Source organism: Salmo trutta, chromosome 19 (genome assembly GCF_901001165.1).
Source record: "Salmo trutta chromosome 19, fSalTru1.1, whole genome shotgun sequence".
Taxonomy (NCBI): domain Eukaryota; kingdom Metazoa; phylum Chordata; class Actinopteri; order Salmoniformes; family Salmonidae; genus Salmo; species Salmo trutta.
In genome coordinates this window covers 47,108,078-47,252,256 of record NC_042975.1, presented here as the reverse complement: position 1 = coordinate 47,252,256, position 144,179 = coordinate 47,108,078, and the positions used below count along the sequence as shown (strand labels likewise).

Below are 144,179 nucleotides of genomic sequence, written 5' to 3'. Positions count from 1 at the left end.
CCAACTGTTGTCACCTTCTCACCAAGCTGCTTGGCGATGGTCTTGTAGCCCATTCCAGCCTTGTGTAGGTCTACAATCTTGTCCCTGACATCCTTGGAGAGCTCTTTGGTCTTGGCCATGGTGGAGAGTTTGGAATCTGATTGATTGCTTCTGTGGACAGGTGTCTTTTAAACAGGTAACAAACTGAGATTAGGAGCTCTCCCTTTAAGAGTGTGCTCCTAATCTCAGCTCGTTACCTGTATAAAAAGACACCTGGGAGCCAGAAATCCATCTGATTGAGAGGGGGTCAAATACTTATTTCCCTCATTAAAATGCAAATCAATTTATAACATTTTTGACATGCATTTTTCTGGATTTTTTTGTTGTTATTCTGTCTCTCACTGTTCAAATAAACCTACCATTGAAATTATAGACTGATAATTTCTTTGTCAGTGGGCAAACGTACAAAATCAGCAGGGGATCAAATACTTTTTTCCCTCACTGTATATAACTGACAGGCATTGATTCTGGTGGTCTTGGTAGGCATGGATAAGTATCTCAAAATGTTGGCTAGGATCGTGGTAAGTATCTCAAATACAACCCATCATGGTAATTGGTGAATTGAGTATAGCTAGCTATAATTCCAATGGTTTGGCTGAAAGTAGGAAAAGAGCAATTTTTACATGGCTAATTTATTGTTAAAAAGGAAACTCATTGAATATATTCTGACGAAGTGGTCAGGGAAAAAGAGAAGTGGTGTAAAGTACTTAAGTAAAAATACTTTAAAGTACTACTTAAGTAGTGTTTTGGGGTATCTGTACTTTTACTTCACTACATTCCTAAAGAAAACAATGTACTTTTTACTCAATATATTTCCCTGACACGCAAAAGCACTCTTTACATTTTGAATGCTTAGTATGACAGGAAAATTGTCCAATTCACATCCCTTGTCACCCTACTGCCTCTGATCTGATTCACTAAACACAAATTATTTGTTTGTAAATTATGTGTTGAGTGCCCTTGGCTATCCCTAAATTAAAAAAATAAAGAAGAAGAAAATCATACCGTCTGGTTTGCTTAATAAGGAATTTGAAATAATGTAAACTTGAGCAATTACATTTACTTTTGATACTTAAGTATATTTAAAAACATTACACAGGTTACTTTCACTTTTACTTGAGTCATTTTCTATTAAGGCATCTTTACTTTGACTCAAGTATGACGAGAGATTACGAATATTATGGACAAGTTGGAATTGACTGATAAATTGGTCTACATGGAAAACTAAAGGCATAGAAACTGTAAATGACTTGCTAATAAGTAATACATGAATGTCCATGACAGAATTCAAAAGGAATTTGAGATATTTTCAAATACATGCAACTTAAAATGTTCATATCAAGACATTTCTATTTGAAATCTTTTGGACAGCAGACCAATCTCCAGGGAACACTATTTGAGTCTGAAAAGGATGCTCATATGATAGGCAAGATGCACTACATGGCCAAAAGTATGTGGATACACATTCAAATTAGTGGATTCGGCTATTTCAGCCACACCCGTTGCTGACAGGTGTATAAAATCAAGCACCCAGCCATGCAATCTCCATAGACAAACATTGGCAGTACTGAAGAGCTCAGTGACATTCAACGTGGCACCGTCATAGGATGCCACCTTTCAAACAAGTCAGTTCAAACTTCTGCCAAATTTCCCCAGTCAACTGTAAGTGCTGTTATTGTGAAGTGGAAAAGTCTAGGAGCAACAACGGCTCAACATTTACATTACATTCAATCATCTAACAGACTCCCATCCAGAGCAACCCACAGGAGCAACCAAGGGCACGGCGACAGATCTCCCACCAAGTCAAAACGGGGACCCGAACTAACGACCTATCGGCCACTGGCCCAAGCTTCCAATCTCCAAGTCACCAAACCTCCAAGACCCCCCCCCCCCCCCCCCCCCCACACACACACAGTTCCCCAGTTAGCTGCCCCTCAACCCCCCAAAAAACCTCTCCATCCATAATTTTTTTATCAATTCCGCATTACATGTCACCAGTAGTACATTTACTGTTAATTCCTGTCATTTAGTTACATTCATTTCTGTTCATGAGTGGATCAATTAGGCCAACAGTCATTTACCATTCTCGGAGTGGAAACATTGTTTGCAGAGTTCTCAACCTGCTACACAAACAAGTTCTGATTTATTTCCTACCATCATTTAAATGTTTTCATTGTATTTTGCTTGGAGCGCTCCAAGCAATGAGCATGTGTCTGCTTTCTGTGTCCTCGATGGAGTGCGTGCCTGAGCACGCATAGAAGTAGACTAACTGGCCTGCTGCGCACAAATGTTGGAAAGTGCCCATTTGGGGATGTCTGATTTCTGATCTTCTTAACTAACTTGTTTTTCTGCCATTTTTTCATTCACCTCACACAGAAAGTCAACGAAGTCAGTATTATAATTTTTTTTAAATCCATTGTGAATGACAATAGTTCCTCACAGTATTTGGAAAAATAGCTCCAAAACTCTCTCCCTCGATAATCATTAGGCCTCGGTGTGAAAGAGCAAAATGTCATGCTCTGAGGATCCCATATATCCAGTGGAAACGTCATAAAATACCTGAACACATTTCCCTTCGCGCAAAAACAGCTGTGTCTGTCCTGAGCTCACTGGCGTGGGAAAGTCTGAGGGCCCGGAATAGGCTAGTTGATACAAATGTTGCAAGTTCGCCAGCGACAGCTTCGGGCCTGACCTTCCTATATACAGTCATTGGGCCGGGCCCAGTTGATTTGATACAAATGTTGCGCTTCACTAGCGATAGCTCAAGTCAAGACAGATAGAAGGAGAGGCAGACAGGCACAGTAGAGAGATAAATGCGATTGAAATAACCTGCAATGGAAGTTATAGGCCTACTGTTACATTGGCCTAAGCGATCTTAGTTCCATGTGCTCATTTCTTTAGCCGCCAATGGCCCACTGTGAATCAGTGTGTCCATATAGCAGAGGCTGGTGCTCTCCCTTTAGAGGAATGTAAAGTTTTATATTTTAACATTTTTCATTCCAATTGGTATTATTAAAAACATGTGACAATGATTGAGAAAAAAACCGGGAAAAAAACGTTATTGAAATTAAACTGTCCCACGAAAACGTGCATATGAATATCATAACTGGCAAGCAGATCAGTAGAAATGGTACTGGAGGATACATTGTAAGTTTCCCCAAACGCTCCCTAGGAATAGAATGTTGTGAACAGAGCGCACATTTCTTTGTACTGCATAATTACAATGGGTGTGTGTGTGTGTGTGGTGTGTGTGTGTGTGAAAGAGAGAGATAACGAGAGGGGTGTTGTAACTAAGATTGTGCCTATTAAAACTGAGCACAAAGAGACAGCTATGCATTACAGCACCAGTGATTGTAAAGCAACACTCACTGGGCTGCGCCCAGCACTGTGTTGCTTGCTAGACTAGTGGGCTAGCACACCTACGTTTAGAATTGTAAACTAATAAAAAAATAGAACTAGTAAACTATTGCGAGCATTTCTCCAAATCACTTGATATACACCACATGAGGGAGAGAGAGAGGGACAGAGAGGGAGAGACCCGACTCAACTCAAAACTAAACTGTCTGTCATACAGCAGAGAGCATGTCCAACACCAAACCCACACAACTGAATAGATAAGAGCATATCATGAACACACATCATCTGGCACCTGTATCATCCCGCGGCTACGTACTGGTGAACCAGCATTTGAGTTGTGCGGTTGCAATATCAACAGGCCCTTATCTCTGGTATATCTTGGCATGCATAATTTAAGACTAAATTGTGTGCAACGCAGTGGACATATAACGCACAATGTCTCAGGAAATACTTTTTGGGAAGTCCATACTCAGTATAGAAGACAGCCGCAACCTAGGCCTACAGGCCATAGTGAAAACATTTGCACACAAAATTGCAAGGCGATGCAGTCGCATACTGTAACTGCTATAGCCCTCTAGGTAGAAAAAAATGAGACAAGCACAGACACAGATCAACTTTTTCTGAGAGAAAGAAAGAGAAAAAAAGACCGACAGAGAGAAATGCAGCAAGGAATACTTCAGGAGAATTGATAGGCTATTTTACGTGTAATTTTTATGAAACATTTATAAACTCGGCAAAAAAAATATAAGTCCCCACTGTCAACTGCGTTTATTTTCAGGAAACTTTACATGTGTAAATATTGTGTGAACATAACAAGATTGAACAACTGAGACAAACTGAACAAGATCCACAGACATGTGACTAACAGAAATGGAATAATGTGTCCCTGAACAAAGGGGGGGTCAAAATCAAAAGTAACAGTCAATATCTGCATTAAGTACTGCAGTGCATCTCCTCATGGACTGCACCAGATTTGCCAGTTCTTGCTGTGAGACATTACCCCACTCTTCCACCAAGGCACCTGCAAGTTCCCGGACATTTATAGGGGGAATGGCCCGATCCAACAGGTCCCAGACGTGCTCAATGGGACTGAGATCCGGGCTCTTCGCTGGCCATGGGAGAACACTGACATTCCTGTCTTGCAGTCTGAGCACTGATGGAGGGATTGTGCTTTCCTGGTGTAACTCGGGCAGTTGTTGTTGCCATCCTGTACCTGTCCCTCGGGTGTGATGTTCGGATGTTCTGATCCTGTGCAGGTGTTGTTACACGTGGTCTGCCACAGCTGTCCGTCCTGTCTCCCTGTAGCACTGTCTTAGGCGTCTCACAGTACGGACATTGCAATTTATTGCCCTGGCCACATCTGCAGTCCTCATGCCTCCTTGCAGCAATGCCTGAGGAACATTCACGCAGATGAGCAGGGATCCTGGGCATCTTTCATTTTGTGTTTTTCAGACTCAGTAGAAAGGCTTCTTTAGTGTCCTAGGTTTTCATGACTGACCTTAATTGCCTACCGTCTGTAAGCGGTTAGTGTCTTAACGACTGTTCCACAGCTGCATGTTCATTAATTGTTTATGGTTCATTGAACAATCATGGGAAACAGTGTTTAAACCCTTTACAATGAAGACCTGTGAAGTTATTTGGATTTGGACGAATTATCTTTGAAAGATAGGGAAGTTTTTTTTGCTGAGTTTAGCAGCTTAATACTGTATACAGCTGTAGATAGTATACACTGCATACTGAAACGATACCTAGTAAGCTAGTGTTTTGATGGTGGACTGACTATTATTTGGCATTATAAACTGGGAGGTTCGAGCCCTGAATGCTGATTGGTTGACAGCTGTGGTATATCAGACCGTATACCACGGGAATGTCAAAACACTTATTTTTACTGCTCTAATTACGTTGGTAAACAGTTTACAGTAGCAATAAGGCACCTCTGAGGTTTGTGATATATGGCCAATATACCACGGCTAAGGGTTGTGTCCAGGCACTCCGCGTTGCGTCATGTTTAAGAACAACCCTTAGCCGTGGTATATTGGCCATATACCACACCACCTCGGGACTTATTGCTTAATTAAACCCCCCTAGCGTCTAAGCTTGGGGGGGGGGGGGGGGTTCTTCTAAGCTAACATACGGAAATGTTTTAAGATGACCATACCAAGGATCATTTATCTATTCGATTTTTATTATAGGACCCCACTAGGTATAAAAAAAGATACATTTTTTTATGAAACATTGAATTTGGCTTTACTGCTATTAGCCCATTGAAACACATTTAATAAAAGATTCATACATGGGGAAAAAAGATAATTATTTGGGACCATCTAAAGGAAGTTTGTTCTGAAGTGTCTGTCCTATATCTGAGAGATAACAAAGATCAGGAAATTATTTAAATATTTTTTGACATATATTTAAACCCTTTTCTTTTGGCACTAAACTACTTCCATCTAGACTTCCATTAATGTTTTTTACCTGAAACCTTCAAAACGAGTCTTGGGACGTGGATGTCCTAGAGCAAAACAACTGGCATGTAAAGTACCAGTCAAACGTTTGGACACACCTACTCATTCACGGGATTTTCTTTATTTGTACATTGTAGAATAATAGTGAAGACATCAAAACTATGAAATAACACATGGAATCATGCAGTAACCAAAAAAAGGGTTAAACAAATAAAATGAAAATATATTTTACATTTTAGATTCTTTTCTTTGCCTTGATGACAGCTTTGCACAGTCTTGGCATTCTCTTAACCAGCTTCATGAGGAATGCTTTTCCAACAGTCTTGAAGGAGATGCCACATATGCTGAGCACTTGTTGGCTGCTTTTCCTTCACTCTGGGGTCCAACTCATCCCAAACCATCTCAATTGGGTTGAGGTCGGGTGATCGTGGAGGCCAGGTCATAACTCTGGGTCTTCCTTTCCTGTGGCGGTCCTCATGACAGCCAATTTCATCATAGTGCTTGATGGTTTTTGCGAATGCACTTGAAGAAACATTCCAAGTTCTTGAAATTTTCCGGATTGACTGACCTTCATGTCTAAAAGTAATGATGATCATTTCTCTTTGTCACGTCCTGGCCAGTATATAAGGTTAATTGTTTGTAGTTTGGTCAGGGCGTGACAGAGGGTATTTGTTTTATGTGGTTCAGGGTGGTGTGGTTGGTTTAAGGGTGTTTGTTTTAGTAATTCCGGGTGTTGGTTTATGTTTAGGTATTTCTATGTGGAGTCTAGTATGTCTGTTTCTATGTCTGGTGAATTGGTGTTGGGACTCTCAGTTGAAGGCAGGTGTTTTCTATCTGCCTTTGATTGAGAGTCTCATATATGAGGGTGTGTTTGTGTTTTGTGGGTGATTGTTCTGTGTTCAGCCCTAGGCTTTGCCAGACTGTTTTGTTGTTCGTTTGTTAGTTCTAGTGGTTTTGTTATTTTGTATTCAGTTGTTTTTGTAAGTTAATAAATCTAAATATGAGCATACACGTACCTGCTGCATTTTGGTCCTCATTCACCAACGACAACCATGACACTCTTTGCTTATTTGAGCTGCTCTTGCCATAATACGGACTTGGTCTTTTACCAAATAGGGCTATCTTCTGTATACCACCCCTACCTTGTCACAACACCCATTAAGAAGGAAAAAATATACACAAATTTACTTTTAACAGGGCACACCTGTTAATTGAAATGCATTCCAGGTGACCATCTCATGAAGCTGGTTGAGAGAATGCCAAGCATGTGCAAAATTGTCATCAAGGCAATGGGATGCTACTTTGAGGAATCTCAAATATAAAATAGATTTTGATTTGTTTAACAGTTTTTTGGTTACTACATGATTCCATATGTGTTATTTCATAGTTTTGACATCTTCACTAGTATTCTACAATGTAGAAAATTGTACAAATAAAGATAAATCCTGGAATGAGTAGGTCTGTCCAAACTTTTGACTGGTACTGTATATGTGTGTGTTTATAATTATTTTACTACATGTACTCTATTTTACATGCGAGTGAAAATAGTTGTAAGTAGCAGTACTGTTGTCCATTAGTTTATTTCATATCATATCAGGGGAGGGTGGTAGGGTTGGGAAAACAAACATTTAAAAAATATACAATTTCGGTGTCCAATACAATAAAAAAAATACAAAATAAATAATAGGTAATGACTTCAATTAAAACTGAACATGTAGGTGCACCAAAATAATCACCGGACGTCCTCATTTTGGAGGGATTGCCCCACTTCCCCGACCTAGTAAAGAAGACAGGCTGTCTGTCCTAAAAACCTATATGGAAGAGAATGACTAATATTTCTTCAATATCCCTCTGTGGAAAATCGCTAAGTGATATTGAGCTCTTCAGAATGTAGTGAGGTTTGATGGAATGTTTATTGCAGTAAGGCGAGTTCCCTTTACAGGATTGCAGATAAAGATGGTCCACTACAACACAACAGAGTACTAGTGTTCAGTCTGCAGTGTGCTCAGACAGTCCACTTGTAATGTGCAGTAAAGAACTATTTGGTCTGCGTTCAGACAGTGTATACTAGATGTTCAACACCCCTCAGTGTTCACTGAGTCAGCCTTTGAATTTGGAACTAGCCTTGATAATTCTACAAAGATATTGATAGTACTTTATACTCGTGGTACGGACTATGCTCTCTAACCCCATACCTTTGTCAGAATGACTATGTACATAGAAACAGCAGAGGCCTTTCTGAAGGATTAAAGACACAGTGCAGTATAGAGTAAACAGCAGAATGGCTTGGCCCTGCATCCTACAGGGAAGAGACGGGAACTGCTCTGTCCTATGTAGGCGACATGTCCTATGACAGTCAGACCCTACACCCTGCCTGGCTCTGAGATCCCTATGCGGAGGCAGCGGTCATCCTGCACAGCACAGACATGACGCACAAGGAGTCGCTAGAGCGCGATGAGCCAAGTAAAGCCCCCCCCCCCAGTCAAACCCTCCCCTAACCCGGACAACGCTGAGCCAATTGTGCGCCACCATATGGGACTACCAGGATAGAACCCCAGGCTTTAGTGAAACCGCAACATTGGGATGCAGTGCCTTAGACCGCTGCGATGCAGTGCCTTAGACCGTTGCGATACTGTGCCTTAGACCGCTGCGCCACTCGGGAGGCCCTGATCAGCAGTATTTTAAACTCCAAATGATACTGATAGTTTTGGCATCATCTTTGCATTATTGCTGTCAAAATGTCACCCTTCTTTTTTTTTTTACAGGTTTACTTATAATGCTTGGATCAAGTGGTTGTTTCAAATTCCTTACTGAATGCAGTTCTTGTAAGTTGTTCGGAATATGGCAGATGATATTAGTGAATGAAAAAGCAAGGTTACCTAAGGAATAGCGTGTAGAAATACAACATGATGGAACATTATTGTTCTGATCCCAGGGTAGAACTTGTTCTTGTGGGTTAGCCTATGTGGTCCCCCCCTCGTTAGTCCAGTCTAATGTGGCAGAGCTGCTCTCATAAGGATTCCTGTCTGACCTGGACTGTATTGGAGCAGGCCCAGATCTAGGCCACTTCCCTAAACAACCCCAAAAGTGTTATACTTTAAACAAAGATGCACTTTCTGGGGTTCCATCTATAATTGTAAAATAAATTGGTTTCAGTGTTTAAAGGGATACTGCAAGATTCCAGCAATTGAGACATTTTTTTCTACTTACCCAGAGTCAGATGAACTCATGGATACCATTTTTATGTATCTGATGGCGGTATGAAGGAAGTTACAAATAGTTTTGCGAGCCAATTCTAACTAGCGTTAGTGCAATGACTGAAAGTCTACAGGTAAGCAAACGTAATCGAAACTACCTTAACACTAGTTACAGTGCATTCAGAAAGTATTCAGACCCCTTGACCTTTTACACATTTTGTTACATTACTGCCTCATTCTAAAATCTACACACAATACCCCCATAATAAAAGGAGCGAAAACAGGTTTTTAGAAATGTTTGCAAATGTATTTGTTTGATTTTTAATACCTTATTTACATAAGTATTCAGACCCTTTGCTATGAGACTCGAAATTGAGCTCAGGTGCATCCTGTTTACATTGATCATCCTTGAGATGTTTCTACAACTTGGAGTCCACCCGTGGTAAATTCAATTGATTGGACATGATTTGGAAAGGCACACACCTGTCTATTTATGGCCCCACAGTTGGCAGTGTTTGTCAGAGCAAAAACCAAGCCATGAGGTCGGAATTGTCCATAGAGCGCCGAGACTAGGATTGCGTCGAGGCACAGATCTGGGGAAGGGTACCAAAAAAAATGTATTTAGCATTGAAGGTCCCCAAGAACACAGTGGCCTCCATCATTCTTAAAATGGAAGAAGTTTAGAACTTCCTCGAACTGGCCGCCCGGCCAAAATGAGCAATCGGGGGAGAAGGGCCTTAGGTTCTTGGTCAACTCCCTGACTGATGGTCACTCTGACAGAGCTCCAGAGTTCCTCAATGGAGGAACTCTGGAGGAAACCTGGCACCATCCCTACGGTGAAGCATGGTGGTGGCAGCATCATGCTGTGGGGATGTTTTTCAGCAGCAGGCACTGGGAGACTAGTCAGGATCAAGGGAAAGATCAACGGAGCAAAGTACAGAGAGATCCTTGATGAAAACCTGCTCCAGAGCACTCAGGACCTCCTACTGGGGCGAAGGTTCACCTTCCAACAGGACAACGAACCGAAGCACACAGCCAAGTGGTTGTTTCAAAGGAGTGGCTTTGGGACAAGTCTCTGAATGTCCTTGAGTGGCCCAGCCAGAGCCCAGACTTGAACCCGATCGAACATCTCTGGAGAGACCTGAAAATAGCTGTGCAGCAACGCTCCCCATCCAACCTGACAGAGCTTGAGAGGATCTGGGAGAAACTCCCCAAATACAGGTGCGCCAAGCTTGTAGTCATACCCAAGAAGACTCGAGGCTGTAATCACTGCCAAAGGCGTTTCAACAAAGTACTGAGTAAAGGGCCTGAATACTTATTTAAATGTGATATTACATTTATTTTATTTGTATAAATTTGCAAACATTTCTAAAAAACAGTTTTTTTTGTCATTAAGATTGATGAGAAAAAAAACAAATGTAATCAATTTTAGAATAAGGCTGTAATGTAACATTTGGAAAAAGTCAAGTCGTCTGAATACTTTCCGTATGCACTTTATATACAAATCTATACAAGGGGCCATCAATACAATTTTCCCAATTTTGTAAGATCCATTCTACCCTGACATTCTCAGAAGTTCTCCTAATCCATTGCTGATTGGAGCACCTGTGTACATACCAAGTTTTGCAGGGAGTGGCTAGGGGTTTAGTACGTCGAACAGAAATTATTTTTTATCTCTAAATTATCTGAGCCATTTCAAGATGAGCTGTCAGTGCCATCTGCACTTGTTGGAATCAAACAAGGTAATGTCTAAATCAGAATAAAGACCATGCATCATAGATCAATAGGACACATGTTATTTTTAGTCCAACTCCAGCTGCACACATCTCTCACAAGCCTTGTTAGAAAACACTTAGAGAAGACAGAGCCTCAGAACTGTCAACAACTTCCTGTTAGGTTAAAAAAGGAGGGCTAATGATCATTCTCACTACAGGGGGTAAACTCGCACGCACACGCACACACACACACACACACAGCTATCGCAGCCAGCCAGATGAGGCAGAGGGAGATAGGAGCTCATCCTCAGGTTTAACCTCAAGGTATGTTTGCTGCAATGGCGACAGAGTTGGCGGAAAGTTATGGGGATCTCCATCCAACTTTGTTAGTTATGTAATGTCCTCAGACTAATCCTTGGCTGAAAGCATAACAGCCGCTTACTGCTGTAGGCTCCATGTATCCTTGTGATTTCCGATAACAAGATAAACTAACTACAATACAAAATAAACAACCCCAGCAAACAAACAGTAAGGAATCTTCACCTATGACAAGATTACCAACAGCGTACTCCTGTACCCTGCTCTTCTCATTATGTCTGGTTCAGCACATAGTTTTGTAAAGGATGAGCATTGAGGAAATTAATGTTAAAACATTTTTTGAGACTTGTATAGAAAACAGTCTACAGGAAAATACTGTGCTTGATTTACATCCGCTTCTACTACCCAATTCAGAGCAGCACATAGCCTGAGGAAAGCCTAGTAAGCCATATTCCCAGGCTCTGGGAGTCAGTACGACAGACTGTTCCGGTACCAATAGAGGTCTGCCCTTGCTACCAGCTAACAACAAACATTCCCATAACTTTAGAGTCTCATTAGGTCATTACCTAACGTTTTCATAGGAATGTTCCGGTGAAGCGCAAGGACTGTTTCCAAGAGACCCTTTCATTAACGTCAAATGAAACATGGTTGCCATGTTCTCAAAATATAAAGATATTAAATGTTCTAGAAACGTTCCATGGGAACGTTGCAAGAACATTCCTGTGCATCTGTCGTCATGACGTCGCCAGATGGTCCCAAAGAAATGTCCCCCCCCCCCCAAAAAAAAAATATACTGTTCCATTACACATCACTCCTTGTTACTGTGGCAGAGCCCATCAAGGCTGTGATTGGTGAACCACTGAGCTATTCACAACTCATTGTTGGCAAGGTTAGGGACACACGGAATGCTTTTAACAGTGTTTTCAATTTACATATCTGACACACATGACTGCAATGGACAGGTTCATTTATATGCAGTAATTATTAGTCAACATGTCCTCCCCTGGGATTTGAACTCACAACCTCTTGGTTTACGGCATTCCTATTCTTCTGCTACGCCACCACGTCTGCGTCAGTTTCTGACTATTCTCTCATCATTATTTACTCAATTTTAGGGCTTTTTGTATAGTTGTCCAATGTTGGTGGGGGCGTATAACTTTGATTTAATGTTACTGTAACAGTGTAGGTTCCGTCCCTCTCTTCGCCCCAACCTGGGCTCGAACCAGGGACCCTTGCACACATCAACAACTGACACCCGCGAAGCATCGTTACCCATCGCGCCACAAAAGCCACGGCCCTTGCAACGCAAGGGGAAACCCTACTTCAAGTCTCAGAGCGAGTGACATCACTGATTGAAACGCTATCAGCGCGCGCCACCGCTAACTAGCTAGCCATTTCACATCGGTTACATTACTCCTGAATTAAAATAGTTTTTCTTGAGTACTTTTACCAGAGCTGAGATGTACTTCAAAGTGCATTCACCCTATTGCTTACACCTATCCAGTTATTTCAGATCTACACAAGTGCCTGGGAAGAAGGGCTTAGGGTTTGTGTCTGGACAGGGCCTATACTGGCCTAATAAGCACACGTCTTAGAGATAACCCTTATTGGGACAGTGGTTAGGGCATTAGTCATCGGTGCTGGTGGCCTGGGTTTGAGACCTCCTCGGGGAGTCATACTGTATATTGCTAAGAATGCGAGAGTAGTATGTTAGTCATTATTTGGCAATATTTACAACACCCCTAACGTACCTAATTAAAATAAGTCCCTTGTCGAAAGATGAATCAGTAGGATTACCCTTTCAGCAGAAATGACCACCACATTTCCCCTACCGCTCATAAATGATCCGTTTTTATTCATTCTACATAGCTGAGCATCTGTCCATCGTCTTCTTGAAATGCACTTTGAAGTAAATCTCAGCTGTGTTAAAAGTACACACTCATGATCATTGATCATAGGGCTTCAGGAGTAACATTAAAAACGGGGTAAAATGATCCACCAAGATTAGACCACTACACAGAAAGACTTCAAATGGCTGAAAAAGTACATGCATTCCATGTGTGGCATTCTCTTCTCTTTCATGTCAACATAAAGCAGATAAAACTGCCTGAACATTTTCAGAAAAAAAAAAAAAAGAAAATCAGTCAAACACCCCAAAGCCATACAGCATGAGTCAGGAGGACTTGGATAAAACTACAAACTACAGCCGTGAGTAGAAGAAATGTAGAGTCACAAGCAGTACAGTACAACAGATATGAAAAGTGAGGTGGCACAAACTGAAGAAACAGTGTGCTACTTGGAAGCTTAACATAGTCGTTTTCCCTCCCCTAAGAGTCTTCAAATGGAGTCGCGGGCTCTCTTTGAGGTACTGTTAAAGCGTTTTTTTCCCCCCCCCTCCAGACAAAGCACTGCAGATTATCATCAGGTTCACTATAACACAACGTTCCTCTCTGAGTCAATAGCCACATTGTCTGACTGGTGACCAGAGAGAAAGACAGGAACACCACATGCACACAGATAAATGGGCTGTAATAATAATAATAATAATAATAATAATAATAATAATAATAATAATAATAGTTATTATGCAGTAACAGGCTGACTGATCCACCAAACGGAGAACCCCCCCCCCCCCCAGCTGTTTCATAATGGACCTGGGAAATGCAGAACTGTGTTTACCTAAGGGCCATTTTAAATTAGCAGAAGAAATCAAATGTTACTTGTCACATGCTTCGTAAACAACAGGTGTAGCCTAACAGTGAAATGCTTAGGGGGAGAGCCGTACGAAAGTAACACGGGGTGAAAGTAACATGGCCATTTTCTCAGATAACACAGAAGCTAGAATGACTTAGTAAAGTCAGCACCTTCCTAAGGCGGAGGATGAGCTCCCTGCAAAGAAACAGCCCAGTCTGACCATGTTTTGCAGAGTTCTCAACAAAATGTGGTTTTGAGCGATGGAAGTAAAAAAAACTGACCCGGAAGTGTTTCTCCGGTTGTAAAGTTGTGTTTAGTTGTTTAAGGTTCCAAACATATGCATTTTCTTACCCTATCTAGTGACTAAATGACAGCATAGGTTTCATGTAGCACGCTAGCTAGTCTTGGGTGCTAGCCTGGGAGAAGTTACAGGAGAGACAAAAGTAACACAATGTAAATTGATGACCTGGAATAAAATAAACTAAATGTCTAAGCACAGGCCACTGTATCTAGTTCATATTGCTTTTATGTTAGCAAATATCAAATAAAATATGACATTAAAATGACGTCTTAATCAATGGACTTGGTGGATCAGTTTCTCACAAGCTTTTATCGACAGGTTAGTGGTTAAAAATAGATATTTTTGATTCTGGGGGTCAATTACGTTATGTCAAGCCATGGAAATGTGATAAGCATGATGAGCTTGCCGTTGGGAAGAGAATAAAGACGTTTATTCTATCAAGACACGAGGAGTGCGCTTGACAAGGACCGTTGGAGCGCACCTGATTGGTAGGGCTAAGCATGAATAGTAATTAAAAATGGTGAAAACATCCAACTACATTCCCATTTAAAGTGAGATGAGAAAATTGTTTAATATAGCTATAATGTGATCCATTTTAGTTTGATTCATATTGTAAGGCAAAATATTGTGGTTGAGCAACATTGCGATGTTGACGCATGGTTCATTTTCATACATTTCAAACCTATAGCACTAATTATTCAAATATACACAAACATTAAATTATGGATAATAGTACATGACTTGCCTAGTTAAATAAAGGTTGAAAAAATAAATACAATTAATTTGTTGAAAGCAAAAGAGCATTACAAACTAGAAACATGAAGTTAAGTCCGCCCTAACGCAGGTACAAAAGTAACGTTGCGGTAGTTCTGTTCTCGGGCCATTACCATAGAATTGAAATTACATTTACTAATGATAGAGTTGTTTGACATAAAATATGGTGCGTCTCAAGCTCTATCGATCTCGGAGTAATTAGGGAAAAAACTCAAACTGTTACTTTTGTCCTGGTTCTCCCCTACTTATGGGCCCTTCCCAACAATGCAGAGAGAAAAGCCAGAGACATAATAACACGAGGAATGAATAGAGAATCAGTATTGACAACTTGGCGTTATACAGTACACGGGTCAATCAGCCATAGTTAGTTAAATCTACTGTCTTTGGAGAAAAAAAAAGGATAGTGTCATGGAGTCCACATATCACCAGGTGAGATGACAGATTAAAGGAAAGCTGCCTGCAGGTAAGGGAGAGGATATACGGACACACCTGATGCCCAAATTGATGACGTATGTCGCGCAATGAGAGTCCAGTGTGGAGACGAATGGTCAAGTCATCCTGATGAGCCCTTCCCAGCTAGCCGGTTTATATGCTGGGCTGGCTAAAACTTGTAAAATAAAGTTGTTCATTTTGAAGGGCGAGGGAGAAATAACTTGTAGTATTGGTCACCATCTGGCTGCCACCGTGACATGCCAATTAGCGGAAGTAACAAGCCGGTGTTAATGACCAGTGCAACGGTGTTGGGAGGTGCTTTGCTGACGTGAGTCGCATCCCACCGGGCTTATTACGTGTCGCAGGCGGTATCTAACGTGGTCAATTTGTTCATTTTATTTAGAGTGGGATAGCAGCCTGCAGGAGAAATATCGTGTAATGTTGGTAGTAACCATGTGGATGTCACCGTGATACAGTCTACACTGCTCAATGGGGAGAGTTTGCGCTGCAAGCTGGGAACACAACACAGGGCACGGTGTCCTTCACTCCCGCTTGGCGCAGTAAGGAGCGGAAAGTAGCTGGGACAGTGTCGCCAATATCAGGCCAGAGAGACGGCTAAAGCACATTTATTGTAGGCTAGTGATTTGTACAACTAAGTCATTAACGTCTACATTTCTGTAAAATATAATAACAATTACTCTGATAGAAACGGAATGATTCTGAACACTCTTCAAAGAAAAAATAAAATAATAATAATCTTAACAGAAGTTTCTAGACACAAGGACAAACTAGCTAGCTGGGAAGGGCTCATCGGGACGACTGACTGAACCGAATCCGTTCGTCTCCACTCAACTATCGCTGCGCGACATAAATCATCAATTTGATATGTCATCAATTTGGGCACCAGGCATGACAACTAAACTCTGGGTCCCCCCTCTTACTCATAACTAACTAAAACAAAAGCATGTCCCTTCTCTTAATTGTGTTAACAGCTTTCAGGCAAATTTCATGTCAAGAAGACTTAGTATTCTATGACACTTTGGTTAATAACCTAGATCTGAGAAACGGATTAGAAAACAATGGAATAATCAGCACATTAAAAGAGAAGTGGGATGGAAGCTCCAGCGCCCAGTTTTACAGCGGACAAGGCTGTGAGCCCTCAGCCGTGGTGGTGTGACTGCTGCGAGGGAAATCCAGAGGGAGAAACCTAAGTACGGGCCTGGGTGAGTGGGGGGAGTAGAGAGCGAAAAACAATACAATACAGTGCCTTTTGTCTGTGTGACCTGCTGATATTTCTGCGGTATCTTAGATCATAGGGCAATTTCAAAGGTCTCTGATTGAGTGTCTCTCCGGGGGCCTGGCATTTAAAACACGGCTTTAACACCCTAGTGAAGGCAGACTGAGGGGCGCAGGCCCTCTTTTATAGCCCCTGAAGAGGGTTCACAGGCTGGGTTACACACCCAGCTACATACGCTTCAGCTTTGGCTGAAAACCTCCCACTATGACACAGGTAAAAAAAGAAATCCTCCCAGTCCAGTATTGAATTCATGGTTAAACCTGCCACGTAAGACTGTGTGTGGACCCAAATATCCAAGACCTGACAGGTCCGGGTCCAAATTGTCTCTCGGGTCCAGGTCAGGTCCTGTTTGATGGAAAATCGGGTCTCGGGTCTATGTAACTACAGTCGATAGACCCGAGTGGCTCTGAATGCACCTGACCACAGCTCTGCATAGCTTAGCATATGTATTTTAGGCTAATAAGGTGAATTTATTGAATTATAGAAGGCCTAGACAACATATACCTATTTGTAAACCAGAAGAGCAACTTGGCTGATTAACATTATTTCACTCCTGTTCAATCGGGTCTGGTCTAAACCTGGACCTGTTAGGGTCGGTTCTAGGTCTGGTTGTCATCGGGTCCATTCGGGTTCAGGTCTGATTGTTCTCGGTCCGTTCGGGTCAGGTCCCACTTTTTTAAAGTTCTGGTCTGTTCGGGTCTGATTGTCCTCGGGTCTGGATCTAATTGTCCTCGGGTCTGGATCTAATTGTCCTCGGGTCTGTTTAGGTCCGGATCCAACTTCTTGGACCGGAGAAGACCTCTAATATGGTATCTAAAGAGAATGTTGAATCATTCCTTTAGTGTGGTACATAGTTTAAGTGGAGTATGACTGAGATTGGGGCAGGCATTACCTGCGACCGCGTGTCAAACTGCAGTGGCATGTTGCGGCTTGCAGCAGCAACCAGTGAGAGAGCACATTGCTGCGTTTGTGACTCAGAAGACAGCAGCTGCAGTGCAATTCAAATGGCAGAGGGTTTTCCTGCGAGAAATGAGAGAAGCACTTGACAAGGGAAACACTGCCATAAGGAACTAAAGCTGAGAGACAGTGGGCGGCCCTGGCTGGGTGTGTTCTGTTGGTCCATGTTTACTGTACACTGTGAGGAACATGGTTACTGTGTCATACTGTACCTCACTACACACCGTATGAGCGAAATGTTTTGCTTCGTAAGCCTTGTTTCCCACTCCCTTGAGGACATGGGAAAACGAAACTAAACAATCGTTTCAGGCTGCCGTATGAGACGTTTGCGAAAGGGAAATGTTTAGAAAACAATTGTTACGCGCAGCGGCCGCTGTCAAGATGTTCCCAAACCAGCGGTGTGTTGCAGTGGTGTTACCGTGGTGTGCGCAGTGAGGTCTCCAGCTCATTAAGGGCATTGATTTGGGCTCGCACGCAAAAGGCACATTCGACCACACCAACAGATGTGCTGCTGCATGTATGCTGCCCACATTAGGATTCACTTCCATGTGGCAAGCTATGACAAGGTGATACATTCTTTCACAGGCCCTGCAGTCTCCCACCATTCCACCACACACACACCTCCAAATGTCCTCTCCATCGAGTCATTTTTACCTGTTGTTGGATCCAATTCGCTCTCCTCTTTCTCTTTGCGCTCTCTCTCCTCTTTCCGTGCCCTTTTCCCCCCACTCTTTTTCCCTTTCTTCTCCTTCTTCCTGCCCTCCGACATGCTGTCAGTTGAAAGTGTAAATCCTCTCAGGAAAAAAAAAGACTTTAAAAAATGGTAGTCCTGTGTGGAGCGTGTGACGCTAGACTAAACTTGTCAGAGCGTCTCCCCTCCTATATAGACTTGCGCCAATCACCCACAGTTGGGAAACACCTACTTACAGCAAGGCAAAGAGAGAGGGAGAATGAAAGAGACGACCGAAGAGGGGGAGAGAAAAGTAAGGAGACAGCGCTAAGGGGAGGGTAGTGAGAGAGACCTAAGAGGTGAGCAGGGAGGCATTTCTCTTTGCTGTATAGGCATTTAACTGTTCCCTGCCTAGAAATATCCGACAATCACAGCCTTTTCTAGGCCCTCAAGCTGGAGCGGAGACGTGAGAGGGTGATTCCCAAATCAACCCGTTCCTCTCTCGCCCCTCTGCCCTACACGTGCGTGTTAATTAGATCACACGTTAGCCACTTCGACCATGCCAGCAACGCTGTCGGCTTCAGAGCGAAGTGGAATCACATAAGGCACCACATTATTGAGTTTGCGCAATAAAACAATAAATATGCAGAGGCGTGCCTAATGATGTACCACGTGCATTTGTTTATGTCTGATTTCGTCATTTGACACGTGTATAAGATTAAATACCTCCCTAATTAAATGTTTAACTATTATCGAGGTTTACATCTTGTAAAACGACAGGTGGAATTTGTTTATTCGAATTTCATGCTTGTTTTATTATTTAAAAGTGGAACATGAATTGCATCATTCAAATCACCAGTGTGTCTCGAAGTTCATGGGTTTATTGATCCCCTCGCCACTGTCAGGAAGTCACTTTCGAGTTTCGTCGACAACAGAGGGCCCTAGGAGCGAGTTGATAGGGGCAAGGGGGTGGATTGGGATTCACAGAGATCACAGAACAGAGGAGATGGCCCATATAGCAGGCCACCTGCAGCCTCCCCCAGTCCCAGATACCTCTAGCCTGGAGCATATCTGGTCTTTATGACTGACCCATGCACCCCTGGAGAGGGGTCAGTTAACCCCTTCCCCATGCTGACCACCTAGCTCCCATTGGGTCTGTGCATGTTGATGAGGGGGTCTCTACACGATAACGTGCTCCCGAAACTCACAATCTGGTTCTGATTTAGGTAATAAACACAAACCTAACAAGAGGATATGCATTGAAAACTAGAAACGTCACAATGCATGCCATATGCATGCTCCTTACACGCAAACATACATTTCCTCTCCACACCTCTCATTCTCCCCTTTTCCCCTCCTCTCTCTCGCACTGTCTGACCCCTTTCTGCCTCTCCCTTTCTCCTCCCTGTGGCCTCCCACCCTGCCGTGTTGTTAGCAAGCCCCAACATGTCTGTGGCTGTGTCTCTCTCTGCTGGCGCATCGTCATCACCAACCTGAGGAGCGAGCTCTGTCTCTCCCCCACAATCACACACACACACACACATGCAGTCTGTCTTACACATCCAGCAACACTGCGCAGCAATCATACAGTATAAATTGCTGCTGATATAGCGATGCAATTAAATCCAATAGCCTGACAAATAAAAGTTTTCTGATCTCAGAAGCTTGACGAGCCACTCACACACGTCTGTCGGAGACAGACAGGTCGAGTGGCGAATGAGGTGAGCCCCTCCCCTCGTTAAAAAGAGCCACTCGCCCGCCCTCTGTTCATTCTCGAGCATGCCGAACTTCCGCACACTCTTGCGAGTAAAGGGTATGCAGTGAGATATCACACTCATGAGAACCGGGATTAAGTTCTCTTTCAATTATTAATTTCGATATCTCACATGAAGTATATAGCCAACTCCCGTATCGCAGCGTGCAGGCCCAAATGGTGAACTGACAGTGCATGTAGCTCATTCACTCGTTTTGTAGTAAAGCGGTTTAAAAAGGAGAGATATTTCATCTCCGTGATTTCCAGTGGCTCAAAAGGCTCCTGTGAAATAGCCTCAAGGCCACTAATCCCATGATGGGACTAAAGGCTTCGGAACTGGACGTACGCGACGTTCCCCCTTCATGAAATGACATAACGGGGTATTTTCCCACGGTGTTATTGTCGAAGAATATATGACAGGCCAAGATAGGCCTTAAAGAGATTCTCCGGTACTTCTGTATACTTTTTAGTCGGTAGATCTGTTATAGCACTCACGAGCCAAAAGTGGTCCTTGAAAATTGCATGGTACGTCACATGCAGATATGTGCACGATGCCATTGCTCTCTCTCTCTCTGCTGTGTCCATTGAGCCTTTGGGCCCTCCCTGCAACCTCATAGGATAATGCTGGGTAGGCCTCTCGCTAGCTGTCACTCAATTGCGAGCAGCTGAAGCTCATTGGCTAGAACTCAAATTGCTAGGGGACTGTAATTCTTCTCATAGATTTTGTATGTATGAACTACACATTGAAACATCCAGCCCAAAGCGGGAGGCTCAACAAAAATGCTTCCGTAGTCGCCAGGGAACCGAAGCATATCTTTAACAGTGGGAAAGCCTTCCCTCAGTCAATAAGGTCCTGTAGAAAACCTCTGACACAGAACATTGGTAAGGAATTATCCGTTTTTGGTCACACCACTTCTCAAAGACACACCACTTGTTTCCATATAGTGAATGTGTAGAAGGAGCCCTGGTGCTCAGTCTCAATGACTCTGAGAGGTAGGCCTGTCACATCCAGATTTAACCTCTCACGGGACAGGCCCAGAGGGCCATGGTTCCTGAGTGAGGGTGGAAAATCTCTCTGTTCGCTTGGGTCACAGGAGATGCCAGGAGCTAGTCATACAGCAGAAAAAGGATCTCTGCTATCCGGAGCTTGCCTGGTCATCGAATGGTTACCAAGATGAGGGATGAGCCTTCTTCCCTCACTCTGGCTAAAGTGGGGAGTAAAGCTAGCGTGAAGAACAATGGCTAGTGCGCATTTTCTTGTGATGAAGAGATCTACGGACGCTTGACTGTATTTCTTCCAGATCCGTTTCACCACTTGGGGATGGAGTCTCCATTCCTTTTAAAGGGGATTCTCCCTGGATAATAAGTCTGCTCCTACGTTTAGTACTCCCGGGACATGCGTTGCGAGTAGGGACAGTATGTGTGCCCTGCTCCACTGAATACTCCTGATGGATAGTCTGTAAGCACAGGGAGCAAGTGCCGCCTTGGTGGTTGATGTAAGCCACCACAGTCGCATTGTCTGTTCTGATCAAGTCGTGACAATTCCAAAGGGAGGGTAGAAAGTGTTTCGGTGAAAGAAACACTGGCAGAAATTTGAGGTCATTTTCTGTGAGCAATGCAGAGTTTATTGCATTCCCATCGTGAGTCTGTCATCACCACCTTCCTCTTGCCACTACCCCTAGGGGTGCCAGAAACAAAGATTGAGGGGCTCTTCCAGTGACGGAGAGCCGAGAGACATGCAGAGGATACCTTTATCTGACAATTGTGGCGATGCCGTGTAGACATACGTTGGGTAGACACCCGGTACTGGAATTTTCTCATCCTCAGTGGGGCAAGAGGTACTATTGAAATGGTGACCGAGCGCCCCCTGTGGAAAGGGAGAGGCACTGTCGAAACGACCCAATGAGTTAATCTTAAGAGTGTTGAATGATGAGAGAGAATCCAGCATTATGCCGATATATTCTATTCTCTGTGTTAAACAGCTCTTTTTTTTCCTGATTGATCTTGAACCCCAGCTTGGAGAGGGGGTTTACAAGGGAAGCAATGTCTCTTACTGCTTGCTCCCAGGATGGGGAGCAAAGCAGGTAACTGTCTACGTAGGTGGAGACTCTCAGCGCCTTGATTCTCAGTGGTGTGAGGGCACAGCGTTACCCGAAGAAAGCCATACGAGTAGCATGCTTTTTCAGTCTGGGAGTCTCTTTTGACAGTAGCAAGGTGAGGTGTAACCGGTCAGTTTAGCCAACGAAACGAGTGAACGTTAAATGTACTACACAAGAGAGTAAGCTGACAATTCCACCGTAGATGGGAGAGCCAGTAGCAGCCGGCATCCCAGCGTCGTTGGGTGCCAGCAACAAGAGTGAGGGGGTTTGAGCGCCTGCCTCAGTGGCCAAAGTACATTGAAATCAGGGAGTCAAGGTTGGGCCGTGGTCAAGCCACTATTACCCTTCCTACATACCTAATTAGTGGAATAAGTCCTGCTAACCTAGTAGCACCTGCTGCGAATTAGCCTTGACAGGCGTGAGCTAGCTTATTAGGTGCCTCATGGCCAGTGTTGGGGGTAACGCGTTTTGCAGAAACAAGTAATTTAACAGTTCGTATTACTCAAATTGGAACATTATTACAGTTACTGATCAAAGAAATAGGTTGTTACGTTTGCTATCATACCCTTCCTATTCCAGTTATTGATCCAAATGAATATTTGCGATGATTATTCCCTCTCTGTTGAAGCAATGTAAAAAAACAACAATCCCCACCCCAGATTCTAATTGTTTCCGTCCTCTCACCAAGTTCCTGTTTACACACGCACACACTACTACTTTAGTGAGGGAGATGAAACATGTGCTTTCTCAGTGTGGAAGTACTCCCATTACTTTGATTTGGTTGGACCAGTGTTGGGAAAAGCTACTCTGAAAATATAGTTTACCAACTTACCAATTCTTTTACAATGGAAGAAGTTCAGCTACACTAAAGCTTCCCTTTAAAAACTATAGTTTACTGAACTAAAGTTACTTTGAAAAAGTAGCTCACTGCATCCAAACTACTTTGTGAAAAATAACCGTATGGCAGTCTGAAATGTCATATACTTCAAATTGCAAAAACAGATCACTTTGGGGTCATATGTTAACAGAATGTGTATTTTAGCCTATTAAACTCAACAACTAGGTTTCAAGTGAGAATTATAGATGTGTTTGAAGCCAAAAAAGAAAGGAAATTATTGCACCCATATTTTATTAGATTTTTGCAAAACAAAGTAGTGTGTAGTTCCAGTAGTTAGATGGACTGCGACATGGCAAAAAAAGTCATGAACTACTGAAACCTTACCTAAATTTGAATTTAGTTCAACTACTACCAAGCTACTGCAGAATGTAGTTAAATTACTAGTTGAATTACATGTAGTTCATTACTCCACAACACTGGGTAATAGCCTAGCTAGTAAGCACAATGTTAGCCGGAGGAAGCTAGCACTTTGTTAGTTTTGCAGTAAGCAGTAAAGCTAGGACAGTTGGTCTAGTCAATGTGGTACGGCGGGGTGTGGGCCGAGTTAACGAGAGAGGGCGCTAATAATTCTACCCTTTCAGGTGGTGAGCTACCCAGGTTAACTAAGCCATGCAGCTAAGCTAGCCAAGTCTCAGTATCAAGCCGTGTGACGCTAGCTACCACAGAAAAAACTAATTCTTACCCGAAGCAAAAACTACCCTTTCGGTAGTCACCCATCACAGAAGATGAGAGCTGAAAAACCTGCGTACGGCAGCTGCGAATAATTGAACAGGAAAACGGATCAAGTCGTGCTTAGGTTATTTATAATAAGGGTTACATGGAGAGAAAAAAAATCGGACATATCTGAAATGAAAATGGATGGCCCTCCGTTCAGCAAAATATTTTGGACTTAAACCCTCCCTGAACACTTGAAAAAAAAAACTAGTGACCCTCCTCTATATCCAAAACAATAATTAAAACAAAGTGGATAGCAGAGAACATGTCTACCATTTACCCTCACTTCTTGGATAGACCAGAGCCTTAGATATGCAGTTTTAGAAACTGTTCTTCGTCCTGTAAGCATTCCATACCAAAGCGGGAGAGCTGCAGGCCAGAAGGTTGTGGGTTCACAGACCACAATGGACAAGAGTAGGGTTGGAAAGATCTCCTTCATAGTAAAAGCATGAGTCTAGCATGGTATTTGCAGTTTCGAGAAAAAATATCCTGTTACAAAAATGTCATGCAATTCTATGTATTTTTACATATCAGTGGAATCTTTTTTTAATACCACACAAATAACCGGAAAAACAGGCTAAGAATGGACAGAGAGATGGGCCTATGTATTCATCTTATCATAGTTCTCCAATGCCAAATCAGTGTGTCTTGTTCGCAATGAAACTGCCCCTGTTTGCAAGTAATAAAATCTGAGGCGTCATTAGGAATCTGAACATGGTACTTTCAAAAGTTAGGCCTACCTTTCCACCCCAGACAGAGTGAGCGTTTAAGCAACAACAACGACAAAAATCTTCTAATGTACAGAAAGTGAATAGCTTAAATCAATTGATAGTGACAGAATTAGATTACTTCCCAAGCAAAGTAAGCCTTTGAATGTCAAAGAAACAAAACAATGATATCCCATAAGCATCGGCGTCATGTCTTTCCCGGGTATTTTACAGCTTGTTTCTAGCATAAAGCATTGCGGACCAAAGCGCTGTTATAGATCTGTTTATATAATTGGATCCATTTTATTTTCTTCAACGTCTTAAGCTAACAAGGGGTAGGCCTGTGCTTTTTGACATTTTCTTTAAGAAGAGGTAGGTCTATGGCAGACTCTCTCATACCCCCTCAATTGGAGTCTTGGTTTTAACTTAACAGACCTTCATTGACACGGAGGAAGGCTATTTAAAGAGCGCATGGTGGGTTGAGGAATTTACAGACAAATCTATGGATATAGCAACCTATAGCCTAATTTCGTCTGTCAAACAGTCTAATTAAAATGAAGATGGTTTGAATGAATTATGCCTACTCGAATTTGCCTACTTTCAGCACCATGAGCTGTTAATTTCCGATTGATTGTGCTGCAGCTGCTGCTTCAAGTTTCAGCACCACAATGTAAGTTACTCGAATCTGGCTTATTGTGAGGTCAGTGACTCTGATAAATACATAATGGGCATGAAACATATTGTTTTTAATCAAATCTATTATAGTCATAGCAAGCTATCAAAGTTGACCTCCGGTCCTCCTTCTCATTTCGCTCTCTCCTTCTCAAACTGAACTAGGCTTTAGGCTAGTCCGAGCACAAGATTTTTTTTGGACTAGGTCTAATAAAAAAATATTTTTGGAAGAAAACTTTGGTTAAGCAGCACAAACAAGTGTTTGATCAGAAAGAGCAGAGTAGGCCAGGGCTCAGGGTTGGAATATCCATTACAGTGCGAAGCCAAGTTTTATTCACACCATCCCAGCAGCTATCTTAGAAGTATAACTTTGCTCTGTGCTTCTCCGACCATACACTTCATAGCCTATAGCATGTAGATCATTTGCTTGAGACCACACTAAATAGCCTATAGGCGCAATTGATATTGCACGCCCAGCAGAGAATCAGAGATGAGGGGCGGCATCGGGCACACATCGATATATATAGCCTAATAAGCAACTAATAAAAAAAATTCAAATAAAAAAAACGATTGAAATGTCATCAATTACAAATTACGTGACCCTCCCCTGGACTAGATTAAAAAAAAATACTTAACCCTCCCCTTGACTGAAATTGAAAAAGCATGACCCTCCCCCATTTTCCTCCAGGTAACCATTCTGTACATTTCAATCTGTCCCTAAGAGTAGTACTTTTCGTGAAGAAGAGAGGTGAGAATGATCAGATGGTGGGTGAGTGGCTCCTTGTAGTGAGGGGAGGGGCTCACCTCATTCGCCACCGGACCTGTCTGTCTCCGATAGACGTGTGATTGGTTCTTCAAGCTTCTAATGAATGTAAGATATCGAAACAAATAATTGAAAGAGAACCACCCATTACTAAGCGAGGTTTTACATTGATGAGATTGGAAGGAGATTCTCGAGAGATATCGAAAAAATTCAGAGAATAGAACGTTTACTATAATGTGAACTTGCGAACTTGTCATGTCTTGAACGCTACCTCTGGAGGTCGCTCAAGACACTCGCCCAGCAGTTGCCCCCTTCCAATTGCCGTAAAATCCGCTTACTTTGAAATTGATGCTGTAGCTTTATGGGAATCTCAGAAGACAAGCAATCAACTGGCCAGTGAATTCTAAACTTTTTCAGTCACATTTAGCTTTTTGTCAAGTAATGATTTGCTTGATATTGCACATGCTTGTGAATTGTTGCATTATTCAAGAGTGTAATATGGTTTTGTTGCATTAATCAAGAGTGTTATATGGTAGATGCAGAGTTCGCATGACATTTATGGTACATTTGAGCTGCGAAACCACCTTTACAATCAATAAATGACTCTGGTCTGTGGAAGTATTGTACATTGACAATGTTAGGGCTACCCTGTAACCAACAGACTAGAACATCCAATGAAACTGGCCTAAGTTAAACTCAGCATGACTCATCTTCTGGTTTGGTATCAGGCCCCTCACGGGGGGGAGGGGGGGGGAAGAGGGGGCCGTTCGTCATGTCCCAACAAGTCAGCCCGCTCACCGCAAATCTCAACTCAGGGAACTTCAAACGCCAAATAGAGCCCAGGTGCCCAATGCCAACTTGGTCCAGTCCCTCTCTCTCTCTCTCTCTCTTTACCCCACACTTAACATCGCTCCCTCTGTTTACATCTCCCTCTTCTCCTCCTCTCTTACAGTTTCTACATGGTGATCTAATCTGTCAGCGGTGACTACAGAGCAAGCAGGACTTAAAGGGCTTCGGGTTATTACGAATCAACCCCTTCCCTCTTCCTCCTCACCCCCTCTCCCCTCCTCCTCCTCCCCCCCCCCATATCCCTCCTCCCCCTTCCTCCCCCTCTGTTGAGCAAGATGAGACTCGTTACCGTGCCTCTGCTGTCCTCTCTGGCACTAGTGTCTGTGTGTATATGTGGATCTGTGTGCGTCACAGAGTGTCAGTGTATAATGTAACAGTACTAATGTAACAGTACTAATGTAACAGTACTAATGTAACAGTACTAATGTAACAGTACTAATGTAACAGTACTGTAGGTACATTACAAGGAAGTACCTGAGAATAAAATGACTCAGGCAAGAGGGGGGGGTTTAGTTAAACAGTCTCAGTGTTGTAAGTGCAGTGTGTTCTTTGATAAGGACATGTCTCAGCCATCTTGACAAAAATAGAAGGAAAACAAATATGCTACGGGACTAAATATGTCACTGTTTTCCTCCCCACTATGTTTCTGCCATGACATGAAAATCCTGTGTTGTGAAATAGAAGGAGAGGAAGAATAACGTGTGTGTAAATTGATGAGCTCTCTGCCCATGGCCCCCGACCTTGTCCTCCCTGCTCCCCATGAACTCTTGTTTTCAGGCAGGGCCACCACCAAGCAAATGGATGGAAGATTAAATAAGGGATAAGAGCAGTCCATCCTGCCTAAAATGGCTGCACTTATCCATGTGTGTGGGCGCGTGCCTGGGAGTGTGTACTAGCCTGGGGATGTTGTGGGTGTACCAAGCTCACTTTGAGGGCGCCTACTCTTCATCCTGTTTACAAACAAGAAAACGCGGCTATGTTTGACAGTGGGGGCCGGTGGGAGGAGCTATAGGAGGACGGGCTCATTGTAATGGCACAAAAAAGGAACGGAGTCAAAGATTAGGTTTCCATATGTTTGATACAGTTCCATTGATTCCATTCCAGCCGTTACCATGAACCATCCTCCTATAGCTCCTCCCACCAGCCTCCACTGATGTATGATCACATACATATGCACAAACACGCGCACACCCACACACACACACATCTACAGACTGCTATGGAGAGACTTGCAGTATTACGCTTTATCTGAGACAGACCCAGATGCAAACACAGGAGGCAGATGGTTAGAGTCCAATATGTTTAATAATAATCCAAAAAGGGGTAGGCAAGAGAATGGTCGTGGACAGGCAAAAGGTCAAAACTAGTTCAGAGTTCCAGAGGTACCGAATGGCAGGCAGGCTCGAGGTCAGGGCAGGCAGAATGGTCAGGGCTGGCGGAAATGGAGTCCAGAAAAACAGGCAAAGGTCAAAACCGGGAGGACTAGTAAAAGAGAATAGAAAAGCAAGCGCACGGGACACCATGCTGGTTGACTTGAACATACAAGACGAATTGGCACAGAGAGACAGGAAACACAGGGATAAATACACTGCGGAAAATAAGCGACATCTGGAGGGGGTGGAGACAATCACAAGGACAGGTGAAACAGATCAGGGCGTGACAAACAGTTCATGTCAGTCCAGCTCACAAAGACAGAGACCCAGTCACTAACTGACCCTGGCTCTACTAAGTAGAAAGGAAAGAAAGACAGATACTATACGCAGCTAAGTTTCTCTCTCGCACACACGCACTAGCCTTTTGTGAACCTAAGTGAGATTTTGGTCCATTAAGCCTGGCTTGCAGTTGGCCTTCCAATTCATCCCAAAGGTGTTTGATGGGGTTGAGGTCAGGGCTCAGTGCAGGCCAGTCAACTTCTTCCACACCGATCTCAACAAACCATTTCTGTATGGATCACGCTTCGTGCACGGGGGCATTGTCATGATGAAACAGGAAAGGGCCTTCCCAAAACTGTTGCCACAATGTTGGAAGCACAGAATCATCTAGAATGTCATTATATGCTGTAGCGTTAAGATTTCTCTTCACTGGGGCCTAGCCCGAAACGTGAAAAACAGCCCCAGACTATTGTTCCTCCTCCACCAAACTTTACAGTTGGCACTATGCATTCGGGCAGGTAGCATTCTCCTGGCATCCGCCAAACTCAGATTTGTCAGTCAGACTGCTAGATGGTGAAGCGTGATTCATCACTCCAGGGAACGAGTTTCCACTGCTCCAGAGTCCAATGGCGGCAAGCTTTACACCACTCCAGCCAACGCTTGGCATTGCGCTTGGTGATCTTAGGCTTGTGTGCCGCTGCTCGGTCATAGAAACCCATTTCATGACGCTCCCGACGAACAGTTCTTGTGCTGACGTTGCTTCCAGAGGCAGTTTGGAACTCGGGAGTGAGTGTTGCAACCAAAGACAGACAATTATTGCGCTACACGCTTCAGCACTCGGCGGTCACGTTCTGTGTGGCTTACCACTACTTGGTTCGGGTCCCAGTTTTGACTTGGTGGGAGATCTGTCGACGTGCTCCTGTGGGTTGCTCTGGATGGAGTCTGTTAGATGACTGAATATAATGTAAATGTTGAGCCGTTGTTGCTCCTAGACATTTCCACTTCACAATAACAGCACTTACAGTTGACCGAGGCAGCTCTAGCAGGGCAGAAATTTGACGAACAATGTTGGAAAGGTGGCATCCTATGACGGTGCCATGTTGAAAGTTACTTCAATAGTACTATTCTGTTGCCAATGTTTGTCTATGGAGATTGCATGGCGGTGTGCTCTATTTTATACACCTGTCAGCAACTGGTGTTGCTGAAATAGCCGAATCCATTAATTTGAAGGGGTGTCCACATACTTTTGTATATATAGTGTATGTGATGGGATGTATAGACATTATGGACAGTATGTATATGTAGTATATCTGAAGAATACGTAGGATAGAATAGTATATGTACAGCAATAGTTGAATAGGATGGCATTGACTAGAATACAGTATATACATATGAAATGGGTAAACCGTATGTAAACATTATTAAAGTGACCAGTGTTTCATGTCTATGTACATAGGACAGCAGCCTCTAAGGTGAAGGGTTGAGTAACCGGGTGGTAGCCAGCTAGTAACTGTGACTTCAGTTCAGGGCAGGGTACTGGGTGGAAGCCGGCTAGTAATGCCTATTTAACAGTGAGATAGAAGCTGTTTTTCAGTCTCTCGGTCCCAGCTTTGATGCACCTGTATTGACCTTGCTGTATTGACCTTGATGATCTTGGCCTTCCTGTGACACCAGGCACTGTAGATGTCCTGGAGGGCAGGCAGTGTGCCCCCGGTGGTGTGTTGGGCAGTTGCCGTACCAGCCCGACAGGATGCTCTCACAAACTTTTACAGATGCACAATTGAGAGTCTTGGGGGCCAAGCCAAATTTCTTCAGCCTCCTGAGGTTGAAGAGGCGCTGTTACGCCTTCTTCACCACACTGTCAGATTGTCAGTGATGCTGTGTATGCGGAGTAACTTTAAGCTATTCAATTTCTCCACTTCGGCCTTGTTGATGTGGATGGGGGCGTGCTCCCTCTGCTGTTTTCTGAAGTCCACGATTAGCTCCTTTATTTTGCTGACGTTGAAGGAGAGGTTATTTTCCTGGCACCACTCTGCCAGGGCCCTCACCTCTCTGTAGGCTGTCTCGTCATTGTTGGTAATCAGGCCTACCACTTTTATGTCTGACAATTTGATGATCGAGTTAGAGGCTGTACTCCCTGTCCATGCAGTCATAGGTGAACAGGGAGTACAGGAGGGGGCTTAGCACGTACCCTTGTTGGGCCCGTGTTTTGAGGAAAAGTGTAGTGGGGGTGTTGTTGCCTACCTTCACCACCTGGGGGCAGCCTGTCAGGAAGTCCAGGACCCAGTTGCACAGGGTGGGGTTCAGACCCAGGGCCCCGAGCTTCATGATGAGCTTGGAGGGTACTATGGTGTTGAAGGCTGAGCTGTAGTCAATGAACAGCATTCTTACATAGGTATTCCTCTTGTCCAGGTGGGATAGGGCAATGTGCAGTGCGATGACGATTGGATCATCCGTGGATATATTGGGGCTGTATGCAAATTGCAGTGGGTCTAGGGTGTTGGGTAAGGTGGAGGTGATATGATCCTTAACTAGCCTCTCAAATCACTTCATGATGACAGAAGTGATTGATACGGGGCGATAGTAATTTAGTTAATTTATCTTCGCTTTCTTGGGTACAGGAACAAGGGTGGACATGCAGACTGGGATAGGGAGAGATTGAATATGTCCGTAAACATTCCGATTGGTTAGACCAGCGTTGAATAGACCTTAGCACGAGTACTTCCTGTTTGAGTTTCTGCCTATAGGAAGGGAGGAGCAGAATGGAGTCGTGATCTGATTTGCCAACGTGAGGGTGGGGGAGGGCCTTGTAGCCATCCCAGAAGGGAGAGTAACAATGGTCAAGAGTTTTTGAAGCGCCAGTACTACAGGCAATGTGTTGACACAACTTTGGTAGCGTTTTTTTCCCCCTTTATTCACGTCCCCAGCTACAATAAATGCGGCCTCAGTTTCCAGTTTGCACAAAGTCCAGTGTAGTTCCTTGAGAGCCGTCATGGTATCAGCTTGAGGGGGAATATACACGACTGTGACGATGACCAAAGAGAATTCTCTCGGGAGGTAATGCGGTCGATATTTGATTGTGAGGTATTTCTAGGTCGGGTGAACAAAATAACTTGAGTTCCTGTACATTACCACAATGAGTAGTTCATCATGAAACATACACCTCCGCCTTTCGTCTTCCCGGAGAGTTCTTTATTCCTATCTTTGCGATGTACTGAGAACCCAGCTGGGTGTATGGACGGGGACAGTATATCTGGAGAGAGATATGATTCCGTGTAACAGAGTATGTTACAGTCCCTGATGTTTCTCTGGAAGGAGATCCTCGCCCGGAGCTTGTCTACTTTATTGTCCAGGGACTGAACATTAGTGAGTAATATACTCGGAAGCGGTGGATGGTGTGCACGCCTCCTGAGTTGGACTAAAAGTCAACTCCGAATACCTCTTCTCTCCCGGCGGCGTCTTAGATAAGTTCAATCACCTTGGGGGGTACGAACAAAAGATCCAATTCAGGAAAGTCGTATTTCTGGTCGAAATGCTGGTGAGTTACCGCCGCCCTCATATCCGAAAGTTATTTCTGGCTGAATGTAATAATGCAAGAAACATTCTGGCCTAAAAACGTGAGAAATAACACACACACAAAAAATACTGCAAAGTTGCCTAGGAGCCAGAAACAGAGTGGCCATGTCTATCGGTGTCATCTCACTAATCTAAAAATTGTTAGCTGACATGGCTAATTGAGTGACTGTCAGTGACTGACATAAGAGAAACATTGCTGATGCACAACCAAGTTTGGGGGGCCAGCTAGCAGCCTGGAGCTCTAAGTGACCGCTTATGCCTGGAGCCGGCCCAGCAGCAGGGACACACACAGGCGCTATAATAAGTATGATAAGTGTACCATATTACGCATTTGATCGCTAAAAAAAATACTACTTTTAAATTACTGTGTAGTTTACCAATAATGGTCTGATGGTGAAGTGGACATACTTGGTATTCATATCCAGAAAGAAGGAAAAGATATCACCAAAATACATTTTAATAGAAAGTTAGCAAAAATAGATAAGATCTTGCTACCATGGAAAGGTAAATCCATGTCTATTTCTGTAAAAATTACCCTGATTAATTGCCTACACCGAACTTGTTTTTTAAAATTATATAAGCAAAAGATATTCACTTTATTTGGAATGGAAAGCCAGACAAAATTAAACGGGCCTATTTATATAACAAATATGAATTCGGAGGGCTGAAATTAATAAATATTAAAAGCATTGAACCTCTCAGTAAAGGCTTCAGTCATACAGAATTTGTACTTAAATCCGAACTGGTTTTTACAGCAGTTTAGTAATGGCTCACCCCATGTTCAAAAATGGCCTTTTTCCCTTTATTCGGATTAAAACCTCTCACTTTCGGTTATTTGAAAATGAAATAATCTCCAGAATATCGCTATTTTTAAAACAAGCTATGGAAAGCTGGTTGCAATTTCAGTTTAATCCACCAGAAAACACAGAACACATACTACAACACATATTATGGTTAAAATCTAATTTAAAGCATTAAAAAAAATGTAATATTTGTTAATAATATCATAAATATGACTGGTGGAGTTAGGTCACACACGCTGTTTACAAACATACAGTGCATTCGGAAAGTTTTCAGACCCCTTGACTTTTTCCACATTTTGTTACGTTACAGCCTAATTCTAAAGTTGATTGAATATTTTTTTTCCCTTCGTCAATATACACACAATACCACATAATGACAAATCAAAAACAGGTTTTTAGAAATGTGTGCAAATTTATAAAAAATGAAATATCACTGACATCATTGACATAAGTATTCAGACCCTTTACTCAGTACTTTGTTGAAGCACCTTTGGCAGCGATTACAGCCTGGAGTCTTGGGTGTGACACTACAAGCTTGGCACACCTGGATTTGGGGAGTTTCTCCCATTCTTCTCTGCAGATCCTCTCAAGCTCTGTCAGGTTGGATGGGGAGCGTCGCTGCACAGCTATTTTCCTGTCTCTCCAGAGATGTTCGATCGGGTTCAAGTTCTGGCTCCGGCTGGGCCACTGAAGGACATTCAGAAACTTGTCCCGAAGCCACTCCTGCATTGTCTTGGCTGTGTGCTTAGGGTCGTTGTCCTGTTGGAAGGTGAATCTTCGCCCCAGTATGAGGTCCTGAGCGCTCTGGAGCAGGTTTTCATCAAGATCTCTCTGTACACTGTTCCGTTAATCTTTCCCTCAATCCTGACTAGTCTCCCAGTCCCTGCCGCTGAAAAACATCCCCACAGCATGATGCTGCCACCACCATGCTTCAGCGTAGGGATGGTGCCAGGTTTCCTCCAGACGTGACACTTGGCATTCAGGCCAAAGAGTTCAATCTTGGTTTCATCAGATCAGATAATCTTGTTTCTCATGGTCTGATAGTCTTTAGGTGCCTTTTGACAAACTCCAAGCGGGCTATCATGTGCATTTTACTGAGGAGTGGCTTCCGTCTGGCCACTCTACCATAAAGGCCTGATTGGTGGAGCTCTACGGACAATTCCTTCGACCTCATGGCCTGGTTTTTGTTCTGACATGCACTGTCAACTGTGGGACCTTATATAGACAGGTGTGTGCCTTTCCAAATCATGTCCAATCAATTGAATTTACCACAGGTGGACTCAAGTTGTAGAAACATCTCAAGGATGACCAATGGAAACAGGATGCACCTGAGCTCAATTTTCGAGTCTCCTAGCAAAGGGTCTGAATACTTATGTAAATAAGGTATTTATGTTTTTTATTTTTTATAAATTTGCAAAAATGTCTAACAACCTCTTTTCGCTTTGTCATTTTGGTGTATTGTGTGTAGATTGATGAGGGTGAAAAAATGTTTAATCAATTTTAGAATAAGGCTGTAACGCGTTAAGGGTCTGAATGCTTTCCGAATGCACTGTATATCGAAATGTCTGCTCCATTCAAAATTACAACCAACTGATTGCAGTATTACAGCAAATTTGGAAGAGGCAAGTGGAAGAAGGTAAGGAACTTGTCTGTCGGCCCTACATTGATGACCAAAATTGGTTCAAGAAAACTGTGGTAAATAAAAAAGTGTATCAGGACCCAAAAATTGACAGCTGTGCCATACAGGTTGCAAAATAGTTGGGAAGAGATTTTCGATGGGCTGATTCCATGGCACATGGTTTATGAACTGATACACAAAACAACGCTGGATTCAAAAGGTACAGTTTTTCAATTTAAATAATTATACGAAATTATTGCAACCAATAGACTGTTATGTATATGTGGGATACAACCATCCCAGCTATGCAGATTTTGCTGCAAAGCGACAGAACCATTAGGTCAGTTGTTTTGGTAATGCCCATTATGTAGCTTGTTTTTGCTCGCAGGTTCAGAAATGGCTGAAGAGTTGTAACATTTACCTGAAGCGAACTCTGCAAACAGCACTGCTGGGGGACTTGAAAAGCTATAGTCCATTGATCAATAATATAATAATACTTTTTGTAAAAATATTCATCTTTCATTTACAATCTGTAGAAACTATGAGAATAGAAAGGTTCAGAACCTGGTTTTCAAAGGAAGATGGGAGGGGTTGAGGGTAGCTGAAGGTTGGGCCTAAAAACAAAAAAAGATAACTCATGTAAAATATACAGTGTCCGTAAAATGTATATATGTATAAGCTAGAAGTAGAAGCCTAAGTATTGTTGTCAATTATTTTACTCCAATTAGGGGAGGGGTGGTAGGATTAGGGTAAAATAATAAATATATTTTTGAAAAATATATATGGGGGATTGGAAATAATGCAGACAATTACATTAATAGAACCCACAATCTATCTGCAATATTAAACCTGATCTACCCCCTAAACATAATTTTTTTTTTTAAACACAGACACACAGAATACTCTGACCCTCTTTTCTACTCCATTAGGAAGCATCTGTTGTTTCTCAACAGTCAGGCCTCGGGGCAGTCCTGGGATCAGGCTCTGGTGGCGGGGCCGAGAGAGAGGGCTGGGTGGGGTGGGGTGGGGTGCCTGATATTAAGAGTAAATAGAAATAATCTGGCTCGAACCCCAAAAAGTTCTGGCTTGGATTCCCTGGATGTCCCGCTCATAAACCCTGCACAGACCCCATCTCTGACAGCATCCTGGGCCAACATCCAGCCCCAACACCCATCCCCACAGCCCCTCCTGCAGCCTGCTCTGCTCTCAGATCAGACCGGATAGCTGTCTTGTATGATGAAGCTGCGGAGCGCCCCTCCATTCAGAGCCCCTCTTTCCTATACCTGCACATCGTCACACAGACAGCACGCCGCTCATCAGCACTTTTACCCTTTCACAAGCACACTGGTTTATCTTTCAAGACGTAATGGTTTAAAAACACCCATCATATTGTTTACATCTGTCTGCTTTTCTGCAAGCAAAGTGTGTGGGGGATTTGGGGGGGGGGGGGCAGAATGGGGACTAGTCCCTGCTTTTAACACTCGTCTGTTGACTTGACTTTGAGAGGGGAAGCAAAGGGCAGCAGTGGGGAGAGGACACCGCAAAGAGAGGTAGGGGGTGGGAAAAATATAAAAAGTAAAAAGATAGAGAGGGAGTATGTAAAGGTTCAAGTAAAGCAGTGTAAGACACAGGCTTGACAAGCAAACAGTGTCGTTATCAGATAAAACAGTCCTAGCTGCTGCTTAGCCACCTTGGAACAATATATTTATCTGCTTGCTTAGATGACCACACACTGAGACATGGTCTTGTTAAACCACCGAACTACACAGGCAGGTAACTATGTAATTACCATTCTACAACCTGGATGAGCCAGCCTTTTGAAATTCAGGCCTTAGACTGACACGGGACATATATCTCTACGTCGCTAACAGTCTGGGGGATGCGGATGGTGTCCCTGTATCTGTGCAGCTGTGAATGACACAGTGAGGTTGAATGAGGTGGGGAGAGGCAGCCTGGTCTCATAGGCTAGACATAACATAGTAAATGTAAATCCGGGACACTCAAATTAGTATTATATATGTTACGTTTGGTATGGTTACATAAGACACATGGTTACTTTAAACGTTTACTACAGGGGGCTAAATCAGGGTCACACAGAGTGATTCTTGGTGGTCTTAAACAAATCTAATTTGAAACAAAAGTATACACCTCACACACAAGGTTATGGGCTTCAAAAAAAAGAAGACTTAAAATGTATTCAATTTTGAGTTTGCATCCCAATATTACACTTTATGTACATCACAGAAGACTCAAATATAATCGTTTGACAGAAATTTCGGATGGGTCCTTTTTTAATTAATATTTATTAATGATGAAATTATGAAAAATATGAATAACATTCCACCCATGAGGGCGCTTTTGGTCATTGACTGCCAAAAAGGGCTATGGCAAAAACTAAAGTAGGGTAGTTGGTCTGGTTGGATGGGTTAGTGTATAACACAAATGTTCAGCAACCCAAAGGTTGCAAGTTTGAATCTCATCAAGGACAACTTTAGCTAATTAGCAACTTTTCAACTATTTACTCATTTTAGCTGCTTTTTAACTACTTAGCATGTTAGCTAAACCTTTCCATAACCCGAACCTTAACCCTTTTAGCTACACTATATATACAATACCAGTCAAAAGTTTGGATACAGCTACTCATTCCAGGGTTTTAACCGTATTTTTACATTGTAGAATAATAGTGAAGACATCAAAACTATGAAATAAAACATTTGGAATCATGTAACAACCAAAAAAGTGTTAAACAAATCACGATACATTTTATATTTGAGATTCTTCAAAGTAGCCACCCTTTGCCTTGATGACAGCTTTGCACACTCTGGGCATTCTCTCAACCAGTTTCATGAAGTAGTCACCTGGAATGCATTTCAATTAACAGGTGTGCCTTGTTAAAAGTACATTTGTGGAATTTCTTTCCTTCTTAATGCATTTTAGCCAATCAGTTGTGTTGTGACAAGGCAGGGGTGGTATACAGAAGATAGCCCTATTTGGTAAAAGACCAAGTCCATATTATGGCAAGAACAGCTCAAATAAGCAAAGAGAATTGACAGTCCATCATTACATTAAGACATGATGGTCAGTCAATTCGGATCATTTCAAGCAATATTAAAAGTTTCTTCAAGTGCAGTCGCAAAAACCATCAAGCGCTATGATGAAACTGGCTCTTATGAGGACCGCCACAGGAAAGGAAGACCCAGAGTTACCTCTGCTGCAGAGGATAAGTTCATTAGAGTTCCCAGCCTCAGAAATTGCAGCCCAAATAAATGCTTCACAGAGTTCAAGTAACAGACACATCTCAACATCAATTGTTCAAAGGAGACTGCGTGAATCAGGCCTTCATGGTCGAATTGCTGCAAAGAAACCACTACTAAAGGACACCAATAAGAAGAGACTTGCTTGAAAATGAAAATGTGTATTTGGTCTTACTGCTATTAGCCCATACAAACGCATTGAATACAATAGATGGAACTACAGTCCCCAAAATGTATCTCAAGGAAGTTTGTTCTGAAGTGTCTGTTCTATATCTTAGAGATATAAGAAAGTTCAGGATATATATTTTTACATGTATTTAACTCCTTACTTTTTGGCAGGGAACAGTCTCCATATATACCTCACATTTTTTCAACTGGTACCGGGGATCCTCAGATGAGTCTTGGCCTGTGGGAGTCCTAGTGCAAAAAAACTTGTACAGTTGAAGTCAGAAGTTTACTTACACTAAGTTGACTGTGCCTTTAAACAGCTTGGGAAATTCCAGAAAATTATGTCATGGCTTTAGAAGCTTCTGATAGGCTAAGGTGTACCAGTGGATGTATTTCAAGGCTTATCTTCAAACTCAGCGCCTCTTTGCTTGACATCATGGAAAAAAAGGGGAGGATTGCAAGCCGAAGAACATCATCCTGACCGTGAAGCATGGGGTGGCAGCATCATGTTGTGGCAGTGCTTTGTTGCAGGAGGGACTGGTGCACTTCACAAAATAGATGGCATCATGAGGGTGGAAAATTATGTGGATATATTGAAGCAACATCTCAAGACATCAGTCAGGAAGTTAAAGCTTGGTCGCAAATGGGTTTTCCAAATGAACAATGACCCCAAGCATACTTTCAAATTTGTGGCAAAGTGGCTTAAGGACAACAAAGTCAAGGTATTGGAGTGGCCATCACAAAGCCCTGACCTCAATCCTATAGAAAATCTGTGGGCAGAACTGAAAAATCTGCCTCCCGGGTGGCGCAGTGGTCTAAGGCACTGCATCACAGTGCTCGCTGTGCCACCAGAGATTCTGGGGCAGATGAGGAAGTGTGACATAGGCGGATGTGGTGGATTGAGATGCATCCAGTGCAAACCCCCCCCCCCAGATTTCTCTAGTTTAAACTGACAGATATTTATACAAAACGTAACACATCATGCTAAATGGATTGTCGTGGATTTACACACAGAATAATACGAAATGCTCTGAGACCAGGTTGGAAAAGAAGAGCTGCTGTCTGTCAGAATGCTGGCAAAGCAGCCCTGCAGGGGAGACACACACACAACACAAATCAATGCGACTGACATCTGGAGGCCTCAGGAAAGGAAAGGGCTATTTCTCCCAAGGTCAGTTTCACCAAGGTCAGCTCAGATTCTGAGCTGCTGAGCAACAGCTGACATGATAGAGACGGAAAGACGACCCAGACCAAATTGAATCCTCCATTTATTATGCTGCAAACTGGTGAATGGATTCCAATCTAGCATGGCCATTTAGTGAGGGGAGCAAAAAGTGTGCTTTAGGAGAGAGAGGTGAAGAGTGAGTGAGAGAGTGGAAGAGCAAGAGAGACAGAAAGAGAAAGAGAAAGAGAGAGCGAGAAAGAGAAGGAGAGAGTATTTAAGTGTTTAATTAGGAAACGTTCCTGGGTGGATTCGGCTCTTTGACGTTTCCGCAGCGCACAGCCGTCACCATGGAAACCACACTCAGAGAGGCTAGAGAGAAGGGGAGTGAGAGAAGGAAGGGAGCGAGTGTGTGAGAAACCAGCAGAATGGAGAGCGGAGAGAGAGAATGTGTATGAGAGAGATGCAGGGAAGGAGAGAGGAAGGGAAAGAGAGAGAACTATAGGGCGGTTGTAGTCTGACAACTGCACCACTTCATAACACAGCTGTCCATGAAGGAGAGGACGGAGGGGAGGAGAGAGGGAGCCTTGGCTGGGCTGTGCTGTGCTGAGCCTGCTGGGAAACACTGCAGCAGCACCATCTCTGAGTGGGGGAGAGGAGAGACGACAAGCACTGGGCATGCTCCACTTTCAAGGCCAGCAAGAAAATGAGATTTCAGCTCTTTAGTCTCTTGGCTCACTCGGCTCTCTGCCTCCATCCCATCTTCCATCTGTCAGTTCAGTCTTTATAACCACATCATACCACTAGCCCTCTCCATCTCCTGGAAATGGCTCTATAATAAATGAAAATGGACTGATTTATCTATTAATTGATTGATCTAATGGTGGATTGATTGATGAAGACATCAGTGGCGGTTCTAGACCATTTTAACTGGGGGGGCCAAGCTGGGGCAAGTTGTACTGTTAGAGGGGCCAGTTACGTTAGACGTTATTGTTGTCATATCGTTTTCTTCACTGCATTGCAGGTATTAGCAGGCAAAAGACCATGTTCATAATCATCATCGTTGCCACTGTCTAATAACAGATGTAAAAAAAGAATGATAGCAAAAATGTGTTATATAAAAATTATTTCATACTCCACATTTAGGGGGGCCACAAGGCGGTCCAAAATTGTTGTCACCGGGGCACTGCCACCCCCCCCGAACCGCTGGTGGAAGACATGTCTCCCTCTTATGGCCCAGCGGCTGACTCGTCTAGTGACAGAGACTGGGCTGTAAGAGAAGAGATGGGCATAGCAACACAGCAGCCAATAGGGCGTGCTACTGCAATAACAGGCCAACAGAGCATCCTCACACAAACACACACAGAGACACAGATTGTTGCGCAGCTAACCTTGTTCGGACATACAATTCATCCCATTCAAAATCCTATTTTCCTTAACAACTAACCCTTACCCTAACCTTAACCTAAAAGCCTAAACCTAACCCTAGCTCCTAACCCTTAAACTAACCCTACCTCTTAACCCTAAATCTAATTCTAACCCTTACAGTAACTCTAACCTTAACCCAAACCCCCCTAAGAAATAGCATTTGACCTTTGTGGTGACTAACAAAATGTTCCCAGTTGGTCAAATGTTTGTTTGTTTACTATCTTCTTGATGACAGGGTGCTACACTATACTGTAACTAGTGATAAGACACAGATGATATCACTGACTAGAGGTTTACACACCAGCCTCTCCTACCCATCTGCCTCTCTGGGGGTTTGATGGTCTGCAGGCCCAAGCCACACCTACCCTGTTAGGAAGGCACCCTCACCTCTTTTTGACAAATCACTGGACATTCACTGACCCCTCTATCAGTGCTCTGTCAGAACTACAGTGTGTGTGTGTGTGTGTGTGTGTGTGTGTGTGTGTGTGTGTGTGTGTGTGTGTGTGTCCGTCTGCTCGTTCGTGTGCATGTGTGCGTGCTTGAAAGTTCTGTGTGTGGGAATGGGCGATTACTCAGTAAACCTTTTTTTTGTTTGGATGTGTACGGTTATGCTTTGATCCCAGAATAAAGATATTCAAGAGGAGGATGTCAATTGCCAGTTAACATTTTTGTTTTTGAATGATCATTTTCTGCTTGTTGAGGATGTTGACGATAAACAGTTTGAACCAGCAGTGCACTACTGTATGTGTGGGAAACTGTGGGTCTGCTTGGCCAGACCGTAGTCTCAGGGGGTTAACCATTAATCCTTAGGAGTCTATTGATGCCCCCGTGTGTCAATCTAAGTAACATAATAAAACAAATCCCCATCACAATCCCCCCCCCCTCCCAAAAAAAAGCTTTCTAATATCTTATGGGACAGACACTTTGAAACCTTACTCCTTTCATGATGCATATTTACTGTCTTTTTGCCATTTATAAATATGTTATTCAAAGCATTTCCATGGGCTATAGTAGTAACGGCTTGGACTTTTAGAGGTTCATAAACAGTGACTCTCTGTAAACTGTGTGTCAAGGACGGACAACGTCCTTGAAGTCATCATTGCAATACATTTGCATTGTCAAGCAGCCCTGCCAACCGAACCGACATAGGACAATAATAGCCCGCTGCCACCGTGGCATTAAAATAAGTCTTAATCAAAGAGGCTCTATTATGAGAATGACTGTGATCTCCCTCTCAGCAAGAGTCACTTCTATCCTTAGCTTGACAGTTGATGCCCCCCCCCTCCCACCACACACACTCCTCTTTCTCTCCCCTACCGTCTCAGATCAACTCCAGTCTAAGAGAGATACAGAGGCTTGGCTACCTGTGTGTGTGGGGGGGGGGGGGCAGATTGTCGTTGTGATCGAAGCAGAAGGAGATCGACTCCTTTTTCTGCTCTCTCGCTCGCTCACCAAAATAAACAGACAAACACTCTCCCACATACTCTCACAGTTTAACAAACACACTCCCACATAGGCCAAGGCCCTCACACAAACACATATGTGGGCTCTCACCAGAGAGCAACACATACTCTATCCAAGTACCCTCAGACCCGCACGGCTGTACACATCCTCTTACGGCCAAACGCAAAGACAGTAACACTCACACACTCACACATACATAGATGCATAGGAGGTCGGTCCATGTAAACACAATTAAACCTGTGTGTACACACAGCCACAAATTCCTTGGACAAACTTGACATCTTTGATTTACAGTAAAAGTACAGCTGTAGTCCAGAATGTACTCTATTTTTCTGGCCGGAGAGTTCCCATTAGTCATGTTAATAACATGAAATCTGGACTGAATTGATTTACATGTCAGCGTATCACAGCCAAGGAGCTATAAAACTGGGAGTTATTTGAACTGACAATAGTGTCAAGTTGAGAAACATGGGAACAGGTCTAGTTCTTATCAACCCCCCCCACACACACACACACACACACACACACACAGCTCCAAAACCACACATAGACGTCCGCTCTCCGCTTCGCATTCTTCACATCAAATCAAATTCCTCACGCGCTCTCAGCTCATCCTTAATCTCCAGAATGTGCTCGGAGAACAGCACAAACATGTCACAGTGAAGAAGCTGCAGAAAGTCTCTCTCTCTCTCTCCACCGAGAGAGAGAGAGAACTCCTCACTCAAAATATTTGCATTTCTGCTTTTGCCTCTCTGAGCCCAGCTTTGCCTTATCGAGGGGTCTCTCGCTTATCTCTTTGTTTATTTTTCACCGATGCAGACCTTTCCTGTGTGGGCCAGGAGTACGGTCTGGAGACGTTGGCTTAGCGTGAAGGGGCCTTAGATACAGTGAACAGGGGGGTAAATAAGAGACCGGGGGTATGAGTGTGGACGCTGACGAGGGTGCCAGGACACCCCCGCTCTGCTCTGGGATCTGACAGACAAGGCTGACAGGAAGCCGTGGCTGCGGCTGGGCCGTCTCACAGCGACAGGCAGACAGCTCCGACACACAACACTCTCCCCTTTGCAGGCGCTCCAAAAACAGCACAGCACCATGCCCATATCAGCTACACTGAGGGACCAATCCACAGAGCCATGGACATGCCATCCAAACCAGCAGCACGGAGGCAAAGCAGCACGGAGACGGCACACTACTTTCCCCTCCGTTCATTCGCAGCTGTATTGCCCATGTAGGCAGAATCTCTGGCCTTGCCAACAAGCGAGTGAGTCAGCATTGGGTTAGTTATGGGGAGCCTTAGAATCATACTGTATCTAAAACAACGTGCCCAGCTGTTCCCTAGCCAGCTATATTTCAGCTCGGTTCAGTATAGTAGGGGAGAAAAGGTACATTTTCTCACAATATACCAGCAGGAAAATAACCAGAAACTGTGTTAAACGCGGCAACAGTCACCATGATGAGGTACACATCGGAAAGTAGTCAGACCCCTTCACTTTTTCCACATATTCTTACGTTACAGCCTTATTCTCAAATGGATTGAATACTTTTTCCCCCTCATCAATCTACACACAATACCGCATAATGACAAGGCAAAAGCAGGTTTTCAGAAATGTTTTGCGAAAATAAAAATACAAAATAAAAACAGACCCATTGCTATGAGACTCAGTATTGAGCTCAGGTGCATCCGGTTTCCATTGATCATCCTTGAGATGTTTCTACAACTTGATTGGAGTCCACCTGTGGTAAATTCAATTGATTGGACATGATTTGGAAAGGCACACACCTGTCTATGCAAGGTCCCACAGTTGACAGTGCATGTCAGAGCTAAAACCAAGCCATGAGGTCGAAGGAATTGTTTGTAGAGCTCCGAGACAGGATTGTGTCGAGGCGCAGAGCAGGCAGCCAGGCCAAACTGAGCAATCGGGGGAGAAAGGCCTTGGTCAGGGAGGTGGCCAAGAACCCGATGGTCACTCTGACAGAGCTCCAGACTTCCTCTGTGGAGATGGGAGAACCTTCCAGAAGGAAAACCATCTCTGCAGCACTCCCCAATCAGGCCTTTATGGTAGAGTGGCAAGACGGAAGCCACTCCTCAGTAAAATGCACATAACAGCCCACTTGGAGTTTGCTAAAAGGCACCTAAAGACTCTCGGACCATGAGAAACAAGATTCTCTGGTCTGATGGAACCAAGATTAAACTCTGACCTGAATGCCAAGCGTCACATCTGGAGGAAACCTGGCACCATACATATGGTGAAGCATGGTGATGGCAACATCATGCTGTGGTCATGTTTTTCAGCGGCAGAGACTGGGAGACTAGTCAGGATAGAGGGAAAGTACAGAGAGATCCTTGATGAAAACCTGCTCCAGAGCACTCAGGACCTCAGACTGGGGCGAAGGTTCACCTTCCACCAGGACAAGGACCTTAAGCACACAGCCAAGACAATGCAGGAGTGGCTTTGGGACAAGTCTCTGAATGTCCTTCAGTGGCCCAGCCAGAGCCCGGACTTGAACCTGATCGAACATCTCTGGAGAGATCTGAAAATAGCTGTGCAGTGACGCTCCCCATCCAACCTGACAGAGCTTGAGAGGATCTGCAGAGAAGATTTATAGAAACTCCCCAAATACTGGTGTGTCAAGCTTGTAGTGTCATACCTAAGAAGACTCAAGGCTGTAATCGCTACCAAAGGTGCTTCAACAAAGTACTGAGTAAAGCGTCTGAATACTTATGTAAATGTCATAATTTTTTTATTTCAATACATTTACAAAAATTACAAAAAAAAACAGTTTTTGCTTTGTATTGTATGTAGATCGATGACGAAAGAAAACAATTTCATCCATTTTAGAATAAGGCCGTAACATAACAAAATGTGGAAAAAGTCAACAGGTCTGAATTCTTCCCGAATGCACTGTACGTGATACGAGGCTCGTTTACTGTCAGTGGGGGCCGTTGAGGTGGTGAGAAGAAACATGCCTAGACAATGAGCAGCAAACGGACACATCCCATGTGTGGCAAATACAGATGCAATCAAGAGGAAAGGGAAACAGACAGGGTTCACTCTGTGGATCCCCTGTACAAACTAACTCTGACTAGGTTACCATAGGTCTCTATAAGGGATGCCATTAAAAGCAATACAACCACACAGCCACCTATAGAACGGAGTGTTATTGATCTGTAGGCTCTGCTACGCTGATAGGTGACGGGGTCCGTGTGTCAGTCTGGGGGTCAGCTAGAACACAGACACACACACACACACACACACACACAGCAGCTCTGCTCTCTATCTTTCAACAACAAGCCGAGCAGGGACCAGACGGAAAGAGGGCCTGTTTGTGAAGGAAGATAAACACGGTGCTGCAGTCAGTCCAGTCCACTCCAGATTACAGCAGCTAAATAATGAGGTAGAGCCACGGGCGGAGGGAGAGAATAAAGAGAGGTGAAATGATACCGTAACCTCCTGCTCCCTGAAAAAAAAAAAACACACTCACTCTTACTTGCTCATTTTGACCTTTCAAATAATATCTCTCATTGCATGTATACGAATTTCCCAGTCAATTCAAAAGGAATGTTCCGGGCACAGTAGCTACAGACAGTGAGTGTGTGTGTGAATAACTGAACCCCAGGACTGAGCGGGGAGGGAGGGAAAGAAAAATAAAGAAAAAGACAGGTTGAGGCTAGATAGAGAGGGCAAAGTATAGTAGGCATTGAGATGTCAGAGCGAAGAGAGAGAGAGAGAGAGAGAGAGAGCAGACCTTCCAATTATGTCATTGTGGATTGAAAATCGCTATCTCTTTCTAAACGACCTAAACATCCAGGAATGCTTGCCCTGAATAGGAATTGTTCTGGGGTCCTGATTACGAAAGCTCAAGGCTAGCTGTTGATATGCGCATACAAGTCTGTCTCTGTCTGCATGCCATTGTTTTGGCAGATATCGACGGAGATATGATGATGCTAAACAGGCAGAGTGCTGTCAAGTCACGGATGTTGACAATTACTGCCAATAAACGCGACAATAAAGATATGAGCAATTAGCACCTACTCCTTGAGCCATGACAGGTTAAGATACATTCAATAGCATCAATATGGTGGATATCACAAGACCAAGTTAGCAATTCCCCTATTCTGCATAGAATATACATTTCATTTGTTTTCCATTTGCCTCCATAAAGAACCAGAGCTGCGCCTCCAACTTGAAAGCGCCCCTTTCTGCTGCTAAACATAGTTTCATCTCGGTCCACCTCCTACCACTTCTAAACAGTCATTCATTCATACATTTTCAAGCCTTTTCATGTCAATGCACACCTACAACATACCTGAGGAAACAAGCCCTCTCTCAGGCTATGTGGCGTGTGTGGGGCGAACATGGCCGGACACGTTCCTTAAACACACCGGGAAGCGCCCAGCGGGTGTGCCGGCAGCCTCTCTCCTCCGCACGCTGCACACAAACACTGTTGCCCTTCCCATAGTCCTTTGTTCCTGTCGTTTTGCTGGAGTCAAGTTCCTGTCATTGACACTGTCTGCTTCCTCTGAACATCTATCATTACAAGTCAGGAGGACACACTCGGACACACAAACGCACACACACACAGACGCATACGCACACTTGCTTTCATGTCTGCACGGTTATGCTAATGCATAAATAACCATTCAAATGTGAACAAACAAGTTCAAGTAAGCACCTTGACACAGACGCATATTAACATATACGCATTCCCACAGGAAATGAAGCGGTATTATTCGAAGGATTAGCACATACTGTATACGTGTGTCCACGCACACGCATCATGTGGATGAATGACCCTAAGGTGTTTTCCTTCCTATTAGATTGATCAGATCATTACACAATATTGAGTGGGGGGGGATGTCCTGAAAAGGGATCTGTGTTACTTGTGTTATAACTGGTCTGTGTTATAACTGGTTTCAGTGAATTGCAACATCTGATTCCATGTCTGTCCGCAATTAAACCGTCACAAGGAAGTCAGTTTTTTGGTTGTTTTTTTTGTTGCATTGTCTGATTTTGTCAAGACTGATATTCCCATTTAGTAGGCTATATGATTAGCATGAGACGCCAAGACGTCTGACACAAATATTTAACTCACCTTACAGGACGTTCAGGCTATGCTTACAACTTCCTTGATGCATTTCTCCTCAAATTGAGAGAGAATATAGCTGTATTATTACTTCTGGGAAACAAAACCGACTCAAAATGAAAAAATGCATCATTAAAGGAGACATTTAATCTGTTTGGCAAAAACAATTTTCTGTGATTGCGGCTTGAGTGAAAGAGCTCAAATATGTTAAATATCGTGGTTCTGGTTTTGATAAGCCATTATGAGAGAGAGAGAGAAAGAGTGATGAACTGCCTTGAAGCCGTTTGACCGGGAGAATACTGTAGAACGCAGAAAGCCACACAGGCAGCAGAAATAACATCAGAGGCTGGAAGACAGAGGAGAGAGGAGAGGAGAGAGAGAGAGAGGGAAAGAGAGAGAAAGAGAGAGAGGAAAGAGGAGAGAGAGAGAAAGGAGAGAGGGGGAAGAGAGAGAGAGAGAGAGAGAGGGGAGAAAGGGGAGAGAGAGAGAGAGAGAGGGGAAAGCAGTGAGTGAGTCAGTTATGAAAGGTCACCTACTGTGCTGTCCTTTAGCTGCATGATGCTCCCTGTGAATCTGCCTGACACCTGACTGGCATCTATGGGGATGAGGTCTACTGCAGTGGGGAGGCGGGCGGGCAGGCGGGTGGCCGGGCACACAGAGTAACTGATGAATAGTTGATGAGCGGCTTCCGGGCAGAAAGCGCTGGCTGGGGTAAATCAATTCTCTCAGCTACCTTCCTACTCAAACCTCCGGCCCCCCAACAAACACACACATGTGGAACATGCATGCACGTGCATGCGCACGAACGTACACGCACACACACGCAACGGCAATTAATCACAGAAACATGCTCTCTCTCATCCACTTACCTTAATCAATAACACTAGCTTAAATAGACTATAGATAAATGAATCAATATTCTGAAATGGCTACACTAAGTCACTATCACATAAAGTGACTACCGCGTCAGCTGTTTTTAATAGGTACTATAGCTGTACGTACAGTAGGAGTAAATACAGAGTCACCTCAGACTCTAAAGGAACGTAATTGAGAGACCTTTCACGCTGTGCTCACGTAGGTTGATTTAGATATTTGATTCTATATTTCCCTGGCTAGTTTGTGAAGGGAGGGACTGCAGCACAAGGTAGCGGAGAATTACTGAATAATTAAAGAGGGAGGGTAAACTTCAGTTGCCTTTCGAAAAGCAGCACGAGGCTGGCCAATTAGTCCCAGCAGCTTGGCCAATAAGCATCACACAACCATAGGACACTGACCAACCAGCTTCAAGCTACTGCTGGACATTGGCCAATCAGTTCAGGCTGCTGGATGCAGCAAACACAAAATGAAGGGAAACTAACAGGTAAACATGGCCGGGCTACTGTAGTAGCACTTCAAGGCTGTTGAGGGATCAACATGATTGACAGCTATTCTAATGCACAGCTGGAGTTGGATGACTGAAGGTTTAGCCAAAAACACACACGTAAATAGGCCTAACAAATGGCACATTCTCACACAAGCACAACCCTTGGTAAAATCCACTCTCTCTGTGTTGCCTTCCATGAACAATATACAGTATATCTCCCGTAAAAAATGAGCAAATTGAATATTCTGCTTCTAAAATATATAAATGTGTGATTGTGTACGAGTACAAGCAGCCAACAGCCAGTGAGGTAAGTCCTGTGGCCACAGCTGGATTGGACTTAAACTTCAGGTTGGCTCTAGGGCGCAGTTTTCCTTTTGTGTAGACTAGCATTCAAATATGTGGGGCAGGGAAGAAAACAGCTTCACTGACATTCCAGCATGACTCAAATAACTTTTTGGTCTGTTTCCCCCTGGCTGCCAAGAATCCTGATCATATACTGCCTCTATGTGGTGAGTGCAATGCTTTCTTCATTGTCTGCTAAGAATGACTGAGTCGTGAAGAAGAAAAGCATAGGTAAAACATGTCAGCTGTCATCAACAACCGTGAGGTAATTTCCTGTTTGTTAAACTGCTAAACATTGTCCATATGGACCTGTTATTCTCAATTGCCATTAGCATGTTCTACATGGACATACAGTGCCTATAGAAACTCTACATCCCCTTGAACTTTGTTCACATTTCGCTGCCTTAAAATGACTTGCAGATGTAAATAATTTTCATTACCATTTTATTAACTATTAGGGCAACATAGAGTGCCTTCGGAAAGTACCTTTGCCAAATTTGGACCTTTTCCACATTTCGTTACGTGACAGACTTATTCTAAAATTTACTAAATTGTTTTTTCCGAATCATCAATCTACACACAATACCCCATTCTGACAAAGCAAAAACTGTTTTTTTAGACATTTTTGCGAATTTATAGAACATTTTAAACTGAAATATAACATTTACATACAGTTGAAGTCGGAAGTTAACATACACCTTAGCCAAATACATTTCAACTCAGTTTTTCACAATTCCTGACATTTAATCCTAGTAAAAATTCCCTGTCTTAGGTCAGTTAGGATCACCACTTTATTTTAAGAATGTGAAATGTAAGAATAACAGTTGAGAGAATTATTTATTTCAGCTTTTATTTATTTCATCACATTCCCAGTGGGTCAGAAGTTTACATACACCCAAATAGTATTTGGTAGCATTGCCTATAAATTGTTTAACTTGGGTCAAACGTTTCGGGTAGCCTTCCACAAGCTTCCCACAATAAGTTGCGTGAATTTGGTTCATTCCTCCTGATAGAACTGGTGTAACTGAGTCAGGTTTGTAGGCCTCCTTGCTCGCACACGCTTTTTCAGTTCTGCCCACAAATGTTTTATGGGATTGAGGTCAGGGCTTTGTGATGGCCACTCCAATACCTTGACTTTGTTGTCCTTAAGCCATTTTGCCACAAATTTGGAAGTATGCTTGGGTCATTGTTCATTTGGAAGACCCTTTTGCGACCAAGCTTTAACTTCCTGACTGATGTCTTGACATGTTGCTTCAATATATCCACATCATTTTGCTTCCTCATGGTGCCATCTATTTTGTGAAGTGCACCAGTCCCCCCTGCAGCAAAGCACCCCCACAACATGATGCTGCCACCCCCGTGCTTCATGGTTGGGATGGTGTTCTTCAGCTTGCAAGCCTCCCCCTTTATCCTCCAAACATTATGGCCAAACAGTTCTATTTTTGTTTCATCAGACCAGAAGACATTTCTCCAAAAAGTACAATCTTTGTCCCCATGTGCAGTTGCAAACTGTAGTCTGGCTTTTTTATGGCGGTTTTGGAGCAGTGGCTTCTTCCTTGCTGAGCGGCCTTTCAGGTTATGTTGATATAGGACTCATTTTACTGTGGATATAGATACTTTTGTACCTGTTTCCTCCAGCATCTTCACAAGGTCCTTTGCTGTTGTTCTGGGATTGATTTGCACTTTTTGCACCAAAGTACCTTCATCTCTAGGAGACAGAACGCGTCTCCTTCCTGAGCGGTATGACAGCTGCGTGGTCCCATGGTGTTTATACTTGCGCACTATTGTTTGTACAGATGAGCGTGGTACCTTCAGGCGTTTGGAAATTGCTCACAAGGATGAACCAGACATTTGTGAGGTCTACAATTTTTCTTCTGAGTTCTTGGCTGATTTCTTTTGATTTTCCCATGATGTCAAGCACTGAGTTTGAAGTAAGGGCTTGAAATATATCCACAGGTACACCTCCAATTGACTTAGATGATGTCAATTAGCCTATCAGAAGCGTCTAAAGCCATGACATCATTTTCTGGAATTTTCCAAGCTGCTTAAAGGCACAGTCAACTTAGTGTATGTGAACTTCTGACCCACTGGAATTGTGATACAGTGAATTATCTGTCTGTAAACAATTGTTGGAAAAACGACTTGTCATGCACAAAGTAGATGTCCTAACCGACTTGCCAAAACTATAGTTTGTTAACAAGAAATTTGTGGAGTGGGTGAAAAATGAGTTTTAATGACTCCAACCTAAGTGTATGTAAACTCTCGACTTCAACCCTATACTCAGTACTTTGTTGAAGCACCTTGGGCAGTGTTTACAGCCTTGAGTCTTCTTAGGTATGATGCTACAAGCTTGGCACACCTGTATTTGGGGTGTTTCTTCCATTCTTTTCTGCAGACCCTCTGTATTTTTAGGTATTTCCAGAGATGTTCGATCTGATTCAAGTCCGAGCTCTGGCTGGGCCACTCAAGGACATTCAGACTTGTCCAGAAGCCACTCCTGCATTGTCTTGGCTGTGTGTTTAGGGTTGTTGTGCTGTTGGAAGGTGAACCCTCAGCCCAGTCTGAGGTCCTGAGCGCTCTGGAACAGGTTTCAATCAAGGATCTCTCTGTACTTTGCTCTGTTCATCTTTCCCTCGATCCTGACTAGTCTCCCAGTCTCTGCCACTGAAAAAGATACCCACAGAATGATGCTGCCACCACCACCAAGCTTCCGTCTGGCCACTCTACCATAAAGGCCTGATTGGTGGAGTGCTGCAGAGATAGTTGTCCTTCTGGAAGCTTTCTCCCTTCTCCACAGAGGAACTCTAGAGCTCTGTCAGAGTGACCATATGGTTCTTGGTCACCTCCCTGACTAAGGCAATTCTCTCCTGATTGCTCAGTTTGGCTGGGCGGCCAGCTCTAGGAAGAGTCTTCCATTTAAGAATGATGGAGGCCACTGTGTTCTTGGGGACCTTCAGTGCTGCAGACATGTTTTGGTACCCTTCCCCATAATTGTGCTTCGACACAATTCTGTCTCGGAGCTCTACGGACAATTCCTCGACCTCATGGCTTGGTTTTTGCTCTGACATACACTGTCAACTGTGGGACCTTATATAGACAGGTGTGTACCTTCCCAAATCATGTCCAATCAATTGAATTTACCACAGGTGGATTCCAATCAAGTTGTAGAAACATCTCAAGGATGATCAATGGAAACAGGATGCACCTGAGCTCAATTTCGAGTCTCATAGCAAAGGGTCTCAATACTTATGTAAATAAGGTATTTATGTTTTTATGTTTAATACATTTGTTTTCGCTTTGTCATGATGGGGTATTGTGTGTAGATAGCTGAGGGATTTTTTTTTCATCAATTTTAGAATAAGGCTGTAATGTAACAAAATGTGGAAAAAGTCAAGGGGTCTGAATACTTTCCGAAGGCACTGTATCTATTTTTTGTCAACATTTCTCAGGCTCAGTAAATTTGGTTTGGGATCATTTATGAACAGCGGTATTTAAACCTTCACTCTGATTTTCTTTGCAGACTTAAGTCAGGACTGAGACTAGACAACACAAGAACACTCAACTCCTCTTGGAAAGCCATTCTGTTTTGTCTTTTGCATAAACATTTGTGTAATTGTCCCGCAAAATAATAAAGACTGTTTTCCTTTAACTTTTTACCTGGGCTTTCCTCCTTTCATATTTCATTTGATCCTAACAAACTCCCCAGTCCCTGCCGGTGACAAGTATACCCAAAACATCAAAACATGATGCTGCCACCTTAATACTTAAAAATACAAAGGGATCAACAACATTGCATTCACTCCATATTACTGGCCTGCATGACAAAGTGAAAATAAAGTAGCCAGTGTTAAAAATCCACTACAAATCATCCATTATGTTTGCAACAAGGCTGTTAAGTAATACTGCAAGACTCAGCAAATAAATACACTTTTTGGCCTAAATTAAAAACGACAGTGTTGGGTGAAATCCAATACAAAACAACAAAGAGTGAAGTATTGCGGTGGTAGCATCATGTTATGGGTATGATTGTCATAGGCAGAGACTGGGGAGTTTGTCCGGATCAAAAGAAATAGGAAAAGAGCAAAGGAGCATTCAACATAACAACTGTGATACATAAGAAGCTTACAATAATAAATCCAATACAGTCAAAGTGATAGTGAAGTGCTACGAGAGGCTGGTCATGGCCCACATCAAGGCCAGCAAGCCAGACACACTGGACTCACTCCAATTTGCCTACCACTCCAACAGATCCACGGAAGACGCCATTTCCATCGCTATTCACACAGCCATAACACATCTGGACAAGAGGAGCTCTTATGTGAGAATTTGGTTTGTTGACTACAGTTCAGCAATCAACACAATTGTTCCCTCCAAGCTCGACACCAAGCTCAGAGCCCTGAGTCTAGACACCACACTCTGCAGTTGGATCCTGTACTTCCTGATGGGCAGACCACAGGCTGTGAGGATTGGCAAAAACACCTCCTACACACTGACTCTTAAGGCAGCCTCCCCCATGGGTGTGTCCTCCGTCCTCTGCTGTACTCCCTGTTCACCCACGACTGGGTGGCTTTCCACGACACCGACTCCATCATCAGGTTTGCTGACGACACCACGGTTGTAGGCCTGATAAACAAACAACGACGAGTCAGCCTATAGGGAGGAGGTAAGTGAACTGGCATTGTAATGTCATGACAACAACGGCAGCAAAACAAAGGAGCTGATTGTTGACTTTAGGAAGCAGAAGGGGGGACATGCCCGATCCACATCAACTGGACTGCAGTGGAGAGAGTCAGCAGTTTTAAGTTCATCATTGTCCACGTCACAGAGGACTTGACATGGATCATCAACACCACCACACTTGTGGAAGAAATTCGACATGCTGCCATGGGTCCTCTCTGAATACTACCGCTGCACCATCGAGAGCGTCCTGACCGGTTGCATCACGGCCTGGTACAGGAATCGCTCCACCCATGACCACAAGGCCCTCCAGCGGGTGATGAAGACAGCCCTGTACATTACTGGGACTATGCGCCCGAGGAAGACCTGCAGCGTCATCAAGGATCCCACCCACCCCAGACACGAGCTGTTCCCTCCCTTACCGTCGGGCAGAGGGTATCGGAGCATGAGGTCTAATACCAACAGGTTCAGAGACAGTTTCTATCTACAAGCCATCAGACTGCTGAACACTTGAACTGGACTGAACACCTGCTCGGATTCTCCGCACCTTAGCGCACATACACTCACGCAAACACACACACCCACACAGAAATACACACATCCACACACACACACACACACACTACACACACTACACAACTGCTACTACCAGACACTTGTTATACTGCTCAGTTTATCCCTCTCTTCCCCGAAACAAGTATAAATATTGGACTATAAGTTGTGCCTTCCTGTATTATACTTATATTAAAATGTTTATTCTATTCTACCGAGCCATTTACTTTACGTTCGTATTCTTATCTTTTATAATTTCTTATTGTTGCTGCGTTGTCGAGAAGGAACCTGCAAGTCAGCACTTCGTTGAGCGGTGAAAACGTTCAACTTGATATTACTACAACGACTTGTTGCGGCCTGGCAGCGGAAGCAACAAGTTAGAAATGACATAGCTCTGCTAATGGAGTCATCTAAATATCTCACGGCAGAATTCACTCAGCCACAGCGTTGCCTTTTGTGGGCTGTCTGAAGCACCGTGGAAATGAACTCACAACTCGTCAACGACAAGGTATGATGGAAGCTTGACCTAGCATCATTCCTTATCCCTTATCCCTCATACCCCCAGAAGCTCTCTGATCCCACTGGGACTGGATCCACACACTCCGTCTCACCATGGACTCACAGGGCTGCTGTGGTGATGGGAAATCACTGTATATTCCACTACAAACCAGGGATCATTGCAGATATCATCTTTAGCCTCCACCAGTGGTAGAAAACACGTCAGTGGCATCATCTAAAAACAACCACTATCCACAAACAGCCCCCGTGTCTTCATATGAACCCTGTTCGTCTGAGCTCTTACTGTGCCTTTGAACCTTTAATTACTCTAGACCTTTAATCAAAGGTCAAAGCACTCCTTTGATGGTCTGGTTGGTACTCTCTGACTGTGGTTTCTTTTTGACTCATTCCATTACTAGTAATAGCTTCTGTGGCTCCACGTCTATCAGTCAATATGAGTAAGTGTAATTGCATGAGCGATCCAGGAAGAGGAGAGGGAGAGAGAGAGAGACCATTGAAAATAGCCCTGCCCTCTTTTCCCGTAGCTTGTGGTCTAGCAGTCGTACATCTGGCTGGTGACAGAGCCCTGGAGAGTAGAGGAAAGAGGCAGCGAGGCTCAGTGTATAAATACATCACCCAGGGAACGCACACAACACCCTACACAAACATTGATCATCATCTGTGACCTGAATCAATAGCAACTTCTTTGTGAGGATCCCGCCGCTAAGTCAGCCCCCAGTCCGTCACACAGTGGCCTTTCTGACATCCGCAAAGCCCCCTCTTGCCTTACAACTACAAACTTCAAAAAGTCTACACTCCATTGCTATGCACGTAAACAGCAAATGACGCAAATACTTAAACGCTATCTAATAATATGTCACAACAAGTTAATACATCGCTGTTACTAGTATACATTGTTACTGCACAAGTATAAGAGCGACACAATATCACTTTGTGACATCTGCTGATGTAAAAAAGGGCTTTAAATAAATACATTTGGTTTGATTGTGATTTGATTTGAATGTCCGCTACAGGTCCTCCTGTAGTGTGGTATTATACAAAAACAGCCCAGATGTGAGCACAGGCACTCTGTGTATGATCTGAAGAGAAGGAACAACATCCCATCTATCCAGCAGTAAGGAAGTTGGACAAAGATGAAGCTGCTGCTGCCTGCAGGCCTCCCAAACGGCTGCCAGGTACCAGTCTCTACCAACAGAGGGCCTCATCCCAACCTATCAAAATCTATTTCTATTCTATTAACCCTAGTGGTCTTCACACTACAGTACCAGTCAAAAGTTTAGACACACCTACTCATTCAAAGGTTTTAACCTTATTTTTTTACTATTTTCTACATTGTAGAAACTATGAAATATCTATGAAATAACACATACGTAATCATGTAGCAACCAAAAAAGTGTTAAACAAATCAAAAAGTATTTTATATTTGAGATTCTTCAAAGTAACCACCATTTGCCTTGATGACAGCTTTGCACACTCTTGGCATTCTCTCAACCAGCTTCGTGAGGTAGTCACCTGGAATGCATTTCAATTAACAGGTGTGCCTTGTTAAAAGTTAATATGTGGAATTTCTTTCCTTCTTAATGCATTTTAGCCAATCAGTTGTGTTGTGACAAGGTAGGGGTGGTATACAGAAGATAGCCCTATTTGGTAAAAGACAAAGTCCATATTATGGCAAGAACAACTCAAATAAGCAAAGAGAAATGACAGTCCATCATTACTTTAAGACATGAAAGTCAGTCAATCCGGAAAATGTCAAGAACTTTGAAAGTATCTTCAAGTGCAGTCGCAAAAACCATCAAGCACTATGATGAAACTGGCTCTCATGAGGACCGCTACAGGAAAGGAAGACCCAGAGTTACCTTTGCTGCAGAGGACAAGTTCATTAGACTCACCAGCCTCAGAAATTGCAGCCCAAATAAATGCTTCACAGAGTTCAAGTAACAGACACATCTCAAAATCAACTGTTCAGAGGAGACTGCGTGAATCAGGCCTTTATGGGTGAATTGCTGCAAAGAAACCACTACTAAAGGACATCAATAAGAAAAAGAGACTTGCTTGGGCCAAGAAAAACGAGCAATGGACATTAGACTGATGGAAATCTGTCCTTTGGTCTGATGAGTCCAAATGTTTGATTTTTGGTTCCAAAAATCAAGTAGGCGAACGGATGATCTCCGCATGTGTGGTTTCCAACGTGAAGCATGGAGGAGGAAGTGTGATGGTGTGGGGGTGCTTTGCTGGTGACACTGTCTGTGATTTATTTAAAATTCAAGGAACACTTAACCAGCATGGCTACCCCAGCATTCTGCGGCGATATGCCATCCCATGTGGTTTGCGCTTAGTGGGACTATCATTTGTTTTTCAACAGGACAATGACCCAACACACATCCAGGCTGTGTAAGGGCTATTTGACCAGGAAGGAGAATGATGGAGTGCAGCATCAGATGACTTGGCCTCCACAATCACCCGACCTCAACCCAATAGAGATGGTTTGGGATGAGTTAGACCGCAGGAAAAGCATCCAACAAGTGCTCAGCATATGTGGGAACTCCTTCAAGACTGTTGGAAAAGCATTCCAGGTGAAGCTGGTTGAGAGAATGCCAAGAGTGTGCAAAGCTGTCATCAAGGCAAAGGGTGGCTACTTTGAAGAATCTATAATCAAAAATATATTTAGATTTGTTTAACATTTTTTGGGTGACTACATGATTCCATATGTGTAATTTAATAGTTGTGATGTCTTCACCATTATTCTACAATGTAGAAAAGAGTAAAAATAAAGAAAAACCCTTGAATGAGTAGGTGTGTCCAAACTTTTGACTGGTACTGTATATCCTGGCAACACTAATAATCTACCTCTTAACCTCAGATTCCCAATGCAGTCATACCAATCCATAAAGCCTACCTGCTTGAATACCAGATCATATCTGTGCCTGATGTTATTTGTGTGTTGTGCCATATAGCTGTGCTCTGTGCCAGAGTGCTCTATCAGTTCACTGCTGTACAGAGCCATGGGCAAATCCATGCCTCCCACCTCACTGCAGCTGTGACCTGTCAACAGTGGGAGTAGATGCTTCCCTCCAGTGCCATACCAACACTCTTTTGCAGTTGTGTTCTTCTTCCTATCATATGTGCTGGTACTTATTTATGCTATGCTTGTCTGGATATGAAATGCATGCTATGCAGAAAGACAGCAAACATTCACACACAGAGTTTCAACCAAGGATAAGCACAGAGCAAAATCCCAAATAGAGACACACACACACACACACGACTCATGCACAGACAAATACATAGGCTAGAGGGTGCTAATATGTAGGTCTCCTCCATGGGGTCTATGAGTAGACAAAAAGCTAGGGCCCCCCGCCACACTACCTGCAACTACAGTCTTTCAATCTAGGCTGAGCCATAAGGGACTGGCAAAAAATACTATTCTTATCCCAAAATGTGAGCTAAAAAGGCAGACGTGACATATTTTAAATCCCAGTCAGTCAGTGTGCCCGTGCTATACTTCTGTCTGACTGCCTGTCAATCCAGAGAGGAACAAAGTCAAACACTGGCACAACAGCCACTCCAACTGGAGCCTCCTATCAGATCTCAGAACAGTTCTAAGACAAATCACATCAAATAAGAGTACAATAGTCTTATTAATACCTTCTGAACTACAGTTTGGTTACTGTATAAACTCCCCCGTCTTATTTAAAACCAAACTGCCAACTCAAGAGGAAATGTACGTGAGAAATGTTCCGAAATAGCAACCCTCAGTCACTTTGGTAGAAACTGCAGTCCCTCCTTGTTAGTAGCATGATCCACCCATCAACCAATCAAGTGAGGAACAAGGTGTGCCTCATTCGAGCTGGAACAGAGAGATGCTGCTAAATGCTGAACCTGGCGTGTCACAACTTTAACTCAAGACTGTCAACTTAAAATGTCCTCCTCAACAATCCAGTGCCCAACCCCCTGCTATAGTTTTAATGGCATGGAAATACACAATCTACATCGACATAAAGCTCTTCATTCAGAAATCTTCATACGGTTCCCATTTTCTCCAGTCTTAAGCTTAAACTGGAGCTTAAACTTGCATGTTGCTAATATCCAGGAGATGTAAGCTAGGGAATTGCATTTAGAACTGAAACCACCCTGCGAGTCACATGACTAAGGGTATAAAACGACGGGCCATTAAATTGTCAGGTGTAGCTCCATTCCCGGTGGTATTATGAAGCAGTGGAGGCTGCTGAGGGGAGGACAGCTCCTAACAATGGCTGGAACGGAGCAAATGGAATGGCATCAAACTCATGGAAACCATGTGTTTGATGTATTTTATACCATTCCACTTATTCCGCTCCAGCCATTACCATGAGCCTGTCCTCCCCATTTCAGGTGCCACCAACCTCCTGTGATATGAAGATCCTTCTTGATTTGAGTCATCACGTGAAAGGTTGTCAGGCTCATCCAATTTAGGCCTTCGGCAACTCTGCTGTGCGGCAACTCTGCTGGCGCCAAAGAATCAGCACCATGGACAGGGGTTTCAGTTGCTATTTTGCCAGTCAGTGTCACAATTCGTTCTTGTAGCTGATGCATGCGACGAGAGCATGACTCAGAAGAGCACCAGACAGACTGACCACACAGAGGAATGAGATAACTTCAACGAGGGGAAAATTCAGACATTTCCTCGAGGTCAAGGAAGTCGGGAGAGTCTGGTCTTAATTTGATTCTGGTTGCACGTTGCCGTCTTACACATAGAGCATATGCAACAATACGTATGCTGCTCAAAACGTGGTAAGAAAGATCGAGCATTGTACATCCAATTGACCTATTTCTCTCGATGGCTGAGCCTAGTATTCTACTACCGCTTCTTTACTTTCGGGATCTGAACATAGAAGGTGAGGGCCAGGGCCCATAAAAATGACAGCCCCTGCTTGTACGAAAATCAATTTCACCCCCTGACCATAGCAGTTTGCTTCCTTAATACGCAGAGAGCAGCATAGTATGACGTTGATGGGGAAGTAGGCTACAGGTTCGTTGCATCCTAACTTGTGTTGAAAGGGATCCACTGCCGGCACCGTTGCTCTGAAGGCCCAGAACACATGTGCAAAGCACCCAGGGCACCTCACCATAGATTTTCATGGAGATATGCAACACATTGAATTGACATGTAGGCTACTACTGCCACTTTTAGAAACGTGACCCTACGTATGCATTTGCAAATCATATTATAATTATTATTTTTTTTGGCATGAAGGACAGATTTCCACGAGAATCAATATACACGTGTGTGCGTGCATGTGTACATGCGTGTTTATGTGTGTGCGCGTAGGCCTACTGCATGGAAACTCCCATTGATGCAACGCCTGCTACACCGTGGGTACTTCATTGTTTTAATCAACCAAATGATCCACGCCTTGCGTTTCTGAAATCAAAGATGTAAAGTGTGTGTGTGTGTGTGTGTGTGTGTGTGTGTGTGTGTGTGTGTGTGTGTGTGTGTGTGTGTGTGTGTGTGTGTGTGTGTGTGTGTGTGTGTGTGTGTGTGTGTGTGTGTGTGTGTGTGTGTCAATGGCATCATGAAGCCTATTCATACCTCTAGCCTAAATGTTTCTATATTCGAATATTGCAGCAGATCCCCCATGGGCACCCTTTACCATCTGTTACTCACTCTCAAACATTAAATCACTATTCCACATGTAGCTAGACATATTGACAGGGGAAGAACGTATTGTAACTGAAGAGGAAGTACAGTCATAATCATTTGATGTGCTTTGCCAGGTTCGACTTCACTGGCAAGATTAAAGAATAAACTTACCGCAGTTTTCACACAATATCTTCCCAACATCTTTTTTTAGATTCTTCCCACTAGTGTCTAGGGGAGCATACGATGCCTTGAAAACCAAGGGATCCTCGGTTGGGTCCATGAAAAAAATGTACTTGTGATTCTTTATCACTGTGGTGCACGGAGCCTCCGATCCGAATTCCCCCACGGTGACGAGCTGCTCCCGTCCCAGACCCCCGCTGTTCCGCGGCCACACGTCCAGCACTTTGACACTCACACGGTACGGCTCCGCTGAGACGTTCAGAGGCGCAGACTGCACCTTGCCCTCGATCACCACAGCGGATTTGTAAGCCTGGTCCTGCAGGGAATTCAAACTCGGGGAGTAGCAGGCGAAGGAGACCCCGATGACCAGCATGGATAAATGTACTGAATCAAGCCTCATGCCGCCTGCTTTGGCTCGGTGGTGGCTGATCGCGTTGCGGCAGGGCTCTCTGGGCTGCGGGGCGATGGCGGTGGAGCTGGGTTGAAGGAAGAGAGAGCAAATAGGCTCCAGTAGCACGGCGGCGCGGCAGACCTTGCGTAAGTGTCCATGCCATCGGGATCCGCTGCTTTTTCCAATAATTTTGCAATGTGGAAACACCAGCTAGGAACCGGAAACCGCGTAATGAGGCTGGGTTTAAAATCCCATCACTGCATTCTGCTAAAAATACATTCTAAAATGCAAGGGATTCATGGATTCCCCCCCCATCAGAAGATGCTCCTATGCTGACATAGTAGCCTATCCGCAAGACGACGCCAGTCTATCTTTGCCCAGAAATTGCAGTGGTCGGGTGGGCGCCGTGTTCAGCACTGATGGTTGTCTATATCATTCGCCGCAGAGAAAATACGCCAAATGCTGCAGTGAACAATTCGTTTTATAGTCCACTTGCAAAAAATGCATACGATTCATGCCCCTAACGAAACCGTGTTTTGTTCCACGGGTAATAAACCGCCTTTTCCCACTGCCCTGTCTCTCTCCGCCTCCCCCACTTACCAGAGACGGAGAGAAATATGCCGATTGCGAAGGGCTCCACCACAAAAATGATATTTAAGACCGGTGCGCTATGATATAGCCTACCCCGATACCAAAGCTCGGTCACCACACTCCCCCAAACGCCGACAAATGACAATCACTTCATGCTCTTCCCCATCACCAAACGGTTTCACGTTCAAATTTAATAATGAAATAAAACTGAAAAAATGCATCACGCGTCCCGTTTTAAAATTGCGTATTACAGTAGGCATAGGCCTATCCCTCAGAAAAAAAAGATAAAAGATAGCTTGAAAAAGCAGCTGCAGTCAGTTCAGCAGATAGAAAGGGGTTTCGTCTGCGATGACTAACCCTGTGAAAGCGCGATTCAAAGCCTCAGATTCTTCAACAGACTGTTTTGAATGAGTTTTGCGTCTCATTCCATTATGAAGTCATGCCCTGCCTTCAGGCCACATTCGTCGTTCTGCCTCTGAAAAAAAAAACAGATGCTCAGGCGCTGCATCAAATCCATACAACTAAAACAGCTGCGAATGGGCTTTAAAGACAGGAGAACACACAGCTATCTTTCATGCATGGACAGGCACTTGGTGCATATTCAAATATTCTTGTGTGGGCTGTCAATGAGACATGCGTAATGGCATGGAGAGAAAATATGACATGGGAATTGATAATATAGCCTACACATTCACATGTGAAATAATATCCTCCCTATTTGAAGTGAATATGTCAACTAACTGAAAGGTCAATATTGTGCCGGGCTTAATTTGAATGCGGAGGAAACCACTGGACATGAAGCTGAATGCTTTCACGAAGGGCGACATCTGTTGACCAACAAACATTCCCCAGAGCAGGTGAGGAACGTGAGGTCATATTCTGAAATGCTCGCCTCGAATGTGACCATTGTTTTATCATCATACTCAATACAGACAGATATTAGCAACACAGCCTAAAACATGCAGGAGGTTGACTAAAAACATTGAAGGAAACTTCTCCCCAGCCTCCCCACTGGGCACACACTGGTTGAATCAACGTTGTTTCCATGTAATTTCAATGAAATTACGTTGAACCAACGTGGAATAGACATTGAATTGACGTCTGTGCCCAGTGGGTCGTTACTATTTTGACCCACTTTATCACATAAAAAAACCGTTTTATTGCATCTGCTCTGACAACATAAAAAAAAAAAAAATTTATTTGACCCGCCAATAAACAAAACACAAAGGCGTATTGAAATGTACCCACTGGGCACACACTGGTTGAATCAACGTTGTTTCCACGTCATTCCAACGGAATTACGTTGAACCGACGTGGAATAGACGTTGAAATGATGTCTGTGCCCAGTGGGCAGGTCTGTCTTTCATATCGCCCCATCCCTCCTTCAGAAACTCTCATGCACACCATTGACAAAGTTTGCCACAGGTTCTACAACAAATAGGCCAACGAACGAAATGGCCCATGAGCTTTTGGGCTTCACATGGAATGCACGAGCTAGGCGAGCAGCATGGCGCTGTCCATGGTGCTGAGACCGCATCACGTCCAACTGGAGAGGCAATTTACCTGCCCTTTTCATGAGGCTCTTTGAAGTGGTCTCTTCAGTTGTTGTCTTATATATTTAATATACCAATGAAAATACATTTTCCTTGCAATTTAAATGTAACCACCACCCAGATTAGTCTTACATTAAACCGCCCGTGTAGGCTAATTAACTTGTCATATGACAAATCTTCTAGGAAAATGTGATACTTGCCCCCCCACACAACATAATATAAGGAGTATAATGTCTCTGACTTTCAGGATAAACAGGTAGGTTTTTATCTTACGATCAACTAAAGAGAACCTACAACCTCAACCAAGTTACATTATTAGGCCTACATGATTGGGATATGCGCAGGGAAACGATACCATCCTTTATTTTACCCCAGAAGAGCAAATTACACATCTAGGCCTACAAGGTTTTCAATGAATAAAAATGTGTTCCATTCATTTAAAAGGTGTGTTCAATGAATTACGATGTATATTGTTTCCGATTAAATTGACCTAAGGACTAAATGCCTCTTGAAGTGGAGGGATCGATTTGGTATAAGGAGCAACACCAGCTTGTGGTTCTCTTCAGACATGTATCGAGAAGGTACTAGCGGGTTTGAGAAATCTTAACCTGCAATTTCTGGAGATAAACAGTGCGAGGCGCACGCCTCTTGCAGTTCACCCGGTAACTGAGCGTGCTGACATCATAGGACAAGCGTGCGGCGTTAAACTTGTAGGCTACGTGCGTCCCTCTCCATGCCACGACTCGCTGTTTCTTTCCATCTTGTGAAGCGGCGAATCAGTGAGGCAGCACCACTGTATAGTGTTGACAGTAGGACTACAACGAGTTATTCACCTTTTAATTTTTCGTGTCTGTCTGCTACAAGACTACGCCGAAGCTGTTCAGGCGCTCTGCCTGCAGACTAAGCGGGGTAAGATATGCCTGTCCTTGTTGCACGTTAATAGGTCTGTGACGATGGGAAGAGGACGACGGGTTTATGTACATGTCATTGGGTTCATTACTGCAATCCTCTCACTTAATCGGTGCCCCCGGTTTGCAAGCGATTTCCCTCAGCAGTGGACATTTGGCAGCCTTAACACGATGGACGAGGTTTCCGATAATATCGAAAGTGTTGCCAATCAAGCCATGTTGACAACCGGCACTGCAGTGAATCGACAGCAGCGTATAAGACATGTCTGCAGAAGCCTATGGAGACTGACAACTTATATAGCGCCCTCGGGTTTGAGTCATACATTCTTAGAAAAAAAGGTGATATCTAGCACCTAAAATGGTTCTTCGGCTCTACCCAAAGGAGAGCCCTTTGCGGTAAATTCTTTTGAATTCAATCACTTTTTGATAGCACCCCTTTTGATTTGAACAAACCTTTCCATACATTGTAGAAGGGCTCAGAAAGTTACCTGAATGGCAAAACATTCAAGAGATAAAGGTGCTCAAAGTTGACCTGTTTTGCATACCATCCCATCCCCACTGGGGACAGACGTCAATTCAACGTAATTTCATTGAAATGACGTGGAAACAACGTTGATCCCCAACTTGAGTGTGCCAATGTCTTCATCACTGGAAAAAATAAAGCGTTGAGATGTATATCATTTAAAAGCTTACAAACAGGGTTGTCAAACTTTTTTTGTATAATTTCGAGAGAAAAAAGATTAATTGAAAATGTGACATTTTATTTTACCTTTCACGTCAATTTGACCCATCTAAAAACTGGTAAATATTCGCCTATGTTGTAGCTTAGAACCTATTTTACATAATTCTGAGGTTTTGTGTTGTGCCCGCCATCGTTTAAGGGTGGGTGTCATGTTTTGGCTGATAAATGTATTAAAATGGGAATAACATTGAACTGTCAACTTTCAAATGGTACCACGAAGATGGTTGACGGTCCACACATCAGAGAATGTTAACCTGAATGGGAATATCTTTTTAAAATTATACCGTCAGTCCTCCATGGAAAACCTATTCAAATAATAGAAATACAGATAAGAAATGGTAATGTCTATTCTATGTTGACATTCAACGTGGGTGGACCAGCGCCAATATTTATGGTAGTAATTAGAAGTAAACATTTCAACACAATTTACATTTTTAATAGTGTAACCTACAAGCTAAATTGCAGAGAGAGAATTCATAAAATGGACCTATTTCTATGATTTGAAATGTATTCAAGAGCATGCTGAGTCTCCACAGATGGCGGGAACAGCAACACAAACCTCAGAGGATGTAAAGTAGGATCTAAGCTAAAACGTATGTGAATATGAAAAATATCAGCATTAACGCGTTTTTAGATCATTTACTTTTAAAAAGGTTAAAAATGTACGAATAAAAAATAAATCTAGAAATGATTACATATTTTGACAGCACTGTTGGTAAGCTTTTAAATGATATCAAAACTCAACTGTTTATCTTTTCCAGTGATGAAAACATGGATGTCTCATGGTATGGTAGGGTATGCAAAATGGGTCAACTTTGAGCACCTTTATCTCCTGAATGTCATGACATTAAGGTCTACAAAGTCACATTCAAACCACTTTTTTGATGGGCAAACATGTATGGAAAGCTGTTTTAAATCAAAAGGGATGGTGCCAAAAAGTGCTTCAATTCAAATGGATTTATCCTTTGAAGAACCCTTTTTGGTTCCAAGTAGAACCCTTTTGGTTCCAGGTAGGACCCTTTCCACAGAGGGCTCTACATGGAACCCAAAATGGTTCTACATGGAACCAAAAAGGGTTCTCCTATGGGGACAGCCGAATAACCGTTTTGGAAGCCTTTCTTCTAAGAGTGTAGCATAGGTTACCTCTACAACAAACAGGCTATTTTACCTGGAGAAATGACAGTGTTGTCACATGGATTCACAGCCCTGTAGCCTAGTCAGTGTTTTCTGCATCTTCCTTTGGCAATCCTTTTACTGACATGACACCTTTTTGAAGTGTTTTATGAGACTGCTGGACATGTTCTAGAGCTCTCAAACTCAACTCTGGACCTTGAAGCCAGTTCAACTGCTTTTTCCCCATTGTTTTCCCCTAATCAGGGACTGGTTTAGACCTGGTTCACCATGTGGGTGCAATTCACTATCAGGTAGAACAGAAAACCAGCAGGCTCCGGACCTCGTAGGGTAAGAGTTGAGCACCCCTTGTTCTAGAGTATTCTTTGCTTTTGATCGTGTGTGTTTTGGAATAAGCATCCTGGGCCAAATGAGCCAAAAGATCAAAGAATGTGTATGAACTGATCTACAATATCGACAAATGATCCAAAACGAACACACAAAATGAAATGTACATATACCGGCATATGAAAATGCAAATGTGACTCCAGGGAAGGTGGGACAAACTTTTCAAACTGCATTTTAGAGATACTTTACTTCATGAAACATGCATGTATATAGCCTTAAGACTTAATTAGTATAATATTTGCTACTGAGTGAGAAAATGCAGAACATTCCTCTATTTTCAGAGGTGGATCTGTTTTCTGTGTTCTTCTGCTTCTTTCACCCTTGTGCCCATGAAGACAAGTCATCCTGTTGTGGGGATGGTCAAAAGCACGAATCCAAATAAGAAAATATCAAGGGACCATTCAACCAATGTTCTTGTCCATCACAGTTCAAAATCTTTGGACTCATGAAGAAGACAAGTTAAGAAAAATCATTTCGCCCATGAAAACATTCTTAGGACAAGTGGAAGTAGGACACCAACCTAATATTTAAGGAAGTGTGTGTGTGTGTGTGTGTGTGTGTGTGTGTGTGTGTGTGTGTGTGTGTGTGTGTGTGAGAGAGAGAGGGAGAGAAAAAGCTGCCATGCCAAAGGAGGATGCACAAAATACAAACTTAGGGGAAAATAAATAAAACGTGAATGTTCTTAAACTCTTGTTGGCTCAATACAAAATCAGCTACACATTTTCATCTAACCTTAGCACAATATAGTCTGATGTGTGAATCCCGAACGAGGCAGTGGGATAACTTAGTCGAAGGACAGAATCACATACAATAAATGACGGACGAGGGAGAGAGAAGCTAAACACGGTCATATAGCCATGCAATTCTATTGTTGTTAAATAACTCGCCCATAGATTGGAGCGGTTCTCCACGAACGTTTTCTGGGTCCTAGTAAGTTGCAAATGAGACTGAAGCATTGCAGCAGTGTTTTTCAGCAACATGACCGTTTCCTTTTCGATATAAGTTTCCCATCGGTCCTCTTCTTAAAACATTGAACGTATAGAATATCACCTTTCACTTAAACCTTTGAGTCTTGTTGACACATTTGTAAACAATTTGTAGGCTACGATAACGTTTTTAAACGTGGTGTCTCAGATAGGCCTATCATTGTTTTCAACAAATGTCCCGTAATATACTCTTACTTTCCTCGAGCAACTGTGACACTTCTCATTTAATAGGGCTATTTTCCACTTTCACAAATAAATGAATAGTTGCACAAAATCTGTCCAGCAATATGGAAAAAATAACCAATGTATTTGGGCTGTATGAAGCCAAATGAAAAACACTTTAAAGCAACGTCTATTCAGGAATAATACTATTTAGGCTACATTAAGGTGCATCTACCGCTCGTGTCAACGTCACTTTTAAAATGAAAATATTTGTCTCGTTGACAATGGGCCTACAATGCTCAGACACCCAGGTTTCAGTTTTCAAATGAATTGTGTCAGAGTAGGTTATAGGCCTATAGTCAACACTGGCATTCAGGTATATATTGCCAAAATGAACATTTCCAGAACGATCAATGTATATCATTCGATGGCCTGCATGTGGGCTAGACTAGAAAATGGAAGTATTGAATCTGTTTATTTCTTAATAGATTGTCGGTAGTTCCATAGGCCTGAAAGAGCCAGCGCATTGAGACACCATATTTTCAATTTCTTCCTTCCTCGGGTGAACATCAACATCCTGCATTTCAAACGAAGATGTATGTGGTCATATATTGACGTATTCAATTTCATCTGAATAACAAGAAACTTAACAATCAAATTAGCATCTTATACTCGACATAGATCAATTTAATTCCTTCCAATTGTTTTTGTCCCATAATAGTTACACTTATTTGGATGCGTTTTCTTCTATTGTAATACACATTTATTTTATTGCAACGCTAATCGCTATGACGTTAGCATTTTTTGGGACAAATACACAGTTTAACACTTCCCTTACATGCTGACAATGGCAATAGCTATTTTTCACCAATGATGCATCCATTAAAAAGGAACGTACATTTGAAAGTTTAAATACAATAGAAAATAACATTATTCAGCAAACATAATTATGTAGGATTAAACATTTTTATTCGGTTACACACGACGTATTGTTACTTTTGTTTAAAAAAAACATGCTATTTTACATAGGCTAACGATGAACTAGATATAATTGCACATTTTTTAATTCCCAAAAGTTAGAAGACAATTAGCCTGTAAATAGATGCGTTATTTAGATAACATCCTAAAAACACAATTCTGAAGGCTGTTCATTTGGACGGGCGGATTTAATTTTACGACTAGGCTAATAATATGCTAATAATAAGCTAATTAATAGGCTATAGGCCTACATATCTAGTTTTTGGCTACCAGTTTAACCACTTCCATTAAAAAAATTAAAATAAAATAATGTTGTAATGTCAATTATCATATGTATGTAAATTTGACATGTTAAGTTGAATTAAAATATAAACGAAATGAACGAAGTGATTTGTGCAGTATGGAGCTCGTGAGATCACTAGGCCTACTATTTTCGTATTCAATCAAGAGAATTGGCTTTAATTTACAAAGAAAAACATTTGATCAATGTAGACCTAGGCCTATAGAGCTGAGAATCGAGTATGTATCACAAAAGTGCTCAATCATGACATGTAACCTATATTCTAGTAGGCCTAACAAATACTCTATTTGGTAGGATCTACTGTCTATTTGGTAGGCCTAACAAATACTCTATTTGGTAGGATCTACTGTCTATTTGGTAGGCCTAACAAATACTCTATTTGGTAGGCCTAACAAATACTCTATTTGGTAGGATCTACTGTCTATTTGGTAGGCCTAACAAATACTCTATTTGGTAGGATCTACTGTCTATTTGGTAGGCCTAACAAATACTCTATTTGGTAGGCCTAACAAATACTCTATTTGGTAGGCCTAACAAATACTCTATTTGGTAGGCCTAACAAAACGAATGGGAACGGTTCTCTAAGTAGACTACATAGGCAGGAGTATGAAAGAAAGACTCACCCTATTACCATGACTGCGTGTCTGTCTAGGCTTAAATTGAATCATATCATCCCAAGGTCGAAATAGGAAAGGTTGGTAAGGACAACTGTATACACAAACGAAAATATATAAGCCAAACCGAGACACTTAAATCAACAGACCGTTTTATTAAACCTAGCAGCCGTCTTTTTTTTAGGGCATTACCAACCTGTGCCTGTGCAGACAACGTTCTTGTATTTTGTTTCCAAATAGGGGTTTCTTTCACAATACTTGCAATAGGGAAGCGGCACAGGTTTCCGAATCGAGGCTTTCAGATGGTAACAGTGAAGGTCAATTACTAGGCCTACATTGGATAGACTAACAAGGCGTGAAATATAATTGGTGTGAAACCCAATAGCTAAGTATAATAGATGGTGCAGGTATTTGCACGCCGCACTGGCAACCTTAACGCATGTAGCCTAATGTAAAATGTTGCCTTGAATGTGAGCCTCTGGACTGGATTGAAGCCACCATAAGCTGTCAGCATTCTATGTATGGCTTGTGGGAAACAGAGTTCTTCGTTTTTATTTCACCCCTTTTCCCACTGCTTTGACACCATCTTTTCCCATTTCCCATTGCATCATAAAAACATAGCTAGGCATACACACAACACATTCGCAAACATAACAGACAATACCAAACAGTGTCGTAACCTAGTAATAACCCGTTATTGAGGAATAATTGGGCGAAATGTTTTTTCCATTAGCAAAGGTAAGCCATTTTTACGCATACGGTTTTACGCAGACGATTCAAGTAAAATACAAAGTTTTACTGCACTTCTGGATTGCACTTCATCCAATTTGATAGTCAAAATAATGACTTCGATTTCAGTTTTGAAGTGGTAAACTTGCATCACACAGAATAGCCTGAGCATTTAAACGGTGATGTAAATAGGCAATTCCTTTTATTAATGCGCCACGATTGTAATTTAGGCCTAAAGGATAATATAGAACTTCCACTTTGAGCCCGTCTCGATAGATATTCTTCTTGTATTTCCCTCTGTGTAGATCTCGCGAGAGTGGTGGCGTGGCTGGCTGACTGTGGGGTTGCAGTAGACAGAGGGAGAAGGCAGGCAGGCAGCATCATGGCGGACAGAGACAGTGGAAGTGAGCAGGGAGGAGCAGCCACGGGCCCGGGCGTCGGTTCCATGCACCCAGTGACAGGAGGGGCGGGCTCGGCTTCTGGGCTGCAGCACGAGACGCAAGAGCTGGCGTCGAAACGGGTTGACATTCAAAACAAACGGTTCTACCTGGACGTGAAGCAGAACGCAAAAGGCCGCTTCTTGAAGATAGCCGAAGTCGGGGCCGGGGGAAACAAGAGCCGCCTCACTCTCTCCATGTCAGTGGCAGTAGAGTTCCGTGACTACTTAGGGGACTTCATCGAACATTATGCCCAATTAGGTCCTAGCAATCCGGACATCGTACAGGATGAGCCGAGGCGAGCACTTAAAAGCGAATTCTTGGTCCGGGAGAATCGGAAGTACTACATGGATCTGAAAGAGAACCAGAGAGGCCGGTTTCTGAGGATTCGACAGACGGTGAACCGGGGGCCCGGTTTGGGATCCACGCAAGGCCAGACGATTGCTCTTCCTGCCCAGGGACTTATTGAGTTTCGTGACGCTTTGGCCAAACTCATTGATGACTACGGAGTAGATGATGAACCTGCGGAGTTGCCGGAGGGGACCTCCTTGACAGTGGACAACAAACGCTTTTTCTTCGACGTGGGCTCCAATAAGTACGGAGTGTTCATGAGGGTAAGCGAGGTGAAGCCAACATACCGCAACTCTATCACGGTACCCTACAAAGTGTGGTCCAAATTTGGGAATACGTTCTGTAAATACGCGGAGGAGATGAAGAAGATCCAGGAGAAACAGCGTGAGAAAAGGGCATGTGAGATGCAGCAGCAAGAGGAGATGCATGTTGATGATGCGGACGAGGATTGATATAGCGCGAAAACATGCAACAACAACAAAAAGTAATCAAAATAACAAAAAGAGAAATTATAATAAACTTTACTGTAAAAAGAAAGAGATCTAAAGATTTAACTGTAATTGTTTAACTCCAAGGGAGCACCACCCACAAAAAAAAAAAACCTACACAAACTGACAGTTAAGACATGTCACCCATCGCTGGATGTTACCCACTTACCCACCATTAATACAGTAAGCGGCTGCTAAACAAAGTAATAACATTATATATGAACCGTGTTTCCTACTTGATGACAGATGATAAAGAACTGAGTGTTTATTTCCCTTATTAACCAATAACTTTTGTACACGTTAAAAGCTATTATAAAAAGTGTTTGCAATTTTCAAATGGAATTATTGCCGAGTTATAGAAAGTCCTTTTCATGTGAGCTAATGACTTCAGCACAAATCAGATATTTTAGTTCTTTTTTTTAAATTTTTTTTTTTAACCAAAATGTAAAACCCTTTTAACCTTTTAAAGGGTTGTCATTGTGTACTTACCACCCTATTTACCTTTACCTGTGAGTAGAGATGTGTTTACACAAATCATACATGTATGAGGGCTAGGCCTGCATAGGAATTTTGTTTAGATGTCATGCAGTCTGAAAAAGGTACAGAGCCAATGTCACGGAAGGGAAAAGTGGTCACTCTTTTTGTGCTCAGAACACATTGAACTGGTCAATGGAACTCGACATGAATACCTCCAAAAGGATTATTAATGTTGTAACTTCTATTTGAAATTGAAATTGTCGTCATGCGGATTGGTATACTATAGACTACCTTTGTGTCTCGTTGTCATGCGATGTGTTTTTAAAAAAAAAAAATCAAAGAAAAAAAGTACTCGTCTTAGATTTAAGTGCGGTGACAACATGCAGCAAATGACATGACAAGTGCTCGAGAACGGCACATTTTGTAATATAGAGCACTCGACCCTGCGAGCACCACCGAATTGGCTTCGTGGTCTATTGAGTGCCGAGACGAAAAAGTAAAGCATGGTTTTGTGAAACTGAAATGTACGTCAATGTCAGCACTTATGGGACAGAGGTTTTCTGCTTGGGGAATTTGACTCACAAAAGGAACAGAAAATATCAGTCAACCAATAGATGCCAAGGTACCAGTGAGTGTTATTGCTGCATGTTTACCTGTACAAAGCCTAATGTTGGTTTTCCAACAACTGTGGCTCAAGGACCTCTCCAAGCTGGTTTTCATCCCTGCCAATGCTCAACTCTTTAGCTTGAATGCTGGTGTGACTCTGGGTATCTCATTGAGTTTTATAAACCGTGTCAGTTCTTTCCCGAAGAAGCTGACAATAATCAGACCATGACAAATTTTCCTTAGTATTCAGTGAAAAGATCACTTGGCAGATTGAATGGAGTGAAAAGCAACAGGCCTAACTGTCCTTGAGCCCACCTGGTTGGAGCTACTGGTATTAATGATACCCAAATGGGTGCGTCCTCTTCAACATATAAACAACCTGGTGCCTTACACACTCCGCATGCTTACATGCTGGCCTGGTGCTTTGGATCATGACTTGCCCCCCCCCCCCCCCCCCCCCCCCCCCACGCCACAGCATAACTCGTGGTGCTAAGTGCTAAAGGGTTCACTAAGAACCCTAAAGTAAAGGGGCAAATTACTAAGCGTTTTCTGCGACCTTCCTTCCCCAACCTCTCCCGTCCCCAAGCCGTCCTGGTATCGGCCTACATGTAAGCATGGAAGGGGGTGGTCACCTAGAAGACGATGCGGAGAAACCTGCTCTTCACAGGCCCAAGCCCGGTGAGGTGGAGCGGAGAGCAGTGGCTGATTGGGAACATCACTGTGGACTGGATTCAGAACGCTTGTTGGAGCCCCCCTTTGTGATATTTTCTGTGTGTAGTTCTACGACTTGGGCAGTAATGTGTAATTTGTAAGTTGCTAAAGACCTCAATTACAGGGGAGTAGTAAGCATGTCTTATTTTGTTTTAGTTTTTAGTTTGAACTTTTCAAATGTTATTCCACATTATTTGTAATTTTGAATGTTTTTTTTGCTCACAGAGGATATTTTATTTTTATTTTCAGTGCAACATTTCATTACTGTGTGCAATATCCTATGTGCCAATGGTGGCAATATATGTATATCAATTAAATATATGATTAATATTTGAAAGCATGTGGCTGAATTCCATGTTTATTTCTCTTCAAGGTTTTATATGCCTTTATCTGCACTTAAAGGTCTGGGAGGAGAAATCAATCTAGCAAAGCAAAGCTTAACTCTGCCTGATGAGGGGCACAACCAACGCCATAACATTCACACTAACTAACATGCTAAGGATGAGGAATAGTGTTGTCTGTCTCGTGGGCCTCGATCATCTCTCCCTCTGGCTTGGGAAGAGGGAAGTGATGGGGGTAGGCTGATTGTAGGGGCTGAGAATATATGTTGAGTTTGGGTGAAAGGGAAAAGTAGCATGTAGCAACGTTTCCTGATTTGCTTTAAAATGGTGCTTTGGTACCAGTACGATACTTTATGAAGGTGTGTGGTTAACTCCTGTCTTCAGTGGTTGTTTGTAGCACATTGCTTTCCTAACTGGATGGAATGTCTGACCAATATTTGTTAGAAATGATCTTTTTTTTTCTCTCTTATGTTGCTTCCCTTTTCAAAGAGGATGATGGGTTAACTCATTCGATGGCGGTGCATCGAATATCATTTATGTACATTTTACAAATTTGAATACAGTTTTAATAAATTTTAATTTACCCACATCTGACAAATGTATCTTCAATATGTATGTGCCTTTTCTCATGAGGTTCTCTCCTGTAAGAGATGGCAATGTAGGGTTGCCAAACAGGGCAGGGTTTTTCTACTCACTGTCTATTTGGGTTATGGATATTGGTAACCTCCAGAAACACTGCAGCTCTTCCATCAGATAATACTGTATCATGTGGTCTATTTCATGTTTGTGATTGATTGATTTACTTACTATGTAAAAATTGGTTATACGGTCGGCAGTGCTTTTTTGATATGCATTTTGTGTTTGATCCTAGAAGGATTCTGTCTTTTTTTGGGGCCAAACAAGGACTTAGACACTAACACTCACAGCTCAATGTTCAACCACCTTGTGTAGCAGCTTATTGGGTCTTATGTTTCCATGTCATGAGCTCACAGCTCCACACTGTAACCACCTGATTTGACTGCAAATACTGTATGTCAAAGTCCTAACAATCTGCATACAACTCAAATGTGTGTGTGGACCTCCCATTGACATCAATGTGCGATTTGAAGTCCGAAGGGTGCATAAATCTATAGATGTTTGAAGATATTTGTCACTGCTGGACTACTAGAGCAACCACCACCTGCACTGCCAGTGGAGAGACTAAAATATGCTACTGATTTCATATTTTTCGAGTGATGAGAAGCTTCAGGACTAGCAATGATTATGTATTATAAAACACTAATTCTAAAGAAAGGGCATCACAAGGTTATGATTACTCTTTTACAATCTCCAGTGTTAAAGACTGTTTGTTCAAGATCTTCACTACTTGTGTAGGTTCGCATTTGACGTAGGCTACCCATGGTCATCCGAGCTTGAAGGTCAAGCAAATTCCTTTCTGGCTGGTGTTTGAACAGAATACCTGTTATTTGAGATGCAAAGGCAATGTAAACATTGAAATATAATGCAAAGAAAGGTACGGGTCACAGGAGGTTGGTGGCACCTTAATTGGGGAGGACGGGCTTGTGGTAATGGATGGAGTGAAATTAATAGAATGGTAGCAAATGCACCAAACACGGTTTCCATGAGTTTGATGCCATTTCCTCCGTTCCAGCCATTATTATGAGTTGTCCTCCCCTCAGCAGCTTCCACTGGTACAGGTATGCATTTACATTGCCTGCCCAGTATGTTTAGCCAAATTCATTATTCATAGACCCAAAATGGCCACGTGGCCTACTTTTAGGAGGGCAAACTCAGCACTGCTACAGTGGCAATATATATGATTCTTACGATGACAAATTCATTCAAGTCTACTGCAGTATACTACAGAGTGATATACAGTGAGGGGAAAAAAGTATTTGATCCCCTGCTGATTTTGTACGTTTGCCCACTGACAAAGAAATGATCAGTCTATAATTTTAATGGTAGGTTTATTTGAACAGTGAGAGACAGAATAACAACAAAAAAATACAGAAAAACGCATATCAAAAATGTCATAAAATGATTTGCATTTTAATGAGGGAAATAAGTATTTGACCCCTCTGCAAAACATGACTTAGTACTTGTTGGCAAAACTCTTGTTGGCAATCACAGAGGTCAGACGTTTCTTGTAGTTGGCCACCAGGTTTGCACACATCTCAGGAGGGATTTTGTCCCACTCCTCTTTGCTGATCTTCTCCAAGTCATTAAGGTTTCAAGGCTGACGTTTGGCAACTCGAACCTTCAGCTCCCTCCACAGCTTTTCTATGGGATTCAGGTCTGGAGACTGGCTAGGCCACTCCAGGACCTTTAATAATGTGCTTCTTCTTGAGCCACTCCTTTGTTGCCTTGGCCGTGTGTTTTGGGTCATTGTCATGCTGGAATACCCATCCACGACCCATTTTCAATGCCCTGGCTGAGGGAAGGAGGTTCTCACCCAAGATTTGACGGTACATGGCCCCGTCCATCGTCCCTTTGATGCGGTGAAGTTGTCCTGTCCCCTTAGCAGAAAAACACCCCCAAAGCATAATGTTTCCACCTCCATGTTTGACGGTGGAGATGGTGTTCTTGGGGTCATAGGCAGCATTCCTCCTCCTCCAAACACGGCGAGTTGAGTTGATGCCAAAGAGCTCCATTTTGGTCTCATCTGACAACAACACTTTCATCCAGTTGTCCTCTGAATCATTCAGATGTTCATTGGCAAACTTCAGACGGGGATGTATATGTGCTTTCTTGAGCAGGGGGACCTTGCGGGCGCTGCAGGATTTCAGTCCTTCACGGCGTAGTGTGTTACCAATTGTTTTCTTGGTGACTATGGTCCCAGCTGCCTTGAGATTATTGACAAGATCCTCCCGTGTAGTTCTGGGCTGATTCCTCACCGTTCTCATGATCATTGCAACTCCATGAGGTGAGATCTTGCATGGGGCCCCAGGCCGAGGGAGATTGACAGTTCTTTTGTGTTTCTTCCATTTGCGAATAATCGCACCAACTGTTGTCACCTTCTCACCAAGCTGCTTGGCGATGGTCTTGTAGCCCATTCCAGCCTTGTGTAGGTCTACAATCTTGTGATTGATTTGTTGCTTCTGTGGACAGGTGACTTTTATACAGGTAACAAACTGAGATTAGGAGCAATCCCTTTAAGAGTGGGCTCCTAACCTCATCTCGTTACCTGTATAAGACACCTGGGAGCCAGAAATCTTTCTGATTGAGAAGGGGTCAAATACTTATTTCCCTCATTAAAATGCAAATCAATTTATAACATTTTTGACATGTGTTTTTCTGTATTTTTTTGTTGTTATTCTGTCTCTCACTGTTCAAATAAACCTACCATTAAAATTATAGACTGATCATTTCTTTGTCAGTGGGCAAACGTACAAAATCAGCAGGGGATCAAATACCTTTTTTCCTCACTGTATGTTGCGTGTTGTGCTGGCACTAGTCAGCTTGTGCTTTTGGCCAGCATGTGTCTCTATCTAACCAATCCACAATCTTCATAGTGACATGGGTGTCTCGTGTTTGGTGACTCACTCTTTTGAACCAATCAGAAGTGCAAGGAGGCCATTGAAGTGTCCCATCGGGACAGCACGATGGACTTGTGGAGACATGCTCAGTACAGCAGTGACCTCGACAAGTCTTGGTTTAATGTTTAAGCTGTCGGACTGACAGTCACAGGGCCCTGCCCGGGTGCCACTCCCAATCTGGCTACCTCCATATTTGCTGCAATATCATAAGGACAAATGTAAATGGTAGATGAATTGCAAAGCCTTGCCCTTATCATAACTCAAATTCAACTGCATCGAAATAGTCATTCCACGTCCCTTTTTGCTGGGTGAGAGAAATGAACCAATGCTGCCCAAACGCTCAGTCTTAACGCAAATATGCCTCGCTTGCGATAGGTTTTGGAAAGAATTGGAATTTAACTTTCATATGAGCGGGAAATAATGGTGAATGAAATGGTCCAATCGAAATGCAATCGCAAGGTGAGAGGATGTGTCGTAACAAATGATATGTATTAACCCTATATGCCTGACAGGGGGCGCTGTTTTTTAAGCTACCATGCAGCGCAGCCATTTTGGTAGCTATAGAATAGTGTTAATTTTGGCACTGTTTTTTAGATTTTGTCTTAGTCATTTTGGCATAAATATCATTCATTCTTAGTCACATTTGTCATTTGAATAATGGTTTGGTCTAGTTAAAATGACGAAAACAGTGGGTCATTTGCGTCAACTAAATGCCCTTTCATTTTATTCACATTACATTTGTATTCCCTCATTAACCTACAGTAAACATAAATCACTGTCTTCCATGTGCACAAACATACATAACCTTGTCTTACCAACATATTAACTATAATTCCTTTAATAACATATCCTATTCTCTTCCCAACAGCAGAAATATGACAAACACTAGCTATGTTTCCATCCAATTGGCAACAGATTTTCATGCAAAATATTCTAAAATGTGCATAAATAAAATATCAGCATTTTCCTACCAGAGATGTGTTTCCATCAAATTGACTTGTTGAGGATAAGTCTCTGCGTGATGACGTAGTGCACATAAAAATAACTTTTGCAGTTGAATTCCCATGTATTGAATACAAAATACAAGGGTTTGCATCGGATTCTCAACTCTACTGATGGTTTTGTCAACAACAAAAAAATGCGTTATATAGCAAATGGGTCCACTCTGCCAACAGCTCCAGATACAGTACGGTTATAGCCTACATGACGAGATGAATATGGACAAAACAGGTCGATTAATTGACTCAAAATTTACTTCGATATGATGGTTATTATATCGATATTTGTGCATAAGTGTTTCCACCTCCATTTGTCGCATAATTAGTTTTACCATCACAAAAATATCCCACCTTGTCTAGCTGTTTTGTTTTGTCGACATTTGGAAAGTTTACTGACAAATTTGCTGTTTTCCATCAGGCCTGAAGCGAATAAAAAAAAATATATGTACTTTACTCACATAAAAAGGTTGGATGGAAACCTGGTTATAAGAATATATCAGAAAATCAATTCCTAATTCAGCCACATATATATTACATACAAAACAAACAGACACATACAAGTGCAGAGAGAGAGAGAGAGAGAGAGAGAGAGACGGAGAGAGAGAGTGGGAGAGAGAGCGAGAGAGTAGCGCAATCACCAGATGGCAAAGTAGTAGACTATAGGTTGCACCTCCATCACTCCGTCACTCCCATCCACAGTAAAGTCATGACATATAAAAACATATTGCCAGCTGTGATGGAAACAGGAAGTCTCAGTACAATTGTATAAATGCCAACAGATCATTTGTACGTTCGACATGGCTGGATCGTTTTGTGTTGGTAAAATTAATTATGCGAGAAATGGCGGTGGAAACGCATTTATGCGCAAATATTGATATATTAACCATCATATAGAAGTAAACTTAGAGTCAAACGATGATATGGTGTGTGGTCCTCCCACTATTACTCGGAAACCATGCAGTTTATTAGGCTACAGATGACAAGTTATGATGGACTTCACAGGGTGGTGAAAGTGCAAAGAGATAAGCTCGATGTTCCTTTCCAAATAAATATCAAATGTATTATTCTGGTGACATGATGATTGATGCTTAACTGCTGTTTGACAAATGCAAATATTATCATGTAGACTATCCTACCCTCACAGCCTACCGGCACTGTATATGTTGTTGGCTAGAGCGCAGGTGCCAAAACCAGAGTGGGCACATTTGCTATTTAACACAACAGTTTTTGTGACAAAACTATCAATAGATTTGAAAATGGGATGGAAACACATTGAACTTTATATTTTTATTTGGTACATGAAAACTTAAACGAAAAATTACATTTTGTGTGTCACGTCATCACGCACTGCGTTTTATCTGTAACAAGTCCGTTTGGTGGAAACACCACTGGTGGCTAAATGCATATATTTTATTTATGCAGATTTTAGAATATTCACACGAAAACGGTAATGACTGTTTCGCCGAGTGATGTAGTCGAATCTCTGCCTCGAGTCCCAAGTCCCCTGTACTCGAGTTAGAGTCCAAGTCCAATGGTCGAGTAAAGAGTCTCTATGGCTGAAGTCCAAGTCCCAGTGCTCGAGTCCTGGTCCAAGTGCTCAAGTGTGAGTCACATTAACTCAAAATAAAGTTATTTACCCAGTCAGATATAGTGTTGTAGCACGAGGGATTTAATCAATAAATAGTTTGTTTTCCTTTTTCATGCCACCAAATGTTTGCATATAGGCTACTGTTAATGTTAGCGTGGCCACGTTCAGTTGCAAAACGTTCTCGAACGTTGCAGATAGAACGCCATGAATAGAGCCAACATTATTCCTTATTTAAAATGGCAGAGGTATGTTTGTTCTACACAGCACATTTCTATCTGAACGTTCCAAAACGTTGCTTCCTCCTGAACGCGCCCCAGATGATTAACTATAGCTAGCTAATGAGGTAACATGACTGAACAAGGTGTAGCCTTAACAAACGGACCGCAAGTTATCCTAGTCTTAGAATGGCCAGCGATATACTTTATGAATGTAAAATGTGGCCCACTAATGCACGATAGAAAGAAAAAACCATATAGCGCCGGTATTGTGGGTCATATCTTTTGAACAGTAATGGCTAACCACTGAGCACAGACATCAGGTCAACGTCTAGTTTTGATTTACATTTGGTTGAGTTGTCAACTAACGTGAATTCAACGAGAAATCAACAAAAATGTCACCATGTCATTGGATATAGGTTAAATGTTGGGTGGGGAAAAAAAGGCACAATTCCCTTAAACAATTCCCTTAAATTGATGACTTTTGCTAATCCAATCAGTACTCCACGTTGATTCAACGTAAACACATTCATTTTTGAGGTTGAAATGGTGTGGAAACAAAGCTGATTCAACCAGTTCTTGCCCAGTAGTTTTCTCTGAGGAAAAGAGGGAGAATACTACTTTGGCTACAGAACCTGGCTATGAAAAGTGTATCTAACCAACCTGGTCTCAACCTGTACATAACATAAATCCCATACACTCCATTTACTATGATATGTTTCATATGGTATGTATTCATTTGTGGATATTCATTACCCATTTCGTCTGATATGTTACGAATTACAATTTGTATAATATATTGAACAAAAACATGCAACAATTTAATTGATTTTACTGAGTAACAATTAATGAGGAAATCAGTCAATTGAAATAAATAAATTAGGCCCTAATCTATGGATTTCACATGACTGGGAATACAGATATGCAAAATGGGACTCACAATGGGCCTCAGGATCTCTTCATGGTGTATTTGTGCATTCAAATTGCCATAGATAAAATGCAATTGTGTTCGTTGTCCATAGCTTATGCCTGCCCATACCATAACCCGACCGCCACCATGGGGCATTCTGTTCACAACATTGACATAAGCAAACTGCTCGCCTACACAACGCCATACACATGGTCTGAGGTTGTGAGGCCAATTGGACATACTACCAAATTCTCTAAAATGACTTTGGAGGCGGCTTCTGGTGGAGAAATGAACATTCAATTCTCTGGCAATGGCTCTGGAGGACATTCCTGCAGCACGCTCCCTCTAAACTTGAGACATCTGTGGCATTGTGTGGTGTGACAAAACTGCACATTTTAGAGTGGCCTTTTATTGTCCCCAGCACAAGGTGCACCTGTGTAATGATCATGCTGTTTAATCAGCTTCTTGATATGCCACATCTGTCAGGTGGATTGAGTATCTTGGCAAAGGAGAAATGTAAAGGGATGTAAACAAATTTGTGCATAATAATTTAAAGAGCTTTTCGTGCATATGGAACATTTCTAGGATCTTTTATTTCAGCTCATGAAACATGGGACCAACACTATATGTTGCATTAATATTTTTTTCAGTATAATTGTGCTTATCATTGAAAAGTTCTCATTCTCTCCAAAAACTCTTGTCCAGAATGTAATCTCATTTTAGCCAACTGAAATGAAAAATATTTTTCAGTTAGTTAATAGTTTTTCCTGGGTCTCCTTCGTCAACTATAGTCTTGCCAATTGCCACTTTTTCAATAGGTGTTTGACAAATCGTTTTAATGTGTCTGTTTGTGTGTTCACACGTGGCAAGCATTTTGTACATTCACTCTGCCAAAAGAGTACAGAGTTACAGTCACTCACCCTTCTAGATAACTTAAAATCAGTCTAATCAGATCTTGTGTCTTTAAGTCTCCTAGGCTAGCTAGTGCTAACCAACCTCTTTTGCTAATTAGCTTCAGCCTGCTGGTGTGCGACTGTGGCAAAATTGGTTTGATGTTGGATAGCATATCCCTGGGGTTATATATCATGTAAATGGGACAATATTTTTCAGTTAGTTGTCTAATTAAACGATTATTAATATTTGTATATGGATTTCTTCAGTTTATAGTGGGTTTGAGATTAAGTCATAAAAATGTGGAGCTACTGACCTTTTAAAATACTGTCCCATGTACAGTGCATTCGGAAAGTATTCAGACCACTTCACTTTTCCCACATTTTGTTAGAGCCTTATTTTAAAAATTGATTGAATTGTTTTTTTCCCCTCATCAATCTACACACATTTCCCCATAATGACAAAGCAAAAACAGGTTTAGAAATATTTGCAAAATCATTAAATATAAAAACCGGAAAAATAACATTTACATAAGTCTTCAGACCCTTTACTCAGTGCTTTGTTGAAGCATATTTGGCAGTGATTACAGCCTTGACTCTTCTTTGGTAGGACGCTACAAGCTTGGCACACATGTATTTGGGGAGTTTTTCTCATTCTTCTCTGCAAATCCTCTCAAGCTCTGTCAGGTTGGATGGGGAGCGTCGCTGCACAGCTATTTTCAGATCTCTCCAGAGATGTCAGATCGGGTTCAAGTCCGGGCTCTGGCTGGGCTACTCAAGGACATTGAGACACGTCCCGAAGCCACTCCTGCGTTGTCTTGGCTGTGCGCTTAGGGTCGTTGTCCTGTTGGAAGGTGAACTTTCGCCCCAGTCTGAGGTCCTGAGAGCTCTGGAGCAGGTTTTCATCAAAGATCTCTCTGTACTTTCCTCCGTTCATCTGCCACTCGATCCTGACTAGTCTCTCAGTCCCTGCCGCTGAAAAACATTCCCACAGCATGATGCTGCCACCACCATGCATCACCATAGGGATGGTGCCAGACTTCCTCTAGACGTGACACTTAGAATTCAGGCCCAAGAGTTCAATCTTGGTTTCAACAGACCAGAGAATCTTGTTTCTCATGGTCTGAGAGTCATTTAGGTGTCTTTTGGCAAACTTCAAGTGGCCTGTCATGTGCCTTTTACTGAGGAGTGGCTTCCGTCTGGCCACTTTTATAAAGGCCTGATTGGTGGAGTGCTGCAGAGATGGTTGTCCTTCTGGAAGGTTCTCCCATCTCCACAGAGGAACTCTGGAGCTCTGTCAGGGTGACCATTGGGTTCTTGGTTTCCTCCCTGACCACAGCCCTTCTCCCCCGATTGCTCAGGTTGGCCGGGCAGCCAGCTCTAGAAAGAGTCTTGGTGGTTCCAAACTTCTTCCATTTAAGAATGATGGAGGCCACTGTGTTCTTGAGGACCTTCAATGCTGCAGAAATGTTTTGGTACCCTTCCCCAGATCTGTGCCGCAACATAATCCTGTCTCGGAGCTCTACGGACAATTCCTTCAACCTCATGGCTTGGTTTTTGCTCTGACATGCACTGTCAACTGTGCGACCTTATATAGACAGGTGTATGCCTTTCCAAATCATGTCCAATCAATTGAATTTACCACAGGTGGACTCCAATCAAGTTGCATCTTGTTTCCATTGATCTCAAGGATGATCAATGGAAACAAGATGCACCTGAGCTCAGTTTCGAGTCTCACAGCAATGGTTCTGAAAACGTACGTAAATAAGGTATTTCTGGGTTTTTTGGTCTGTAATTATGAGGTATTGTGTGTAGATTGATGAGGGACAAATGTGCTTAATCAATTTTAGAATAAGGCTGTAATGCAACAAAATGTGGAAAAGGTCAAGGGGTCTGAATACTTTCCGAATGCACTGTACATTGTGTAATTTACTGATGATCCCAACTAAACTCCATAGGGCTATCTTATAGAAGGCCACAGTATGAGTCATAATACCCATAGAACCTAGCGGTCAAACAGGGAAATGGTTCCAATCATTTTTCCACCACGCGTTTTTCCTATAGGGGATTTTAGAAACACTTAAAATAAGTGCTGTGTTTCATGTAGGCTTACACTGGTGTGACGTTTTGATGACCACGTACATCTCTGTAAATAGACAGAACTCTGGTGAAATCAACAGTTTCGTCATCATTATCCTTGGCACTGGCACCATAATGTAAAAATACTTATAGTAAAATTAATCAGAGAAGGTGATGGTTGATCGACGAAATGGCTTCAGGTCAGTCGGTGTTGAGCGACTGGGAAAAGGCTGCAGAGACAAGCGGGAAGCACAGGAACTTCTGTTATGAGTGTGGGGACGCACTGCCTCTACCTCAGCTGGAGGACGCAGCCTTCTGTTCCGAACGTGCGGAATGGAAGAGGAAAGATAAAAAGGCGTTGAAGAGAGTGAGGAAAGAAGAGTTTAAAATTGAGGACAATTGCGATATAAAGGGAGATGGGGTGTCGAAGAAGACTGTACAGAGTAAGAAGTACGCCACACCGACTTCTGGAAGGGAAATGGAAGTGAACGAGGACGATTTTAATGGAGGTAGAAGGTGTGGCGAAGAGCTCGGAGTCCGAGCCTTGTATTGATGGACATGATAAAGAGGAGTAGAAGGAGTGACGTTTTGGGAGAAAATGGACCCTTGGCTTTTGGCGGATCCATTTTATGGTTTCAGGGTGTGTGAGTAAGGAGTTGGGTGCAGTTGAGTCAGTGAGGGTAACTCGTAGAGGCCTTGTGATATTTGTTTGTGTTTCCTCTGACCAGAGGGATCGGGCGCTCTGTGTCACGCGACTTGGCTCAAGATCTGTTTCTTGCTTTGCTCTTAGAAACAGGGCGCCATTGAAAGGTGTGATCTCTTGGGTAGCATGAAGTGTGCAGATGGGTGTTACAGGTGCCATGTTTGTGGTTATGTTGCAGCAGTGTGTAACGGAGATTCCAAGATTTGGGAAGTGTGCATGAGGGCATGGGACAGAGCAGTGTGTGTGTGTGTGTCAACTGTAGGGGTGCCCATGTTGATAGGAATCGGAAGTGTCCGGTGTAAGAGAGGCAGGTTGAGTTGGCAAGAGTCAGAGTAGTACAGAAGGTGTCGTGTGCTGAGGCGGTGAGGAAAGTAGAGGAGGATGGGTCAAGGATGAGGGATCCTGAGCGTAATGCTCCTTTAGTCCATTATTGGGCTAGGGAATCAGCGGAGGATGGGGAATTTGTCACTTATTAATTTTTTTTATTCAGATTTCAATCTTCTAAAAAAAAATCTAAAATTCACATAAAAAAGGTGTTGATTGTTCGACATTCTCCTCTCGTACAGAATCTACAATTTTCATTGTCATGGCGTGCTTGGTTAAATAGCTATTGACAAGAGAAACCCAATATATCCAATATAAAACTAAACTTTACCTTGGTGCCTATAACCGAACCATATACAGTTGAAGTCTGGAGTTTACATACACTTAGGTTGGCGTCATTAAAACTCGTTTTCAACCACTCCACAAATTTCTTGTTAACAAACTATAGTTTTGGCAAGTTGGTTAGGACATCTCCTTTGTGCATGACACAAGTAATTTTTCCAACAATTGTTTACAGACAGATTTACTTATAATTTACTGTATCACAATTCCAGTGGGTCAGAAGTTTACATACACTAATTTGACTGTGCCTCTAAACAGCTTGAAAATTCCAGAAAATGATGTCATGGCTTTAGATAGGCTAATTGACATCATTTGAGTCAATTGGAGGTGTACCTGTGGAGGTTTTTCAAGGCCTACCTTCAAACTCAGTGCCTCTTTGCTTGACATCATGGGAAAATCTAAAGAAATCAGCCAAGACCTCAGAAAAAAAATTGTAGACCTGCACAAGTCTGGTTCATCCTTGGGAGTAATTTCCAAACACCTGAAGGTACCACGTTCATCTGTACAAACAATAGTGCGCAAGTATAAACACCATGGGACCACGCAGCCGTCATACCGCACAGGAAGGAGACGCGTTCTGTCTCCTAGAGATGAATGTACTTTGGTGCGAAGGGTCCAAATCAATCCCAGAACAACAGCAAACGACCTTGTGAAGATGCTGGAGGAAACAGGTACAAAAGTATCTATATCCACAGTAAAACAAGTACTATATCGACATAACCTTAAAGGCCGCTCAGCAAGGAAGAAGATACTGCTCCAAAACCGCCATAAAAAAGCCAGACTATGGTTTGCAACTGCACATGGGGACAAAGATCGTACTTTTTGGAGAAATGTCCTCTGGTCTGATGAAACAAAAATAGAACTGTTTGGCCATAATGACCATTTATGTTTGGAGGAAAAAGGGGGACGCTTACAAGCCGAAGAACACCATCCCAACCATGAAGCACGGGGGTGGCAGCATCATGTTGTGGGGGTGCTTTGCTGCAGGAGGGATTGGTGCACTTCACAAAGTAGATGGCATCATGAGGATAGAAAATTATGTAGATATATTGAGCAACATCTCAAGACATCAGTCAGGAAGTTAAAGCTTGGTTGCAAATGGGTCTTCCAAATGGACAATGACCCCAAGCATACTTCCAAAGTTGTGGCAAAATGGCTTAAGGACAACAAAGTCAAGGTATTGAAGTGGCCATCACAAAGCCCTGACTCCAATCCTATAGAAAATTTGTAGGCAGAACTGAAAAAGTGTGTGCGAGCAAGGAGGCCTACAAACCTGACTCAGTTACACCAGCTCTGTCAGGACGAATGGGACAAAATTCACCCAACTTATTGTGGGAAGCTTGTGGAAGGCTACCCAAAACGTTTGACCCAAGTTAAACAATTTATACAACTTCTGACCCACTGGGAATGTGATGAAAGAAATGAAAGCTGAAATAATTAGTTCTCTCTGCTATTATTCTGACATTTCACATTCTTAAAATAAAGTGGTGATCCTAACTGACCTAAAACAGGGATTTTTTACTAGGATTAAATGTCAGGAATTGTGAAAAACTGGGTTTAAATGTATTTGGCTAAGGTGTATGTAAACTTCCGACTTCAACTGTAGATTACCACAGTATAATAACCATAAAACCTAGCGGTCAAACAAGTAAATGATTCCAGGCCTACAAGAAATACAGCCCTTATTTTAAGTGTTTCTAAAATTCCCTATGGGAAAAATGAATGGTGAAAAAACTATTGGAACCATTTCTCTATTATGACACCTCCACTGTGGGACTCTATACCTATGTAAACAATACTTTCCTGTGGATATTTTGTCTCAAATTTCGAGGAGCTGAAGAACAAACCTCACAGACAACCAGTACAGTTAGTTTAAATGTAATTTTATTCAACATTCTGGCATATAAGGAACATTTACACGATTTTGCAGGTATTCATTCAGGCTGTATATCCAATTAATTGTGTATTAGAGCCTAACTAATCAGAGTTTTGAAATTTGGCGCGCCATAGTCAATTAGATAACCACAAACTTTTTAGTTGCCCGATATTAGAGGCTCCTTTTAGAGGCTTTCCTTTCGAAATATAAGGTCTCTAGAAGTTATACTATCTGTGAAGGTCCTAAGAAATGTGATTGATTGCTTGCTAATAATGTCATAGACCAGACACTTCTGCCAATGCGCAATCAGGGGCCAAATGGTAATTTCAAGACAACTGGGAACCAGAAAAACAATGAGGTCAAATCGTGACGTCAGGGATATTCAAGGTCGGAGAAGTCAGAGCTCTACTGCCGCATTCACGTCATGTCGGGAAATCCTAAATACGACCTTCCTATTGGGAAAAATGCACGTGAAGGCCCCTCCGAATTTTAATTCCAACTATGAAACTTGGTTATAATCTCTGGTCCCACTGATGTAGCGCGGTTTATCTGTGCTCCCGCAAAATCCCTCTAAAATCTAACTCGATAGCCACCCACAGGGTATAGGCGACCGATCCCTGTCCATGGTTCTGAATTTTACACGGCTGCCTATCGATGGGCTATCAGATTATGTGGTGCTAGTGCATGGAGTAGCCTACATCTTTGCTTCAATAGATACATGTTCATTTTCTCACAAGCCTAACATTTATGTTTCAAGAAGCTATAGGCCTACGGTGTCGCAATGCTGCTATTTAGAATGCTGTCTGGCGGTAATAATGTATTCACTTGTTCAGTAATTAAAGTGGGACAAATTGCACGTTGTAAAATGAATTTTCCATGCAACAGCATACTAATCAGTAACTAATATATATATATATATATTTTTTAAGCCTATAGCCTACCTTAGCGGTCCTCGCGCTCTATCGCAGGTTGGATAGAAAGTGTGTGTTGCCTAAAACCCGTCTTGATGCCAAATAATATAATCAGTCTACAATCAACACAATTGATTGTTTCATTATACAGACAATGCAGTCTAGCCTATCTATAGCTATATCCAGTATTTAGCTGGTAGCCTATTTATATGACACATTTGAACTTGGGACTCCACGCTGTCGGCTATCCCGTCTCATCACTCGTAGACTTACCAGCGTTCACAGAAGGGGAGTCGATCTCTGTCACTATTCTCGCGTGGAGGAAGAGGAGCAAAGCCACTGTCATTACGGGGCCCGGGACTGGGAGGCTGCTAGTACTAGTTTCTACATAAGTAGGCCTACTCGTTTCCACCTGCCATGGTGTTTCGTTCGTCGAAGGAGGTGTTAGCTTTGCTGATGTGATTTGGCACAAGATTGATCCGATTCTTTCGGCGTTTTTGTGCACCACTTGGTCTTGCCTTTTGTTTCTCCATCTTGAACAACGCACTCACTCTCCATCCCAGTCCGACCTGATTCACCTAACCTTTTTGAACTTAATAGCCAATTAGGTGAGGAAGCTGAAGAGGGTTGCCGCCGGCGCCTCTGAGAAATATTGTCTGACTCGTCTACTGCCATGTAGATTGGACAACAAACACTTCGCTTGCTACACGTGGAAATCAAAAAGGAAAGTATACTGTCAACATTACAAATGTTTTTGACGTAGGCTAGGTGTGAGATGACAGGCGTTCGCATTATGGCCGTGGTGAAAAAAGTACCCAAATGTCATACTTGAGTAAAACGAACGATACCTTAATAGAAAATGACTCAAGTAAAAGCGAAAGTCACCCAGTAAAATTCAACTTGAGTAAAAGTATTATAACGACCCTGGGTTTATATGCGCGGAAATCGACTCTACCGCACGAGCATGCTTTTGCAGAACAGTCGATAGCGCGCTGGACTTCGGGCTAGAAGGTCGAGGGTTCGAGGCCTGCTCCCTGCTGTTTCATTAGAGTATAGTATTTGGTTTTAAATATACTTACGTATCGAAAGTAAATGTAATTTCAAATTCCTTAAGCAAACTCATAGCCAGGGGCACGCTCCAACTCTCAGACATAATTTAGAAACGAAGCATGTGTTTAGTGAGTCAACCAGATCAGAGGCAGTAGGGATGACCAGGGATGTTCTCTCGATAAGTGTGTGAATTAGACAATTTTTCTGTCTTGCTAAACATTAAAAATGTAACAAGTACTTTTGGGTGTCAGGGAAAATGTATGGCGTAAAAAGTACATACTTTTCTTTAGGAATGTAGTGAAGTAAAAGTTGTTAAAAATAGAAATAGTAAATTAAAGTATAGATACCACCCCCCCCCCCCCCCCCTTCGAGTATTTTTACTTTACACCACTGCATTTAGGGGAATGCAGGGTTTCTGCTACACCAGTGTCTAGACTCCGATCTTTCCCACAGGCTGAACTCTGACGTCACACACCAATGAAAATGGCCGCGGTTTCGTCTGTCAATAGTGAGAATGGTTCTTGCGTTCCTTCCAAGCCGTCCCTCTTAAGTAAACAAGTATTTCCTCCGATCACAATGACACGATGTCAACGTGGTACAGGTTGATCCCCTAGTTTACGACTTGGAATTCCGAGTTGGATGACCGTTCAAAACGTTTTTCCCCACGCAGGGCTTCTTTTTACCAGAGTTCCCAGTTGTCTTGAACTCATTGAAATCAGATGTCGGAGATTTCCAAATTCTCAGTTGTCTTGAACAATGCAGAAGTTAGTTTGATGAGGAGGATGCTACACCTGAAAACCTTTGGGGGGTGGGAGAAGATTGCGGCGTTAAACCGACTCCTGAAAACATGTCATTTTAAACAAGTCCTAATCTGATTTTTGAAGTGCTATTTTGGGGCGGCAGGTAGCCCAGTGGTCAGAGCGTTGGGCCAGTAACCGCAAGATTGCTGGATCGAATCCCCGAGTTTAAAATGTACAAATCTGTCGTTCTGCCCCTGAACAAGGCAGTTTAACCCACTGTTCCCCGTCATTTTAAGTAAGAATTTGTCCTTAACTGACTTGCCTAGTTAAAAAAAGCTGAAAACCATCATCCTTGTAGTCTTTTCAAATAGGCTACAACCAGCAGATGGTGCAATTGGTTAAAGCAATATGTTGCGCTGTGATGGAGTGATGCTACCAGAAAGACACTGCTGATGTCTGCCAGATTTCATGACGCCTGATACGTAAAATACCTATCAGCTAACCACATATTATAGCAATCTGTCGGTCGATAGCCTCTGCCAAGTCTTCAGCAACCAGATGGTCCGGTTTTCGGGGCAAATATTAAGAGTGCCTGTAACATACTTTTACAAGGCGACATTCCATTTTAACTCCTCCACATTCACTCGATTTTTTCTTCTCGTCAAGACCAGTATGTCGGGGATCTAGTTTCAGTCGATGACGCAGCACGCAACCATTGGTTGATGCACGCAACGTCTGAGCAGGGTAACGCGAGCAATGACTTCAGTATATGGGAAACAACAGCTCTTAATATCAGTTTTACGTCAACGCAGGTACGGAAATGGTTTACAGTAGACTGTAAGCCTACTGGACAATTGTCCATTGTTTGTATTTAAATGGTATCATCATTGTTTTTTGAAATCGTTTTTTGGGGGATTAAACCTATCCATATAATTTTACTAATCTGATGAGACTAAATGAGACAAATTGCAGTTATGGATAAAGACATTTTGGGAGAAAACAAAAACCTTAATTTACAAGCCAAAGTGTTTGACCACCAGAGAGTGCTATTCACTTGAATTTGATACTTGGAAGTGGGGCATTGTGTAAACTAGATATTGGCATCTCTGAAGACAACTGTAGACTTATCTTTTTCTATATGTTAGTGTTTCGTTGGTTAGTTTGGTTTTGAGAAAGCGATAGAGGGGTTATATGGGATTAAGTGGACAAATATGGTCTGAAGAGGACTAGAATTGAACGGGGGGAGGAGCTATGTATTCAGGGGAAGGTGGAGTGCTAGAGCTTTTGAAAAATAAGAAAATAGGAGATAGTTTGCTGAGGAGAAATGTGATAAGTAAAAGCAAAATGTGCAATTGGATTATTATAAAAAAAAATTTTTTTAAATAGCAATAAAATTGCACAATGGAGGCAGTAGAAACAGGGTTTTCTAACAGCAGCTGGTTTTGATCTCTCTATTTCTGTTCAACAGGATGCTGTTACCTCTTTTACAGCTAGCTTGGCTGAGCTCTGTTTCCTGACTCTTCCCCCCCACCACCAAGATAATTATTGTGTGTGTGTCTTACAGAGGGGGAGATAGAGTGAGAGACAGTTCATGGAATGCTGTGATGTCATCAGCTCAGTCCCACACAAAGGCAAGGAGGAGGACACACAAGCACACTCACTCTCCCGAGTAGTTACTCTGCCGTGGAGCGTCTGCACCCCACTGTGAGTACATCCTCCTTAAACAACACATCCTTTCTCGCACACGTTCTGCTGAATTCTCTATTACTGGCTCACTCGCTTCTCTTCTTTTTGTATTTTTTTCCCCCCACCAAGTGTTGAGTTTAAACCAATCTGTTTTCCAGCAGTGACAGTCCTCCAAATGTTGATTGTGCTGTTTCCATTGTTAATATGACCACCGTGCCTAGTGAAGTCCTTTCAGCCCCTCTGCTAGAGCAGCGTTCTACTCATGCTGTCCTGGGATGTGACCTTGTAGTTTGGTTACAGCCAAACAACGACCATGTTAAAATGGAGCAGCCATCTCATGGGAGTTTGGAAGAAAGAGAGAAAAAAAGGAAGGGCGGTTGGAAAGGGATGTGGGGGTGGGTTACTGACGGCAGAAAAAATGCCCCATTCCTTTGGAATCTCCTCCCATCCAGGGCCAGACAGTCGCTCTCAGAGCCCTGACTATGGCTCGGGTGAGGAAACCAGGGTTTGAACTCTATCATTCGTCTGAAGAAGGGAAAGGAGATTGCTGTGATTTACTATGCATTGAAAAGGAAGGCGATGAGCGGTTACATCTTAAGAGGAGAAGAGACAAAGGGGGGAAAAGTAAGAAAATAAATCAAAAGACAAGGAAGGACAAGTGGCTAGGAGCACTTAACAGCAGCATGATTAGCATACAGCAGGGAGTGCCAATCATCTACAGTGCTGACAGAGGTTGTGATGTGTAATTTTTCCCTGATGCAGATTCACCCAGCCATGGCTGCCTGATGAGGACTGAGGACGACTGACGTGTGCGGAGGGAGGAGGGAGTGTCAGTGTAGAGGACGTCAGAGGAAACTGTCTACAGCTTGTGTATGTGACAGAGGAGCCTCGATCTTCTTCTTCTCCTCATGAAGCTTGTTTAGAAACCAACACGTCTTCAGGAAACTGTCGACCCAAGGAGTCAGGACAGTACCCATCCACGCCCTGCTAGACTGGGCAACCTGCTGGAACAGCCCTTACCACCTTACCCCTCCACCTCCAGCCCGCCGCCACCATGCTGCAGCAGATACTAAAGGACATGTACATCGATCCTGATGTGCTGGAGGCCCTGAACGAGGACCAGAAGAAGACCTTGTTCCTGAAGATGAGACAGGAGCAGGTGCGGCGTTGGAAGGAAAGTGAGGAGAAAGAAGACCATAGACCAAAGCCGAGTACAGGTACTAACTTCATTCCTCCCTACCTCTTCTGCTGCCTCTCCTGCTACATCTTCACACACAGGGTCTGTGTGACAGGAGGCTGTGTAACTTTTTTCGCCAAAAAAGTATCGTTATCTGCTTATGAAATAAGTCTACAAACACGTTTCATTGAAACCTGTCCATCTGGTCTTTCTAAAGGCAGATACATCGGGCACGTCTCCGATATGTTGGTGTGTTTTTGTAGTTGTTGCTGTGGATTAACTAATAGGGAGCTGCCTTCTGAAGTTGAGCTGCAAGCATGTGGCTTACCTCTGAGAAACATCCTGTGATGTGCTTAAGGCTACTGCCAATGTATTCAGTATCAGTCATTTCTGTTGTTGGCAGGCCCTCTGTATGTGGGTCTGTGTCTGCCTGCGAGTAGGTTATGCACTTTGTTTCAATGCGATGGCATTATCTGTTTATATTATGAGTGTCAGCAGGGCTAAGAGGGTAGGTAATGGCTGAAAAGACTACTTGTCTTTTGTTAAAGCACTACCCGCAGTTTCTCACCAGTGGTACCATTTACCATCACAATAGGAACACTGGAGGGTATGTGGAAGTAGCCCGGCCTCATGTAGCATCACTGGGGTGAGAGAAATAGGTCTTCAACTCAGGTTTCTAGTATTTGTATTTATAATGGATTGCCATTAGCTGCTGCCAACGCAGCAGCTACTCTTCCTGGGGTCCAGCAATGTTAAGGCAGTTATATATTTGAAAAACATTACAATACATCCATAACAGATTTCACAACATATTAAGTATGTGCCCCCAGGCCTCAACTCTAATACCACTTATCTATAACACAAAATCCATGTGTATAGGGCGCATGTTATCGTGTGTTTGTATGCATGTGCCTATGTTTGTGATGCTTCACAGTCCCCGCTGTTCCATACGGTGTATTTTTATCTGTTTTTTAAATCAGATTTTACTGCTGGCATGAGTTACTTGATCTGAGATAGAGTTCCATGTAGTCATGGCTCAATGTAGTACTGTGAGCCTCCCATAGTCTGTTCTGGACTTGGGGATTTTGAAAAGACCTCTGGTGGTATGTCTTCTGGGGCATGCATGGGTGTCCGAGCTGTGTGCCAGTAGTTCAATTAGACAGCTCGGTGCATTTAACATGTCAATACCTCTCACATATCCAAGTAGTGATGAAGTCAATCTCTCCTCCACTTTGAGCCAGGAGAGATTGACGTGCATATCATTAATGTTAGCTCTCTGTATATCCAAGGGCCAGCCGTGCTACCCTATTCTGAACCAATTGCAATTTTCCTAAGTCTTTTTTGTGGCACCTGACCGCACGACTGAACAGTAGTCAAGGTGAGACAAAACTAGACCCTGTAGGACCCGCCCTGTTGATAGTGCTGTTAATAATGCAGCGCTTAATTAATTACAGACAGACTTCTCCCCATCCTAGCTACTATTGTATCAATATGTTTTGACCATGACCATTTACAATCCAGGGTTACTCCAAGCAGTTTAGTTCCCTCAACTTGCTTAATTTCCACATTGTTCATTACAAGATTTAGTTAAGGTTCAGGGTTTAGTGAACGATTTGTCCCAAATACAATGCTTTTAGTTGTTCAAATATTTGGGATTAACTTATTCCTTGCCACCAATTCTGAAGCTAACTGCAGCTCTTTGTTAAGTGTTGCTGTCATTTCAGTTGCTGTGGTAGCTGACGTGTACAGTGTTGAGTCATCCGCATACATGAACACACTGGCTTTACTCAAAGCCAGAGGCATGTCGTTAGTAAAGATTGAAAAAAGTAAGGGGCCTAGACAGCTGCCTTGGGGAATTCCTGATTCTACCTGGATTTTGTTGGAGAGGCTTCCATTAAAGAACACCGTCTGTGTTCTGTTAGACAGGTAACTCTATCCACAATATTGCAGGGGGTGTAAAGCCATAACACATACATTTTTCCAGCAACAGACTATGATCTATAATGTCAAAAGCTGCAGTGAAGTCTAGCAAAACAGCCCCCACAATATTTTTATCATCAAATTCTCTCAGGTATTTATAAGTCATTTGTGTAAGTGCTGTTGTCACGTCCTGGCCAGTATAAGGGTTAATTAGTATTGTAGTTTGGTCAGGACGTGGCAGAGGGTATTTGTTTTATGTGGTTCAGGGTGGTGTGTTTGTTTAAAGGGTGTTTGATTTAGTATTTCCGGGTTTTTGGTTGATGGTCTATGTTTATGTATTTCTATGTGTAGTCTGGTGAGTGTGTTCTATGTTTGGTTAATTGGGGTTGGAACTCTCAGTTGAAGGCAGGTGTTGTCTATCTGCCTTTGATTGAGAGTCCCATATATTAGGGTGTGTTTGTTAGGTGTGGGTGATTGTTCTGTGTTGAGCCTATGCTTTGCAGACTGTCAGTTTATCGTTCGTTTTCTTGTTTGTTGTTTTTTGTAGTCGTGTTGATTTAATTAAATGTTCAAGATGAACTATATCGACTCTGCTGCGTATTGGTCATCCTTTTCCGACGATGATTTCGTTATATCGTCAGAAGACGAAGATACTTGTGACAGCTGTGCTTGTTGAATGTCCTTCCCTATAAGCTTGCTGAAAGTCTGTTGTCAATTTGTTTACTGAAAAATAGCATTGTATCTGGTCAAACACAATTTTTCCCAAAAGTTTACTAAGGGTTGATAACAGGCTGATTGGTCGGCTATTTGAGCCAGTTAAGGTTGTTTTACTATTCTTAGGTAGGGGAATAACTTTTGCTTCCCTCCAGGCCTGAGGGCACACACTTTTTAGTAGGCTTAAATTGAAGATATGGCAAATAGGAGTCGCAATATCATACGCTATTATCCTCAGTAATTTTCCATTCAGGTTGTCAGTCCCCGGTGTCTTGTCATTGTTGATAGACAATAGTTTTTTCATCTCTTCCATACTTACTTTATGGAAATCAAAATTACAATCTTGTCTTTCATAATTTGGTCAGATATACTTGGATGTGTAGTGTCAGCGTTTGTTGCTGGCATGTCATGCCTAAGTTTGCTAATCTTGCCAATTAAAAAATCATTCAAGTAGTTGGCATTATCAGTGGGTTTTGTGATGAATGAGCCATTCGATTCAATAAATGATGGAGCGGATAATTTGCCTTTTCCCAAAATGTAATTTAAGTTGCTCCAATTCTTTATGTAATTTATCTTTGTTTCATAGTGTAGTTTCTTCTTTTTTTAAATTCAGTTTAGTCTCATGATTTCTCAATTAGCCAGACCTATTTGACATCGCTTTTGCCTCATCCATCTCAACCATAAAATGTTACAATTCCTCATCAATCAACAGGGATTTTACTTTTTTTACAGTCATTTTCTTAATGGGTGCATTCTTATTAGTAACTGCGATAAGCAATTTCATAAATTTGTGAAGTGCAGTGTCTGGTTGCTCGTCATTACACACCACGGACCAACAAATATTTTTCACATCGCTACAACACTTTTAATCACTACAATCACTACAACACTTTTATACACAATATTCGGTTCAGCCTGTGGAACTTTGGTTTTCCTAGCTGTGGCTACTATATTGTGATCACTACATTCAATGGATTTGGATACTGCTTTCAAACTAATTTCTGCAGCATTAGTAAATATATGATCAATACATGTTGATGATTTCATTCCTGTACCGTTTGTAACTACATTGGCTGGTTGATTGATTATCTGAACCAGGTTGCAGGCATTAGTTACAGCTTGAAGCTTTCTCTTGAGTGGTTAGCCTGATGAAAGCCAGTCAATATTTAAATCACCCAGAAAGTATACCTCTCTATTGAAACCACATACATTATCAAGCATTTCACACATGTTATCCAGATACTGACTGTTAGCACTTGATGGTCTATAGCAGCTTCCCACCAGAATGGGCTTTAGATGAGGCAGATGAACCTGTATCCGTATTACTTCAACAGTATGTAACATGAGATCTATCTAAGCTTTACAGGAATGTGGTTCTGAATATTAACAGCCACACCTCCACCTTTGGCATTTCTGTCTTGATTGTAGATCTTATAACCATGTATTGCTACCACTGTATCATCAAAGGTATTACCTAAGTGAGTTTCAGAGATAGTCAGAATATGAATGTCATCTGTTACTAGTAAATTATGGATTTCATGAACCATGTATCCTAAGCTACATATGTTAACGTGGGCTATTTTTAAAAATTTTCTGGGATTCTTTATTGTTTTCATTGCTTTACTGGGAAGCTTAGCAGAGGTAGACATGCTCAGGTTATTTTTATAAGTGCAGGGTGAGCTGCACACAGTGGACTTCCTACTAGGGCACACCACCTCAGTGCTAACAGTATAACTCTGGTTCATAGGCATATGATTACTGCATACAATACCTGTGGGATGAGCAGAGGCATTCAGGGAAGTAAGAGGGACATAAATTAGGTTACTTACATTGTCTTCCAAGGATAATGTTCATTTTTCTGAAGCATGATGACATCTCAGCGACACAATGGTAGGGATTAAATGAGCTGGACTTAGGTAATTGATAAGTCATTGTCTCAATGCAGCCTTATAATGCTGTGTAAGGATCCAGGAACCCAAATGATTTGTGTGGATCCCATCCTCCTTATAATACAAGCTTTGTTTCCAGAAGGTATCAAAATTGTCAATAAATTATACACCCACGGAGCTGCAATAGTCTCGTAGCCAGTTATGGAGAGCTAAAAGTCTGCTAAAATGTTCAATGCCACGATTTAGAGATGGTAGGGTGTTTGTTGGTGTGAAGTAGAGACCCAATCAGTTCTTTACAATCCATCCTCAGCTGTTCTGAGCTGCCCTTCATAATGTCATTTGACCCCACATGAACCATGACAGTATCAGCCCCCGGTGACTTACTCACAGCCTCGGGAAGCAACCTGGTGATATCCTGAACTTTGACCCCACATGAACCATGACAGTATCAGCCCCCGGTGACTGATTCACAGCCTCGGGAAGCAACCTGTTGATATCCTGAACTTTGACCCCACATGAACCATGACAGTATCAGCCCCCGGTAACTTACTCACAGCCTCGGGAATCAACCTGGTGATATCCTGAACTTTGGCCCCAGGAAAACACAAAATCTTTGCCCCAGGTACAGATATATGCATCACCATTGAACTCCCTATCACAATAGCCAGAATGATCCGGTCTCTGCCGTGTCTCGAAGCAGATTGCGAGGCCAGAGCCACAGAACTCACCTGAGAAGAGGGCTGCTGAGACACCGGCCACAACAGCCAAAGGGAAATGGCTCTGATCCAGAGAGCACGGCCCAGCGGAGGGGGGCTGCAGTGGTCCAGGCTTTGCCCAGGCAGTTGATTGACTAGGACAGGGAGAGGTAGCTGGAGGGGCATCCACAGCCATGGAGGGAACCCCCCCAAGCCCCCGGCAGAAGACAGCTGTTACAGGGGCTCAAAGCGATTTGAGAGTCTTAAGTCCGGACGCGGGGGGAAAAAGGCGAACGATTCCTCTCCTTCTTTCTGCTTCCGACACCCATCCATTTACGTTCACCTGGAGTCGAACAATGAGCAGCCATTTTCTGGTTCAAGCTAGTAGAGGGGTGCAGTGGCAGAAATGTCTCATAGTCCGGGAAGGTCCAAATTAGGATCCTGTTGAATGTCTTGATAGGAAGCATTTAAAAATGCCAATAGTCTCACAGAATCCTTATTCAGTTCAAGACGCTTGGTCCAATGTTTAATTTCTTCATGAAGAGTAGTAATCCTTTTTTTAGCTGCATCAAGTTCAATAGATTTTTCATGAATGAAGGTATCCATCGGACCTTTCTAGTCACTTCCAATAACTATGTCTGAAAGAGTAGGCCTGCTGCCAAATCAGGATGTGACATTGCTATCTCATTTGAGGAAATTACATACTTACAGCTGACTTACCCTTAATTGATTGAATTGTTGGTTCACTAATCAATCATTTTTTTAAAGGGGCATTATCAGTGAACCCAGCCCGTCTGAGCGTAAGCTGTCCACCCACTAGACACACACGCAACAAACAGTTGAAACAGGCGTAATGCCGAATCTGATGCACTCAAGCAGAATAGGTCTGGCTGCTTTTCCTCGTGTGTGTGTGTGTGTGTGTGTACAATGCCCTCATTTAGATCATCTTGTTCCCGGTGAAGCACTAGTGTGTGCGAGGGAGAGGCAGGCTGATGTCTGGAATGTTTGTGTGCGAGTGTTGGAAAAACAGATAACAGATTAAAATAGGAACACGTGATAGAAAGATAGTGGCAGTTTCACAGAGTTTATTTTGTACCCCTATGTTAGAGAGGGAATCATGTTTTCTTGTGTTGTGTAGATAGCTCATTACATGCATAGCTACAAATAGAAAGAGGCAGGCTGTAATTCTATCCTGAAACTGGTTTGGTGTACTGCAAAATCTTGCCCGTCTGCATTTTCTTTCTTTCTGTAGGTAGCCAGTCCCTGTATGAGAAATCTGTGTCGCAATAACTCAGTTCACAATGTACTTTCCCTTGGCATTCCACCGAGAGAATCTGAGATCACAAGACAACAACCCCAGAGCTTCTACTTGAGAAGTTTGGTCGAGAGAGATTTGTAACGGTGGATGAAAACGAGTCTCTGTGATGGCTGGCTGTAGGTCACTGTAGCACATGTCAGTTTGTGCATTGATTCTGCCTGATGTGTGCGTCAGGTCAGGAGGAAGTCTTTTCTTGGCTGCAGTTGACCACAATGCACTGATTATCAACCGACAATGTCAGACAGGGAGGGCGGGAGAACAGAGGCCTCTATCTGCTAACGACCAGGGCAGCTGTTCCTACAAGTCAATGGCCCCCCGATACACACTACAGTGTTACACACACACACACACACTCCCCGATACACACTGCAGTGTTACACACACACACACTCCCCGATACACACTGCAGTGTTACACACACACACACACTCCCCGATACACACTGCGGTGTTACACACACACACACTCCTCGATACACACTGCGGTGTTACACACACACACACTCCTCGATACACACTGCGGTGTTACACACACACACACACTCCTCGATACACACTGCGGTGTTACACACACACACACTCCCCGATACACACTGCGGTGTTACACACACACACACTCCCCGATACACACTGCGGTGTTACACACACACACACTCCCCGATACACACTGCGGTGTTACACACACACACACACACTCCTCGATACACACTGCGGTGTTACACACACACACACTCCCCGATACACACTGCGGTGTTACACACACACACACACTCCTCGATACACACTGCGGTGTTACACACACACACACACTCCTCGATACACACTGCGGTGTTACACACACACACACTCATCGATACACACTGCGGTGTTAAACACACACACACTCCCCGATACACACTGCGGTGTTACACACACACACACTCCTCGATACACACTGCGGTGTTACACACACACACACACTCCCCGATACACACTGCGGTGTTACACACACACACTCCCCGATACACACTGCGGTGTTACACACACACACACACACTCCCCGATACACACTGCGGTGTTACACACACACACTCCCCGATACACACTGTGGTGTTACACACACACACACACTCCCTGATACACGCTGTGGTGTTACACACACACACACACACACTCCCCGATACACACTGTGGTGTTACACACACACACACTCCACGATACACACTGCGGTGTCACACACACACACTCCCCGATATACATTGCGGTGTTACACACACACTCCCTGATACACACACACACACACACTCCCTGATACACACACACACACACACTCCCTGATACACACACACACACACACACACACACACACACACACTCCCCGATAAACACTGCGGTGTTACACTCCCTGATACACGCTGTGGTGTTACCACACACACACACACACACACACTCCCCGATACACGCTGCGGTGTTACACACACACACACTGCCCGATACACACTGCGGTGTTACACACACACACACTCCCCGATACACACTGCGGTGTTACACACACACACACTCCCCGATACACACTGCGGTGTTACACACACACACACTCCCCGACACACACACACACTCCCCGATACACACTGCGGTGTTACACGCACACTCCCTGATATACATTGCGGTGTTACACTCCCCGATACACGCTGTGGTGTTACACACACACACACACTCCCCGATACACACTGCGGTGTTACACACACTCCCTGATACACACTGCGGTGTTACACACACACTCCCCGATACACACTGCGGTGTTACACACACACACTCCCCGATACACACTGCGGTGTTACACACACAGTCCCTGATACACACTGCGGTGTTACACACACACACACACACACACACACACACTCCCTGATACACACTGCGGTGTTACACACACACTCCCCGATATACATAGCGGTTTTACACTCCCTGATACACGCTGTGGTGTTACACACACACACACACACACTCCCCGATACACACTGTGGTGTTACACACACACACACACACACACTCCCCGATACACACTGCGGTGTTACACACACTAACACACACTCCCTGATACACACTGCGGTGTTACACACACACACTCCCCGATACACACTGCGGTGTTACACACACACACTCCCTGATACACACTGCGGTGTTACACACACACACACACACTCCCCGATACACACTGCAGTGTTACACTCCCTGATACACACTGCGGTGTTACACACACACACACACTCACTCCCCGATACACGCTGCGGTGTTACACAAACACACACTCCCCGATACACACTGCGGTGTTACACACACACACACACTCCCTGATACATAAGAGCGTCTGCTAAATGACTTAAATGTAAATGTAAATACACACTGCGGTGTTACACACACTCCCTGATACACACTGCGGTGTTACACTCACACTCCCCGATACACGCTGTGGTGTTACACACACACTCCCCGATACACACTGCGGTGTTACACTCCCTGATACACGCTGTGGTGTTACACACACACTCCCTGATACACACTGCGGTGTTACACACACACACACACACTCCCCGATACACACTGCGGTGTTACACACACACACACTCCCCGATACACACTGCGGTGTTACACACACACACACACACACTCCCCGATACACACTGCGGTGTTACACACACACACACTCCCCGATACACACTGCGGTGTTTCACACACACACACTCCCCGATACACACTGCGGTGTTTCACACACACACACTCCCCGATACACACTGCGGTGTTACACACACACACATTCCCCGATACACACTGCGGTGTTACACACACACACACACTACCCGATACACGCTGTGGTGTTACACACACACACACACACTCCCCGATACACGCTGTGGTGTTACACACACACACACACACACACTCCCCGATACACACTGCGGTGTTACACACACTAACACACACTCCCTGATACACACTGCGGTGTTACACTCACACTCCCCGATACACACTGCGGTGTTACACACACACACACTCCCCGATACACACTGCGGTGTTACACACACACACTCCCTGATACACACTGCGGTGTTACACACACACACACACTCCCCGATACACACTGCAGTGTTACACTCTCTGATACACACTGCGGTGTTACACACACACACACACTCACTCCCCGATACACGCTGCGGTGTTACACAAACACACACTCCCCGATACACACTGCGGTGTTACACACACACACACACTCCCTGATACATAAGAGCGTCTGCTAAATGACTTAAATGTAAATGTAAATACACACTGCGGTGTTACACACACTCCCTGATACACACTGCGGTGTTACACTCACACTCCCCGATACACGCTGTGGTATTACACACACACTCCCCGATACACACTGCGGTGTTACACTCCCTGATACACGCTGTGGTGTTACACACACACACACACACACTCCCTGATACACACTGCGGTGTTACACACACACACACACACTCCCCGATACACACTGCGGTGTTACACACACACACACTCCCCGATACACACTGCGGTGTTACACACACACACACACACTCCCCGATACACACTGCGGTGTTACACACACACACACACACTCCCCGATACACACTGCGGTGTTACACACACACACACTCCCCGATACACACTGCGGTGTTTCACACACACACACTCCCCGATACACACTGCGGTGTTACACACACACACACATTCCCCGATACACACTGCGGTGTTACACACACACACACACTCCCGATACACACTGCGGTGTTACACACACACATACTCCCCGATACACACTGCGGTGTTACACACACACATACTCCCCGATACACACTGCGGTGTTACACACACACACACACACTCCCCGATACACACTGCGGTGTTACACACACACACACTCCCCGATACACACTGCGGTGTTACACACACTCCCCGATACACACTGCGGTGTTACACACACTCCCCGATACACACTGCGGTGTTACACACACTCCCCGATACACACTGCGGTGTTACACACACACACACACTCCTCGATACACACTGCGGTGTTACACACACACACACACTCCCCGATACACACTGCGGTGTTACACACACACACTCCTCGATACACACTGCGGTGTTACACACACACACACTCCTCCTCGATACACACTGCGGTGTTAAACACACACACACTCCCCGATACACACTGCGGTGTTACACACACACACACTCCTCGATACACACTGCGGTGTTAAACACACACACTCCCCGATACACACTGCGGTGTTACACACACACACACACTCCCCGATACACACTGCGGTGTTACACACACACACACTCCTCGATACACACTGCGGTGTTAAACACACACACACTCCCCGATACACACTGCGGTGTTACACACACACACTCCCCGATACACACTGCGGTGTTACACACACACACACACTCCTCGATACACACTGCGGTGTTACACACACACACACACTCCCCGATACACACTGCGGTGTTACACACACACACACACTCCTCGATACACACTGCGGTGTTACACACACACACACACTCCTCGATACACACTGCGGTGTTAAACACACACACACTCCCCGATACACACTGCGGTGTTAAACACACACACACTCCCTGATACACACTGCAGTGTTACACACACACACACACTCCCCGATACACACTGCGGTGTTACACACACACACACACTCCCCGATACACACTGCGGTGTTACACACACACACTCCCCGATACACACTGCGGTGTTAAACACACACACACTCCCTGATACACACTGCAGTGTTACACACACACAATCCCCGATACACACGGTGGTGTTACACACACACACTCCCCGATACACACGGTGGTGTTACACACACACTCCCCGATACACACTGTGGTGTTACACACACACACACTCCCTGATACACGCTGTGGTGTTACACACACACACACACACACTCCCCGATACACACTGTGGTGTTACACACACACAAACTCCACGATACACACTGCGGTGTCACACACACACACTCCCCGATATACATTGCGGTGTTACACACACACTCCCTGATACACACTGCGATGTTATACACACACACACACACACACACACACACACACACACACACACACACACACTCCCCGATAAACACTGCGGTGTTACACTCCCTGATACACGCTGTGGTGTTACCACACACACACACACACACACACACACACTCCCCGATACACGCTGCGGTGTTACACACACACACACTGCCCGATACACACTGCGGTGTTACACACACACACACTCCCCGATACACACTGCGGTGTTACACACACACACACTCCCCGATACACACTGCGGTGTTACACACACACACACTCCCCGATACACACTGCGGTGTTACACGCACACTCCCCGATACACACTGCGGTGTTACACGCACACTCCCCGATACACACTGCGGTGTTACACGCACACTCCCCGATATACATTGCGGTGTTACACTCCCCGATACACGCTGTGGTGTTACACACACACACTCAACCGATACACACTGCGGTGTTACACACACTCCCTGATACACACTGCGGTGTTACACACACACTCCCCGATACACACTGCGGTGTTACACACACACACTCCCCGATACACACTGCGGTGTTACACACACAGTCCCTGATACACACTGCGGTGTTACACACACACACACACACACACACACACACACACACACTCCCTGATACACACTGCGGTGTTACACACACACTCCCCGATATACATAGCGGTTTTACACTCCCTGATACACGCTGTGGTGTTACTCACACACACACACACACTCCCCGATACACACTGTGGTGTTACACACACACACACACACTCCCCGGTACACACTGCGGTGTTACACACACTAACACACACTCCCTGATACACACTGCGGTGTTACACTCACACTCCCCGATACACACTGCGGTGTTACACACACACACACCCCGATACACACTGCGGTGTTACACACACACACTCCCTGATACACACTGCGGTGTTACACACACACACACACACTCCCCGATACACACTGCGGTGTTACACTCCCTGATACACACTGCGGTGTTACACACACACACACACTCACTCCCCGATACACGCTGCGGTGTTACACAAACACACACTCCCCGATACACACTGCGGTGTTACACACACACACACACTCCCTGATACATAAGAGCGTCTGCTAAATGACTTAAATGTAAATGTAAATACACACTGCGGTGTTACACACACTCCCTGATACACACTGCGGTGTTACACTCACACTCCCCGATACACGCTGTGGTGTTACACACACACTCCCCGATACACACTGCGGTGTTACACTCCCTGATACACGCTGTGGTGTTACACACACACACACACACACACACACACACACACACACACACACACACACACACACACTCCCTGATACACACTGCGGTGTTACACACACTAACACACACTCCCTGATACACACTGCGGTGTTACACTCACACTCCCCGATACACGCTGTGGTGTTACACACACACTCCCCGATACACACTGCGGTGTTACACTCCCTGATACACGCTGTGGTGTTACACACACACACACACACACACACACACACACACACACACACACACACACACACACACTCCCTGATACACACTGCGGTGTTACACACACTAACACACACTCCCTGATACACGCTGTGGTGTTACACACACACACACACACACACACTCCCCGATACACACTGTGGTGTTACACACACACACACACACACACTCCCCGATACACACTGCGGTGTTACACACACTAACACACACTCCCTGATACACACTGCGGTGTTACACACACACACTCCCCGATACACACTGCGGTGTTACACACACACACTCCCTGATACACACTGCGGTGTTACACACACACACACACTTCCCGATACACACTGCAGTGTTACACTCCCTGATACACACTGCGGTGTTACACACACACACACACTCACTCCCCGATACACGCTGCGGTGTTACACAAACACACACTCCCCGATACACACTGCGGTGTTACACACACACACACACTCCCTGATACATAAGAGCGTCTGCTAAATGACTTAAATGTAAATGTAAATACACACTGCGGTGTTACACACACTCCCTGATACACACTGCGGTGTTACACTCACACTCCCCGATACACGCTGTGGTGTTACACACACACTCCCCGATACACACTGCGGTGTTACACTCCCTGATACACGCTGTGGTGTTACACACACACACACACACACTCCCTGATACACACTGCGGTGTTACACACACACACACACACTCCCCGATACACACTGCGGTGTTACACACACACACACACACTCCCCGATACACACTGCGGTGTTACACACACACACACACACACACACACACTCCCCGATACACACTGCGGTGTTACACACACACACACTCCCCGATACACACTGCGGTGTTTCACACACACACACACTCCCCGATACACACTGCGGTGTTACACACACACACACACACATTCCCCGATACACACTGCGGTGTTACACACACACACACACTCCCCGATACACACTGCGGTGTTACACACACACATACTCCCCGATACACACTGCGGTGTTACACACACACACACACTCCCCGATACACACTGCGGTGTTAGACACACACACACTCCCCGATACACACTGCGGTGTTACACACACTCCCCGATACACACTGCGGTGTTACACACACTCCCCGATACACACTGCGGTGTTACACACACACACACTCCCCGATACACACTGCGGTGTTACACACACACACACACTCCTCGATACACACTGCGGTGTTTCACACACACACACACACTCCCCGATACACACTGCGGTGTTACACACACACTCCTCGATACACACTGCGGTGTTACACACACACACACTCCTCGATACACACTGCGGTGTTAAACACACACACACTCCCCGATACACACTGCGGTGTTACACACACACACACTCCTCGATACACACTGCGGTGTTAAACACACACACTCCCCGATACACACTGCGGTGTTACACACACACACTCCCCGATACACACTGCGGTGTTACACACACACACACTCCTCGATACACACTGCGGTGTTAAACACACACACACTCCCCGATACACACTGCGGTGTTACACACACACACACTCCCCGATACACACTGCGGTGTTACACACACACACACACTCCTCGATACACACTGCGGTGTTACACACACACACACACTCCCCGATACACACTGCGGTGTTACACACACACACACACTCCTCGATACACACTGCGGTGTTACACACACACACACTCCTCGATACACACTGCGGTGTTAAACACACACACACTCCCCGATACACACTGCGGTGTTAAACACACACACACTCCCTGATACACACTGCAGTGTTACACACACACACACTCCCCGATACACACTGCGGTGTTACACACACACACACACTCCCCGATACACACTGCGGTGTTACACACACACACTCCCCGATACACACTGCGGTGTTAAACACACACACACTCCCTGATACACACTGCAGTGTTACACACACACAATCCCCGATACACACGGTGGTGTTACACACACACACTCCCCGATACACACGGTGGTGTTACACACACACTCCCCGATACACACTGTGGTGTTACACACACACACCCTCCCTGATACACGCTGTGGTGTTACACACACACACACACACACTCCCCGATACACACTGTGGTGTTACACACACACAAACTCCACGATACACACTGCGGTGTCACACACACACACTCCCCGATATACATTGCGGTGTTACACACACACTCCCTGATACACACTGCGATGTTATACACACACACACACACACACACACACACACTCCCCGATAAACACTGCGGTGTTACACTCCCTGATACACGCTGTGGTGTTACCACACACACACACACACACACACACACACACTCCCCGATACACGCTGCGGTGTTACACACACACACACTGCCCGATACACACTGCGGTGTTACACACACACACACTCCCCGATACACACTGCGGTGTTACACACACACACACTCCCCGATACACACTGCGGTGTTACACACACACACACTCCCCGATACACACTGCGGTGTTACACGCACACTCCCCGATACACACTGCGGTGTTACACGCACACTCCCCGATACACACTGCGGTGTTACACGCACACTCCCCGATATACATTGCGGTGTTACACTCCCCGATACACGCTGTGGTGTTACACACACACACTCAACCGATACACACTGCGGTGTTACACACACAGTCCCTGATACACACTGCGGTGTTACACACACACACACACACACACACACACACACACACACACACACTCCCTGATACACACTGCGGTGTTACACACACACTCCCCGATATACATAGCGGTTTTACACTCCCTGATACACGCTGTGGTGTTACACACACACACACACACACTCCCCGATACACACTGTTGTGTTACACACACACACACACACTCCCCAGTACACACTGCGGTGTTACACACACTAACACACACTCCCTGATACACACTGCGGTGTTACACTCACACTCCCCGATACACACTGCGGTGTTACACACACACACTCCCCGATACACACTGCGGTGTTACACACACACACTCCCTGATACACACTGCGGTGTTACACACACACACACACACACTCCCCGATACACACTGCGGTGTTACACTCCCTGATACACACTGCGGTGTTACACACACACACACACTCACTCCCCGATACACGCTGCGGTGTTACACAAACACACACTCCCCGATACACACTGCGGTGTTACACACACACACACACTCCCTGATACATAAGAGCGTCTGCTAAATGACTTAAATGTAAATGTAAATACACACTGCGGTGTTACACACACTCCCTGATACACACTGCGGTGTTACACTCCCTGATACACGCTGTGGTGTTACACACACACACACACACACACACTCCCTGATACACACTGCGGTGTTACACACACACACACACACACACTCCCCGATACACACTGCGGTATTACACACACACACACACACTCCCCGATACACACTGCGGTGTTACACACACACACACTCCCCGATACACACTGCGGTGTTTCACACACACACACACTCCCTGATACACACTGCGGTGTTACACACACACACACACTCCCCGATACACACTGCAGTGTTACACTCCCTGATACACACTGCGGTGTTACACACACACACACACACTCACTCCCCGATACACGCTGCGGTGTTACACAAACACACACTCCCCGATACACACTGCGGTGTTACACACACACACACACTCCCTGATACATAAGAGCGTCTGCTAAATGACTTAAATGTAAATGTAAATACACACTGCGGTGTTACACACACTCCCTGATACACACTGCGGTGTTACACTCACACTCCCCGATACACGCTGTGGTGTTACACACACACTCCCCGATACACACTGCGGTGTTACACTCCCTGATACACGCTGTGGTGTTACACACACACACACACACACTCCCTGATACACACTGCGGTGTTACACACACACACTCCCCGATACACACTGCGGTGTTACACACACACACACTCCCCGATACACACTGCGGTGTTACACACACACACACACACACACTCCCCGATACACACTGCGGTGTTTCACACACACACACTCCCCGATACACACTGCGGTGTTTCACACACACACACTCACACACACACACTCCCCGATACACACTGCGGTGTTACACACACACACACTCCCCGATACACGCTGTGGTGTTACACACACACACTCCCCGATACACACTGTGGTGTTAAACACACACACACACACACACACTCCCCGATACACACTGCGGTGTTACACACACTAACACACACTCCCTGATACACACTGCGATGTTACACTCACACTCCCCGATACAGACTGCGGTGTTACACACACACACTCCCCGATACACACTGCGGTGTTACACACACACACTCCCTGATACACACTGCGGTGTTACACATACACACACACTCCCCGATACACACTGCAGTGTTACACTCCCTGATACACACTGCGGTGTTACACACACACACACACTCACTCCCCGATACACGCTGCGGTGTTACACAAACACACACTCCCCGATACACACTGCGGTGTTACACACACACACACACTCCCTGATACATAAGAGCGTCTGCTAAATGACTTAAATGTAAATGTAAATACACACTGCGGTGTTACACACACTCCCTGATACACACTGCGGTGTTACACTCACACTCCCCGATACACGCTGTGGTGTTACACACACACTCCCCGATACACACTGCGGTGTTACACTCCCTGATACACGCTGTGGTGTTACACACACACACACACACACACTCCCTGATACACACTGCGGTGTTACACACACACACACACACACTCCCCGATACACACTGCGGTGTTACACACACACACACTCCCCGATACACACTGCGGTGTTTCACACACACACACTCCCCGATACACACTGCGGTGTTTCACACACACACACTCCCCGATACACACTGCGGTGTTTCACACACACACACTCCCCGATACACACTGCGGTGTTACACACACACACACTCCCCGATACACGCTGCGGTGTTACACACACACACACACACTCCCCGATACACGCTGTGGTGTTACACACACACACACACACTCCCCAATACACACTGTGGTGTTACACACACACACACACACACACTCCCCGATACACACTGCGGTGTTACACACACTAACACACACTCCCTGATACACACTGCGGTGTTACACTCACACTCCCCGATACAGACTGCGGTGTTACACACACACACTCCCCGATACACACTGCGGTGTTACACACACACACTCCCTGATACACACTGCGGTGTTACACACACACACACACTCCCCGATACACACTGCAGTGTTACACTCCCTGATACACACTGCGGTGTTACACACACACACACACACTCACTCCCCGATACACGCTGCGGTGTTACACAAACACACACTCCCCGATACACACTGCGGTGTTACACACACACACTCCCTGATACATAAGAGCGTCTGCTAAATGACTTAAATGTAAATGTAAATACACACTGCGGTGTTACACACACTCCCTGATACACACTGCGGTGTTACACTCACACTCCCCGATACACGCTGTGGTGTTACACACACACTCCCCGATACACACTGCGGTGTTACACTCCCTGATACACGCTGTGGTGTTACACACACACACACACACACTCCCTGATACACACTGCAGTGTTACACACACACACACACACACACACACTCCCCGATACACACTGCGGTGTTACACACACACACACTCCCTGATACACACTGCGGTGTTTCACACACACACACTCCCCGATACACACTGCGGTGTTACACACACACACACACACTCCCCGATACACACTGCGGTGTTACACACACACATACTCCCCGATACACACTGCGGTGTTACACACACACACACTCCCCGATACACACTGCGGTGTTACACACACACACACTCCCCGATACACACTGCGGTGTTACACACACTCCCCGATACACACTGCGGTGTTACACACACTCCCCGATACACACTGCGGTGTTACACACACACACTCCCCGATACACACTGCGGTGTTACACACACACACACACACACTCCCCGATACACACTGCAGTGTTACACACACACCCTCCCCGACACACACACACACACTCCCCGATACACACTGCGGTGTTACACACACACACACACACTCCCCGATACACACTGCGGTGTTACACACACACACACACTCCCCGATACACACTGCGGTGTTACACACACACACACTCCCCGATACACACTGCGGTGTTACACACACACACACACACACTCCTCGATACACACTGCGGTGTTACACACACACACACACACACACACACACACACACTCCCCGATACACACTGCGGTGTTACACACACACACTCTCACACACACACTCCCTGATACACACTGCGGTGTTACACATACACACACACTCCCTGATACACAGTGCGGTGTTACACACACACACACACACACACACACACACACCCTGATACACACTGTGGTGTTACACACACACACACACACTCCCCGATACACACTGCGGTGTTACACACACACACTCTCACACACACACTCCCTGATACACACTGCGGTGTTACACATACACACACACTCCCTGATACACAGTGCGGTGTTACACACACACACACACACACACACACACACCCTGATACACACTGTGGTGTTACACACACACACATACACTCCCCGATACACACTGCGGTGTTACACATACACACACACTCCCTGATACACAGTGCAGTGTTACACTCACACACACACACAATCCCTGATACACACTGCGGTGTTACACACACACACACTCCCTGATACACAGTGCGGTGTTACACTTCCCGATACACACTGCGGTGTTACACACACTAACACACACTCCTCGATACACACTGCAGTGTTACACACACACACACAAAGACACACCCTGATACACACTTCGGTGTTACACACACACACTCCCCGATACACACTGCAGTGTTACACACACACACTCCCCGACACACACACACTCCCCGATACACACTGCGGTGTTACACACATACACACTGCAGTGTTACACACACACACTCCCCGATACACATTGCGGTGTTACACACACTCCCTGATCCACACTACGGTGTTACACACACACCCTGATACACACTGCGGTGTTACACACACTCCCTGATACACACTGCGGTGTTACACACACACACTCCCCGATACACACTGCGGTGTTACACACACACACTCCCCGATACACACTGCGGTGTTACACGCACACTCCCCGATATACATTGCGGTGTTACACTCCCCGATACACGCTGTGGTGTTACACACACACACACACACTCCCCGATACACACTGCGGTGTTACACACACTCCCTGATACACACTGCGGTGTTACACACACCCACACACACACACACACACACTCCCCGATACACACTGCGGTGTTACACACACACACACACACACACACTCCCTGATACACACTGCGGTGTTACACACACACTCCCCGATATACATTGCGGTGTTACACTCCCTGATACACGCTGTGGTGTTACACACACACACACACACACTCCCCGATACACACTGCGGTGTTACACACACTAACACACACTCTCCGATACACACTGTGGTGTTACACTCACACTCCCCGATACACACTGCGGTGTTACACACACACACTCCCCGATACACACTGCGGTGTTACACACACACACTCCCCGATACACACTGCGGTGTTACAGACACACACACTCCCTGATACACACTGCGGTGTTACACACACACACACACACTCCCCGATACACACTGCAGTGTTACACTCCCCGATACACACTGTAGTGTTACACTCTCTGATACACACTGCAGTGTTACACTCCCCGATACACACTGCGGTGTTACACACAAACACACACACACTCCCTGATACATAAGAGCGTCTGCTAAATGACTTAAATGTAAATGTAAATACACACTGCGGTGTTACACACACTCCCTGATACACACTGCGGTGTTACACTCACACTCCCCGATACACGCTGTGGTGTTACACACACACTCCCCGATACACACTGCGGTGTTACCACAGCGTGTATCAGGGAGTGTAACACCGCAGTATGTATCGGGGAGTGTGTGTGTAACACCACAGCGTGTATCAGGGAGTGTGTTACACACACACACTCCCTGATACACACTGCGGTGTTACACACACACACACACACTCCCCGATACACACTGCGGTGTTATACACACACACACACTCCCCGATACACACTGCGGTGTTACACACACACACACACTCCCCGATACACACTGCGGTGTTACACACACACACACTCCCCGATACACACTGCGGTGTTACACACACACACACTCCCCGATACACACTGCGGTGTTACACACACACACACACTCCCCGATACACACTGCGGTGTTACACACACACACACACACTCCCCGATACACACTGCGGTGTTACACACACACACACACTCCCCGATACACACTGCGGTGTTAGACACACACACACTCCCCGATACACACTGCGGTGTTAGACACACACACACTCCCCGATACACACTGCGGTGTTACACACACACACACTCCCCGATACACACTGCGGTGTTACACACACACACACTCCTCGATACACACTGCGGTGTTACACACACACACACTCCCCGATACACACTGCGGTGTTACACACACACACACACTCTCACACACACACTCCCTGATACACACTGCGGTGTTACACATACACACACACTCCCTGATACACACTGCGGTGTTACACATACACACACACTCCCTGATACACAGTGCGGTGTTACACACACACACACACACACACACCCTGATACACACTGTGGTGTTACACACACACACACCCCGATACACACTGCGGTGTTAAACACACACACTCCCCGATACACACTGCGGTGTTACACACACACACACTCCCCGATACACACTGCGGTGTTACACACACACACACTCCCCGATACACACTGCGGTGTTACACACACACACACACTCCCCGATACACACTGCGGTGTTACACACACACACACTCCCCGATACACACTGCGGTGTTACACACACACACACACACTCCCCGATACACACTGCGGTGTTACACACACACACTCTCACACACACACTCCCTGATACACACTGCGGTGTTACACATACACACACATTCCCTGATACACAGTGCGGTGTTACACACACACACACACACACACCCTGATACACACTGCGGTGTTACACTCACACACACACACACACACTCCCTGATACACACTGCGGTGTTACACACACACTCCCTGATACACAGTGCAGTGTTACACTCACACACACACACACACACACTCCCTGATACACACTGCGGTGTTACACACACACACACACTCCCTGATACACAGTGTGGTGTTACACTTCCCGATACACACTGCGGTGTTACACACACACACACTCCCCGATACACACTGCGTTGTTACACACACACACACTCCTCGATACACACTGCAGTGTTACACACACACACACACAGACACACCCTGATACACACTTCGGTGTTACACACACACACTCCCCGATACACACTGCAGTGTTACACACACACACTCCCCGACACACACTGCAGTGTTACACACACACACACACACACCCCGATACACACTGCGGTGTTACACACACACACTCCCCGATACACGCTGCAGTGTTACACACACTCCCTGATCCACACTACGGTGTTACACACACACTCCCCGATACACACTGCAGTGTTACACACACACACACACACACACACACACACTCCTCGATACACAGTGCAGTACTACACACACACACACACTCCCTGATACACACTGCGGTGTTACATACACACACACACACTCCCTGATACACACTGCGGTGTTACACACACACACTCCCCGATACACACTGTGGTGTTACACACACACACTCCCTGATACACACTGCGGTGTTACACACACACTCCCTGATACACACTGCGGTTCTACACACACACACACTACCCGATATGCACTGCGGTGTTACACACACACACTTCCGATACACACACACACTCCCCGATACACACTGCGGTGTTACACACACACACACACACTCCCCGATACACACTGTGGTGTTACACACACACACACACTCCCTGATACAGACTGCGGTTTTACACACACACACACTCCCCGATCCACACTGCGGTGTTACACACACACACACACACTCCCCGATACACACTGCAGTGTTACACACACACACTCTCACACACACACTCCCTGATACACACTGCGGTGTTACACATACACACACACACACACACACACACACTCCCTGATACACAGTGCGGTGTTACACACACACACACCCTGATACACACTGTGGTGTTACACACACACACACACACACACACCCTGATACACACTGTGGTGTTACACACACACACACACTCCCCGATACACACTGCAGTGTTACACACACACACACACACACACACTCCCTGATACACACTGCAGTGTTACACACACACACACTCCCTGATACACACTGTAGTGTTACACACACACACACTTTCTGATACACACTGCAGTGTTACACACACACACACTCCCTGATACACACTGTAGTGTTACACACACACACACTTTCTGATACACACTGCAGTGTTACACACACACACACTCCCTGATACACACTGTAGTGTTACACACACACACACACTTTCTGATACACACTGCAGTGTTACACACACACACACTCCCTGATACACACTGCGGTGTTACACACACACTCCCTGATACACACTGCGGTGTTACACACACACACTCCTCGATACACACTGCAGTGTTACACACACACACACACACTCCTTGATACACATTGCGGTGTTACACACACACACACACTCCCCGATACACACTGCGGTGTTACACACACACACACACACACTCCCCGATACACACTGCTGTGTTACATACACACTGCAGTGTTACACACACACACACACACTCCCTGATACACACTGCGGTGTTACACACACACACACTCCCTGATACACACTGTGGTGTTACACATACACACACTCCCCGATACACACTGTGGTTTTACACACACACGCACACACACTCCTCGATACACACTGCAGTGTTACACACACACACTCCCCGATACACACTGCAGTGTTACACACACACACACACACTCCCCGATACACACTGCAGTGTCACACACACACACACTCCCCGATACACACTGCAGTGTTACACACACACACACTCCCCGATACACACTGCTGTGTTACATACACACTGCAGTGTTACACACACACACACACACACACTCCCTGATACACACTGCGGTGTTACACACACACACACACACACTCCCTGATACACACTGTGGTGTTACACATACACACACTCCCCGATACACACTGTGGTTTTACACACACATGCACACACACTCCTCGATACACACTGCAGTGTTACACACACACACACACACACACTCCCCGATACACACTGCAGTGTTACACACACACACACTCCCCGATACACACTGCAGTGTTACACACACACACTCTCACACACACACTCCCTGATACACACTGCGGTGTTACACATACACACACACACACACTCCCTGATACACAGTGCGGTGTTACACACACACACACCCTGATACACACTGTGGTGTTACACACACACACACACACACACACACCCTGATACACACTGTGGTGTTACACACACACACACACTCCCCGATACACACTGCAGTGTTACACACACACACACACACACTCCCTGATACACACTGCAGTGTTACACACACACACTCCCTGATACACAGTGCGGGTTACACACACACACACTCCCTGATACACACTGTAGTGTTACACACACACACACTTTCTGATACACACTGCAGTGTTACACACACACACACTCCCTGATACACACTGTAGTGTTACACACACACACACTTTCTGATACACACTGCAGTGTTACACACACACACACTCCCTGATACACACTGTAGTGTTACACACACACACACACTTTCTGATACACACTGCAGTGTTACACACACACACACTCCCTGATACACACTGCGGTGTTACACACACACTCCCTGATACACACTGCGGTGTTACACACACACACTCCTCGATACACACTGCAGTGTTACACACACACACACACACTCCTTGATACACATTGCGGTGTTACACACACACACACACTCCCCGATACACACTGCGGTGTTACACACACACACACACACACTCCCCGATACACACTGCTGTGTTACATACACACTGCAGTGTTACACACACACACACACACACACTCCCTGATACACACTGCGGTGTTACACACACACACACTCCCTGATACACACTGTGGTGTTACACATACACACACTCCCCGATACACACTGTGGTTTTACACACACACGCACACACACTCCTCGATACACACTGCAGTGTTACACACACACACTCCCCGATACACACTGCAGTGTTACACACACACACACACACTCCCCGATACACACTGCAGTGTTACACACACACACACACACTCCCCGATACACACTGCAGTGTCACACACACACACACTCCCCGATACACACTGCAGTGTTACACACACACACACTCCCCGATACACACTGCTGTGTTACATACACACTGCAGTGTTACACACACACACACACACACACTCCCTGATACACACTGCGGTGTTACACACACACACACACACTCCCTGATACACACTGTGGTGTTACACATACACACACTCCCCGATACACACTGTGGTTTTACACACACATGCACACACACTCCTCGATACACACTGCAGTGTTACACACACACACACACACACTCCCCGATACACACTGCAGTGTTACACACACACACACTCCCCGATACACACTGCAGTGTTACACACACACACACACTCCCCGATACACACTGCAGTGTCACACACACACACACTCCCCGATACACACTGCAGTGTTACACACACACACACACACTCCCCGATACACACTGCAGTGTTACACACACACACACACACTCCCCGATACACACTGCAGTGTTACACACACACACACACTGGACTATAGAGTTAGAAATCCTTTCATCATCTCATAGTCACAGTTCACGTTGCAACACGAAGTGTTTGGCGACTGTTGCAGACCTAGTTTTGTGTTTCTTAGTGTGAAGCAGAGGAAATGGTGGTTTGTTACAAGCACAGGACCCAGGTGTCTGTGCAAAGCAGGAAGTGACTCCAGGCCCACTGGCTACTTCCTTCCAAATATTAGCTGTGAACCCAGCAGGAAGCATGCAGAACAAGCATTGTGGAGATCAAAAGGACAAGAATATGGCAAAAAAAAATAAGGTTTTGTGTTTTTCATCTGTTCAGTTATATTTACCATTTAGTTTGGCGTGTATATACTGTAGTTAATGTGTTGTTGAATGTTTGTGTAACTATATTTATGTAGCGTGTATGTGTACATCTGTATAATATGTAGCATGTAGGCTACATGACTAGTGCTGTTATGACAGCTTTTCCGTACATTGTATGTGTTCCTGTGCGTGGTTAGGTCCATTTTGGTTTGTGTCTGAGCTTTGAGCACAGAACGTGGCAGACTGGTGACGTTTCCTAGTGGCAGATGATAGACTGCAGTGCAGGGCGGGGCGTCTTATTGCCACAGTAACTAGGCCCGCGTGATCCTTGAACGCGCCACAGATATGCAGATTTCAGGGATATAGTGCCTACTAAATCAGAAATGGCACTGTTTTGCGTCACAATCTGTAGGGGAACATGACTTAGGCCCCTGGTTTATGAGGGTCTCAGAACAGAGGGGTTGTGATGTGAGTCAAGGTGTGAAGGAGTATTGGGACAGGGTTCCAAGAGTCCAGAGCACAAGTTTGACATGTTTGTTGTCTGTAGCTAGTGTCTTGCGTTTTGAGAGAATTGTCTGTATGCCTACAGTGTGTTTGCCTAGCTAGTATGTTTTGACTTGCCCGGGCTGAGTTCAGGGCATGTCATCGTGGTTTGCCCCAGTGGAATTCCCTGCATTTGCCACAGGACAGGCTGGCAGAACCAGTTCACTGGTAATCGGCTCTGGAGGGGTGCCTCCCCTTCTTTTCAACCAAAACCCTCATGATTAAGAAAGCCTCATTGAGGACATTCCAGTTTGTCGTTTTGTAGCAATCACAATACATACAGAAAACAACATCATAATAGCAAAGCATATGTACAAGGCAAGTAGGCTGGATAGCTGCCTCTACTGAACGTGTGTGTGTGTGTGCTGATTTTTTTTTTCCACAAAGGAACATTTCTCAGCCTTAACGCAATGTAACCACGTCATAGTATTCAATGATTTTGGTGGCTTTTCTCTTGTTTTTCCCCCATCTGCTCTACTGCTGTCCATATATGGAACCCATCAATGTCTGTCTGTTTACCACAGAAACATAAACATGACAAATCTTGGTTTTCCTCATTTGGCAAGAATGTCTCGTTCTCTGTTATGTCCAATAATATAACTCCAGTGTGTTTCGTGTCCCCTGTAGCCAACCGTAAGAATGTGAGCTGGTTGCTGGGCAGGGACGGTGATGTGTCGGTCATGGTGATTGGAGAGGTGGACGAGCTGAAGACCTCTAAACTCATCTGTTCTGGGCCCGTGGAGAGGAAAGCACCTCCAAGCCTGCACAATAGCACACGGTACGGACACGTCAGCAATGCCAGCAGTGATGTTTACCTGCAGTTCTGTGGAGTTGTAATAGTCCATATCAAATTGAGTAGGAGGTTGGTTTTGGGGGTTTGCAATTTTCTATCATTCCTGTTTTGATTATCCTGTCTGGTCCGTCTGTAGCCACCAGACAACTCCCCCGAAGAGCAACCTGGTAAACAGACCTGTCTCAGAATCTGTCACAACTGGGAGAGAGAGCCTGCTTCCCAAAACACAGCCAGGGATACAGCTCAATTTAAAGGTGAGAGTTTGTGTGTATGTGAGAGAGACCTTCCTGTTGCTGTCATTAATCTCGGACACAGCTGAGGGCCAATGAGACGAGGGAGAGTCATTGCTCAGCAGCCAAATAAATCACCCCTTCTATCTCTCCCTCTCCTGACTGTTCCCTTACTCCATCCCTCCCTCTTCCACTCCCCATTGTTACCTCCAACACTCGCAAAACACTGTTTCAGTATGATATGTTGGATAAAGGAATAAAGACAGACGCCAATGTCAACTTCAATTGCCTTGTTCATGCATTGTACAAATCCCTACACGCGGAGTCCGGGGAACAGTCCGGCTAGTCGATTACCTATCAACTAGACTCCGTAACATTATCCTTTTCAATAGAAAGTGCAAACATAACGGCATAACATTAAGTTCTTAACAGTCATGTCATAACAATTGAAAAAGCTTGACATTTTCTTTTTACTTCAGTTGTCATCTTCCTTTTTTTCTTATAAACAGAGGACAAGTTAACACAGTCTCTTGCTTACAGAGTAAGCCTGTCCGGTGGCTTGCACAGCCGACACACCCGTGAGTAAGTATTGGCTCTGACGGGTAGGATTAGGGCCACAAGCTGGAGAGCTTGGTGGGGTAGAAACCTCACCTTCAGTTGGCTCATGTCTCAATTCTGCGCCCCTTACCCTTAAGCCTGGACTGTGATCCAGCTCATCTAGGTGAGTGTATGGCGTGTTCTGGTTTGTCTGCTCTGCTACGCGCAGATCCGCCCGATTGCGACAATAGAGGGAGCCACCAACATCCACCAGGTAAGAACGTGGTGCAACTCTCTGTAGGCATGTGCCCAGCCTCCAAAGTCCTGTGTGGTCTCCCGGCAGCGGTTTCATCCTTATCGTTTCACCCACCTCCAGCTCTGGTAGGTCTCGAGCAGTCCGGTCGTAGAAGCACTTAACGAGCTGCTTTCTGTGACGCAGTTTGTCCGTGACGCCAACCATGACGCAGGGCTCAAGTAGCTTGTTAGCTACGGGGATGGTAGTCTTCAGACGTCTGGACAGGAGGCGTTGTGCTGGGCTGCTGTCCATGTTTTCGGTGGGTGTATTCCTCCACTGTAAGATTGCTTTCCATGGGTTGTTGCTGTTGCGCATGGCCCTGCTTAACAGGTTTTTGCAATCTTGACAGCTGACTCTGCCTTGCCATTTGCTTTTGGGTGTCTTGGAGAGGAGGTCACATGGTCAAACTCCCATTCTGAGGCGAAACGCTTGAACTCCAATTTGTAAGTCGCTCTGGATAAGAGCGTCTGCTAAATGACTTAAATGTAAATGTAAACTGTGCAGTGAATTGTGGGCCATTGTCCGTGATTAACTTGTCAGGCTGACCTCGCCTTGCAAACTGCACCTTGCACCGCTTTATGACCGTCTCTGCAGACACGTCAGGGAGCAGTTCAATTTCCCAAAAGTCAGAGTAGTGATCAACAATGAGAAGATAGTCCTTTTGTCTGTGGCAGAATAAGTCCATGCTGACGATTTGCCATGGCCCTTGTGGGCAGTTCGTGTGACATGGTTTCCTTTTGCTGTTCATGAGCGTACTCGTTGCATGTGGTACAGTTGCTGACAAAGTCTTTAATTTCTGCTTGCATGTTTGGCCAGTATAATGTTTCATGAGCCTGGCGGTAGCATGGAGTGTATGCGGGTAAGCATCTCTGGACGTAGTGATTTTAGGAATAATGACCTTCTGACCTCTGAACAAGACACCATTTTGCACGCTGATCTCATCTCGAAAGGTCCAGTATTCTCTCACTGTGAAAGGTGTCTCCTCTTTCAGGTATGGCCAACCTGCGAGATCCATGGACTTCAGTGACTGTAGGTGTTCGTCCTTGTCAGTGTGTGGCCTGATCTGGGCTAGGCGGTGATCTGTGACGTTTAAGTAGTCTGCCTGATTGATCTGTTGAACATCTTGTTGTTCCTGCTGTAGCGAACAGATGGCCTGTCGCTGATGGGCAGTGCCTCTGCCTGTACATTGTGCTGTTGCCCTGCTCAGTGTGTCGCTGATGTACATCTCTGGTCCTGGCTTGTAAATGACCTTCAGGCTGTAGTTTTGCAGAGTCAGGAGCATGCTTTGAAGCCTCTTGGGCGCATTGAGGAGAGGTTTACTGAATATGGCAATGAGTGGTTTGTGGTCAGTTTCAGCAGTGACCAGCTCTCGACCATATAAGTAGTGATGGAATCGCTGGCAGGAGAAGACGATGCTGAGGCACTCTTTCTCAATTTGTGCATAGTTTTGTTCGGTGGGGGTGAGCGTTCTCGAGGCAAATGCAACGGGCTGGCCTTCCTGCATAAGGCAGCATCCAAGTCCCCTTTGGCTGGAGTCGCTCTGGATTGTGACAGGCTTCGTGACGTCGTAGTAGCGCAACACTGGCATGGATGAAGCCAGAGATTTCATCTATTGCACTGCGGCCTCGTGCTTGGGTAGCCAGTGCCATGGTGTGTCTTTGTCCAGCAACCGGCGCAGAGGCTCACAGACTGCTGATCGGTGTGGCATGAACTTTGCAAGATAGTTTGCAAAACCGATGAGACGCTGTACTCTTTTTGCATCAGACGGGTTTGGCATGTCGAGGATCGCTCGGACCTTATCTGGGTCCGGCTTCAGGCCTTTTGCCGAGAGAATGTGGCCATGGAAGTGGACGTCTTTCACCTTGAACTGCAGCTTCTTCAGGCCAAGACGAAGCTTAACTGATCGACAGCGCTCCATCAGTGGCAGGAGCTTCACATCGTGGTCGCGTTCTGCTTCTTCGTCTGTGTCACCACAGCCTACGATCAGGACATCATCGGCGATGGGTTCCATGCCCTTGAGCCCAGCCAGTAACTCGTGCTGCTTGCGTTGGTATACTTCAGGCGCCACTGAGACACCAAACGGGAGCTTGAGCCAGCGTTTCCGACCCAGGGTGTCCAGAAGGTAGTCATGAAGCTGCTTTCTTCGTCCAGCTTGCATTGAAGGAATGCATCTCGGGCGTCCACCAAGGTGAAAATCCTGGCCTTGGGAAGCTTGTAGAGGACATCCTTTAGTGTCGGCATGATGAAGTGGGATCGTTTCAGTGCTTGGTTCAGATGCTTTGGGTCGATGCAGACCCTCAGCTTCTCTGGTTTTTTCACTATGACCATATTGCTGATCCAGTCAGTTGGTTCAGTCACAGATGTTATGTGGCCATCGGCCTCATACTTGTCCAGCTGGGCCTTCACAGCCACTTTCATTGCAATGGGCACATTGCGAGGAGCACACTGGACTGGAGTGATGCTCTCATCCACTTCAAAGTGTACCTCCCCAGGCACTGATTCAACGGGCATGTTGAATACATCGTCATATCTGCTGAGTAGTTGTTCTTTGGACAGGGGTCCATGCTGGACATGATCCACAATGTGCAAGTCATTTGGTACAGTGAACTGCATCAGTCCCAGGCGTTTGAATGGAGAGCTTGTGTTTGCGTCCCCGAATAACACATTCGGTCTCAAAGATGCCCATAGAGCTCATTAGCTCTCCTGAGTGCAGCTTTAGTCTAGTATCGCTGGGCAATAGATGTGTGTCAGGTGCCAGATTGATTTTGTCTTTGTAGCTCATTACGTTGCATGTAACACCGGAATCCAGTTGACGTTGTTGCTTGTTGTGTAATCGTAGTGTCACAAACCATTTCTTCCCTCTTGAGTGTACAGCCCCAATGGATTCATGCATGTAAATGTCACTTTCACTGTTCAGCTCTGAACATTGAGTGACGTCATCAACACAGTGAATCTTGCCCTCACTCACCCATCTTTTGCTTTTGAGACACACTTTTGCAAAGTGATTATTGGTTCCACAAGCTCTGCATGGTTTTCCATAGGCAGGGCAGTGCTCTTTGCCACGTGTGTGTGTATTCCCACAGTATTTACATGCTGCGGGGCTCTCTGTGTTCACCGTTCGTGGTGAATTACTCTGCCTCGATTGGTTTTGTCTGAATGTCTGCCTAGCAACAGCGGGAACAGTATCAACGTCGGAGCGTGGGGTTTCGATTTCCATTGCTCTCATGTCAGTGACTTCAGCAGTGCGGCACATTTCGATGGCAGTTACTAATGTTAAGCCTCTCGCTCTCAGTAGATGCCGGTGCGTATCCTCATTTGCAATTCCCAGTACTATTTTTGTTATCTTTCAATCCCCCGTATCCACAAGTGGCGGGTTTTTCTCTCAAACGGGTTACAAAGTTGTGTACTGACTCACCCTCTTCCTGTTTGCAGCTTCCAAAAACGAACCGCTCGTAAATGACGTTTCTGGCGGGTTTGAAGTAATTCTCCAATGCATCCAATATAGCCTTTGCATCACACTGTTGTCGTGCTGTGAGGGTGAGATTGTGCCGGTAGATATGCCTGCATTCGCTGCCCATTAAACTCCTCAGAGTTGCCTCTTGTACCTCGTTGGGTTTCTCATGTAGACCGGTCGCCAGCGCATAGTCCTCGAATTCATCCCTGAAATTGTCCCAATTAGTATTCCAGTCCCCTGTGAGAACCATGGGATTTGGTGGCGGAATGTTCGCTGCCATAGCGATGGAATAGGAGATTTGTTTGCCTTCAGTCATAGAGGTAGGTAGTGATGCTAGCTAGCCAGCTAACAAGGAGTTGATCAGTGTTGTGACTAGGAGTAGGAAACGGCGTGTGTTCGCATATGGAACATAACTGTGCCTATACTGTTTTTAGCTACAAAAATAACAAACGTGTGGTTTTCGAGCCACATCTGATACCCTGTTTCAGTATGGTATGTTGGATAAAGAAATAAAGACAGACGCCAATGTCAACTTCAATAGCCTTGTTCATGCATTGTACAAATCCCTACACGCGGAGTCCGGGGAACAGTCCGGCTAGTCGATTACCTATCAACTAGACTCCATAACAAACACCTCTCTCCCTTGATCTCAACCACATCCTATCCATCCCTCTTCCCTCCTTACATCTTGTCTTCCACTTTGTTTTGTACAGTTCCTGTCATTCCTCTCCTCCCTATTGCATTTGTGTTTCCCGCGGTCTGGGAGTCAGTGGAGGCTGCTGAGGGGAGGACGGCTCATAATAACAGCCGGGACGGAGCAAATGGAATGGCATCACACACCTGGAAACCAGGTGTTTGACTATTTAATTCCATTCCAGTGATTCCGCTCCAGCCATTACCACGAGCCCATCCTCCCCAATTAAGGTGCCACCAACCTCCTGTGCTGTCCTTAGTGTGTGCATGTGCCACCCCTGTGTGTTTGCATAAATCTATATGTAAATTAAGTATTTTAATTGTGAAGGAGGGGGGAGTGATTTTTTTTGTGGGGGGGTTTATTATGTGTTATAGTAAACCCTGCGTATTTGATTTGACCCTAGATATTTGAACCAAACCATGAAATTGAGAAGTGCGCTTGTGTCACGTGTATTGTGTGTGTGGTGGGGGAGGATTCCTCCGTTTTCACGCTACGTTAAAAAGAGGGACAAGATTTTCAGCGTTGTCATGGCAACCCTTTTGCACATAGCGAGCGCAGGCCAGGGTGGATACTCCCGTCTTGCCTGTCGAGCATACCAGTGCCCATCCCAGGCACCCACGGGCTGGTACCGCAAACATAACGTCGGAAATGTTTAGAGAGTAGTCCGAATCAGCACAAGGAAATTAATCTAAATGTATAGGCCTCGTGCAGGTCTTCAGTATGCTTACACTTTATACGTTGGTTGACGCCCATAGCAGGTTCCAGTCAGAGAAAGTGAAGTGCGTTTAAATCTGTCATACCAACTGACTTGTTCATGCTATTCCAACAGGAGAACACTGAGGAAGTGAGGACATGGCCCCCTCTACAGGTATGGTTATGTACTGCACGTATCACTGCTTTGTCCGTCTGCTCAGAAGCTATTAGTTACCCAGTAATGCCTGTGTTTGTGTGTTCAACCCACAGGTGTCAGTGGGTGAGCAGCAGCCACCTGCAGCACTGGAGAAAGTAAGTATTACATGACCACGTTTGTGAGTTTGGCTTCCGTCAATCAGAGTTTGTGCACTATGTACATCGAGGACATTTGCTTTGCTTATGCCTTGATAAAGGTAGGTATGCAGCGATGTTAAAGGTAAACCAGTGTATTAATAGTAGTTTGATTCAGTAGTTTGATTCCGTATTAATATTAATACTGAATCAAACTACTACTATTAATACACTGGTTTACCTGTTATGCTGGTAGTAAAAAAATCTACAAATTCTCCATTGATTAACACAGAGTTTAGGTATGTGTAAGGCTGTGCACGGTTGTAGAGTAAGAGACTGGGTTATTTCCTGGGTTGGGAGGGCAAGTCATTTGGTCGTCATTTCCCTGAACAGCGACATTGATGATATCATCAGTGGCATATAATCAAGTGTCACGTAAACAAAGACAGGAAAGCACAACCTTAATCTCCTAGTATTTCTGGCTGGGTATGGGGTTGAGAAAGCAATGAATTAGTCATTGTCTCAGCGGTGCTGGTAGTGGCAGGTTTCAGCACGAATTGCCATGACACAGATATGGATGGTTCGAATTCGAAACACTTGCTCAAATATCCTGGCTAAGTGTGGTTTGCGTTTCACTAATCCACCCTTCGGCTCTCCTAAATATGGCTTGAACACGTCTGACTCTTCTGGACACCCACACCCCTTTTTTTTCTCTCTCTCTCTCTCTCTCTCTCTCTCTTTCCCTCTCTTTCTCACTCTTTCCCTCGTTCCAGGGTGTGGAGGTTAGGCCAGCTGTCCCTTCACTCTCAGCCTCTCTCCAGATCCTCTTTCTCCCAGCTGTCTCTCTCTGTCTCTCTCCCTCTCTCTCTCTCTCTGTTCCAGCTGCTCCTGGCCTGGCCGCCTCACCCCTCATACCTCTCTCTCTGTCTCTCTGGGGGAGCAGCTGAACTGTAGCAGCCCTCCAGTATGTATGTCATCGCTCTCTACCACATGCTGCAATGGGACTGGGGTGGGGTGGGGTGCAATGAAGAGTGTTTCTGAGTGATTGTTTCTTTTTGTGTGTGTGTGTGTGTGTGTGTGTGTGTGTGTGTGTGTGCGCGTGCATGCAGGCTGTATCACAACTGGACGTGATTAGGACTCCCATAGGGCGGCGCACAATTGGCCCAGCGTCGTCCAGGTTTGGCCGGTATAGGCCGTCGTTGTAAATAAGAATTTGTTCTTAAATTACTTGCCTAGTTAAATAAAGGTAAACTAAATGTGTGTGTGTGTACGAGGAGCGGAATGGCTGGAGCTTGGTTTCTGGGCTCCTCTGGACCAGATGGTTGATCAGGGTATTAAAACGCCAGAGACAGGAGAGTGTGTCAGTCACAGATGGATGGGATTGTGGGATTGTCTCCTGAGGTTTGCACAGGGGAGATCTCCTTCCCTCTCGTCTCCTACTGCACGCAGCCAAGCCGAACCGCAGGAGAAAACTCTATCACTCCGTTCATGCATCCTCACACAAGACTCCTCCCAAACACACCGCTGCACGTCTCTGCCAACCCGTGTCAAAGTCCTAATGCACAACCCCACCCTATTGTTAAATATGATAGGTCTGAGAGACTGAGATTCTGAAACCATTTGTTAAAACATAGATTTGGTTGTTATGTAGAATTCAGGTTGTTAATTGGAACTGTACTACTATCCAAATGACTATGATCTTTGGCAACGGTATTTGGAGCTGATAGTTGTTTGTGGGGGAAGGGGGGGGGGTGATTTGGTACTGCTGCTACAGTGAGGGGTCTTAAGCTGTCGATCTGAGAGATGGAGAGGCAGGACGAGAGGCAGGACGGTGGGGATGGAGACACCCTGAGATTGTTGATTAGGAGGGCAGAGGAGTACGGCAAATAGGATGGATGCCGAGGTCGCCTTAAACCTGCCCCTAGCTCAGGCCTGGGCAATCCCAGTCCTCGGGGGACTGATTGGTTTCACACTTTCCCCCCCATCCCTAGCAGACACACCTGATTTTAAACGAATTGCATTTTTAACTGAAGATCATGATTAGGTGATTATTGGAGTCAGGTGCGTTAGCTGGGACTGGGGCAAAAGTGTGACACCAATCAGGCCCCCGAAGGAGTTGCCCAGGCCTGCTTAGCTCATGGTGTCTGCACCCCATGTTTCATTTTATTTTGGGGGATACTTACTGTGTATGGAAGTATGCCATCAAACCTCTCAGTAACCTGAAGGCATTGGATTCAGGTAGAACGGTTGCTGAACATGCAAATCAAATGGTATGAATGAATCGGACACTGACTGTTCTTTTCCTGTTTCCCCAGCAAGCTGAGTTGAAGCAGGATTTAGAGGTCGACGCTCCAGAGGAGAAGCCAGTCCTCTCGTCCTACAGACCTTACTCAAGAGCTGGCACTGCCAACCCGAGGCTGGATACCGCGCTGTCCCCTGTCCCCAAGAACTTCACCATCACACCATCCCCTGTCCTCAGCTCCACACCATCCCCTGTCCCTACCGTCACACCGTCCCCTCTCCCCAGCACCGTAACATTGTCTCCGGTCCCCGGCATTGTCACACCGTCTCCTGTCCCCCGCAGCAATGCCATCCGAGACGCTCTAGAGAAGAGCACTGCCAAAGCGCGGGCTTCAGAGAAGACCGTCACGCCCTCTCCCGTCCCTAGCTCTGTCAAAACGTCCCCTGTTCCCAGTGTGACCCCGTCCCCTGTCCCCAGCTCCACTCCGTCCCCTGTCCCCAGTGTCTCACCGTCCCCTGTCCCAAGCTCCACTCCGTCCCCTGTCCCTAGCATCTGTTCACCGTCCCCTTTCCACAGGACCGTCACTCCATCCCCTGTGGCTAGCAGCGCGGCCATAAGAGACCTAGAGAAGAGCACCACCAAACCACATGGTCCGGAGAAGACGACCGTCGTTCCACTGTCCGTCACGACCAGGCTCCACCCCCAGGAGACACCCAGCAGCCGAGGTAAGAGAGTAGAGCAGCATGGGAGATTGGGTCCCCTCCATAGCGATGTATATAGATCTCTACTTGGAAATGACCTGTTTTAGCATGGACATTGCCATTATTAAGGGATTCTACCATTTTTAAAGTAGTCAACTGGGTGGGGTTTTCTATGGGTTGGGAGCGATCAGCCATTGACCAGAGCATTGTCTTCTTCAAATTGGGTTATACGGTTTGTAAATGGCTTTAAGCTATATTATAGTGGCCACAATAAATGAATGCCACACAATATTTTGGTTCAGGACTCCAGCAGTGCAGGTGGCGGTAAATCGCCAATATTAGCTTTATACATATTTCAAACACAGAAGAACACTTATACAGCATCAATGGCACAGATGCAACATTCCAACACTGAGCTGGGGTCAAACTTGAATGTATTGAGATTGTTGTGAATGGTGGGAGTAACAGATTCGGGCCCGGAAGCATGTAGACACCAGGACACATTTTTATTGAACACTTTTGGTAATGAAGTTGTACCCTAACCCCCCCCCCAAAAAAGGCAGCCACCACATGGCAGGGAAGAGAATTGCCTATGTGACAAAGATTATCTGACATCGAATCCCTTTTACCTGGTGTGTGTTCATAATGGACAGTTATACCATGGTTCTGCAGTAGGCCCCTATAGTGTAGGTTAGGCTTTCCTAGTGCAGTTAGCAATGGGGATTTATTTGCCCAGCGTCCTAGCCAAATGCTGCCTCAGCCCACTGGAATCTTTATGAACTGGCAGACTAAAAGCAGGCCAGTGCAGCCTTGGGGGGGAATAGCAGTATCATGGTCCCACATCTCCTCTGCCTCTCTATTGGCTACTCGCTCTCGGGGTCATCTCTTACTGTGTGTTGGTCTAACGTTTTCCACAGTCCCTCTTAACGAACATTACTTTTATCAGTGTATGATGATAGATGTCTCTTGTATCGCAGAGCCTCACATATAGTGAGTTATTGACTTTGCCCTTGTAGTTGATTGCTTTATGGCAGCGTCTCTATGTCTTGTGCAGTTTTTTTTTTGGTCTCCCCTATTCCATAGAATTCCTCAGTATCTCAGCTTGTCTAGCTTTCCCTAACTGTGTAATATTAGGAGTGAGTTTAGTATCAGTCTAATTAGCAATGTTTGGACAGCGTTCCTCTGGGTGATCAGGAGTGGCTGGTGGTTTTGATCAGCGGCCCACATCCCAGCTCGACAGACAAGTGACCCAGTTCACAAACCAGACACAGACTGAGTGGGAGCTAGACCAGCACCACCCAGTGGACTACTGATCACACTGCAGCCAGTCCTCTTCCAGAGTTTAGTAGGAACAAAACTGTCTGCTTCTCCAGTCTCCCCCTGCTGGATGTGTACTAACCTTACAATGAGATTAAGAATTGTTGTTTCTTTGTCCTGGATGTGGAACCTGTAATTCAACTAGATCATATTCATGGATTGTATGTTTCTTCACAATATTGTTTCTTCACAATATTGAGACATTTCAAGTGAAGATGATGGTATGTCATTTGAATGGGTTAGTTATTTTTGTATGTTTTTAAATAATATACATATTTTTTTGTATATATTTCCGATCAATCTATCTATCTCTCTCATGTGTGTGTGTGTGTGTGTGTGTGTGTGTGTGTGTCAAATCACATTTTATTGGTCACATGGTTAGCAGATGTTATTGGGAGTGTAACGAAATGCTTATGCTTCTCGATACGACAGTGCAGCAGTATCGAACAGGTAATATCTAACAATTCCACAACAAAACCTAATGTCTAATAAATTCCACAACAAAACCTAATACACACAATCTAGTAAAGGAATGGGATGAGAATATATCAAATATATGGATGAGCAGTGACAGAGCTACGATGCAATAGATAGTGAAGGATACAGTTTATACATGTGAGATATGTAAACATTCTTAACCTGTTAGGGCTAGGGGGCAGTATTTACACGGCCGGATAAAAAACATACCCGATTTAATCTGGTTACTACTCCTGCCCAGTAACTAGAATATGCATATAATTATTGGCTTTGGATAGAAAACACCCTAAAGTTTCTAAAACTGTTTGAATGGTGTCTGTGAGTATAACAGAACTCATATGGCAGGCAAAAACCTGAGAAGATTCTCACCAGGAAGTGGCCTGTCTGACAAGTGGTTGTTCTTCTTGCCTCTGTTTATTGAAGACTGAGGATCTTTACTGTAACGTGACACTTCCTACGGCTCCCATAGGCTCTCAGAACCCGGGAAAAAGCTGAATGACGTAATTCAATGCCCAGGCTGAAACACACTAGCGCGTTTGGCAAGTGGTCTATCTATCAGAGGGCCATTAGACGAGGCTCGTGCATGAGGGGATAGCATGCTTTTACTTTTTCTCTCGTTGAATGTAAACAGGCTTTGCCGGTCGGAATATTATCGCTTTTTTACGAGAAAAGTGGCATAAAAATTGATTTTAAACAGCGGTTGACATGCTTCGAAGTACGGTAAAGGAATATTTAGACATTTTTTGTCACGAAATGCGCAATGCTCATAACCCTTATTTACCCTTCGGATAGTGTCTTGAACGCACAAACAAAACGCCGCTGTTTGAACATAACTATGGATTATTTGGGACCAAACCAACATTTGTTATTGAAGTAGAAGTCCTGGGAGTGCATTCTGACGAAGACAGCAAAGGTAATAACATTTTTTTTATAGTAAATCTGACTTTGGTGAATGCTAAACTTGCTGGGTGTCTAAATAGCTAGCCCTGTGATGCCGGGCTATCTACTTAGAATATTGCAAAATGTGCTTTCACCGAAAAGCTATTTTAAAATCGGACATATCGAGTGCATAGAGGAGTTCTGTATCTATAATTCTTAAAATAATTGTTATGTTTTTTGTGGAGGAGTAGGCAGGGTTAGGGTTAGGGTTAATAAGGCAGGAGTAATAATCAGATTAAATCGGGTACGTTTAGGGTTAGGGTTAGGGTAGGAGGCAGGAGTAATAATCAGATTAAATCGGGTACGTTTTTTATCCGGCCGTGAAAATACTGCCCCCTATCCATAACAGGTTAATCTTGAAACATACACCCCCGCCCTTCTTCTTACCAAAGAGATGTTTGTTCCTGTCAGCGCGATGTACTGAATCCCATTGGCTGTACGGACTCCGACAGCATGTGTCCAGCTAGCAATGTCTCCGTGAAACAGAGTATGTTACAATCCTGGATATCTCTTTGGAAAGCAACTCTTGCCCTAATTTCGTCGACTTTCTTAACTAGGGACTGGACATTAGCAAGGTAATATACTTGGAAGCGGTGGGTGGTGTGCTCGCATCCGAAGCCTCATTAGAAGACCACTCCGGCACCCTCTCCTCCGACGGTGTTGTTTTGCGTTGGCCTCTGGAATCAGTTCAAATGCCCTGGGAGGTGCATACAAAGGATCTGCTTTGGGAAAGTCGTATTCCTGGTCGTAGTGCTGATTGTGCTGTTAAGTTGACATCTCACTGATATCCAATAGTTCTTCCCGGCTGTATGTAATAACACTTAAGGTTTTCTGGGCTAACAATGTAAGAAATAATACATTAAAAAACGAAATACTGCACAGTTTCCTAAGGACTGGAAGCGAAGCTGCCATCTCCATCGGCGCCATCTTTTTAGTGTGTTAATATATATTATACCCACAAACACACTAAAAAGATGGCGCCGATGGAGATGGCAGCTTCGCTTCCAGTCACTAAGAAATGTCCTTGTTTTTGAAACAAAAGCACATTTGTTGTCCAATAAAATAACATCAAATGGATCAGAAATGCAGTGTATACATTGTTGATGTTGTAAATGACTATTGTAGCTGGAAACGGCTGATATAAAACAAATAACGTTTTTTTATTATTTTTTAAATGGAATATCTACATAGGCGTACGGAGGCCCATTATCAGCAACCACCATTCCTGTGTTCCAATGGCACGTTGTGTTAGCTAATCCAAGTTTATCATTTTAAAAGGCTAATTGGTCATTAGAAAACCCTTTTGCAATTATGTTAGCACAGCTGAAAACTGTTGTTCTGATTTAAAGAAGCAATAAAACTGGCCTTTAGACTAGTTGAGTATCTGGAGCATCAGCATTTGTGGGTTCGATTACAGGCTCAAAATGGATAGAAACAAATAACTTTCTTCTGGAACTCGTCAGTCTATTCTTGTTCTGAGAAATGAAGGCTATTCCATGCGAGAAATTGCCAAGAAACTGAAGATCTCGGAGATGCTGATCTCGGGGATGCTCCGGGATGCTGGCCTTCTAGGCAGAGTTGCAAAGAAAAAGCCATATCTCAGACTGGCCAATAAAAAGAAAAGATTAAGATGGGCAAAAGAACACAGACACTGGACAGAAGAACGCTGCCTAGAAGTCCAGCATCCCGGAGTCGCCTCTTCACTTGACATCAGACTGGTGTTTTGCGGTTACTATTTAATGAAGCTGCCAGTTGAGGACTTGTGAGGTGTCTGTTTCTCAAACTAGACACTCTAATGTACTTGTTCTCTTGCTCAGTTATGCACCGGGGCCTCCCACTCCTCTTTCTATTCTGGTTAGAGCCAGTTTGCGCTGTTCTGTGAAGGGAGTAGTACACAGCGTTGTACGAGATCTTCAGTTTCTTGGCAATTTCTCACATGGAATAGCCTTCATTTCTCAGAACAGTAGTGAAGACATCGAAACTATGAAATAACACACATGGAATCATGTAGTAACCAAAAAGTGTTAAGAGACCGCCATGGTTGAGTGTGTACGTGTTGTTCTTGTAGGTACCCATATTTTATGTATGGGAGAGTCTATCTGTGTTTACACACAGTTTGAGGGAGTTGGCTCATGTTTATTACTACCTCTGACAGGTTTTATTTGGGGGTTTAATATGTGTTTGTGTGAGTGTGTATATAAGATATGAGTGTGTTAATGTGTATATTGACTTATGTCCATGCATGTTAATGCATGTTGATTGTGTGTGTGCACCCCAAGGGTGGGGGGGTTGGGGTAGAGAGTAGGTGATAGTGTGCGTGTGAGTATGTGTGCATGCGAGTGTATCAGTCTCCTGCAGCTGCTGGCTCGTTGAGTGTGTGTGTGCCTCACTCTCTCCCTCGGCTTGCATTTCCTCTCCTCACCTTCAGAGAGAAGGACACACATTCCAGCGCTGCTTCCCGACTCTGGCCCGGGGCGACGCTCGGCCGGAGCTGATAAGTGACAGGGCCCCCAGCATCCACACAGCGCCGTGCCGGGCGCCCCCCCCCTGCTCCTCCTCCCCCTCCCAACCCTGACCCTCCCGCGGCCTGGCTCACTGCACAGACGTGCCGCTCCGGAATTCTGCCCTCTGCCCCACTTCTGCCCCCCCCCCCTCCTTCCCCCCTCCGTGCCAGAGAGGAGTGAGTATTTAAAGAGCTAGGCTTGCTTTTATTTTGGTGCTGGTGGGTGACACTGCAGCCCCCCTCTCTCCCCCACTGCATGTATGGACTGGGACGAGGTGTGAAGAGCGGGATCCACCTCAAAGGTCTGTCTGAAGACACAGTGAGACAGACAGACAGTCACTGTATCATATTGACCAGTGACTTCGAGCAGAAGGAAATTCATGTAACTGTGATCAGGTGTTGCCAAGGTTTTCTACAAATGGCTGCACAGTTAGGTAACCCGCGGAGCGGAGTGCTTTTTTTCAACCCGCTCCATTTGTGTTGACAGAGCTGAGAGTCTATCGGCTTGATGTTTGGCTTTTGGTTTCTGTTAGAACGTTCTGCGTGGGTTTGGGCAGTTCTTTGTTAAGACAGGTTAGGTTGGCGTCTAGTTTCTCGAGGTATCGGGTTCATCTTCCTCACGCGGATGTTTTCTCAGAGGGATAAAAAAAATATAAATTTAAGAAAAATAATAATTCTTCTTACTATTCCCTCACCGTACCCACATGTAACGGTCGGGAATACGTTGCACGCTTGCGTTCTCAAATGCACGCACGCGCATTCACGCACGCACACATACTCCTTGTGTTTAGCATTCCTATCAGAACCAACACCAAAAACCCAAGCACCAAAAAGCCTCCGACCACACGTGCCTGTGACTCTGTGCCTGTGACTCTGTGCCTGTGTGTGTGCGTGCGTGCGTGCGTGTGTGTGTCCGCGTGCAGGCATGTGTGTCCGACCTCGATCGCTGGAGCCTATCCAGGGTTTCCGTGGTGACCACACAACACAGCGAGACAATCAGAGGCAGGCCCACGCAGTGCGGCGAGAGGACATTAACACAGGAACCGCGGGTCAGGGGGCAGAGGAAGGGAGAGGGGGAGAAGAAGGTGGAGGGAGGGGGACAGAGGCAGGGAGGGGAAGAAGGGAGAGGATGGTGGGGGCAGAGCTACAGGGAAAGGAGGGGGAGAGGGAGAAAAACAACAAAAGAAAAGTAAAACCTTTAAAGATAGTTTGGGCCTGTCTCTTTCATGCCTCACCGCTATCAAGTGTTTGCTTTAAAGCTTCTTTGGCCATAGAACTGACTGCCTCTCCTGGGCTGCACACACAACCTCTACACTAAACACAGAACCTCAGTGTCTGAATTGAATGTGGTGGGGTTCGTCAGAGATGGTTGCATGCGTGACTGAGTCGGTGAGCAGGAGGGTATTTGTGTATTTGTGCGTGTGTGTGTGAATGTGCTTGTCTGTACGTGTGTGACTATAGTGGGTATCAGAAGTGTTCACCCCCCTTGGATCTTTTTTTTCACATTTTGTTGCGTTACGAAGTGGGACTGAAATAGATTTAATTTACATTTTTATCACTGATCTACACAAAATACTCAATGTCAAAATGGGAAGAATTAAACACGTTTTTTCAAATGAATTAAAAATGAAATAAGTCAAATATAGTCATTGCATAAAGTAAGTATTCACCCTTTTTTGTTTAGGCAAGCCTAAATCAGTTCAGGAGTCAAATTTGGCTTATCAAATCACATAAGTTACATGAACTCACTCTGTGTGAAATAATAGGGGTTGACATCATTTCTTTGACTGCCTCTTCCTCTGTCCCCCAAACATACAACATATGTAAGGTCCCTCAGTCAAGTATTGAATTTTAAGCACAGATTTAACTACAAACACCAGGGTGCTTTTTAAAAGCATCGTAAAAGAAGGGCCGTTATTGGTAGCAATACCAAATCAGATTTTGAATATATCTTTTAGCATGGTTAATAACGATGCTGTGGATGATGTACAGTAGTGGCCAAAAGTTTTGAGAATGACACGCATATTAATTTCCACAAAGTTTGCTGCTTCGGTGTCTTTAGATATTTTTGTCAGATGTTACTATGGAATACTGAAGTATAATTACAAGCATTTCATAAGTGTCAAAGGCTTTTATTGACAATTACATGAAGTTGATGCAAAGAGTCAATATTTGCAGTGTTGACCCTTCTTTTTCAAGACCTCTGCAATCTGCCCTGGCATGCTGTCAATTAACTTCTGGGCCACATCCTGACTGATGGCAGCCCATTCTTGCATAATCAATGCTTGGAGTTTGTCAGAATTTGTGGGTTTTTGTTTGTCCACCCGCCTCTTGAGGATTGACCACAAGTTCTCAATGGGATTAAGGTCTGGGGAGTTTCCTGGCCATGGACCCAAAATATCGATGTTTTGTTCCCCGAGCCACTTAGTTATCACTTTTGCCTTATGGCAAGGCACTCCATCATGCTGGAAAAGGCATTGTTTGTCACCAAACTGTTCCTGGATGGTTGGGAGAAGTTGCTCTCGAAGGATGTGTTGTACCATTCTTCATTCATGGCTGTGTTGTTAGGCAGAATTGTGAGTGAGCCCACTCCCTTGGCTGAGAAGCGAGCCCACTCCCTTGGCTGAGAAGCAACCCCACACATGAATGGTCTCAGGATGCTTTACTGTTGGCAGGACACAGGACTGAAGGTAGCGCTCCCCTTGTCTTCTCTGGACAAGCTTTTTTCCGGATGCCCCAAACAATCGGAAAGGGGATTCATCAGAGAAAATGAATTTACCCCAGTCCTCAGCAATCCAATCCCTGTACCTTTTGCAGAATATCAGTCTGTCCCTGATGCTTTTCCTGGAGAGAAGTGGCTTCTTTGCTGCCTTTCTTGACACCAAGCCATCCTCCAAAAGTCTTCGCCTCACTGTGCGTGCAGATCCACTCACACTTGCCTGCTGCCATTCCTGAGCAAGCTCTGTACTGGTGGTGCCCCAATCCCGCAGCTGAATCAACTTTAGGAGACGGTCCTGGCGCTTGCTGGACTTTCTTGGGCGCCCTGAAGCCTTCTTCACAGCAATTGAACCGCTCTCCTTGAAGTTCTTGATGATCCGATAAATGGCTGATTTAGGTGCAATCTTACTGGCAGCAATATCCTTGCCTGTGAAGCCCTTTTTGTGCAAAGCAATGATGACAGCACTTGTTTCCTTGCAGGTAACCATGGTTGACAGAGAGGAACAACAATGATTCCAAGCACCATGCTCCTTTTGAAGCTTCCAGTCTGTTATTCGAACTCAATCAGCATGACAGAGTGATTTTCAGCCTTGTCCTCGTCAACACTCACACCTGTGTTAAACAGCGTTTGACATTCTTCGAAGTACGGTAATGGAATATTTTAAAAAAATTTGTCACGATACGTGCCGGCGCGTCACCCTTCGGATAGTGTCTTGAACGCAAGAACAAAACGGAGCTATTTGGATATAACTATGGATTATTTGGAACCAAAACAACATTGGCTGTTGAAGTAGAAGTCCTGGGAGTGCATTCTGACGAAGAACAGCAAAGGTAATCCAATTTTTCTTATAGTAAATCTGAGTGCCAAACTTGGTGGGTGTCAAAATAGCTAGCCCGTGATGGCGAGCTATCTACTCAGAATATTACAAAATGTGCTTTCACCGAAAAGCTATTTTAAAATCGGACACCGCGATTGTATAAAGGAGTTCTGTATCTATTATTCTTAAAATAATTATGTTTTTTGTGAACGTTTATCGTGAGTAATTTAGTAAATTCACCGGAAGTCTTCGGTGGGTATGCTAGTTCTGAACGTCACATGCTAATGTAAAAAGCTGGTTTTTGATATAAATATGAACTTGATTGAACAAAACATGCATGTATGTATTGTATAACATAATGTCCTAGGAGTGTCATCTGATGAAGATCAAAGGTTAGTGCTGCATTTAGCTGTGGTTTTGGTTTTTGTGACATTATATGCTAGCTTGAAAAATGGGTGTCTGATTATTTCTGGCTGGGTACTCTCCTGACATAATCTAATGTTTTGCTTTCGTTGTAAAGCCTTTTTGAAATCGGACAATGTGGTTAGATAAAGGAGAGTCTTGTCTTTAAAATGGTGTAAAATAGTCATATGTTTGAAAAATTGAAGTTTTTGGATTTTTGAGGAGTTTGTAATTCTCGCCACGCTCTATCATTGGATATTGGCGAGGCGTTCCGCTAGCGGAACATCTAGATGTAAGAGGTTATTAACCTGTTAGGGCTAGGGGGCAGTATTTACACGGCCGGATAAAAAACGTACCCGATTTAATCTGGTTACTACTCCTGCCCAGTAACGAGAATATGCATATAATTATTGGCTTTGGATAGAAAACACCCTAAAGTTTCTAAAACTGTTTGAATGGTGTCTGTGAGTATAACAGAACTCATATGGCAGGCAAAAACCTGAGAAGATTTCATGCAGGAAGTGGCCTGTCTGACAAGGTGTTTTTTGTTCTTGCCTCTGTTTATTGAAGACTCAGGATCTTAGCTGTAACGTGACACTTCCTACGGCTCCCATAGGCTCTCAGAGCCCGGGAAAAAGCTGAACGATATCGAGGCAGCCTCTGGCTGAAACACATTATCGCCTTTGCCAAGTGGCCGATCAGAGGACAAAGGGCTTAGGCGCGTGCCCGAGTCGACCCCATGCTGTATTTTCTTTCGTCTGTTTACCTAATTGCAGATTCCCGGTCGGAATATTATCGCTTTTTTACGAGAAAAATTGCATAAAAATTGATTTTAAACAGCGGTTGACATGCGTTGAAGTACGGTAATGAAATATTTAGAAATCTTTTGTCACGAAATGCGCCGTGCGCGTGACCCTTATTTACGCTTCGGATAGTGTCTTGAACGCACGAACAAAACGCCGCTGTTGGAACATAACTATGGATTATTTGGGACCAAACCAACATTTGTTATTGAAGTAGAAGTCCTGGGAGTGCATTCTGACGAAGAACAGGAAAGGTAATCAAACTTTTCTAATAGTAAATCTGACTTTGGTGAAGGCTAAAATTGCTGGGTGTCTAAATAGGTAGCCCTGTGATGCCGGGCTATCTACTTAGAATATTGCAAAATGTGCTTTCACCGAAAAGCTATTTTAAAATCGGACATATCGAGTGCATAGAGGAGTTCTGTATCTATAATTCTTAAAATAATTGTTATGCTTTTTGTGAACGTTTATCGTGAGTAATTTAGTAAATTGTTAGTAAATTCGCCGGAAGTTTGCGGGGGGTATGCTAGTTCTGGACGTCACATGCTAATGTAAAAAGCTGGTTTTTGATATAAATATGAACTTGATTGAACAAAACATGTATGTATTGTATAACATAATGTCCTAGGTGTGTCATCTGATGAAGATCATCAAAGGTTAGTGCTGCATTTAGCTGTTTTCTGGGTTTTTGTGACATTATATGCTAGCTTGAAAAATGGGTGTCTGATTATTTCTGGCTGGGTACTCTGCTGACATAATCTAATGTTTTGCTTTCGTTGTAAAGCCTTTTTGAAATCGGACAGTGTGGTTAGATTAACGAGAGTCTTGTCTTTAAAATGGGGTAAAATAGTCATATGTTTGAGAAATTGAAGTAATAGCATTTCTAAGGTATTTGAATATCGCGCCACAGGATTCAACTGGCTGTTACGTAGGTGGGACGATTTGGTGCCACCTGCCCTAGAGGGGTTAAAATCAATTTTTATGCGATTTTTCTCGTAAAATAGCGATAATATTCCGACCGGGAGACGTTGTTTTCGTTCAAAGACTGAAAGAAGAAAATGGTGTCTTCACATGCACGTGCGCACACGTGTCATTGTTCTCAGATCGACCACTATCCAAATCCCCTACTGTTTTTCGCCCAGGGACTGCAGAGTCATCATTCCCCGTTCTGGTGCCTTCTGAGAGCCTATGGGAGCCTTAGAAAATGTCACGTTACAGCAGAGATCCTCTATTTTCCATAAAGAGGCTATAGAAGGACAAGAAATGGTCAGAGAGGGCACTTCCTGTATGGAATCTTCTCAGGTTTTGGCCTGCCATATGAGTTCTGTTATACTCACAGACACCATTCAAACAGTTTTAGAAACTTTAGGGTGTTTTCTATCCAAATCAAACAATTATATGCATATTCTAGTTTCTGGGCAGGAGTAATAACCAGATTAAATCGGGGATGTTTTTTATCCGGCCGTGTAAATACTGCCCCCTATCCTAAACAGGTTAACGAGAGAATCACTGACATGATGTCAGCTGGTCCTTTTGTGGCAGGGCTGAAATGCAGTGGAAATGTTTTTGGGGGATTCAATTCATTTGCATGGCAAAGAGGGACTTTGCAATTAATTGCAATTCATCTGATCACTCTTCACAACATTCTGGAGTATATGCAAATTGCCATCATACAAACTGAGGCAGAAGACTTTGTGACACAAATATTAATTTTCATTCTCAAAACTTTTGGCCACCACTGTATTAAACCACCCAGACACAACAAAGATAAAGTTGTCCTTCTGAACCGAGCTGCAGGACAGAAAGGAAACTGCTCAAGGATGTCACCATGAGGCCATTAGTGATTTTTAAAACGGCTGCAGAGTTCAATGGCTGTAATGAGACAACTGAAGATGCATCAACATTGTAGTGACCCACAATAATTACCTAAATGACAGAGTGAAAAGAATAATACAAATATACAGAATACAAATATTCCAAAACATGCATCCTGTATGCAAAAAGGCACTAAAGTAATTCTGTAAAAAAGAAAAGAAAAAGAAAGACAATAGAATACACTTTTTGGCCTTAATGCAAAGCCTTATGTTTGGGGCAAATCCAACACAACACATTACTGAATGAATGCCTCCTTATTTTCAAGCATGGTGGTGGCTACATCATGTAATGTGTATCCTTGACAGCGGCAAAGAGTGGGGAGTTTTTCAGGATAAAAAAGAACCGGGTTGGAGCTAAGCACAGGCATAATCCTAGAGGAAAACCTGGTTCAGTCTGCTTTCCACCAGACACTGGGAGATGAATTCACCTTTCAGCAGGACAATAACCTAAAACACAAGGCGACAATAACCTAAAACACAAGGCCAATTTGCTTAACAAGAAGACAGTGAAAGTTCCTGTGTGGCCAAGTTACAGTTTTGACTTAAATGTCCTTGAAAATCTATGGCAGGACTTGAAAATTGCTGTCTAGCCATGATCCTCAACACCTTGAAAGAACTTGGCGTGCAAAGCTCTTAAACTAACCCAAGAAGACTCACAGCTGTAATCGCTGCCAAAGGTGTTCCCGACATGTATTGACTCGGGGTACTTATCTAATCAAAGTGTATTAGTGTTTAATTTTTCATGAATAATTTTTTTATTTTTTTTTATTTTTTTATCTTCCACTTTCTTATTACAGAGTATTTTGTGTAGGTCGTTGAAAGAAAATGACAATTAAATCAATTTTAATCCCACTTTAACGTGATAAAAAGTTAAGAAATCCAAGAGTATGTGTGTTTAAGTGTGTGTGCTCACACATCTGTGTCCCCCGGGGACGGCGCTAAAAATACTCGGTTCCTCAAGCCTTCTGGTGTCTGAACAGCGTCTGTCTGCTCTCCATTGCTGTCCCCGTGGCCCTCCTCTGCTCCTCCGCTCCCATCCCTCAATTATACCCCCTCCCAAACATCGTGCCTCTCTGTCTCACACGCACATGCACGCACACACACACCAACTACACCCAGCTGTGTCCCTGCTCCTCTTCCTATGAAGATGACCTCCAGTCTGGCATGCTACAGCTCAGGACGGAGGAGTTTGGAGGGAGGGTAGAGGAAGAAGGAAAGGGCGAGCAGGAGAAAGGGGGGAAAACGCAGAATAGGAGAGGAGATGGGATCAGGGAGAATGTTCCATGATGGCAGTCGGCTCACAGACCTCTTGTATTCGCGTTCCCAGTTACGGGGATGCGCGACAACAGACCAATACATAGTAGCCATAGTGAGCTTCAGCTCCGTTCGTTGATGCAAGGCACCTCTAACCATTCGTCTAATGTCTGCCTCTATCTCCCTCCCAGATGTCCGCGTGATGGCAGCCTACCGCAGGGCCATGTCTGAGGATGTGGTGTCTGAGGGGGGCGGAGACACCTGTTCACGGAGTGGTCGGGTGGCTCAGCTCATGAAGAACTTCAGCGGGAAGAGCCCCACGCCCCCTGCACAGACCCCTCCTCCGCGCGGCAGCAAACCCCCCATCCCCACCAAACCCAACCACCTGCACCTGGTTGCCAGCCCCTCACTCAGGTAATCCACAGGACCTGACCACCAGGGCCACCCGCTGTCCCCCATCATACCACACCCAGGCCCCACTGAACACTGCTGGGCACCCAGCCTGGGGGTCTCAGCAACTGGGGACAAGGACGCAAGGAGGCAGGCCCCAAGGCTCTCAGGAACACAGCCAAAACCTTTGACTCCATTGCTGTTACTCCAAAAGCAAAGCAATGAGAATAGAGCTTTTGCCATTTTTACCTGTGCCATGTTTTATTTAGTGTTTTAAATTGTACAGTACTGTAAATTCTCTCTGTGGGGAAAAGGTGAACCAAAAGCGTTGATTGTAAAACAGCGTCTTCCTTTGTTTCCTGCTTTTGCCTTTTTATATTCAATGTATTATTGACCGTATCACACCATGTATTCTTCACCTGTCTATCTACTTTTAAAAAAAAAATCTTGCCATGTACAAATACCACTTTACTGTTACATTTGGCGCACAATACGTTCACAAAGCTTGTGCAATGTTGTCAAGGTCATCAACCTGTTCTTGAGATTGCAACAAATCATGACAAATGTCACCCTGAATGACGCAGTACATTTGTTTTCGGCGTTAAGAGCTTATCTGTTTGGTGACTAAATATAAAGACAATTGTTCCATGTGCTAACAAATGACAGAGCCGAATTGATCATACACGCCTGTCATGAACAAAGAGATGGGTAGAGTACAGTATGGCTGGACAGACGGGTATAACCGGGTGAGCGAGGGAAGGTGGTTCCTCCTTAATAATCCACGGCGCCGCAGCACCGTCAGCTTGTTTACTGTCACATCTCCCCTGACTGCCACCTGACCGAACAAGCACCTTGCGCTATCTACCTGAGATTGACCAATGACAGTGCCATACGCCTCTGCTCTGTGTCCCGGCGGACCGAACGCTGGCAAGCCACACGGTCCGTGCCAAATAAATCTTGTTAGCTGTGGTTAACCTGTCTGTTATTTTTCTCAATCTCACTTTTGATTGGTTGCACTCGTTTTTTCATTTAAAAAAAAAAATGTTTTACTATGTTAATGGGGAGAGCGAGAGTGATGATCTCTGTGTCTGTGTGTAACGAGTGTGCGTTGTCCCACACAAGGTGTGTGTTGAACTATGTGTGTGATGTCAGGCCTGTGTGGCGCAACCACAGTGGAACAATAAAATCATTTGACCCCTCCAAGCGCTAGTGATGTGAGTTTTCCAAGAGGCAAGGCGGTGTGTGTGTGCGTGTGTGTGTGCGTGCGTGCGTGCGTGCGTGTGTGCGTGTGTGTGCCTTCTGCATGATTCTCTCTCTTTATCCACTTTATATCCAGGATTTTTTTTGCGGCACAGAATTGTACACCCGGTAAACTTAGGTTCCTTTTAGATTCCATGAGTGAAATTCAGAGTGAAAGTAGAGGCGAAAAAACTCCCTATAGGCTTCCCCTC

At 44.5% G+C, this 144,179-nt stretch overlaps 3 protein-coding genes across 9 annotated transcripts in view; 2 read left to right on the top strand and 1 right to left on the bottom strand.

Moving 5' to 3' along the window:
* LOC115154825 (pro-neuregulin-2, membrane-bound isoform) overlaps positions 1 to 60,688 on the bottom strand; it is a 114,005-nt gene extending 53,317 nt beyond the window's left edge. The window contains exon 1 of one of the 6 annotated variants that reach the window (XM_029701449.1): positions 60,126 to 60,688. In XM_029701449.1, the coding sequence (XP_029557309.1) occupies positions 60,126 to 60,534 (409 nt within the window). In that variant the 5' untranslated portion in view covers positions 60,535 to 60,688. Of the gene's footprint in view, positions 1 to 2,193; positions 2,720 to 17,478; positions 17,567 to 18,197; positions 18,792 to 46,101; positions 46,201 to 60,125 lie in introns of those variants that run through there. The other 5 variants (XM_029701450.1, XM_029701452.1, XM_029701448.1 and 2 more) reach the window with 5 other exon arrangements.
* Positions 60,689 to 63,432: 2,744 nt separating this feature from the next.
* Positions 63,433 to 71,695, top strand: LOC115154824 (transcriptional activator protein Pur-alpha). Its single transcript, XM_029701446.1, has 2 exons — positions 63,433 to 63,578; positions 69,913 to 71,695. The coding sequence occupies exon 2, from the start codon at positions 69,990 to 69,992 to the stop codon at positions 70,845 to 70,847; it is 858 nt and encodes a 285-aa protein (XP_029557306.1). The 5' UTR covers positions 63,433 to 63,578; positions 69,913 to 69,989; the 3' UTR covers positions 70,848 to 71,695.
* Positions 71,696 to 90,601: 18,906 nt separating this feature from the next.
* On the top strand, positions 90,602 to 143,931 carry LOC115154823 (extensin). 2 transcript variants are annotated; one of them, XM_029701444.1, is made up of 8 exons: positions 90,602 to 90,884; positions 91,629 to 92,083; positions 119,931 to 120,081; positions 120,233 to 120,350; positions 126,136 to 126,174; positions 126,270 to 126,311; positions 128,606 to 129,257; positions 142,530 to 143,931. In XM_029701444.1, exons 2-8 carry the CDS (start codon positions 91,921 to 91,923, stop codon positions 142,754 to 142,756), a joined length of 1,392 nt encoding a protein of 463 aa, XP_029557304.1. In that variant the 5' UTR covers positions 90,602 to 90,884; positions 91,629 to 91,920; the 3' UTR covers positions 142,757 to 143,931. The 2 variants fall into 2 exon arrangements, with proteins under 2 accessions (XP_029557304.1, XP_029557305.1); XM_029701445.1 differs by lacking the exons at positions 90,602 to 90,884; positions 91,629 to 92,083 and adding an exon at positions 118,511 to 118,752.
* The last annotated feature ends 248 nt before the right edge of the window (positions 143,932 to 144,179 follow it).

Bases quoted from the DNA above. Each gene is read 5' to 3' on its own strand.
- LOC115154823 (XM_029701444.1), top strand. From the start codon at position 91,921: ATGCTGCAGCAGATACTAAAGGACATGTACATCGATCCTGATGTGCTG. The intron at 126,312-128,605 runs GTAAGTATTACA...CTGTTTCCCCAG, and splicing joins CACCTGCAGCACTGGAGAAA to CAAGCTGAGTTGAAGCAGGA. The intron at 129,258-142,529 runs GTAAGAGAGTAG...TCTCCCTCCCAG, and splicing joins GGAGACACCCAGCAGCCGAG to ATGTCCGCGTGATGGCAGCC.
- LOC115154824 (XM_029701446.1), top strand. From the start codon at position 69,990: ATGGCGGACAGAGACAGTGGAAGTGAGCAGGGAGGAGCAGCCACGGGC.